Source organism: Mesoplodon densirostris, chromosome 3 (genome assembly GCF_025265405.1).
Source record: "Mesoplodon densirostris isolate mMesDen1 chromosome 3, mMesDen1 primary haplotype, whole genome shotgun sequence".
NCBI lineage: Eukaryota > Metazoa > Chordata > Mammalia > Artiodactyla > Ziphiidae > Mesoplodon > Mesoplodon densirostris.
This window is the reverse complement of record NC_082663.1, coordinates 179,084,706-179,228,884: the sequence shown is the minus strand read 5'-3', so window position 1 is coordinate 179,228,884 and position 144,179 is coordinate 179,084,706.

Sequence of the window (144,179 nt, the reverse complement as noted above, 5' to 3'; positions counted from 1 at the left end):
AAGAACCACATCTTCCACACCTACAACAAGCCAAACATTGTAATCAAACTTGCTGTAATAGAAAAAAAAAATTAAAAAAAAAACAAGAAGTAGTGAGACAAACTTGAGGGGCTTTCTCCTGGCACATTCCATTCTAAATTCCAATCTAGAACACGACTTCCATTGAGGCTCTGTTGCTCTAGTAACCAGATTTGGTAAGGGAGAACTGCTGCCACCTTGTGGCCGTTTCACGCAACAGCAGCTTTAATCCCAGCGCTAATGGTCAGTTGATATTCAAAATCATTGCAGGCCTGTAAATGACACCTGCCCTGAAAACAAATCCTGGGGTCACATATCGACCAAAAAATTCAAAGGACGTCCATATTTCAAAACGACCATTTCAAAAGGCATATTTTACGCACATTAGTGTTCTGCTTCTTTTTCTTTCTTTCCTTTTTTCTTAAAAAAACGGGAATGGAAAAAGGCATCCCTCAGAATGGGCGAAAATCGTTGCAAATGAATCAATGGACAAAGGTTTAATCTCCAATATATATATAAACAGCTCATGCAGCTTAATATTAAAAAAAACAAACAACCCAATACAAAAATGGGCAGAAGATCTAAAGAGACGTTTCTTCAAAGAAGACACAGAGATGGCCAAGACGCCCATGAAAAGCTGCTCAACAGCACTAATTATTAGAGAAATGCAAATCAAAACTACAATGAGGTATCACCTCACACCTGTTAGAATCGGCATCATCAGAAAATCTACAAACAACAAATTCTGGGGAGGGTGTGGACAAAAGGAGCCCTCTTCCACTATTGGTGGGGATGTAAATTGATACAGTCACTATGGAGAACAGTATGGAGTTTCCTTAAAAAAACTAGAAATAGAATTACCATCTGATCCAGCAATCCCACTTCTGGGCATATACCCAGAGAAAACCATAAATCAAAAAGGCACATTCACCACAATGTTCATTGCAGCACTATTTACAATAGCCAGGTAATGCAAGCAACCTAAATGCCCACAGACAGATGAATGGATAAAGATGTGGTACATATATAAAATGGAATATTACTCAGCCATAAAAGGGAATGAAACTGGGTCATTTGTAGAGACATCGATGGATCTAGAGACTGTCATACAGAATGAAGTAAGTCAGAAAGAGGAAAACAAATATTGTATATTAATGCATATATGTGGAACCTAAAAAATGGTACAGATGAACTGGTTTTCAGGGAAGAAATAGAGACACAGAGGTAGAGAACAAACGTAAGGACACCAAGTGTGGGAAGCCATGGGGTGGTGGTGGTGGGATGAGTTGGGAGATTGGGATTGACCTGTATACATGTATATGCATAAAACACATAACTAATAATAACCTGCTGTATAAAAAAATAAATAAAATTAAATTTCAAAATTTTAAAAAATAAAATTTTAAAATAAAACAGAAAAAAGTTCTTCCCTTCACACAGATGTATTTATAGGAATGAATTATTTCCATGCTTATATCTATAAATACATAAAAGAGGAATCAAATCTAACTTGAACCATAAAAGAAAAAAAAAACCTGAACCCACCAGTTATACAGAGGGAAACCCTATCAGGGCACTTGCTCCAGCGGTAAACAATTCTGAAATTGGTCAGAGGTGGGGAATCACCTCCCATACAGCCAGCAACCCACCCCCCATGCAAGGAGCGTCCTCATTGCAAAGCTGGGGGACCGTGCTGAGGCATCTGTGAGTAAACGTGAGCTGAGCCCCAGGCCAGCTGCTGCTGAACTGTTCCCACCCTTCCCAGGTAAAACACCTGAATATGTACAAGGGCTTGAAAGCCTAGAGGAAGGGCCGTGGAGCCACACCAGCGACAGCACGCAGGCCAACTTGGTGCCTGCGGGCCAGCCAGGATGGTCCTGGCCCCGGGCGCTGTTCTGGAAGCTTTCTATTGCCCTGCCTGAGATACCCCTCCTGTCCCGGCCCCCACTGCTTTTTTCCTTCCTCACCTCTGTCCGGAGAGAAATTCCATCGGAAGGTATGGGTGACACATCCTCTTCTTTACAGGTGGCAGCCTGGCAACTCCTGCAGAAAGGCCAGCAGAGCCCCACTCACACCGGGCCACCAACAAAGCCTTGGCCCCTCACTCCCTCCCACCAGCACAGCCCCGAGACTGCTGACGGGGCAGAGAATATGGAGTCAGGCACAACTTCAGGGGCTATTGCTGCCTGGAGCGCTGTTTATATTGACCTCAACCAGGCACACCTGTGGAGGGCCGGCTGGCAGGGTAAGGCTGCCCAGGTCAGCTAATCCACAACCCTCAGGGAATCACATTGTTGAAAATGGACCTCGCTAAGGCAGAAGAGAAGCCAAGGAACAAAAGGACACAATGCCATTTGCAGCCCCGTAGATGAGTCTAGAGGTAATCACGTGACTTGGAGTAAGTCAGAAAGTGAAAGACACATATCGTATCATATCACTTATAGGTGTTACCTAAAAATGGATACCAGGGCAGATATTTCCACGGAGAAGGGCAATCACAGATTCATTAAACAAACTTATGGTTCACCAACGGAAAGGTGTGAGGATTGGTTTCATTACGATATCGGGGTTAACAGACATAATCAAACACAGGTGACATATAAAATCACCAAAGACCTACGGAATACCAAGAGAAGACTACTCAACATTCTGTCCTAACGTTCATGGGAAAAGGATCCCAGGAAGAACAGACATCTGTATATGTGTAAAAGAACCACATCTTCCACACCTACAACAAGCCAAACATTGTAATCAAACTTGCTGTAATAGAAAAAAAAAATTAAAAAAAAAAACAAGAAGTAGTGAGACAAACTTGAGGGGCTTTCTCCTGGCACATTCCATTCTAAATTCCAATCTAGAACACGACTTCCATTGAGGCTCTGTTGCTCTAGTAACCAGATTTGGTAAGGGAGAACTGCTGCCACCTTGTGGCCGTTTCACGCAACAGCAGCTTTAATCCCAGCGCTAATGGTCAGTTGATATTCAAAATCATTGCAGGCCTGTAAATGACACCTGCCCTGAAAAGAAATCCTGGGGTCACATATCGACCAAAAAATTCAAAGGACGTCCATATTTCAAAACGACCATTTCAAAAGGCATATTTTACGCACATTAGTGTTCTGCTTCTTTTTCTTTCTTTCCTTTTTTGTTAAAAAAACGGGAATGGAAAAAGGCATCCCTCAGAATGGGCGAAAATCGTTGCAAATGAATCAATGGACAAAGGTTTAATCTCCAATATATATATAAACAGCTCATGCAGCTTAATATTAAAAAAAACAAACAACCCAATACAAAAATGGGCAGAAGATCTAAAGAGACGTTTCTTCAAAGAAGACACAGAGATGGCCAAGACGCCCATGAATAGCTGCTCAACAGCACTAATTATTAGAGAAATGCAAATCAAAACTACAATGAGGTATCACCTCACACCTGTTAGAATCGGCATCATCAGAAAATCTACAAACAACAAATTCTGGGGAGGGTGTGGACAAAAGGAGCCCTCTTCCACTATTGGTGGGGATGTAAATTGATACAGTCACTATGGAGAACAGTATGGAGTTTCCTTAAAAAAACTAGAAATAGAATTACCATCTGATCCAGCAATCCCACTTCTGGGCATATACCCAGAGAAAACCATAAATCAAAAAGGCACATTCACCACAATGTTCATTGCAGCACTATTTACAATAGCCAGGTAATGCAAGCAACCTAAATGCCCACAGACAGATGAATGGATAAAGATGTGGTACATATATAAAATGGAATATTACTCAGCCATAAAAGGGAATGAAACTGGGTCATTTGTAGAGACATCGATGGATCTAGAGACTGTCATACAGAATGAAGTAAGTCAGAAAGAGGAAAACAAATATTGTATATTAATGCATATATGTGGAACCTAAAAAATGGTACAGATGAACTGGTTTTCAGGGAAGAAATAGAGACACAGAGGTAGAGAACAAACGTAAGGACACCAAGTGTGGGAAGCCATGGGGTGGTGGTGGTGGGATGAGTTGGGAGATTGGGATTGACCTGTATACATGTATATGCATAAAACACATAACTAATAATAACCTGCTGTATAAAAAAATAAATAAAATTAAATTTCAAAATTTTAAAAAATAAAATTTTAAAATAAAACAGAAAAAAGTTCTTCCCTTCACACAGATGTATTTATAGGAATGAATTATTTCCATGCTTATATCTATAAATACATAAAAGAGGAATCAAATCTAACTTGAACCATAAAAGAAAAAAAAAACCTGAACCCACCAGTTATACAGAGGGAAACCCTATCAGGGCACTTGCTCCAGCGGTAAACAATTCTGAAATTGGTCAGAGGTGGGGAATCACCTCCCATACAGCCAGCAACCCACCCCCAATGCAAGGAGCGTCCTCATTGCAAAGCTGGGGGACCGTGCTGAGGCATCTGTGAGTAAACGTGAGCTGAGCCCCAGGCCAGCTGCTGCTGAACTGTTCCCACCCTTCCCAGGTAAAACACCTGAATATGTACAAGGGCTTGAAAGCCTAGAGGAAGGGCCATGGAGCCACACCAGCGACAGCACGCAGTCCAACTTGGTGCCTGCAGGCCAGCCAGGATGGTCCTGGCCCCGGGCGCTGTTCTGGAAGCTTTCTATTGCCCTGCCTGAGATACCCCTCCTGTCCCGGCCCCCACTGCTTTTTTCCTTCCTCACCTCTGTCCGGAGAGAAATTCCATCGGAAGGTATGGGTGACACATCCTCTTCTTTACAGGTGGCAGCCTGGCAACTCCTGCAGAAAGGCCAGCAGAGCCCCACTCACACCGGGCCACCAACAAAGCCTTGGCCCCTCACTCCCTCCCACCAGCACAGCCCCGAGACTGCTGACGGGGCAGAGAATATGGAGTCAGGCACAACTTCAGGGGCTATTGCTGCCTGGAGCGCTGTTTATATTGACCTCAACCAGGCACACCTGTGGAGGGCCGGCTGGCAGGGTAAGGCTGCCCAGGTCAGCTAATCCACAACCCTCAGGGAATCACATTGTTGAAAATGGACCTCGCTAAGGCAGAAGAGAAGCCAAGGAACAAAAGGACACAATGCCATTTGCAGCCCCGTAGATGAGTCTAGAGGTAATCACGTGACTTGGAGTAAGTCAGAAAGTGAAAGACACATATCGTATCATATCACTTATAGGTGTTACCTAAAAATGGATACCAGGGCAGATATTTCCACGGAGAAGGGCAATCACAGATTCATTAAACAAACTTATGGTTCACCAACGGAAAGGTGTGAGGATTGGTTTCATTACGATATCGGGGTTAACAGACATAATCAAACACAGGTGACATATAAAATCACCAAAGACCTACGGAATACCAAGAGAAGACTACTCAACATTCTGTCCTAACGTACATGGGAAAAGGATCCCAGGAAGAACAGACATCTGTATATGTGTAAAAGAACCACATCTTCCACACCTACAACAAGCCAAACATTGTAATCAAACTTGCTGTAATAGAAAAAAAAAATTAAAAAAAAAAAACAAGAAGTAGTGAGACAAACTTGAGGGGCTTTCTCCTGGCACATTCCATTCTAAATTCCAATCTAGAACACGACTTCCATTGAGGCTCTGTTGCTCTAGTAACCAGATTTGGTAAGGGAGAACTGCTGCCACCTTGTGGCCGTTTCACGCAACAGCAGCTTTAATCCCAGCGCTAATGGTCAGTTGATATTCAAAATCATTGCAGGCCTGTAAATGACACCTGCCCTGAAAACAAATCCTGGGGTCACATATCGACCAAAAAATTCAAAGGACGTCCATATTTCAAAACGACCATTTCAAAAGGCATATTTTACGCACATTAGTGTTCTGCTTCTTTTTCTTTCTTTCCTTTTTTGTTAAAAAAACGGGAATGGAAAAAGGCATCCCTCAGAATGGGCGAAAATCGTTGCAAATGAATCAATGGACAAAGGTTTAATCTCCAATATATATATAAACAGCTCATGCAGCTTAATATTAAAAAAAACAAACAACCCAATACAAAAATGGGCAGAAGATCTAAAGAGACGTTTCTTCAAAGAAGACACAGAGATGGCCAAGACGCCCATGAATAGCTGCTCAACAGCACTAATTATTAGAGAAATGCAAATCAAAACTACAATGAGGTATCACCTCACACCTGTTAGAATCGGCATCATCAGAAAATCTACAAACAACAAATTCTGGGGAGGGTGTGGACAAAAGGAGCCCTCTTCCACTATTGGTGGGGATGTAAATTGATACAGTCACTATGGAGAACAGTATGGAGTTTCCTTAAAAAAACTAGAAATAGAATTACCATCTGATCCAGCAATCCCACTTCTGGGCATATACCCAGAGAAAACCATAAATCAAAAAGGCACATTCACCACAATGTTCATTGCAGCACTATTTACAATAGCCAGGTAATGCAAGCAACCTAAATGCCCACAGACAGATGAATGGATAAAGATGTGGTACATATATAAAATGGAATATTACTCAGCCATAAAAGGGAATGAAACTGGGTCATTTGTAGAGACATCGATGGATCTAGAGACTGTCATACAGAATGAAGTAAGTCAGAAAGAGGAAAACAAATATTGTATATTAATGCATATATGTGGAACCTAAAAAATGGTACAGATGAACTGGTTTTCAGGGAAGAAATAGAGACACAGAGGTAGAGAACAAACGTAAGGACACCAAGTGTGGGAAGCCATGGGGTGGTGGTGGTGGGATGAGTTGGGAGATTGGGATTGACCTGTATACATGTATATGCATAAAACACATAACTAATAATAACCTGCTGTATAAAAAAATAAATAAAATTAAATTTCAAAATTTTAAAAAATAAAATTTTAAAATAAAACAGAAAAAAGTTCTTCCCTTCACACAGATGTATTTATAGGAATGAATTATTTCCATGCTTATATCTATAAATACATAAAAGAGGAATCAAATCTAACTTGAACCATAAAAGAAAAAAAAACCTGAACCCACCAGTTATACAGAGGGAAACCCTATCAGGGCACTTGCTCCAGCGGTAAACAATTCTGAAATTGGTCAGAGGTGGGGAATCACCTCCCATACAGCCAGCAACCCACCCCCCATGCAAGGAGCGTCCTCATTGCAAAGCTGGGGGACCGTGCTGAGGCATCTGTGAGTAAACGTGAGCTGAGCCCCAGGCCAGCTGCTGCTGAACTGTTCCCACCCTTCCCAGGTAAAACACCTGAATATGTACAAGGGCTTGAAAGCCTAGAGGAAGGGCCGTGGAGCCACACCAGCGACAGCACGCAGGCCAACTTGGTGCCTGCAGGCCAGCCAGGATGGTCCTGGCCCCGGGCGCTGTTCTGGAAGCTTTCTATTGCCCTGCCTGAGATACCCCTCCTGTCCCGGCCCCCACTGCTTTTTTCCTTCCTCACCTCTGTCCGGAGAGAAATTCCATCGGAAGGTATGGGTGACACATCCTCTTCTTTACAGGTGGCAGCCTGGCAACTCCTGCAGAAAGGCCAGCAGAGCCCCACTCACACCGGGCCACCAACAAAGCCTTGGCCCCTCACTCCCTCCCACCAGCACAGCCCCGAGACTGCTGACGGGGCAGAGAATATGGAGTCAGGCACAACTTCAGGGGCTATTGCTGCCTGGAGCGCTGTTTATATTGACCTCAACCAGGCACACCTGTGGAGGGCCGGCTGGCAGGGTAAGGCTGCCCAGGTCAGCTAATCCACAACCCTCAGGGAATCACATTGTTGAAAATGGACCTCGCTAAGGCAGAAGAGAAGCCAAGGAACAAAAGGACACAATGCCATTTGCAGCCCCGTAGATGAGTCTAGAGGTAATCACGTGACTTGGAGTAAGTCAGAAAGTGAAAGACACATATCGTATCATATCACTTATAGGTGTTACCTAAAAATGGATACCAGGGCAGATATTTCCACGGAGAAGGGCAATCACAGATTCATTAAACAAACTTATGGTTCACCAACAGAAAGGTGTGAGGATTGGTTTCATTACGATATCGGGGTTAACAGACATAATCAAACACAGGTGACATATAAAATCACCAAAGACCTACGGAATACCAAGAGAAGACTACTCAACATTCTGTCCTAACGTACATGGGAAAAGGATCCCAGGAAGAACAGACATCTGTATATGTGTAAAAGAACCACATCTTCCACACCTACAACAAGCCAAACATTGTAATCAAACTTGCTGTAATAGAAAAAAAAAATTAAAAAAAAAAAACAAGAAGTAGTGAGACAAACTTGAGGGGCTTTCTCCTGGCACATTCCATTCTAAATTCCAATCTAGAACACGACTTCCATTGAGGCTCTGTTGCTCTAGTAACCAGATTTGGTAAGGGAGAACTGCTGCCACCTTGTGGCCGTTTCACGCAACAGCAGCTTTAATCCCAGCGCTAATGGTCAGTTGATATTCAAAATCAATGCAGGCCTGTAAATGACACCTGCCCTGAAAACAAATCCTGGGGTCACATATCGACCAAAAAATTCAAAGGACGTCCATATTTCAAAACGACCATTTCAAAAGGCATATTTTACGCACATTAGTGTTCTGCTTCTTTTTCTTTCTTTCCTTTTTTGTTAAAAAAACGGGAATGGAAAAAGGCATCCCTCAGAATGGGCGAAAATCGTTGCAAATGAATCAATGGACAAAGGTTTAATCTCCAATATATATATAAACAGCTCATGCAGCTTAATATTAAAAAAAACAAACAACCCAATACAAAAATGGGCAGAAGATCTAAAGAGACGTTTCTTCAAAGAAGACACAGAGATGGCCAAGACGCCCATGAATAGCTGCTCAACAGCACTAATTATTAGAGAAATGCAAATCAAAACTACAATGAGGTATCACCTCACACCTGTTAGAATCGGCATCATCAGAAAATCTACAAACAACAAATTCTGGGGAGGGTGTGGACAAAAGGAGCCCTCTTCCACTATTGGTGGGGATGTAAATTGATACAGTCACTATGGAGAACAGTATGGAGTTTCCTTAAAAAAACTAGAAATAGAATTACCATCTGATCCAGCAATCCCACTTCTGGGCATATACCCAGAGAAAACCATAAATCAAAAAGGCACATTCACCACAATGTTCATTGCAGCACTATTTACAATAGCCAGGTAATGCAAGCAACCTAAATGCCCACAGACAGATGAATGGATAAAGATGTGGTACATATATAAAATGGAATATTACTCAGCCATAAAAGGGAATGAAACTGGGTCATTTGTAGAGACATCGATGGATCTAGAGACTGTCATACAGAATGAAGTAAGTCAGAAAGAGGAAAACAAATATTGTATATTAATGCATATATGTGGAACCTAAAAAATGGTACAGATGAACTGGTTTTCAGGGAAGAAATAGAGACACAGAGGTAGAGAACAAACGTAAGGACACCAAGTGTGGGAAGCCATGGGGTGGTGGTGGTGGGATGAGTTGGGAGATTGGGATTGACCTGTATACATGTATATGCATAAAACACATAACTAATAATAACCTGCTGTATAAAAAAATAAATAAAATTAAATTTCAAAATTTTTAAAAATAAAATTTTAAAATAAAACAGAAAAAAGTTCTTCCCTTCACACAGATGTATTTATAGGAATGAATTATTTCCATGCTTATATCTATAAATACATAAAAGAGGAATCAAATCTAACTTGAACCATAAAAGAAAAAAAAAACCTGAACCCACCAGTTATACAGAGGGAAACCCTATCAGGGCACTTGCTCCAGCGGTAAACAATTCTGAAATTGGTCAGAGGTGGGGAATCACCTCCCATACAGCCAGCAAACCACCCCCCATGCAAGGAGCGTCCTCATTGCAAAGCTGGGGGACCGTGCTGAGGCATCTGTGAGTAAACGTGAGCTGAGCCCCAGGCCAGCTGCTGCTGAACTGTTCCCACCCTTCCCAGGTAAAACACCTGAATATGTACAAGGGCTTGAAAGCCTAGAGGAAGGGCCGTGGAGCCACACCAGCGACAGCACGCAGGCCAACTTGGTGCCTGCAGGCCAGCCAGGATGGTCCTGGCCCCGGGCGCTCTTCTGGAAGCTTTCTATTGCCCTGCCTGAGATACCCCTCCTGTCCCGGCCCCCACTGCTTTTTTCCTTCCTCACCTCTGTCCGGAGAGAAATTCCATCGGAAGGTATGGGTGACACATCCTCTTCTTTACAGGTGGCAGCCTGGCAACTCCTGCAGAAAGGCCAGCAGAGCCCCACTCACACAGGGCCACCAACAAAGCCTTGGCCCCTCACTCCCTCCCACCAGCACAGCCCCGAGACTGCTGACGGGGCAGAGAATATGGAGTCAGGCACAACTTCAGGGGCTATTGCTGCCTGGAGCGCTGTTTATATTGACCTCAACCAGGCACACCTGTGGAGGGCCGGCTGGCAGGGTAAGGCTGCCCAGGTCAGCTAATCCACAACCCTCAGGGAATCACATTGTTGAAAATGGACCTCGCTAAGGCAGAAGAGAAGCCAAGGAACAAAAGGACACAATGCCATTTGCAGCCCCGTAGATGAGTCTAGAGGTAATCACGTGACTTGGAGTAAGTCAGAAAGTGAAAGACACATATCGTATCATATCACTTATAGGTGTTACCTAAAAATGGATACCAGGGCAGATATTTCCACGGAGAAGGGCAATCACAGATTCATTAAACAAACTTATGGTTCACCAACGGAAAGGTGTGAGGATTGGTTTCATTACGATATCGGGGTTAACAGACATAATCAAACACAGGTGACATATAAAATCACCAAAGACCTACGGAATACCAAGAGAAGACTACTCAACATTCTGTCCTAACGTACATGGGAAAAGGATCCCAGGAAGAACAGACATCTGTATATGTGTAAAAGAACCACATCTTCCACACCTACAACAAGCCAAACATTGTAATCAAACTTGCTGTAATAGAAAAAAAAAATTAAAAAAAAACAAGAAGTAGTGAGACAAACTTGAGGGGCTTTCTCCTGGCACATTCCATTCTAAATTCCAATCTAGAACACGACTTCCATTGAGGCTCTGTTGCTCTAGTAACCAGATTTGGTAAGGGAGAACTGCTGCCACCTTGTGGCCGTTTCACGCAACAGCAGCTTTAATCCCAGCACTAATGGTCAGTTGATATTCAAAATCATTGCAGGCCTGTAAATGACACCTGCCCTGAAAACAAATCCTGGGGTCACATATCGACCAAAAAATTCAAAGGACGTCCATATTTCAAAACGACCATTTCAAAAGGCATATTTTACGCACATTAGTGTTCTGCTTCTTTTTCTTTCTTTCCTTTTTTGTTAAAAAAACGGGAATGGAAAAAGGCATCCCTCAGAATGGGCGAAAATCGTTGCAAATGAATCAATGGACAAAGGTTTAATCTCCAATATATATATAAACAGCTCATGCAGCTTAATGTTAAAAAAAACAAACAACCCAATACAAAAATGGGCAGAAGATCTAAAGAGACGTTTCTTCAAAGAAGACACAGAGATGGCCAAGACGCCCATGAAAAGCTGCTCAACAGCACTAATTATTAGAGAAATGCAAATCAAAACTACAATGAGGTATCACCTCACACCTGTTAGAATCGGCATCATCAGAAAATCTACAAACAACAAATTCTGGGGAGGGTGTGGACAAAAGGAGCCCTCTTCCACTATTGGTGGGGATGTAAATTGATACAGTCACTATGGAGAACAGTATGGAGTTTCCTTAAAAAAACTAGAAATAGAATTACCATCTGATCCAGCAATCCCACTTCTGGGCATATACCCAGAGAAAACCATAAATCAAAAAGGCACATTCACCACAATGTTCATTGCAGCACTATTTACAATAGCCAGGTAATGCAAGCAACCTAAATGCCCACAGACAGATGAATGGATAAAGATGTGGTACATATATAAAATGGAATATTACTCAGCCATAAAAGGGAATGAAACTGGGTCATTTGTAGAGACATCGATGGATCTAGAGACTGTCATACAGAATGAAGTAAGTCAGAAAGAGGAAAACAAATATTGTATATTAATGCATATATGTGGAACCTAAAAAATGGTACAGATGAACTGGTTTTCAGGGAAGAAATAGAGACACAGAGGTAGAGAACAAACGTAAGGACACCAAGTGTGGGAAGCCATGGGGTGGTGGTGGTGGGATGAGTTGGGAGATTGGGATTGACCTGTATACATGTATATGCATAAAACACATAACTAATAATAACCTGCTGTATAAAAAAATAAATAAAATTAAATTTCAAAATTTTAAAAAATAAAATTTTAAAATAAAACAGAAAAAAGTTCTTCCCTTCACACAGATGTATTTATAGGAATGAATTATTTCCATGCTTATATCTATAAATACATAAAAGAGGAATCAAATCTAACTTGAACCATAAAAGAAAAAAAAACCTGAACCCACCAGTTATACAGAGGGAAACCCTATCAGGGCACTTGCTCCAGCGGTAAACAATTCTGAAATTGGTCAGAGGTGGGGAATCACCTCCCATACAGCCAGCAACCCACCCCCCATGCAAGGAGCGTCCTCATTGCAAAGCTGGGGGACCGTGCTGAGGCATCTGTGAGTAAACGTGAGCTGAGCCCCAGGCCAGCTGCTGCTGAACTGTTCCCACCCTTCCCAGGTAAAACACCTGAATATGTACAAGGGCTTGAAAGCCTAGAGGAAGGGCCGTGGAGCCACACCAGCGACAGCACGCAGGCCAACTTGGTGCCTGCAGGCCAGCCAGGATGGTCCTGGCCCCGGGCGCTGTTCTGGAAGCTTTCTATTGCCCTGCCTGAGATACCCCTCCTGTCCCGGCCCCCACTGCTTTTTTCCTTCCTCACCTCTGTCCGGAGAGAAATTCCATCGGAAGGTATGGGTGACACATCCTCTTCTTTACAGGTGACAGCCTGGCAACTCCTGCAGAAAGGCCAGCAGAGCCCCACTCACACCGGGCCACCAACAAAGCCTTGGCCCCTCACTCCCTCCCACCAGCACAGCCCCGAGACTGCTGACGGGGCAGAGAATATGGAGTCAGGCACAACTTCAGGGGCTATTGCTGCCTGGAGCGCTGTTTATATTGACCTCAACCAGGCACACCTGTGGAGGGCCGGCTGGCAGGGTAAGGCTGCCCAGGTCAGCTAATCCACAACCCTCAGGGAATCACATTGTTGAAAATGGACCTCGCTAAGGCAGAAGAGAAGCCAAGGAACAAAAGGACACAATGCCATTTGCAGCCCCGTAGATGAGTCTAGAGGTAATCACGTGACTTGGAGTAAGTCAGAAAGTGAAAGACACATATCGTATCATATCACTTATAGGTGTTACCTAAAAATGGATACCAGGGCAGATATTTCCACGGAGAAGGGCAATCACAGATTCATTAAACAAACTTATGGTTCACCAACGGAAAGGTGTGAGGATTGGTTTCATTACGATATCGGGGTTAACAGACATAATCAAACACAGGTGACATATAAAATCACCAAAGACCTACGGAATACCAAGAGAAGACTACTCAACATTCTGTCCTAACGTACATGGGAAAAGGATCCCAGGAAGAACAGACATCTGTATATGTGTAAAAGAACCACATCTTCCACACCTACAACAAGCCAAACATTGTAATCAAACTTGCTGTAATAGAAAAAAAAAATTAAAAAAAAACAAGAAGTAGTGAGACAAACTTGAGGGGCTTTCTCCTGGCACATTCCATTCTAAATTCCAATCTAGAACACGACTTCCATTGAGGCTCTGTTGCTCTAGTAACCAGATTTGGTAAGGGAGAACTGCTGCCACCTTGTGGCCGTTTCACGCAACAGCAGCTTTAATCCCAGCACTAATGGTCAGTTGATATTCAAAATCATTGCAGGCCTGTAAATGACACCTGCCCTGAAAACAAATCCTGGGGTCACATATCAACCAAAAAATTCAAAGGACGTCCATATTTCAAAACGACCATTTCAAAAGGCATATTTTACGCACATTAGTGTTCTGCTTCTTTTTCTTTCTTTCCTTTTTTGTTAAAAAAACGGGAATGGAAAAAGGCATCCCTCAGAATGGGCGAAAATCGTTGCAAATGAATCAATGGACAAAGGTTTAATCTCCAATATATATATAAACAGCTCATGCAGCTTAATGTTAAAAAAAACAAACAACCCAATACAAAAATGGGCAGAAGATCTAAAGAGACGTTTCTTCAAAGAAGACACAGAGATGGCCAAGACGCCCATGAAAAGCTGCTCAACAGCACTAATTATTAGAGAAATGCAAATCAAAACTACAATGAGGTATCACCTCACACCTGTTAGAATCGGCATCATCAGAAAATCTACAAACAACAAATTCTGGGGAGGGTGTGGACAAAAGGAGCCCTCTTCCACTATTGGTGGGGATGTAAATTGATACAGTCACTATGGAGAACAGTATGGAGTTTCCTTAAAAAAACTAGAAATAGAATTACCATCTGATCCAGCAATCCCACTTCTGGGCATATACCCAGAGAAAACCATAAATCAAAAAGGCACATTCACCACAATGTTCATTGCAGCACTATTTACAATAGCCAGGTAATGCAAGCAACCTAAATGCCCACAGACAGATGAATGGATAAAGATGTGGTACATATATAAAATGGAATATTACTCAGCCATAAAAGGGAATGAAACTGGGTCATTTGTAGAGACATCGATGGATCTATAGACTGTCATACAGAATGAAGTAAGTCAGAAAGAGGAAAACAAATATTGTATATTAATGCATATATGTGGAACCTAAAAAATGGTACAGATGAACTGGTTTTCAGGGAAGAAATAGAGACACAGAGGTAGAGAACAAACGTAAGGACACCAAGTGTGGGAAGCCATGGGGTGGTGGTGGTGGGATGAGTTGGGAGATTGGGATTGACCTGTATACATGTATATGCATAAAACACATAACTAATAATAACCTGCTGTATAAAAAAATAAATAAAATTAAATTTCAAAATTTTAAAAAATAAAATTTTAAAATAAAACAGAAAAAAGTTCTTCCCTTCACACAGATGTATTTATAGGAATGAATTATTTCCATGCTTATATCTATAAATACATAAAAGAGGAATCAAATCTAACTTGAACCATAAAAGAAAAAAAAAACCTGAACCCACCAGTTATACAGAGGGAAACCCTATCAGGGCACTTGCTCCAGCGGTAAACAATTCTGAAATTGGTCAGAGGTGGGGAATCACCTCCCATACAGCCAGCAACCCACCCCCCATGCAAGGAGCGTCCTCATTGCAAAGCTGGGGGACCGTGCTGAGGCATCTGTGAGTAAACGTGAGCTGAGCCCCAGGCCAGCTGCTGCTGAACTGTTCCCACCCTTCCCAGGTAAAACACCTGAATATGTACAAGGGCTTGAAAGCCTAGAGGAAGGGCCGTGGAGCCACACCAGCGACAGCACGCAAGCCAACTTGGTGCCTGCAGGCCAGCCAGGATGGTCCTGGCCCCGGGCGCTGTTCTGGAAGCTTTCTATTGCCCTGCCTGAGATACCCCTCCTGTCCCGGCCCCCACTGCTTTTTTCCTTCCTCACCTCTGTCCGGAGAGAAATTCCATCGGAAGGTATGGGTGACACATCCTCTTCTTTACAGGTGGCAGCCTGGCAACTCCTGCAGAAAGGCCAGCAGAGCCCCACTCACACCGGGCCACCAACAAAGCCTTGGCCCCTCACTCCCTCCCACCAGCACAGCCCCGAGACTGCTGACGGGGCAGAGAATATGGAGTCAGGCACAACTTCAGGGGCTATTGCTGCCTGGAGCGCTGTTTATATTGACCTCAACCAGGCACACCTGTGGAGGGCCGGCTGGCAGGGTAAGGCTGCCCAGGTCAGCTAATCCACAACCCTCAGGGAATCACATTGTTGAAAATGGACCTCGCTAAGGCAGAAGAGAAGCCAAGGAACAAAAGGACACAATGCCATTTGCAGCCCCGTAGATGAGTCTAGAGGTAATCACGTGACTTGGAGTAAGTCAGAAAGTGAAAGACACATATCGTATCATATCACTTATAGGTGTTACCTAAAAATGGATACCAGGGCAGATATTTCCACGGAGAAGGGCAATCACAGATTCATTAAACAAACTTATGGTTCACCAACGGAAAGGTGTGAGGATTGGTTTCATTACGATATCGGGGTTAACAGACATAATCAAACACAGGTGACATATAAAATCACCAAAGACCTACGGAATACCAAGAGAAGACTACTCAACATTCTGTCCTAACGTACATGGGAAAAGGATCCCAGGAAGAACAGACATCTGTATATGTGTAAAAGAACCACATCTTCCACACCTACAACAAGCCAAACATTGTAATCAAACTTGCTGTAATAGAAAAAAAAAATTAAAAAAAAACAAGAAGTAGTGAGACAAACTTGAGGGGCTTTCTCCTGGCACATTCCATTCTAAATTCCAATCTAGAACACGACTTCCATTGAGGCTCTGTTGCTCTAGTAACCAGATTTGGTAAGGGAGAACTGCTGCCACCTTGTGGCCGTTTCACGCAACAGCAGCTTTAATCCCAGCACTAATGGTCAGTTGATATTCAAAATCATTGCAGGCCTGTAAATGACACCTGCCCTGAAAACAAATCCTGGGGTCACATATCGACCAAAAAATTCAAAGGACGTCCATATTTCAAAACGACCATTTCAAAAGGCATATTTTACGCACATTAGTGTTCTGCTTCTTTTTCTTTCTTTCCTTTTTTGTTAAAAAAACGGGAATGGAAAAAGGCATCCCTCAGAATGGGCAAAAATCGTTGCAAATGAATCAATGGACAAAGGTTTAATCTCCAATATATATATAAACAGCTCATGCAGCTTAATATTAAAAAAAACAAACAACCCAATACAAAAATGGGCAGAAGATCTAAAGAGACGTTTCTTCAAAGAAGACACAGAGATGGCCAAGACGCCCATGAAAAGCTGCTCAACAGCACTAATTATTAGAGAAATGCAAATCAAAACTACAATGAGGTATCACCTCACACCTGTTAGAATCGGCATCATCAGAAAATCTACAAACAACAAATTCTGGGGAGGGTGTGGACAAAAGGAGCCCTCTTCCACTATTGGTGGGGATGTAAATTGATACAGTCACTATGGAGAACAGTATGGAGTTTCCTTAAAAAAACTAGAAATAGAATTACCATCTGATCCAGCAATCCCACTTCTGGGCATATACCCAGAGAAAACCATAAATCAAAAAGGCACATTCACCACAATGTTCATTGCAGCACTATTTACAATAGCCAGGTAATGCAAGCAACCTAAATGCCCACAGACAGATGAATGGATAAAGATGTGGTACATATATAAAATGGAATATTACTCAGCCATAAAAGGGAATGAAACTGGGTCATTTGTAGAGACATCGATGGATCTAGAGACTGTCATACAGAATGAAGTAAGTCAGAAAGAGGAAAACAAATATTGTATATTAATGCATATATGTGGAACCTAAAAAATGGTACAGATGAACTGGTTTTCAGGGAAGAAATAGAGACACAGAGGTAGAGAACAAACGTAAGGACACCAAGTGTGGGAAGCCATGGGGTGGTGGTGGTGGGATGAGTTGGGAGATTGGGATTGACCTGTATACATGTATATGCATAAAACACATAACTAATAATAACCTGCTGTATAAAAAAATAAATAAAATTAAATTTCAAAATTTTAAAAAATAAAATTTTAAAATAAAACAGAAAAAAGTTCTTCCCTTCACACAGATGTATTTATAGGAATGAATTATTTCCATGCTTATATCTATAAATACATAAAAGAGGAATCAAATCTAACTTGAACCATAAAAGAAAAAAAAACCTGAACCCACCAGTTATACAGAGGGAAACCCTATCAGGGCACTTGCTCCAGCGGTAAACAATTCTGAAATTGGTCAGAGGTGGGGAATCACCTCCCATACAGCCAGCAACCCACCCCCCATGCAAGGAGCGTCCTCATTGCAAAGCTGGGGGACCGTGCTGAGGCATCTGTGAGTAAACGTGAGCTGAGCCCCAGGCCAGCTGCTGCTGAACTGTTCCCACCCTTCCCAGGTAAAACACCTGAATATGTACAAGGGCTTGAAAGCCTAGAGGAAGGGCCGTGGAGCCACACCAGCGACAGCACGCAGGCCAACTTGGTGCCTGCAGGCCAGCCAGGATGGTCCTGGCCCCGGGCGCTGTTCTGGAAGCTTTCTATTGCCCTGCCTGAGATACCCCTCCTGTCCCGGCCCCCACTGCTTTTTTCCTTCCTCACCTCTGTCCGGAGAGAAATTCCATCGGAAGGTATGGGTGACACATCCTCTTCTTTACAGGTGACAGCCTGGCAACTCCTGCAGAAAGGCCAGCAGAGCCCCACTCACACCGGGCCACCAACAAAGCCTTGGCCCCTCACTCCCTCCCACCAGCACAGCCCCGAGACTGCTGACGGGGCAGAGAATATGGAGTCAGGCACAACTTCAGGGGCTATTGCTGCCTGGAGCGCTGTTTATATTGACCTCAACCAGGCACACCTGTGGAGGGCCGGCTGGCAGGGTAAGGCTGCCCAGGTCAGCTAATCCACAACCCTCAGGGAATCACATTGTTGAAAATGGACCTCGCTAAGGCAGAAGAGAAGCCAAGGAACAAAAGGACACAATGCCATTTGCAGCCCCGTAGATGAGTCTAGAGGTAATCACGTGACTTGGAGTAAGTCAGAAAGTGAAAGACACATATCGTATCATATCACTTATAGGTGTTACCTAAAAATGGATACCAGGGCAGATATTTCCACGGAGAAGGGCAATCACAGATTCATTAAACAAACTTATGGTTCACCAACGGAAAGGTGTGAGGATTGGTTTCATTACGATATCGGGGTTAACAGACATAATCAAACACAGGTGACATATAAAATCACCAAAGACCTACGGAATACCAAGAGAAGACTACTCAACATTCTGTCCTAACGTATATGGGAAAAGGATCCCAGGAAGAACAGACATCTGTATATGTGTAAAAGAACCACATCTTCCACACCTACAACAAGCCAAACATTGTAATCAAACTTGCTGTAATAGAAAAAAAAATTAAAAAAAAAAACAAGAAGTAGTGAGACAAACTTGAGGGGCTTTCTCCTGGCACATTCCATTCTAAATTCCAATCTAGAACACGACTTCCATTGAGGCTCTGTTGCTCTAGTAACCAGATTTGGTAAGGGAGAACTGCTGCCACCTTGTGGCCGTTTCACGCAACAGCAGCTTTAATCCCAGCGCTAATGGTCAGTTGATATTCAAAATCATTGCAGGCCTGTAAATGACACCTGCCCTGAAAACAAATCCTGGGGTCACATATCGACCAAAAAATTCAAAGGACGTCCATATTTCAAAACGACCATTTCAAAAGGCATATTTTACGCACATTAGTGTTCTGCTTCTTTTTCTTTCTTTCCTTTTTTGTTAAAAAAACGGGAATGGAAAAAGGCATCCCTCAGAATGGGCGAAAATCGTTGCAAATGAATCAATGGACAAAGGTTTAATCTCCAATATATATATAAACAGCTCATGCAGCTTAATGTTAAAAAAAACAAACAACCCAATACAAAAATGGGCAGAAGATCTAAAGAGACGTTTCTTCAAAGAAGACACAGAGATGGCCAAGACGCCCATGAAAAGCTGCTCAACAGCACTAATTATTAGAGAAATGCAAATCAAAACTACAATGAGGTATCACCTCACACCTGTTAGAATCGGCATCATCAGAAAATCTACAAACAACAAATTCTGGGGAGGGTGTGGACAAAAGGAGCCCTCTTCCACTATTGGTGGGGATGTAAATTGATACAGTCACTATGGAGAACAGTATGGAGTTTCCTTAAAAAAACTAGAAATAGAATTACCATCTGATCCAGCAATCCCACTTCTGGGCATATACCCAGAGAAAACCATAAATCAAAAAGGCACATTCACCACAATGTTCATTGCAGCACTATTTACAATAGCCAGGTAATGCAAGCAACCTAAATGCCCACAGACAGATGAATGGATAAAGATGTGGTACATATATAAAATGGAATATTACTCAGCCATAAAAGGGAATGAAACTGGGTCATTTGTAGAGACATCGATGGATCTAGAGACTGTCATACAGAATGAAGTAAGTCAGAAAGAGGAAAACAAATATTGTATATTAAGGCATATATGTGGAACCTAAAAAATGGTACAGATGAACTGGTTTTCAGGGAAGAAATAGAGACACAGAGGTAGAGAACAAACGTAAGGACACCAAGTGTGGGAAGCCATGGGGTGGTGGTGGTGGGATGAGTTGGGAGATTGGGATTGACCTGTATACATGTATATGCATAAAACACATAACTAATAATAACCTGCTGTATAAAAAAATAAATAAAATTAAATTTCAAAATTTTAAAAAATAAAATTTTAAAATAAAACAGAAAAAAGTTCTTCCCTTCACACAGATGTATTTATAGGAATGAATTATTTCCATGCTTATATCTATAAATACATAAAAGAGGAATCAAATCTAACTTGAACCATAAAAGAAAAAAAAACCTGAACCCACCAGTTATACAGAGGGAAACCCTATCAGGGCACTTGCTCCAGCGGTAAACAATTCTGAAATTGGTCAGAGGTGGGGAATCACCTCCCATACAGCCAGCAACCCACCCCCCATGCAAGGAGCGTCCTCATTGCAAAGCTGGGGGACCGTGCTGAGGCATCTGTGAGTAAACGTGAGCTGAGCCCCAGGCCAGCTGCTGCTGAACTGTTCCCACCCTTCCCAGGTAAAACACCTGAATATGTACAAGGGCTTGAAAGCCTAGAGGAAGGGCCGTGGAGCCACACCAGCGACAGCACGCAGGCCAACTTGGTGCCTGCAGGCCAGCCAGGATGGTCCTGGCCCCGGGCGCTGTTCTGGAAGCTTTCTATTGCCCTGCCTGAGATACCCCTCCTGTCCCGGCCCCCACTGCTTTTTTCCTTCCTCACCTCTGTCCGGAGAGAAATTCCATCGGAAGGTATGGGTGACACATCCTCTTCTTTACAGGTGACAGCCTGGCAACTCCTGCAGAAAGGCCAGCAGAGCCCCACTCACACCGGGCCACCAACAAAGCCTTGGCCCCTCACTCCCTCCCACCAGCACAGCCCCGAGACTGCTGACGGGGCAGAGAATATGGAGTCAGGCACAACTTCAGGGGCTATTGCTGCCTGGAGCGCTGTTTATATTGACCTCAACCAGGCACACCTGTGGAGGGCCGGCTGGCAGGGTAAGGCTGCCCAGGTCAGCTAATCCACAACCCTCAGGGAATCACATTGTTGAAAATGGACCTCGCTAAGGCAGAAGAGAAGCCAAGGAACAAAAGGACACAATGCCATTTGCAGCCCCGTAGATGAGTCTAGAGGTAATCACGTGACTTGGAGTAAGTCAGAAAGTGAAAGACACATATCGTATCATATCACTTATAGGTGTTACCTAAAAATGGATACCAGGGCAGATATTTCCACGGAGAAGGGCAATCACAGATTCATTAAACAAACTTATGGTTCACCAACGGAAAGGTGTGAGGATTGGTTTCATTACGATATCGGGGTTAACAGACATAATCAAACACAGGTGACATATAAAATCACCAAAGACCTACGGAATACCAAGAGAAGACTACTCAACATTCTGTCCTAACGTACATGGGAAAAGGATCCCAGGAAGAACAGACATCTGTATATGTGTAAAAGAACCACATCTTCCACACCTACAACAAGCCAAACATTGTAATCAAACTTGCTGTAATAGAAAAAAAAAATTAAAAAAAAACAAGAAGTAGTGAGACAAACTTGAGGGGCTTTCTCCTGGCACATTCCATTCTAAATTCCAATCTAGAACACGACTTCCATTGAGGCTCTGTTGCTCTAGTAACCAGATTTGGTAAGGGAGAACTGCTGCCACCTTGTGGCCGTTTCACGCAACAGCAGCTTTAATCCCAGCACTAATGGTCAGTTGATATTCAAAATCATTGCAGGCCTGTAAATGACACCTGCCCTGAAAACAAATCCTGGGGTCACATATCGACCAAAAAATTCAAAGGACGTCCATATTTCAAAACGACCATTTCAAAAGGCATATTTTACGCACATTAGTGTTCTGCTTCTTTTTCTTTCTTTCCTTTTTTGTTAAAAAAACGGGAATGGAAAAAGGCATCCCTCAGAATGGGCAAAAATCGTTGCAAATGAATCAATGGACAAAGGTTTAATCTCCAATATATATATAAACAGCTCATGCAGCTTAATATTAAAAAAAACAAACAACCCAATACAAAAATGGGCAGAAGATCTAAAGAGACGTTTCTTCAAAGAAGACACAGAGATGGCCAAGACGCCCATGAAAAGCTGCTCAACAGCACTAATTATTAGAGAAATGCAAATCAAAACTACAATGAGGTATCACCTCACACCTGTTAGAATCGGCATCATCAGAAAATCTACAAACAACAAATTCTGGGGAGGGTGTGGACAAAAGGAGCCCTCTTCCACTATTGGTGGGGATGTAAATTGATACAGTCACTATGGAGAACAGTATGGAGTTTCCTTAAAAAAACTAGAAATAGAATTACCATCTGATCCAGCAATCCCACTTCTGGGCATATACCCAGAGAAAACCATAAATCAAAAAGGCACATTCACCACAATGTTCATTGCAGCACTATTTACAATAGCCAGGTAATGCAAGCAACCTAAATGCCCACAGACAGATGAATGGATAAAGATGTGGTACATATATAAAATGGAATATTACTCAGCCATAAAAGGGAATGAAACTGGGTCATTTGTAGAGACATCGATGGATCTAGAGACTGTCATACAGAATGAAGTAAGTCAGAAAGAGGAAAACAAATATTGTATATTAATGCATATATGTGGAACCTAAAAAATGGTACAGATGAACTGGTTTTCAGGGAAGAAATAGAGACACAGAGGTAGAGAACAAACGTAAGGACACCAAGTGTGGGAAGCCATGGGGTGGTGGTGGTGGGATGAGTTGGGAGATTGGGATTGACCTGTATACATGTATATGCATAAAACACATAACTAATAATAACCTGCTGTATAAAAAAATAAATAAAATTAAATTTCAAAATTTTAAAAAATAAAATTTTAAAATAAAACAGAAAAAAGTTCTTCCCTTCACACAGATGTATTTATAGGAATGAATTATTTCCATGCTTATATCTATAAATACATAAAAGAGGAATCAAATCTAACTTGAACCATAAAAGAAAAAAAAACCTGAACCCACCAGTTATACAGAGGGAAACCCTATCAGGGCACTTGCTCCAGCGGTAAACAATTCTGAAATTGGTCAGAGGTGGGGAATCACCTCCCATACAGCCAGCAACCCACCCCCCATGCAAGGAGCGTCCTCATTGCAAAGCTGGGGGACCGTGCTGAGGCATCTGTGAGTAAACGTGAGCTGAGCCCCAGGCCAGCTGCTGCTGAACTGTTCCCACCCTTCCCAGGTAAAACACCTGAATATGTACAAGGGCTTGAAAGCCTAGAGGAAGGGCCGTGGAGCCACACCAGCGACAGCACGCAGGCCAACTTGGTGCCTGCAGGCCAGCCAGGATGGTCCTGGCCCCGGGCGCTGTTCTGGAAGCTTTCTATTGCCCTGCCTGAGATACCCCTCCTGTCCCGGCCCCCACTGCTTTTTTCCTTCCTCACCTCTGTCCGGAGAGAAATTCCATCGGAAGGTATGGGTGACACATCCTCTTCTTTACAGGTGACAGCCTGGCAACTCCTGCAGAAAGGCCAGCAGAGCCCCACTCACACCGGGCCACCAACAAAGCCTTGGCCCCTCACTCCCTCCCACCAGCACAGCCCCGAGACTGCTGACGGGGCAGAGAATATGGAGTCAGGCACAACTTCAGGGGCTATTGCTGCCTGGAGCGCTGTTTATATTGACCTCAACCAGGCACACCTGTGGAGGGCCGGCTGGCAGGGTAAGGCTGCCCAGGTCAGCTAATCCACAACCCTCAGGGAATCACATTGTTGAAAATGGACCTCGCTAAGGCAGAAGAGAAGCCAAGGAACAAAAGGACACAATGCCATTTGCAGCCCCGTAGATGAGTCTAGAGGTAATCACGTGACTTGGAGTAAGTCAGAAAGTGAAAGACACATATCGTATCATATCACTTATAGGTGTTACCTAAAAATGGATACCAGGGCAGATATTTCCACGGAGAAGGGCAATCACAGATTCATTAAACAAACTTATGGTTCACCAACGGAAAGGTGTGAGGATTGGTTTCATTACGATATCGGGGTTAACAGACATAATCAAACACAGGTGACATATAAAATCACCAAAGACCTACGGAATACCAAGAGAAGACTACTCAACATTCTGTCCTAACGTATATGGGAAAAGGATCCCAGGAAGAACAGACATCTGTATATGTGTAAAAGAACCACATCTTCCACACCTACAACAAGCCAAACATTGTAATCAAACTTGCTGTAATAGAAAAAAAAATTAAAAAAAAAAACAAGAAGTAGTGAGACAAACTTGAGGGGCTTTCTCCTGGCACATTCCATTCTAAATTCCAATCTAGAACACGACTTCCATTGAGGCTCTGTTGCTCTAGTAACCAGATTTGGTAAGGGAGAACTGCTGCCACCTTGTGGCCGTTTCACGCAACAGCAGCTTTAATCCCAGCGCTAATGGTCAGTTGATATTCAAAATCATTGCAGGCCTGTAAATGACACCTGCCCTGAAAACAAATCCTGGGGTCACATATCGACCAAAAAATTCAAAGGACGTCCATATTTCAAAACGACCATTTCAAAAGGCATATTTTACGCACATTAGTGTTCTGCTTCTTTTTCTTTCTTTCCTTTTTTGTTAAAAAAACGGGAATGGAAAAAGGCATCCCTCAGAATGGGCGAAAATCGTTGCAAATGAATCAATGGACAAAGGTTTAATCTCCAATATATATATAAACAGCTCATGCAGCTTAATGTTAAAAAAAACAAACAACCCAATACAAAAATGGGCAGAAGATCTAAAGAGACGTTTCTTCAAAGAAGACACAGAGATGGCCAAGACGCCCATGAAAAGCTGCTCAACAGCACTAATTATTAGAGAAATGCAAATCAAAACTACAATGAGGTATCACCTCACACCTGTTAGAATCGGCATCATCAGAAAATCTACAAACAACAAATTCTGGGGAGGGTGTGGACAAAAGGAGCCCTCTTCCACTATTGGTGGGGATGTAAATTGATACAGTCACTATGGAGAACAGTATGGAGTTTCCTTAAAAAAACTAGAAATAGAATTACCATCTGATCCAGCAATCCCACTTCTGGGCATATACCCAGAGAAAACCATAAATCAAAAAGGCACATTCACCACAATGTTCATTGCAGCACTATTTACAATAGCCAGGTAATGCAAGCAACCTAAATGCCCACAGACAGATGAATGGATAAAGATGTGGTACATATATAAAATGGAATATTACTCAGCCATAAAAGGGAATGAAACTGGGTCATTTGTAGAGACATCGATGGATCTAGAGACTGTCATACAGAATGAAGTAAGTCAGAAAGAGGAAAACAAATATTGTATATTAAGGCATATATGTGGAACCTAAAAAATGGTACAGATGAACTGGTTTTCAGGGAAGAAATAGAGACACAGAGGTAGAGAACAAACGTAAGGACACCAAGTGTGGGAAGCCATGGGGTGGTGGTGGTGGGATGAGTTGGGAGATTGGGATTGACCTGTATACATGTATATGCATAAAACACATAACTAATAATAACCTGCTGTATAAAAAAATAAATAAAATTAAATTTCAAAATTTTAAAAAATAAAATTTTAAAATAAAACAGAAAAAAGTTCTTCCCTTCACACAGATGTATTTATAGGAATGAATTATTTCCATGCTTATATCTATAAATACATAAAAGAGGAATCAAATCTAACTTGAACCATAAAAGAAAAAAAAACCTGAACCCACCAGTTATACAGAGGGAAACCCTATCAGGGCACTTGCTCCAGCGGTAAACAATTCTGAAATTGGTCAGAGGTGGGGAATCACCTCCCATACAGCCAGCAACCCACCCCCCATGCAAGGAGCGTCCTCATTGCAAAGCTGGGGGACCGTGCTGAGGCATCTGTGAGTAAACGTGAGCTGAGCCCCAGGCCAGCTGCTGCTGAACTGTTCCCACCCTTCCCAGGTAAAACACCTGAATATGTACAAGGGCTTGAAAGCCTAGAGGAAGGGCCGTGGAGCCACACCAGCGACAGCACGCAGGCCAACTTGGTGCCTGCAGGCCAGCCAGGATGGTCCTGGCCCCGGGCGCTGTTCTGGAAGCTTTCTATTGCCCTGCCTGAGATACCCCTCCTGTCCCGGCCCCCACTGCTTTTTTCCTTCCTCACCTCTGTCCGGAGAGAAATTCCATCGGAAGGTATGGGTGACACATCCTCTTCTTTACAGGTGACAGCCTGGCAACTCCTGCAGAAAGGCCAGCAGAGCCCCACTCACACCGGGCCACCAACAAAGCCTTGGCCCCTCACTCCCTCCCACCAGCACAGCCCCGAGACTGCTGACGGGGCAGAGAATATGGAGTCAGGCACAACTTCAGGGGCTATTGCTGCCTGGAGCGCTGTTTATATTGACCTCAACCAGGCACACCTGTGGAGGGCCGGCTGGCAGGGTAAGGCTGCCCAGGTCAGCTAATCCACAACCCTCAGGGAATCACATTGTTGAAAATGGACCTCGCTAAGGCAGAAGAGAAGCCAAGGAACAAAAGGACACAATGCCATTTGCAGCCCCGTAGATGAGTCTAGAGGTAATCACGTGACTTGGAGTAAGTCAGAAAGTGAAAGACACATATCGTATCATATCACTTATAGGTGTTACCTAAAAATGGATACCAGGGCAGATATTTCCACGGAGAAGGGCAATCACAGATTCATTAAACAAACTTATGGTTCACCAACGGAAAGGTGTGAGGATTGGTTTCATTACGATATCGGGGTTAACAGACATAATCAAACACAGGTGACATATAAAATCACCAAAGACCTACGGAATACCAAGAGAAGACTACTCAACATTCTGTCCTAACGTACATGGGAAAAGGATCCCAGGAAGAACAGACATCTGTATATGTGTAAAAGAACCACATCTTCCACACCTACAACAAGCCAAACATTGTAATCAAACTTGCTGTAATAGAAAAAAAAAATTAAAAAAAAAAACAAGAAGTAGTGAGACAAACTTGAGGGGCTTTCTCCTGGCACATTCCATTCTAAATTCCAATCTAGAACACGACTTCCATTGAGGCTCTGTTGCTCTAGTAACCAGATTTGGTAAGGGAGAACTGCTGCCACCTTGTGGCCGTTTCACGCAACAGCAGCTTTAATCCCAGCGCTAATGGTCAGTTGATATTCAAAATCATTGCAGGCCTGTAAATGACACCTGCCCTGAAAACAAATCCTGGGGTCACATATCGACCAAAAAATTCAAAGGACGTCCATATTTCAAAACGACCATTTCAAAAGGCATATTTTACGCACATTAGTGTTCTGCTTCTTTTTCTTTCTTTCCTTTTTTGTTAAAAAAACGGGAATGGAAAAAGGCATCCCTCAGAATGGGCGAAAATCGTTGCAAATGAATCAATGGACAAAGGTTTAATCTCCAATATATATATAAACAGCTCATGCAGCTTAATATTAAAAAAAACAAACAACCCAATACAAAAATGGGCAGAAGATCTAAAGAGACGTTTCTTCAAAGAAGACACAGAGATGGCCAAGACGCCCATGAAAAGCTGCTCAACAGCACTAATTATTAGAGAAATGCAAATCAAAACTACAATGAGGTATCACCTCACACCTGTTAGAATCGGCATCATCAGAAAATCTACAAACAACAAATTCTGGGGAGGGTGTGGACAAAAGGAGCCCTCTTCCACTATTGGTGGGGATGTAAATTGATACAGTCACTATGGAGAACAGTATGGAGTTTCCTTAAAAAAACTAGAAATAGAATTACCATCTGATCCAGCAATCCCACTTCTGGGCATATACCCAGAGAAAACCATAAATCAAAAAGGCACATTCACCACAATGTTCATTGCAGCACTATTTACAATAGCCAGGTAATGCAAGCAACCTAAATGCCCACAGACAGATGAATGGATAAAGATGTGGTACATATATAAAATGGAATATTACTCAGCCATAAAAGGGAATGAAACTGGGTCATTTGTAGAGACATCGATGGATCTAGAGACTGTCATACAGAATGAAGTAAGTCAGAAAGAGGAAAACAAATATTGTATATTAATGCATATATGTGGAACCTAAAAAATGGTACAGATGAACTGGTTTTCAGGGAAGAAATAGAGACACAGAGGTAGAGAACAAACGTAAGGACACCAAGTGTGGGAAGCCATGGGGTGGTGGTGGTGGGATGAGTTGGGAGATTGGGATTGACCTGTATACATGTATATGCATAAAACACATAACTAATAATAACCTGCTGTATAAAAAAATAAATAAAATTAAATTTCAAAATTTTAAAAAATAAAATTTTAAAATAAAACAGAAAAAAGTTCTTCCCTTCACACAGATGTATTTATAGGAATGAATTATTTCCATGCTTATATCTATAAATACATAAAAGAGGAATCAAATCTAACTTGAACCATAAAAGAAAAAAAAAACCTGAACCCACCAGTTATACAGAGGGAAACCCTATCAGGGCACTTGCTCCAGCGGTAAACAATTCTGAAATTGGTCAGAGGTGGGGAATCACCTCCCATACAGCCAGCAACCCACCCCCCATGCAAGGAGCGTCCTCATTGCAAAGCTGGGGGACCGTGCTGAGGCATCTGTGAGTAAACGTGAGCTGAGCCCCAGGCCAGCTGCTGCTGAACTGTTCCCACCCTTCCCAGGTAAAACACCTGAATATGTACAAGGGCTTGAAAGCCTAGAGGAAGGGCCGTGGAGCCACACCAGCGACAGCACGCAAGCCAACTTGGTGCCTGCAGGCCAGCCAGGATGGTCCTGGCCCCGGGCGCTGTTCTGGAAGCTTTCTATTGCCCTGCCTGAGATACCCCTCCTGTCCCGGCCCCCACTGCTTTTTTCCTTCCTCACCTCTGTCCGGAGAGAAATTCCATCGGAAGGTATGGGTGACACATCCTCTTCTTTACAGGTGGCAGCCTGGCAACTCCTGCAGAAAGGCCAGCAGAGCCCCACTCACACCGGGCCACCAACAAAGCCTTGGCCCCTCACTCCCTCCCACCAGCACAGCCCCGAGACTGCTGACGGGGCAGAGAATATGGAGTCAGGCACAACTTCAGGGGCTATTGCTGCCTGGAGCGCTGTTTATATTGACCTCAACCAGGCACACCTGTGGAGGGCCGGCTGGCAGGGTAAGGCTGCCCAGGTCAGCTAATCCACAACCCTCAGGGAATCACATTGTTGAAAATGGACCTCGCTAAGGCAGAAGAGAAGCCAAGGAACAAAAGGACACAATGCCATTTGCAGCCCCGTAGATGAGTCTAGAGGTAATCACGTGACTTGGAGTAAGTCAGAAAGTGAAAGACACATATCGTATCATATCACTTATAGGTGTTACCTAAAAATGGATACCAGGGCAGATATTTCCACGGAGAAGGGCAATCACAGATTCATTAAACAAACTTATGGTTCACCAACGGAAAGGTGTGAGGATTGGTTTCATTACGATATCGGGGTTAACAGACATAATCAAACACAGGTGACATATAAAATCACCAAAGACCTACGGAATACCAAGAGAAGACTACTCAACATTCTGTCCTAACGTACATGGGAAAAGGATCCCAGGAAGAACAGACATCTGTATATGTGTAAAAGAACCACATCTTCCACACCTACAACAAGCCAAACATTGTAATCAAACTTGCTGTAATAGAAAAAAAAAATTAAAAAAAAACAAGAAGTAGTGAGACAAACTTGAGGGGCTTTCTCCTGGCACATTCCATTCTAAATTCCAATCTAGAACACGACTTCCATTGAGGCTCTGTTGCTCTAGTAACCAGATTTGGTAAGGGAGAACTGCTGCCACCTTGTGGCCGTTTCACGCAACAGCAGCTTTAATCCCAGCACTAATGGTCAGTTGATATTCAAAATCATTGCAGGCCTGTAAATGACACCTGCCCTGAAAACAAATCCTGGGGTCACATATCGACCAAAAAATTCAAAGGACGTCCATATTTCAAAACGACCATTTCAAAAGGCATATTTTACGCACATTAGTGTTCTGCTTCTTTTTCTTTCTTTCCTTTTTTGTTAAAAAAACGGGAATGGAAAAAGGCATCCCTCAGAATGGGCAAAAATCGTTGCAAATGAATCAATGGACAAAGGTTTAATCTCCAATATATATATAAACAGCTCATGCAGCTTAATATTAAAAAAAACAAACAACCCAATACAAAAATGGGCAGAAGATCTAAAGAGACGTTTCTTCAAAGAAGACACAGAGATGGCCAAGACGCCCATGAAAAGCTGCTCAACAGCACTAATTATTAGAGAAATGCAAATCAAAACTACAATGAGGTATCACCTCACACCTGTTAGAATCGGCATCATCAGAAAATCTACAAACAACAAATTCTGGGGAGGGTGTGGACAAAAGGAGCCCTCTTCCACTATTGGTGGGGATGTAAATTGATACAGTCACTATGGAGAACAGTATGGAGTTTCCTTAAAAAAACTAGAAATAGAATTACCATCTGATCCAGCAATCCCACTTCTGGGCATATACCCAGAGAAAACCATAAATCAAAAAGGCACATTCACCACAATGTTCATTGCAGCACTATTTACAATAGCCAGGTAATGCAAGCAACCTAAATGCCCACAGACAGATGAATGGATAAAGATGTGGTACATATATAAAATGGAATATTACTCAGCCATAAAAGGGAATGAAACTGGGTCATTTGTAGAGACATCGATGGATCTAGAGACTGTCATACAGAATGAAGTAAGTCAGAAAGAGGAAAACAAATATTGTATATTAATGCATATATGTGGAACCTAAAAAATGGTACAGATGAACTGGTTTTCAGGGAAGAAATAGAGACACAGAGGTAGAGAACAAACGTAAGGACACCAAGTGTGGGAAGCCATGGGGTGGTGGTGGTGGGATGAGTTGGGAGATTGGGATTGACCTGTATACATGTATATGCATAAAACACATAACTAATAATAACCTGCTGTATAAAAAAATAAATAAAATTAAATTTCAAAATTTTAAAAAATAAAATTTTAAAATAAAACAGAAAAAAGTTCTTCCCTTCACACAGATGTATTTATAGGAATGAATTATTTCCATGCTTATATCTATAAATACATAAAAGAGGAATCAAATCTAACTTGAACCATAAAAGAAAAAAAAACCTGAACCCACCAGTTATACAGAGGGAAACCCTATCAGGGCACTTGCTCCAGCGGTAAACAATTCTGAAATTGGTCAGAGGTGGGGAATCACCTCCCATACAGCCAGCAACCCACCCCCCATGCAAGGAGCGTCCTCATTGCAAAGCTGGGGGACCGTGCTGAGGCATCTGTGAGTAAACGTGAGCTGAGCCCCAGGCCAGCTGCTGCTGAACTGTTCCCACCCTTCCCAGGTAAAACACCTGAATATGTACAAGGGCTTGAAAGCCTAGAGGAAGGGCCGTGGAGCCACACCAGCGACAGCACGCAGGCCAACTTGGTGCCTGCAGGCCAGCCAGGATGGTCCTGGCCCCGGGCGCTGTTCTGGAAGCTTTCTATTGCCCTGCCTGAGATACCCCTCCTGTCCCGGCCCCCACTGCTTTTTTCCTTCCTCACCTCTGTCCGGAGAGAAATTCCATCGGAAGGTATGGGTGACACATCCTCTTCTTTACAGGTGACAGCCTGGCAACTCCTGCAGAAAGGCCAGCAGAGCCCCACTCACACCGGGCCACCAACAAAGCCTTGGCCCCTCACTCCCTCCCACCAGCACAGCCCCGAGACTGCTGACGGGGCAGAGAATATGGAGTCAGGCACAACTTCAGGGGCTATTGCTGCCTGGAGCGCTGTTTATATTGACCTCAACCAGGCACACCTGTGGAGGGCCGGCTGGCAGGGTAAGGCTGCCCAGGTCAGCTAATCCACAACCCTCAGGGAATCACATTGTTGAAAATGGACCTCGCTAAGGCAGAAGAGAAGCCAAGGAACAAAAGGACACAATGCCATTTGCAGCCCCGTAGATGAGTCTAGAGGTAATCACGTGACTTGGAGTAAGTCAGAAAGTGAAAGACACATATCGTATCATATCACTTATAGGTGTTACCTAAAAATGGATACCAGGGCAGATATTTCCACGGAGAAGGGCAATCACAGATTCATTAAACAAACTTATGGTTCACCAACGGAAAGGTGTGAGGATTGGTTTCATTACGATATCGGGGTTAACAGACATAATCAAACACAGGTGACATATAAAATCACCAAAGACCTACGGAATACCAAGAGAAGACTACTCAACATTCTGTCCTAACGTATATGGGAAAAGGATCCCAGGAAGAACAGACATCTGTATATGTGTAAAAGAACCACATCTTCCACACCTACAACAAGCCAAACATTGTAATCAAACTTGCTGTAATAGAAAAAAAAATTAAAAAAAAAAACAAGAAGTAGTGAGACAAACTTGAGGGGCTTTCTCCTGGCACATTCCATTCTAAATTCCAATCTAGAACACGACTTCCATTGAGGCTCTGTTGCTCTAGTAACCAGATTTGGTAAGGGAGAACTGCTGCCACCTTGTGGCCGTTTCACGCAACAGCAGCTTTAATCCCAGCGCTAATGGTCAGTTGATATTCAAAATCATTGCAGGCCTGTAAATGACACCTGCCCTGAAAACAAATCCTGGGGTCACATATCGACCAAAAAATTCAAAGGACGTCCATATTTCAAAACGACCATTTCAAAAGGCATATTTTACGCACATTAGTGTTCTGCTTCTTTTTCTTTCTTTCCTTTTTTGTTAAAAAAACGGGAATGGAAAAAGGCATCCCTCAGAATGGGCGAAAATCGTTGCAAATGAATCAATGGACAAAGGTTTAATCTCCAATATATATATAAACAGCTCATGCAGCTTAATGTTAAAAAAAACAAACAACCCAATACAAAAATGGGCAGAAGATCTAAAGAGACGTTTCTTCAAAGAAGACACAGAGATGGCCAAGACGCCCATGAAAAGCTGCTCAACAGCACTAATTATTAGAGAAATGCAAATCAAAACTACAATGAGGTATCACCTCACACCTGTTAGAATCGGCATCATCAGAAAATCTACAAACAACAAATTCTGGGGAGGGTGTGGACAAAAGGAGCCCTCTTCCACTATTGGTGGGGATGTAAATTGATACAGTCACTATGGAGAACAGTATGGAGTTTCCTTAAAAAAACTAGAAATAGAATTACCATCTGATCCAGCAATCCCACTTCTGGGCATATACCCAGAGAAAACCATAAATCAAAAAGGCACATTCACCACAATGTTCATTGCAGCACTATTTACAATAGCCAGGTAATGCAAGCAACCTAAATGCCCACAGACAGATGAATGGATAAAGATGTGGTACATATATAAAATGGAATATTACTCAGCCATAAAAGGGAATGAAACTGGGTCATTTGTAGAGACATCGATGGATCTAGAGACTGTCATACAGAATGAAGTAAGTCAGAAAGAGGAAAACAAATATTGTATATTAAGGCATATATGTGGAACCTAAAAAATGGTACAGATGAACTGGTTTTCAGGGAAGAAATAGAGACACAGAGGTAGAGAACAAACGTAAGGACACCAAGTGTGGGAAGCCATGGGGTGGTGGTGGTGGGATGAGTTGGGAGATTGGGATTGACCTGTATACATGTATATGCATAAAACACATAACTAATAATAACCTGCTGTATAAAAAAATAAATAAAATTAAATTTCAAAATTTTAAAAAATAAAATTTTAAAATAAAACAGAAAAAAGTTCTTCCCTTCACACAGATGTATTTATAGGAATGAATTATTTCCATGCTTATATCTATAAATACATAAAAGAGGAATCAAATCTAACTTGAACCATAAAAGAAAAAAAAAACCTGAACCCACCAGTTATACAGAGGGAAACCCTATCAGGGCACTTGCTCCAGCGGTAAACAATTCTGAAATTGGTCAGAGGTGGGGAATCACCTCCCATACAGCCAGCAACCCACCCCCCATGCAAGGAGCGTCCTCATTGCAAAGCTGGGGGACCGTGCTGAGGCATCTGTGAGTAAACGTGAGCTGAGCCCCAGGCCAGCTGCTGCTGAACTGTTCCCACCCTTCCCAGGTAAAACACCTGAATATGTACAAGGGCTTGAAAGCCTAGAGGAAGGGCCGTGGAGCCACACCAGCGACAGCACGCAGGCCAACTTGGTGCCTGCAGGCCAGCCAGGATGGTCCTGGCCCCGGGCGCTGTTCTGGAAGCTTTCTATTGCCCTGCCTGAGATACCCCTCCTGTCCCGGCCCCCACTGCTTTTTTCCTTCCTCACCTCTGTCCGGAGAGAAATTCCATCGGAAGGTATGGGTGACACATCCTCTTCTTTACAGGTGACAGCCTGGCAACTCCTGCAGAAAGGCCAGCAGAGCCCCACTCACACCGGGCCACCAACAAAGCCTTGGCCCCTCACTCCCTCCCACCAGCACAGCCCCGAGACTGCTGACGGGGCAGAGAATATGGAGTCAGGCACAACTTCAGGGGCTATTGCTGCCTGGAGCGCTGTTTATATTGACCTCAACCAGGCACACCTGTGGAGGGCCGGCTGGCAGGGTAAGGCTGCCCAGGTCAGCTAATCCACAACCCTCAGGGAATCACATTGTTGAAAATGGACCTCGCTAAGGCAGAAGAGAAGCCAAGGAACAAAAGGACACAATGCCATTTGCAGCCCCGTAGATGAGTCTAGAGGTAATCACGTGACTTGGAGTAAGTCAGAAAGTGAAAGACACATATCGTATCATATCACTTATAGGTGTTACCTAAAAATGGATACCAGGGCAGATATTTCCACGGAGAAGGGCAATCACAGATTCATTAAACAAACTTATGGTTCACCAACGGAAAGGTGTGAGGATTGGTTTCATTACGATATCGGGGTTAACAGACATAATCAAACACAGGTGACATATAAAATCACCAAAGACCTACGGAATACCAAGAGAAGACTACTCAACATTCTGTCCTAACGTACATGGGAAAAGGATCCCAGGAAGAACAGACATCTGTATATGTGTAAAAGAACCACATCTTCCACACCTACAACAAGCCAAACATTGTAATCAAACTTGCTGTAATAGAAAAAAAAAATTAAAAAAAAAAACAAGAAGTAGTGAGACAAACTTGAGGGGCTTTCTCCTGGCACATTCCATTCTAAATTCCAATCTAGAACACGACTTCCATTGAGGCTCTGTTGCTCTAGTAACCAGATTTGGTAAGGGAGAACTGCTGCCACCTTGTGGCCGTTTCACGCAACAGCAGCTTTAATCCCAGCGCTAATGGTCAGTTGATATTCAAAATCATTGCAGGCCTGTAAATGACACCTGCCCTGAAAACAAATCCTGGGGTCACATATCGACCAAAAAATTCAAAGGACGTCCATATTTCAAAACGACCATTTCAAAAGGCATATTTTACGCACATTAGTGTTCTGCTTCTTTTTCTTTCTTTCCTTTTTTCTTAAAAAAACGGGAATGGAAAAAGGCATCCCTCAGAATGGGCGAAAATCGTTGCAAATGAATCAATGGACAAAGGTTTAATCTCCAATATATATATAAACAGCTCATGCAGCTTAATATTAAAAAAAACAAACAACCCAATACAAAAATGGGCAGAAGATCTAAAGAGACGTTTCTTCAAAGAAGACACAGAGATGGCCAAGACGCCCATGAAAAGCTGCTCAACAGCACTAATTATTAGAGAAATGCAAATCAAAACTACAATGAGGTATCACCTCACACCTGTTAGAATCGGCATCATCAGAAAATCTACAAACAACAAATTCTGGGGAGGGTGTGGACAAAAGGAGCCCTCTTCCACTATTGGTGGGGATGTAAATTGATACAGTCACTATGGAGAACAGTATGGAGTTTCCTTAAAAAAACTAGAAATAGAATTACCATCTGATCCAGCAATCCCACTTCTGGGCATATACCCAGAGAAAACCATAAATCAAAAAGGCACATTCACCACAATGTTCATTGCAGCACTATTTACAAAGCCAGGTAATGCAAGCAACCTAAATGCCCACAGACAGATGAATGGATAAAGATGTGGTACATATATAAAATGGAATATTACTCAGCCATAAAAGGGAATGAAACTGGGTCATTTGTAGAGACATCGATGGATCTAGAGACTGTCATACAGAATGAAGTAAGTCAGAAAGAGGAAAACAAATATTGTATATTAAGGCATATATGTGGAACCTAAAAAATGGTACAGATGAACTGGTTTTCAGGGAAGAAATAGAGACACAGAGGTAGAGAACAAACGTAAGGACACCAAGTGTGGGAAGCCATGGGGTGGTGGTGGTGGGATGAGTTGGGAGATTGGGATTGACCTGTATACATGTATATGCATAAAACACATAACTAATAATAACCTGCTGTATAAAAAAATAAATAAAATTAAATTTCAAAATTTTAAAAAATAAAATTTTAAAATAAAACAGAAAAAAGGTCTTCCCTTCACACAGATGTATTTATAGGAATGAATTATTTCCATGCTTATATCTATAAATACATAAAAGAGGAATCAAATCTAACTTGAACCATAAAAGAAAAAAAAAACCTGAACCCACCAGTTATACAGAGGGAAACCCTATCAGGGCACTTGCTCCAGCGGTAAACAATTCTGAAATTGGTCAGAGGTGGGGAATCACCTCCCATACAGCCAGCAACCCACCCCCCATGCAAGGAGCGTCCTCATTGCAAAGCTGGGGGACCGTGCTGAGGCATCTGTGAGTAAACGTGAGCTGAGCCCCAGGCCAGCTGCTGCTGAACTGTTCCCACCCTTCCCAGGTAAAACACCTGAATATGTACAAGGGCTTGAAAGCCTAGAGGAAGGGCCGTGGAGCCACACCAGCGACAGCACGCAAGCCAACTTGGTGCCTGCAGGCCAGCCAGGATGGTCCTGGCCCCGGGCGCTGTTCTGGAAGCTTTCTATTGCCCTGCCTGAGATACCCCTCCTGTCCCGGCCCCCACTGCTTTTTTCCTTCCTCACCTCTGTCCGGAGAGAAATTCCATCGGAAGGTATGGGTGACACATCCTCTTCTTTACAGGTGGCAGCCTGGCAACTCCTGCAGAAAGGCCAGCAGAGCCCCACTCACACCGGGCCACCAACAAAGCCTTGGCCCCTCACTCCCTCCCACCAGCACAGCCCCGAGACTGCTGACGGGGCAGAGAATATGGAGTCAGGCACAACTTCAGGGGCTATTGCTGCCTGGAGCGCTGTTTATATTGACCTCAACCAGGCACACCTGTGGAGGGCCGGCTGGCAGGGTAAGGCTGCCCAGGTCAGCTAATCCACAACCCTCAGGGAATCACATTGTTGAAAATGGACCTCGCTAAGGCAGAAGAGAAGCCAAGGAACAAAAGGACACAATGCCATTTGCAGCCCCGTAGATGAGTCTAGAGGTAATCACGTGACTTGGAGTAAGTCAGAAAGTGAAAGACACATATCGTATCATATCACTTATAGGTGTTACCTAAAAATGGATACCAGGGCAGATATTTCCACGGAGAAGGGCAATCACAGATTCATTAAACAAACTTATGGTTCACCAACGGAAAGGTGTGAGGATTGGTTTCATTACGATATCGGGGTTAACAGACATAATCAAACACAGGTGACATATAAAATCACCAAAGACCTACGGAATACCAAGAGAAGACTACTCAACATTCTGTCCTAACGTACATGGGAAAAGGATCCCAGGAAGAACAGACATCTGTATATGTGTAAAAGAACCACATCTTCCACACCTACAACAAGCCAAACATTGTAATCAAACTTGCTGTAATAGAAAAAAAAAATTAAAAAAAAACAAGAAGTAGTGAGACAAACTTGAGGGGCTTTCTCCTGGCACATTCCATTCTAAATTCCAATCTAGAACACGACTTCCATTGAGGCTCTGTTGCTCTAGTAACCAGATTTGGTAAGGGAGAACTGCTGCCACCTTGTGGCCGTTTCACGCAACAGCAGCTTTAATCCCAGCACTAATGGTCAGTTGATATTCAAAATCATTGCAGGCCTGTAAATGACACCTGCCCTGAAAACAAATCCTGGGGTCACATATCGACCAAAAAATTCAAAGGACGTCCATATTTCAAAACGACCATTTCAAAAGGCATATTTTACGCACATTAGTGTTCTGCTTCTTTTTCTTTCTTTCCTTTTTTGTTAAAAAAACGGGAATGGAAAAAGGCATCCCTCAGAATGGGCAAAAATCGTTGCAAATGAATCAATGGACAAAGGTTTAATCTCCAATATATATATAAACAGCTCATGCAGCTTAATATTAAAAAAAACAAACAACCCAATACAAAAATGGGCAGAAGATCTAAAGAGACGTTTCTTCAAAGAAGACACAGAGATGGCCAAGACGCCCATGAAAAGCTGCTCAACAGCACTAATTATTAGAGAAATGCAAATCAAAACTACAATGAGGTATCACCTCACACCTGTTAGAATCGGCATCATCAGAAAATCTACAAACAACAAATTCTGGGGAGGGTGTGGACAAAAGGAGCCCTCTTCCACTATTGGTGGGGATGTAAATTGATACAGTCACTATGGAGAACAGTATGGAGTTTCCTTAAAAAAACTAGAAATAGAATTACCATCTGATCCAGCAATCCCACTTCTGGGCATATACCCAGAGAAAACCATAAATCAAAAAGGCACATTCACCACAATGTTCATTGCAGCACTATTTACAATAGCCAGGTAATGCAAGCAACCTAAATGCCCACAGACAGATGAATGGATAAAGATGTGGTACATATATAAAATGGAATATTACTCAGCCATAAAAGGGAATGAAACTGGGTCATTTGTAGAGACATCGATGGATCTAGAGACTGTCATACAGAATGAAGTAAGTCAGAAAGAGGAAAACAAATATTGTATATTAATGCATATATGTGGAACCTAAAAAATGGTACAGATGAACTGGTTTTCAGGGAAGAAATAGAGACACAGAGGTAGAGAACAAACGTAAGGACACCAAGTGTGGGAAGCCATGGGGTGGTGGTGGTGGGATGAGTTGGGAGATTGGGATTGACCTGTATACATGTATATGCATAAAACACATAACTAATAATAACCTGCTGTATAAAAAAATAAATAAAATTAAATTTCAAAATTTTAAAAAATAAAATTTTAAAATAAAACAGAAAAAAGTTCTTCCCTTCACACAGATGTATTTATAGGAATGAATTATTTCCATGCTTATATCTATAAATACATAAAAGAGGAATCAAATCTAACTTGAACCATAAAAGAAAAAAAAACCTGAACCCACCAGTTATACAGAGGGAAACCCTATCAGGGCACTTGCTCCAGCGGTAAACAATTCTGAAATTGGTCAGAGGTGGGGAATCACCTCCCATACAGCCAGCAACCCACCCCCCATGCAAGGAGCGTCCTCATTGCAAAGCTGGGGGACCGTGCTGAGGCATCTGTGAGTAAACGTGAGCTGAGCCCCAGGCCAGCTGCTGCTGAACTGTTCCCACCCTTCCCAGGTAAAACACCTGAATATGTACAAGGGCTTGAAAGCCTAGAGGAAGGGCCGTGGAGCCACACCAGCGACAGCACGCAGGCCAACTTGGTGCCTGCAGGCCAGCCAGGATGGTCCTGGCCCCGGGCGCTGTTCTGGAAGCTTTCTATTGCCCTGCCTGAGATACCCCTCCTGTCCCGGCCCCCACTGCTTTTTTCCTTCCTCACCTCTGTCCGGAGAGAAATTCCATCGGAAGGTATGGGTGACACATCCTCTTCTTTACAGGTGACAGCCTGGCAACTCCTGCAGAAAGGCCAGCAGAGCCCCACTCACACCGGGCCACCAACAAAGCCTTGGCCCCTCACTCCCTCCCACCAGCACAGCCCCGAGACTGCTGACGGGGCAGAGAATATGGAGTCAGGCACAACTTCAGGGGCTATTGCTGCCTGGAGCGCTGTTTATATTGACCTCAACCAGGCACACCTGTGGAGGGCCGGCTGGCAGGGTAAGGCTGCCCAGGTCAGCTAATCCACAACCCTCAGGGAATCACATTGTTGAAAATGGACCTCGCTAAGGCAGAAGAGAAGCCAAGGAACAAAAGGACACAATGCCATTTGCAGCCCCGTAGATGAGTCTAGAGGTAATCACGTGACTTGGAGTAAGTCAGAAAGTGAAAGACACATATCGTATCATATCACTTATAGGTGTTACCTAAAAATGGATACCAGGGCAGATATTTCCACGGAGAAGGGCAATCACAGATTCATTAAACAAACTTATGGTTCACCAACGGAAAGGTGTGAGGATTGGTTTCATTACGATATCGGGGTTAACAGACATAATCAAACACAGGTGACATATAAAATCACCAAAGACCTACGGAATACCAAGAGAAGACTACTCAACATTCTGTCCTAACGTATATGGGAAAAGGATCCCAGGAAGAACAGACATCTGTATATGTGTAAAAGAACCACATCTTCCACACCTACAACAAGCCAAACATTGTAATCAAACTTGCTGTAATAGAAAAAAAAATTAAAAAAAAAAACAAGAAGTAGTGAGACAAACTTGAGGGGCTTTCTCCTGGCACATTCCATTCTAAATTCCAATCTAGAACACGACTTCCATTGAGGCTCTGTTGCTCTAGTAACCAGATTTGGTAAGGGAGAACTGCTGCCACCTTGTGGCCGTTTCACGCAACAGCAGCTTTAATCCCAGCGCTAATGGTCAGTTGATATTCAAAATCATTGCAGGCCTGTAAATGACACCTGCCCTGAAAACAAATCCTGGGGTCACATATCGACCAAAAAATTCAAAGGACGTCCATATTTCAAAACGACCATTTCAAAAGGCATATTTTACGCACATTAGTGTTCTGCTTCTTTTTCTTTCTTTCCTTTTTTGTTAAAAAAACGGGAATGGAAAAAGGCATCCCTCAGAATGGGCGAAAATCGTTGCAAATGAATCAATGGACAAAGGTTTAATCTCCAATATATATATAAACAGCTCATGCAGCTTAATGTTAAAAAAAACAAACAACCCAATACAAAAATGGGCAGAAGATCTAAAGAGACGTTTCTTCAAAGAAGACACAGAGATGGCCAAGACGCCCATGAAAAGCTGCTCAACAGCACTAATTATTAGAGAAATGCAAATCAAAACTACAATGAGGTATCACCTCACACCTGTTAGAATCGGCATCATCAGAAAATCTACAAACAACAAATTCTGGGGAGGGTGTGGACAAAAGGAGCCCTCTTCCACTATTGGTGGGGATGTAAATTGATACAGTCACTATGGAGAACAGTATGGAGTTTCCTTAAAAAAACTAGAAATAGAATTACCATCTGATCCAGCAATCCCACTTCTGGGCATATACCCAGAGAAAACCATAAATCAAAAAGGCACATTCACCACAATGTTCATTGCAGCACTATTTACAATAGCCAGGTAATGCAAGCAACCTAAATGCCCACAGACAGATGAATGGATAAAGATGTGGTACATATATAAAATGGAATATTACTCAGCCATAAAAGGGAATGAAACTGGGTCATTTGTAGAGACATCGATGGATCTAGAGACTGTCATACAGAATGAAGTAAGTCAGAAAGAGGAAAACAAATATTGTATATTAAGGCATATATGTGGAACCTAAAAAATGGTACAGATGAACTGGTTTTCAGGGAAGAAATAGAGACACAGAGGTAGAGAACAAACGTAAGGACACCAAGTGTGGGAAGCCATGGGGTGGTGGTGGTGGGATGAGTTGGGAGATTGGGATTGACCTGTATACATGTATATGCATAAAACACATAACTAATAATAACCTGCTGTATAAAAAAATAAATAAAATTAAATTTCAAAATTTTAAAAAATAAAATTTTAAAATAAAACAGAAAAAAGTTCTTCCCTTCACACAGATGTATTTATAGGAATGAATTATTTCCATGCTTATATCTATAAATACATAAAAGAGGAATCAAATCTAACTTGAACCATAAAAGAAAAAAAAACCTGAACCCACCAGTTATACAGAGGGAAACCCTATCAGGGCACTTGCTCCAGCGGTAAACAATTCTGAAATTGGTCAGAGGTGGGGAATCACCTCCCATACAGCCAGCAACCCACCCCCCATGCAAGGAGCGTCCTCATTGCAAAGCTGGGGGACCGTGCTGAGGCATCTGTGAGTAAACGTGAGCTGAGCCCCAGGCCAGCTGCTGCTGAACTGTTCCCACCCTTCCCAGGTAAAACACCTGAATATGTACAAGGGCTTGAAAGCCTAGAGGAAGGGCCGTGGAGCCACACCAGCGACAGCACGCAGGCCAACTTGGTGCCTGCAGGCCAGCCAGGATGGTCCTGGCCCCGGGCGCTGTTCTGGAAGCTTTCTATTGCCCTGCCTGAGATACCCCTCCTGTCCCGGCCCCCACTGCTTTTTTCCTTCCTCACCTCTGTCCGGAGAGAAATTCCATCGGAAGGTATGGGTGACACATCCTCTTCTTTACAGGTGACAGCCTGGCAACTCCTGCAGAAAGGCCAGCAGAGCCCCACTCACACCGGGCCACCAACAAAGCCTTGGCCCCTCACTCCCTCCCACCAGCACAGCCCCGAGACTGCTGACGGGGCAGAGAATATGGAGTCAGGCACAACTTCAGGGGCTATTGCTGCCTGGAGCGCTGTTTATATTGACCTCAACCAGGCACACCTGTGGAGGGCCGGCTGGCAGGGTAAGGCTGCCCAGGTCAGCTAATCCACAACCCTCAGGGAATCACATTGTTGAAAATGGACCTCGCTAAGGCAGAAGAGAAGCCAAGGAACAAAAGGACACAATGCCATTTGCAGCCCCGTAGATGAGTCTAGAGGTAATCACGTGACTTGGAGTAAGTCAGAAAGTGAAAGACACATATCGTATCATATCACTTATAGGTGTTACCTAAAAATGGATACCAGGGCAGATATTTCCACGGAGAAGGGCAATCACAGATTCATTAAACAAACTTATGGTTCACCAACGGAAAGGTGTGAGGATTGGTTTCATTACGATATCGGGGTTAACAGACATAATCAAACACAGGTGACATATAAAATCACCAAAGACCTACGGAATACCAAGAGAAGACTACTCAACATTCTGTCCTAACGTACATGGGAAAAGGATCCCAGGAAGAACAGACATCTGTATATGTGTAAAAGAACCACATCTTCCACACCTACAACAAGCCAAACATTGTAATCAAACTTGCTGTAATAGAAAAAAAAAATTAAAAAAAAACAAGAAGTAGTGAGACAAACTTGAGGGGCTTTCTCCTGGCACATTCCATTCTAAATTCCAATCTAGAACACGACTTCCATTGAGGCTCTGTTGCTCTAGTAACCAGATTTGGTAAGGGAGAACTGCTGCCACCTTGTGGCCGTTTCACGCAACAGCAGCTTTAATCCCAGCACTAATGGTCAGTTGATATTCAAAATCATTGCAGGCCTGTAAATGACACCTGCCCTGAAAACAAATCCTGGGGTCACATATCGACCAAAAAATTCAAAGGACGTCCATATTTCAAAACGACCATTTCAAAAGGCATATTTTACGCACATTAGTGTTCTGCTTCTTTTTCTTTCTTTCCTTTTTTGTTAAAAAAACGGGAATGGAAAAAGGCATCCCTCAGAATGGGCAAAAATCGTTGCAAATGAATCAATGGACAAAGGTTTAATCTCCAATATATATATAAACAGCTCATGCAGCTTAATATTAAAAAAAACAAACAACCCAATACAAAAATGGGCAGAAGATCTAAAGAGACGTTTCTTCAAAGAAGACACAGAGATGGCCAAGACGCCCATGAAAAGCTGCTCAACAGCACTAATTATTAGAGAAATGCAAATCAAAACTACAATGAGGTATCACCTCACACCTGTTAGAATCGGCATCATCAGAAAATCTACAAACAACAAATTCTGGGGAGGGTGTGGACAAAAGGAGCCCTCTTCCACTATTGGTGGGGATGTAAATTGATACAGTCACTATGGAGAACAGTATGGAGTTTCCTTAAAAAAACTAGAAATAGAATTACCATCTGATCCAGCAATCCCACTTCTGGGCATATACCCAGAGAAAACCATAAATCAAAAAGGCACATTCACCACAATGTTCATTGCAGCACTATTTACAATAGCCAGGTAATGCAAGCAACCTAAATGCCCACAGACAGATGAATGGATAAAGATGTGGTACATATATAAAATGGAATATTACTCAGCCATAAAAGGGAATGAAACTGGGTCATTTGTAGAGACATCGATGGATCTAGAGACTGTCATACAGAATGAAGTAAGTCAGAAAGAGGAAAACAAATATTGTATATTAATGCATATATGTGGAACCTAAAAAATGGTACAGATGAACTGGTTTTCAGGGAAGAAATAGAGACACAGAGGTAGAGAACAAACGTAAGGACACCAAGTGTGGGAAGCCATGGGGTGGTGGTGGTGGGATGAGTTGGGAGATTGGGATTGACCTGTATACATGTATATGCATAAAACACATAACTAATAATAACCTGCTGTATAAAAAAATAAATAAAATTAAATTTCAAAATTTTAAAAAATAAAATTTTAAAATAAAACAGAAAAAAGTTCTTCCCTTCACACAGATGTATTTATAGGAATGAATTATTTCCATGCTTATATCTATAAATACATAAAAGAGGAATCAAATCTAACTTGAACCATAAAAGAAAAAAAAACCTGAACCCACCAGTTATACAGAGGGAAACCCTATCAGGGCACTTGCTCCAGCGGTAAACAATTCTGAAATTGGTCAGAGGTGGGGAATCACCTCCCATACAGCCAGCAACCCACCCCCCATGCAAGGAGCGTCCTCATTGCAAAGCTGGGGGACCGTGCTGAGGCATCTGTGAGTAAACGTGAGCTGAGCCCCAGGCCAGCTGCTGCTGAACTGTTCCCACCCTTCCCAGGTAAAACACCTGAATATGTACAAGGGCTTGAAAGCCTAGAGGAAGGGCCGTGGAGCCACACCAGCGACAGCACGCAGGCCAACTTGGTGCCTGCAGGCCAGCCAGGATGGTCCTGGCCCCGGGCGCTGTTCTGGAAGCTTTCTATTGCCCTGCCTGAGATACCCCTCCTGTCCCGGCCCCCACTGCTTTTTTCCTTCCTCACCTCTGTCCGGAGAGAAATTCCATCGGAAGGTATGGGTGACACATCCTCTTCTTTACAGGTGACAGCCTGGCAACTCCTGCAGAAAGGCCAGCAGAGCCCCACTCACACCGGGCCACCAACAAAGCCTTGGCCCCTCACTCCCTCCCACCAGCACAGCCCCGAGACTGCTGACGGGGCAGAGAATATGGAGTCAGGCACAACTTCAGGGGCTATTGCTGCCTGGAGCGCTGTTTATATTGACCTCAACCAGGCACACCTGTGGAGGGCCGGCTGGCAGGGTAAGGCTGCCCAGGTCAGCTAATCCACAACCCTCAGGGAATCACATTGTTGAAAATGGACCTCGCTAAGGCAGAAGAGAAGCCAAGGAACAAAAGGACACAATGCCATTTGCAGCCCCGTAGATGAGTCTAGAGGTAATCACGTGACTTGGAGTAAGTCAGAAAGTGAAAGACACATATCGTATCATATCACTTATAGGTGTTACCTAAAAATGGATACCAGGGCAGATATTTCCACGGAGAAGGGCAATCACAGATTCATTAAACAAACTTATGGTTCACCAACGGAAAGGTGTGAGGATTGGTTTCATTACGATATCGGGGTTAACAGACATAATCAAACACAGGTGACATATAAAATCACCAAAGACCTACGGAATACCAAGAGAAGACTACTCAACATTCTGTCCTAACGTATATGGGAAAAGGATCCCAGGAAGAACAGACATCTGTATATGTGTAAAAGAACCACATCTTCCACACCTACAACAAGCCAAACATTGTAATCAAACTTGCTGTAATAGAAAAAAAAATTAAAAAAAAAAACAAGAAGTAGTGAGACAAACTTGAGGGGCTTTCTCCTGGCACATTCCATTCTAAATTCCAATCTAGAACACGACTTCCATTGAGGCTCTGTTGCTCTAGTAACCAGATTTGGTAAGGGAGAACTGCTGCCACCTTGTGGCCGTTTCACGCAACAGCAGCTTTAATCCCAGCGCTAATGGTCAGTTGATATTCAAAATCATTGCAGGCCTGTAAATGACACCTGCCCTGAAAACAAATCCTGGGGTCACATATCGACCAAAAAATTCAAAGGACGTCCATATTTCAAAACGACCATTTCAAAAGGCATATTTTACGCACATTAGTGTTCTGCTTCTTTTTCTTTCTTTCCTTTTTTGTTAAAAAAACGGGAATGGAAAAAGGCATCCCTCAGAATGGGCGAAAATCGTTGCAAATGAATCAATGGACAAAGGTTTAATCTCCAATATATATATAAACAGCTCATGCAGCTTAATGTTAAAAAAAACAAACAACCCAATACAAAAATGGGCAGAAGATCTAAAGAGACGTTTCTTCAAAGAAGACACAGAGATGGCCAAGACGCCCATGAAAAGCTGCTCAACAGCACTAATTATTAGAGAAATGCAAATCAAAACTACAATGAGGTATCACCTCACACCTGTTAGAATCGGCATCATCAGAAAATCTACAAACAACAAATTCTGGGGAGGGTGTGGACAAAAGGAGCCCTCTTCCACTATTGGTGGGGATGTAAATTGATACAGTCACTATGGAGAACAGTATGGAGTTTCCTTAAAAAACTAGAAATAGAATTACCATCTGATCCAGCAATCCCACTTCTGGGCATATACCCAGAGAAAACCATAAATCAAAAAGGCACATTCACCACAATGTTCATTGCAGCACTATTTACAATAGCCAGGTAATGCAAGCAACCTAAATGCCCACAGACAGATGAATGGATAAAGATGTGGTACATATATAAAATGGAATATTACTCAGCCATAAAAGGGAATGAAACTGGGTCATTTGTAGAGACATCGATGGATCTAGAGACTGTCATACAGAATTGAAGTAAGTCAGAAAGAGGAAAACAAATATTGTATATTAAGGCATATATGTGGAACCTAAAAAATGGTACAGATGAACTGGTTTTCAGGGAAGAAATAGAGACACAGAGGTAGAGAACAAACGTAAGGACACCAAGTGTGGGAAGCCATGGGGTGGTGGTGGTGGGATGAGTTGGGAGATTGGGATTGACCTGTATACATGTATATGCATAAAACACATAACTAATAATAACCTGCTGTATAAAAAAATAAATAAAATTAAATTTCAAAATTTTAAAAAATAAAATTTTAAAATAAAACAGAAAAAAGTTCTTCCCTTCACACAGATGTATTTATAGGAATGAATTATTTCCATGCTTATATCTATAAATACATAAAAGAGGAATCAAATCTAACTTGAACCATAAAAGAAAAAAAAACCTGAACCCACCAGTTATACAGAGGGAAACCCTATCAGGGCACTTGCTCCAGCGGTAAACAATTCTGAAATTGGTCAGAGGTGGGGAATCACCTCCCATACAGCCAGCAACCCACCCCCCATGCAAGGAGCGTCCTCATTGCAAAGCTGGGGGACCGTGCTGAGGCATCTGTGAGTAAACGTGAGCTGAGCCCCAGGCCAGCTGCTGCTGAACTGTTCCCACCCTTCCCAGGTAAAACACCTGAATATGTACAAGGGCTTGAAAGCCTAGAGGAAGGGCCGTGGAGCCACACCAGCGACAGCACGCAGGCCAACTTGGTGCCTGCAGGCCAGCCAGGATGGTCCTGGCCCCGGGCGCTGTTCTGGAAGCTTTCTATTGCCCTGCCTGAGATACCCCTCCTGTCCCGGCCCCCACTGCTTTTTTCCTTCCTCACCTCTGTCCGGAGAGAAATTCCATCGGAAGGTATGGGTGACACATCCTCTTCTTTACAGGTGACAGCCTGGCAACTCCTGCAGAAAGGCCAGCAGAGCCCCACTCACACCGGGCCACCAACAAAGCCTTGGCCCCTCACTCCCTCCCACCAGCACAGCCCCGAGACTGCTGACGGGGCAGAGAATATGGAGTCAGGCACAACTTCAGGGGCTATTGCTGCCTGGAGCGCTGTTTATATTGACCTCAACCAGGCACACCTGTGGAGGGCCGGCTGGCAGGGTAAGGCTGCCCAGGTCAGCTAATCCACAACCCTCAGGGAATCACATTGTTGAAAATGGACCTCGCTAAGGCAGAAGAGAAGCCAAGGAACAAAAGGACACAATGCCATTTGCAGCCCCGTAGATGAGTCTAGAGGTAATCACGTGACTTGGAGTAAGTCAGAAAGTGAAAGACACATATCGTATCATATCACTTATAGGTGTTACCTAAAAATGGATACCAGGGCAGATATTTCCACGGAGAAGGGCAATCACAGATTCATTAAACAAACTTATGGTTCACCAACGGAAAGGTGTGAGGATTGGTTTCATTACGATATCGGGGTTAACAGACATAATCAAACACAGGTGACATATAAAATCACCAAAGACCTACGGAATACCAAGAGAAGACTACTCAACATTCTGTCCTAACGTACATGGGAAAAGGATCCCAGGAAGAACAGACATCTGTATATGTGTAAAAGAACCACATCTTCCACACCTACAACAAGCCAAACATTGTAATCAAACTTGCTGTAATAGAAAAAAAAAATTAAAAAAAAAAACAAGAAGTAGTGAGACAAACTTGAGGGGCTTTCTCCTGGCACATTCCATTCTAAATTCCAATCTAGAACACGACTTCCATTGAGGCTCTGTTGCTCTAGTAACCAGATTTGGTAAGGGAGAACTGCTGCCACCTTGTGGCCGTTTCACGCAACAGCAGCTTTAATCCCAGCGCTAATGGTCAGTTGATATTCAAAATCATTGCAGGCCTGTAAATGACACCTGCCCTGAAAACAAATCCTGGGGTCACATATCGACCAAAAAATTCAAAGGACGTCCATATTTCAAAACGACCATTTCAAAAGGCATATTTTACGCACATTAGTGTTCTGCTTCTTTTTCTTTCTTTCCTTTTTTGTTAAAAAAACGGGAATGGAAAAAGGCATCCCTCAGAATGGGCGAAAATCGTTGCAAATGAATCAATGGACAAAGGTTTAATCTCCAATATATATATAAACAGCTCATGCAGCTTAATATTAAAAAAAACAAACAACCCAATACAAAAATGGGCAGAAGATCTAAAGAGACGTTTCTTCAAAGAAGACACAGAGATGGCCAAGACGCCCATGAAAAGCTGCTCAACAGCACTAATTATTAGAGAAATGCAAATCAAAACTACAATGAGGTATCACCTCACACCTGTTAGAATCGGCATCATCAGAAAATCTACAAACAACAAATTCTGGGGAGGGTGTGGACAAAAGGAGCCCTCTTCCACTATTGGTGGGGATGTAAATTGATACAGTCACTATGGAGAACAGTATGGAGTTTCCTTAAAAAAACTAGAAATAGAATTACCATCTGATCCAGCAATCCCACTTCTGGGCATATACCCAGAGAAAACCATAAATCAAAAAGGCACATTCACCACAATGTTCATTGCAGCACTATTTACAATAGCCAGGTAATGCAAGCAACCTAAATGCCCACAGACAGATGAATGGATAAAGATGTGGTACATATATAAAATGGAATATTACTCAGCCATAAAAGGGAATGAAACTGGGTCATTTGTAGAGACATCGATGGATCTAGAGACTGTCATACAGAATGAAGTAAGTCAGAAAGAGGAAAACAAATATTGTATATTAATGCATATATGTGGAACCTAAAAAATGGTACAGATGAACTGGTTTTCAGGGAAGAAATAGAGACACAGAGGTAGAGAACAAACGTAAGGACACCAAGTGTGGGAAGCCATGGGGTGGTGGTGGTGGGATGAGTTGGGAGATTGGGATTGACCTGTATACATGTATATGCATAAAACACATAACTAATAATAACCTGCTGTATAAAAAAATAAATAAAATTAAATTTCAAAATTTTAAAAAATAAAATTTTAAAATAAAACAGAAAAAAGTTCTTCCCTTCACACAGATGTATTTATAGGAATGAATTATTTCCATGCTTATATCTATAAATACATAAAAGAGGAATCAAATCTAACTTGAACCATAAAAGAAAAAAAAAACCTGAACCCACCAGTTATACAGAGGGAAACCCTATCAGGGCACTTGCTCCAGCGGTAAACAATTCTGAAATTGGTCAGAGGTGGGGAATCACCTCCCATACAGCCAGCAACCCACCCCCCATGCAAGGAGCGTCCTCATTGCAAAGCTGGGGGACCGTGCTGAGGCATCTGTGAGTAAACGTGAGCTGAGCCCCAGGCCAGCTGCTGCTGAACTGTTCCCACCCTTCCCAGGTAAAACACCTGAATATGTACAAGGGCTTGAAAGCCTAGAGGAAGGGCCGTGGAGCCACACCAGCGACAGCACGCAAGCCAACTTGGTGCCTGCAGGCCAGCCAGGATGGTCCTGGCCCCGGGCGCTGTTCTGGAAGCTTTCTATTGCCCTGCCTGAGATACCCCTCCTGTCCCGGCCCCCACTGCTTTTTTCCTTCCTCACCTCTGTCCGGAGAGAAATTCCATCGGAAGGTATGGGTGACACATCCTCTTCTTTACAGGTGGCAGCCTGGCAACTCCTGCAGAAAGGCCAGCAGAGCCCCACTCACACCGGGCCACCAACAAAGCCTTGGCCCCTCACTCCCTCCCACCAGCACAGCCCCGAGACTGCTGACGGGGCAGAGAATATGGAGTCAGGCACAACTTCAGGGGCTATTGCTGCCTGGAGCGCTGTTTATATTGACCTCAACCAGGCACACCTGTGGAGGGCCGGCTGGCAGGGTAAGGCTGCCCAGGTCAGCTAATCCACAACCCTCAGGGAATCACATTGTTGAAAATGGACCTCGCTAAGGCAGAAGAGAAGCCAAGGAACAAAAGGACACAATGCCATTTGCAGCCCCGTAGATGAGTCTAGAGGTAATCACGTGACTTGGAGTAAGTCAGAAAGTGAAAGACACATATCGTATCATATCACTTATAGGTGTTACCTAAAAATGGATACCAGGGCAGATATTTCCACGGAGAAGGGCAATCACAGATTCATTAAACAAACTTATGGTTCACCAACGGAAAGGTGTGAGGATTGGTTTCATTACGATATCGGGGTTAACAGACATAATCAAACACAGGTGACATATAAAATCACCAAAGACCTACGGAATACCAAGAGAAGACTACTCAACATTCTGTCCTAACGTACATGGGAAAAGGATCCCAGGAAGAACAGACATCTGTATATGTGTAAAAGAACCACATCTTCCACACCTACAACAAGCCAAACATTGTAATCAAACTTGCTGTAATAGAAAAAAAAAATTAAAAAAAAACAAGAAGTAGTGAGACAAACTTGAGGGGCTTTCTCCTGGCACATTCCATTCTAAATTCCAATCTAGAACACGACTTCCATTGAGGCTCTGTTGCTCTAGTAACCAGATTTGGTAAGGGAGAACTGCTGCCACCTTGTGGCCGTTTCACGCAACAGCAGCTTTAATCCCAGCACTAATGGTCAGTTGATATTCAAAATCATTGCAGGCCTGTAAATGACACCTGCCCTGAAAACAAATCCTGGGGTCACATATCGACCAAAAAATTCAAAGGACGTCCATATTTCAAAACGACCATTTCAAAAGGCATATTTTACGCACATTAGTGTTCTGCTTCTTTTTCTTTCTTTCCTTTTTTGTTAAAAAAACGGGAATGGAAAAAGGCATCCCTCAGAATGGGCAAAAATCGTTGCAAATGAATCAATGGACAAAGGTTTAATCTCCAATATATATATAAACAGCTCATGCAGCTTAATATTAAAAAAAACAAACAACCCAATACAAAAATGGGCAGAAGATCTAAAGAGACGTTTCTTCAAAGAAGACACAGAGATGGCCAAGACGCCCATGAAAAGCTGCTCAACAGCACTAATTATTAGAGAAATGCAAATCAAAACTACAATGAGGTATCACCTCACACCTGTTAGAATCGGCATCATCAGAAAATCTACAAACAACAAATTCTGGGGAGGGTGTGGACAAAAGGAGCCCTCTTCCACTATTGGTGGGGATGTAAATTGATACAGTCACTATGGAGAACAGTATGGAGTTTCCTTAAAAAAACTAGAAATAGAATTACCATCTGATCCAGCAATCCCACTTCTGGGCATATACCCAGAGAAAACCATAAATCAAAAAGGCACATTCACCACAATGTTCATTGCAGCACTATTTACAATAGCCAGGTAATGCAAGCAACCTAAATGCCCACAGACAGATGAATGGATAAAGATGTGGTACATATATAAAATGGAATATTACTCAGCCATAAAAGGGAATGAAACTGGGTCATTTGTAGAGACATCGATGGATCTAGAGACTGTCATACAGAATGAAGTAAGTCAGAAAGAGGAAAACAAATATTGTATATTAATGCATATATGTGGAACCTAAAAAATGGTACAGATGAACTGGTTTTCAGGGAAGAAATAGAGACACAGAGGTAGAGAACAAACGTAAGGACACCAAGTGTGGGAAGCCATGGGGTGGTGGTGGTGGGATGAGTTGGGAGATTGGGATTGACCTGTATACATGTATATGCATAAAACACATAACTAATAATAACCTGCTGTATAAAAAAATAAATAAAATTAAATTTCAAAATTTTAAAAAATAAAATTTTAAAATAAAACAGAAAAAAGTTCTTCCCTTCACACAGATGTATTTATAGGAATGAATTATTTCCATGCTTATATCTATAAATACATAAAAGAGGAATCAAATCTAACTTGAACCATAAAAGAAAAAAAAACCTGAACCCACCAGTTATACAGAGGGAAACCCTATCAGGGCACTTGCTCCAGCGGTAAACAATTCTGAAATTGGTCAGAGGTGGGGAATCACCTCCCATACAGCCAGCAACCCACCCCCCATGCAAGGAGCGTCCTCATTGCAAAGCTGGGGGACCGTGCTGAGGCATCTGTGAGTAAACGTGAGCTGAGCCCCAGGCCAGCTGCTGCTGAACTGTTCCCACCCTTCCCAGGTAAAACACCTGAATATGTACAAGGGCTTGAAAGCCTAGAGGAAGGGCCGTGGAGCCACACCAGCGACAGCACGCAGGCCAACTTGGTGCCTGCAGGCCAGCCAGGATGGTCCTGGCCCCGGGCGCTGTTCTGGAAGCTTTCTATTGCCCTGCCTGAGATACCCCTCCTGTCCCGGCCCCCACTGCTTTTTTCCTTCCTCACCTCTGTCCGGAGAGAAATTCCATCGGAAGGTATGGGTGACACATCCTCTTCTTTACAGGTGACAGCCTGGCAACTCCTGCAGAAAGGCCAGCAGAGCCCCACTCACACCGGGCCACCAACAAAGCCTTGGCCCCTCACTCCCTCCCACCAGCACAGCCCCGAGACTGCTGACGGGGCAGAGAATATGGAGTCAGGCACAACTTCAGGGGCTATTGCTGCCTGGAGCGCTGTTTATATTGACCTCAACCAGGCACACCTGTGGAGGGCCGGCTGGCAGGGTAAGGCTGCCCAGGTCAGCTAATCCACAACCCTCAGGGAATCACATTGTTGAAAATGGACCTCGCTAAGGCAGAAGAGAAGCCAAGGAACAAAAGGACACAATGCCATTTGCAGCCCCGTAGATGAGTCTAGAGGTAATCACGTGACTTGGAGTAAGTCAGAAAGTGAAAGACACATATCGTATCATATCACTTATAGGTGTTACCTAAAAATGGATACCAGGGCAGATATTTCCACGGAGAAGGGCAATCACAGATTCATTAAACAAACTTATGGTTCACCAACGGAAAGGTGTGAGGATTGGTTTCATTACGATATCGGGGTTAACAGACATAATCAAACACAGGTGACATATAAAATCACCAAAGACCTACGGAATACCAAGAGAAGACTACTCAACATTCTGTCCTAACGTATATGGGAAAAGGATCCCAGGAAGAACAGACATCTGTATATGTGTAAAAGAACCACATCTTCCACACCTACAACAAGCCAAACATTGTAATCAAACTTGCTGTAATAGAAAAAAAAATTAAAAAAAAAAACAAGAAGTAGTGAGACAAACTTGAGGGGCTTTCTCCTGGCACATTCCATTCTAAATTCCAATCTAGAACACGACTTCCATTGAGGCTCTGTTGCTCTAGTAACCAGATTTGGTAAGGGAGAACTGCTGCCACCTTGTGGCCGTTTCACGCAACAGCAGCTTTAATCCCAGCGCTAATGGTCAGTTGATATTCAAAATCATTGCAGGCCTGTAAATGACACCTGCCCTGAAAACAAATCCTGGGGTCACATATCGACCAAAAAATTCAAAGGACGTCCATATTTCAAAACGACCATTTCAAAAGGCATATTTTACGCACATTAGTGTTCTGCTTCTTTTTCTTTCTTTCCTTTTTTGTTAAAAAAACGGGAATGGAAAAAGGCATCCCTCAGAATGGGCGAAAATCGTTGCAAATGAATCAATGGACAAAGGTTTAATCTCCAATATATATATAAACAGCTCATGCAGCTTAATGTTAAAAAAAACAAACAACCCAATACAAAAATGGGCAGAAGATCTAAAGAGACGTTTCTTCAAAGAAGACACAGAGATGGCCAAGACGCCCATGAAAAGCTGCTCAACAGCACTAATTATTAGAGAAATGCAAATCAAAACTACAATGAGGTATCACCTCACACCTGTTAGAATCGGCATCATCAGAAAATCTACAAACAACAAATTCTGGGGAGGGTGTGGACAAAAGGAGCCCTCTTCCACTATTGGTGGGGATGTAAATTGATACAGTCACTATGGAGAACAGTATGGAGTTTCCTTAAAAAAACTAGAAATAGAATTACCATCTGATCCAGCAATCCCACTTCTGGGCATATACCCAGAGAAAACCATAAATCAAAAAGGCACATTCACCACAATGTTCATTGCAGCACTATTTACAATAGCCAGGTAATGCAAGCAACCTAAATGCCCACAGACAGATGAATGGATAAAGATGTGGTACATATATAAAATGGAATATTACTCAGCCATAAAAGGGAATGAAACTGGGTCATTTGTAGAGACATCGATGGATCTAGAGACTGTCATACAGAATGAAGTAAGTCAGAAAGAGGAAAACAAATATTGTATATTAAGGCATATATGTGGAACCTAAAAAATGGTACAGATGAACTGGTTTTCAGGGAAGAAATAGAGACACAGAGGTAGAGAACAAACGTAAGGACACCAAGTGTGGGAAGCCATGGGGTGGTGGTGGTGGGATGAGTTGGGAGATTGGGATTGACCTGTATACATGTATATGCATAAAACACATAACTAATAATAACCTGCTGTATAAAAAAATAAATAAAATTAAATTTCAAAATTTTAAAAAATAAAATTTTAAAATAAAACAGAAAAAAGTTCTTCCCTTCACACAGATGTATTTATAGGAATGAATTATTTCCATGCTTATATCTATAAATACATAAAAGAGGAATCAAATCTAACTTGAACCATAAAAGAAAAAAAAAACCTGAACCCACCAGTTATACAGAGGGAAACCCTATCAGGGCACTTGCTCCAGCGGTAAACAATTCTGAAATTGGTCAGAGGTGGGGAATCACCTCCCATACAGCCAGCAACCCACCCCCCATGCAAGGAGCGTCCTCATTGCAAAGCTGGGGGACCGTGCTGAGGCATCTGTGAGTAAACGTGAGCTGAGCCCCAGGCCAGCTGCTGCTGAACTGTTCCCACCCTTCCCAGGTAAAACACCTGAATATGTACAAGGGCTTGAAAGCCTAGAGGAAGGGCCGTGGAGCCACACCAGCGACAGCACGCAGGCCAACTTGGTGCCTGCAGGCCAGCCAGGATGGTCCTGGCCCCGGGCGCTGTTCTGGAAGCTTTCTATTGCCCTGCCTGAGATACCCCTCCTGTCCCGGCCCCCACTGCTTTTTTCCTTCCTCACCTCTGTCCGGAGAGAAATTCCATCGGAAGGTATGGGTGACACATCCTCTTCTTTACAGGTGACAGCCTGGCAACTCCTGCAGAAAGGCCAGCAGAGCCCCACTCACACCGGGCCACCAACAAAGCCTTGGCCCCTCACTCCCTCCCACCAGCACAGCCCCGAGACTGCTGACGGGGCAGAGAATATGGAGTCAGGCACAACTTCAGGGGCTATTGCTGCCTGGAGCGCTGTTTATATTGACCTCAACCAGGCACACCTGTGGAGGGCCGGCTGGCAGGGTAAGGCTGCCCAGGTCAGCTAATCCACAACCCTCAGGGAATCACATTGTTGAAAATGGACCTCGCTAAGGCAGAAGAGAAGCCAAGGAACAAAAGGACACAATGCCATTTGCAGCCCCGTAGATGAGTCTAGAGGTAATCACGTGACTTGGAGTAAGTCAGAAAGTGAAAGACACATATCGTATCATATCACTTATAGGTGTTACCTAAAAATGGATACCAGGGCAGATATTTCCACGGAGAAGGGCAATCACAGATTCATTAAACAAACTTATGGTTCACCAACGGAAAGGTGTGAGGATTGGTTTCATTACGATATCGGGGTTAACAGACATAATCAAACACAGGTGACATATAAAATCACCAAAGACCTACGGAATACCAAGAGAAGACTACTCAACATTCTGTCCTAACGTACATGGGAAAAGGATCCCAGGAAGAACAGACATCTGTATATGTGTAAAAGAACCACATCTTCCACACCTACAACAAGCCAAACATTGTAATCAAACTTGCTGTAATAGAAAAAAAAAATTAAAAAAAAAAACAAGAAGTAGTGAGACAAACTTGAGGGGCTTTCTCCTGGCACATTCCATTCTAAATTCCAATCTAGAACACGACTTCCATTGAGGCTCTGTTGCTCTAGTAACCAGATTTGGTAAGGGAGAACTGCTGCCACCTTGTGGCCGTTTCACGCAACAGCAGCTTTAATCCCAGCGCTAATGGTCAGTTGATATTCAAAATCATTGCAGGCCTGTAAATGACACCTGCCCTGAAAACAAATCCTGGGGTCACATATCGACCAAAAAATTCAAAGGACGTCCATATTTCAAAACGACCATTTCAAAAGGCATATTTTACGCACATTAGTGTTCTGCTTCTTTTTCTTTCTTTCCTTTTTTCTTAAAAAAACGGGAATGGAAAAAGGCATCCCTCAGAATGGGCGAAAATCGTTGCAAATGAATCAATGGACAAAGGTTTAATCTCCAATATATATATAAACAGCTCATGCAGCTTAATATTAAAAAAAACAAACAACCCAATACAAAAATGGGCAGAAGATCTAAAGAGACGTTTCTTCAAAGAAGACACAGAGATGGCCAAGACGCCCATGAAAAGCTGCTCAACAGCACTAATTATTAGAGAAATGCAAATCAAAACTACAATGAGGTATCACCTCACACCTGTTAGAATCGGCATCATCAGAAAATCTACAAACAACAAATTCTGGGGAGGGTGTGGACAAAAGGAGCCCTCTTCCACTATTGGTGGGGATGTAAATTGATACAGTCACTATGGAGAACAGTATGGAGTTTCCTTAAAAAAACTAGAAATAGAATTACCATCTGATCCAGCAATCCCACTTCTGGGCATATACCCAGAGAAAACCATAAATCAAAAAGGCACATTCACCACAATGTTCATTGCAGCACTATTTACAATAGCCAGGTAATGCAAGCAACCTAAATGCCCACAGACAGATGAATGGATAAAGATGTGGTACATATATAAAATGGAATATTACTCAGCCATAAAAGGGAATGAAACTGGGTCATTTGTAGAGACATCGATGGATCTAGAGACTGTCATACAGAATGAAGTAAGTCAGAAAGAGGAAAACAAATATTGTATATTAATGCATATATGTGGAACCTAAAAAATGGTACAGATGAACTGGTTTTCAGGGAAGAAATAGAGACACAGAGGTAGAGAACAAACGTAAGGACACCAAGTGTGGGAAGCCATGGGGTGGTGGTGGTGGGATGAGTTGGGAGATTGGGATTGACCTGTATACATGTATATGCATAAAACACATAACTAATAATAACCTGCTGTATAAAAAAATAAATAAAATTAAATTTCAAAATTTTAAAAAATAAAATTTTAAAATAAAACAGAAAAAAGTTCTTCCCTTCACACAGATGTATTTATAGGAATGAATTATTTCCATGCTTATATCTATAAATACATAAAAGAGGAATCAAATCTAACTTGAACCATAAAAGAAAAAAAAAACCTGAACCCACCAGTTATACAGAGGGAAACCCTATCAGGGCACTTGCTCCAGCGGTAAACAATTCTGAAATTGGTCAGAGGTGGGGAATCACCTCCCATACAGCCAGCAACCCACCCCCCATGCAAGGAGCGTCCTCATTGCAAAGCTGGGGGACCGTGCTGAGGCATCTGTGAGTAAACGTGAGCTGAGCCCCAGGCCAGCTGCTGCTGAACTGTTCCCACCCTTCCCAGGTAAAACACCTGACTATGTACAAGGGCTTGAAAGCCTAGAGGAAGGGCCGTGGAGCCACACCAGTGACAGCACGCAGGCCAACTTGGTGCCTGCAGGCCAGCCAGGATGGTCCTGGCCCCGGGCGCTGTTCTGGAAGCTTTCTATTGCCCTGCCTGAGATACCCCTCCTGTCCCGGCCCCCACTGCTTTTTTCCTTCCTCACCTCTGTCCGGAGAGAAATTCCATCGGAAGGTATGGGTGACACATCCTCTTCTTTACAGGTGGCAGCCTGGCAACTCCTGCAGAAAGGCCAGCAGAGCCCCACTCACACCGGGCCACCAACAAAGCCTTGGCCCCTCACTCCCTCCCACCAGCACAGCCCCGAGACTGCTGACGGGGCAGAGAATATGGAGTCAGGCACAACTTCAGGGGCTATTGCTGCCTGGAGCGCTGTTTATATTGACCTCAACCAGGCACACCTGTGGAGGGCCGGCTGGCAGGGTAAGGCTGCCCAGGTCAGCTAATCCACAACCCTCAGGGAATCACATTGTTGAAAATGGACCTCGCTAAGGCAGAAGAGAAGCCAAGGAACAAAAGGACACAATGCCATTTGCAGCCCCGTAGATGAGTCTAGAGGTAATCACGTGACTTGGAGTAAGTCAGAAAGTGAAAGACACATATCGTATCATATCACTTATAGGTGTTACCTAAAAATGGATACCAGGGCAGATATTTCCACGGAGAAGGGCAATCACAGATTCATTAAACAAACTTATGGTTCACCAACGGAAAGGTGTGAGGATTGGTTTCATTACGATATCGGGGTTAACAGACATAATCAAACACAGGTGACATATAAAATCACCAAAGACCTACGGAATACCAAGAGAAGACTACTCAACATTCTGTCCTAACGTACATGGGAAAAGGATCCCAGGAAGAACAGACATCTGTATATGTGTAAAAGAACCACATCTTCCACACCTACAACAAGCCAAACATTGTAATCAAACTTGCTGTAATAGAAAAAAAAAATTAAAAAAAAAACAAGAAGTAGTGAGACAAACTTGAGGGGCTTTCTCCTGGCACATTCCATTCTAAATTCCAATCTAGAACACGACTTCCATTGAGGCTCTGTTGCTCTAGTAACCAGATTTGGTAAGGGAGAACTGCTGCCACCTTGTGGCCGTTTCACGCAACAGCAGCTTTAATCCCAGCGCTAATGGTCAGTTGATATTCAAAATCATTGCAGGCCTGTAAATGACACCTGCCCTGAAAACAAATCCTGGGGTCACATATCGACCAAAAAATTCAAAGGACGTCCATATTTCAAAACGACCATTTCAAAAGGCATATTTTACGCACATTAGTGTTCTGCTTCTTTTTCTTTCTTTCCTTTTTTGTTAAAAAAACGGGAATGGAAAAAGGCATCCCTCAGAATGGGCGAAAATCGTTGCAAATGAATCAATGGACAAAGGTTTAATCTCCAATATATATATAAACAGCTCATGCAGCTTAATATTAAAAAAAACAAACAACCCAATACAAAAATGGGCAGAAGATCTAAAGAGACGTTTCTTCAAAGAAGACACAGAGATGGCCAAGACGCCCATGAAAAGCTGCTCAACAGCACTAATTATTAGAGAAATGCAAATCAAAACTACAATGAGGTATCACCTCACACCTGTTAGAATCGGCATCATCAGAAAATCTACAAACAACAAATTCTGGGGAGGGTGTGGACAAAAGGAGCCCTCTTCCACTATTGGTGGGGATGTAAATTGATACAGTCACTATGGAGAACAGTATGGAGTTTCCTTAAAAAAACTAGAAATAGAATTACCATCTGATCCAGCAATCCCACTTCTGGGCATATACCCAGAGAAAACCATAAATCAAAAAGGCACATTCACCACAATGTTCATTGCAGCACTATTTACAATAGCCAGGTAATGCAAGCAACCTAAATGCCCACAGACAGATGAATGGATAAAGATGTGGTACATATATAAAATGGAATATTACTCAGCCATAAAAGGGAATGAAACTGGGTCATTTGTAGAGACATCGATGGATCTAGAGACTGTCATACAGAATGAAGTAAGTCAGAAAGAGGAAAACAAATATTGTATATTAATGCATATATGTGGAACCTAAAAAATGGTACAGATGAACTGGTTTTCAGGGAAGAAATAGAGACACAGAGGTAGAGAACAAACGTAAGGACACCAAGTGTGGGAAGCCATGGGGTGGTGGTGGTGGGATGAGTTGGGAGATTGGGATTGACCTGTATACATGTATATGCATAAAACACATAACTAATAATAACCTGCTGTATAAAAAAATAAATAAAATTAAATTTCAAAATTTTAAAAAATAAAATTTTAAAATAAAACAGAAAAAAGTTCTTCCCTTCACACAGATGTATTTATAGGAATGAATTATTTCCATGCTTATATCTATAAATACATAAAAGAGGAATCAAATCTAACTTGAACCATAAAAGAAAAAAAAAACCTGAACCCACCAGTTATACAGAGGGAAACCCTATCAGGGCACTTGCTCCAGCGGTAAACAATTCTGAAATTGGTCAGAGGTGGGGAATCACCTCCCATACAGCCAGCAACCCACCCCCCATGCAAGGAGCGTCCTCATTGCAAAGCTGGGGGACCGTGCTGAGGCATCTGTGAGTAAACGTGAGCTGAGCCCCAGGCCAGCTGCTGCTGAACTGTTCCCACCCTTCCCAGGTAAAACACCTGACTATGTACAAGGGCTTGAAAGCCTAGAGGAAGGGCCGTGGAGCCACACCAGTGACAGCACGCAGGCCAACTTGGTGCCTGCAGGCCAGCCAGGATGGTCCTGGCCCCGGGCGCTGTTCTGGAAGCTTTCTATTGCCCTGCCTGAGATACCCCTCCTGTCCCGGCCCCCACTGCTTTTTTCCTTCCTCACCTCTGTCCGGAGAGAAATTCCATCGGAAGGTATGGGTGACACATCCTCTTCTTTACAGGTGGCAGCCTGGCAACTCCTGCAGAAAGGCCAGCAGAGCCCCACTCACACCGGGCCACCAACAAAGCCTTGGCCCCTCACTCCCTCCCACCAGCACAGCCCCGAGACTGCTGACGGGGCAGAGAATATGGAGTCAGGCACAACTTCAGGGGCTATTGCTGCCTGGAGCGCTGTTTATATTGACCTCAACCAGGCACACCTGTGGAGGGCCGGCTGGCAGGGTAAGGCTGCCCAGGTCAGCTAATCCACAACCCTCAGGGAATCACATTGTTGAAAATGGACCTCGCTAAGGCAGAAGAGAAGCCAAGGAACAAAAGGACACAATGCCATTTGCAGCCCCGTAGATGAGTCTAGAGGTAATCACGTGACTTGGAGTAAGTCAGAAAGTGAAAGACACATATCGTATCATATCACTTATAGGTGTTACCTAAAAATGGATACCAGGGCAGATATTTCCACGGAGAAGGGCAATCACAGATTCATTAAACAAACTTATGGTTCACCAACGGAAAGGTGTGAGGATTGGTTTCATTACGATATCGGGGTTAACAGACATAATCAAACACAGGTGACATATAAAATCACCAAAGACCTACGGAATACCAAGAGAAGACTACTCAACATTCTGTCCTAACGTACATGGGAAAAGGATCCCAGGAAGAACAGACATCTGTATATGTGTAAAAGAACCACATCTTCCACACCTACAACAAGCCAAACATTGTAATCAAACTTGCTGTAATAGAAAAAAAAAATTAAAAAAAAAACAAGAAGTAGTGAGACAAACTTGAGGGGCTTTCTCCTGGCACATTCCATTCTAAATTCCAATCTAGAACACGACTTCCATTGAGGCTCTGTTGCTCTAGTAACCAGATTTGGTAAGGGAGAACTGCTGCCACCTTGTGGCCGTTTCACGCAACAGCAGCTTTAATCCCAGCGCTAATGGTCAGTTGATATTCAAAATCATTGCAGGCCTGTAAATGACACCTGCCCTGAAAACAAATCCTGGGGTCACATATCGACCAAAAAATTCAAAGGACGTCCATATTTCAAAACGACCATTTCAAAAGGCATATTTTACGCACATTAGTGTTCTGCTTCTTTTTCTTTCTTTCCTTTTTTCTTAAAAAAACGGGAATGGAAAAAGGCATCCCTCAGAATGGGCGAAAATCGTTGCAAATGAATCAATGGACAAAGGTTTAATCTCCAATATATATATAAACAGCTCATGCAGCTTAATATTAAAAAAAACAAACAACCCAATACAAAAATGGGCAGAAGATCTAAAGAGACGTTTCTTCAAAGAAGACACAGAGATGGCCAAGACGCCCATGAAAAGCTGCTCAACAGCACTAATTATTAGAGAAATGCAAATCAAAACTACAATGAGGTATCACCTCACACCTGTTAGAATCGGCATCATCAGAAAATCTACAAACAACAAATTCTGGGGAGGGTGTGGACAAAAGGAGCCCTCTTCCACTATTGGTGGGGATGTAAATTGATACAGTCACTATGGAGAACAGTATGGAGTTTCCTTAAAAAAACTAGAAATAGAATTACCATCTGATCCAGCAATCCCACTTCTGGGCATATACCCAGAGAAAACCATAAATCAAAAAGGCACATTCACCACAATGTTCATTGCAGCACTATTTACAATAGCCAGGTAATGCAAGCAACCTAAATGCCCACAGACAGATGAATGGATAAAGATGTGGTACATATATAAAATGGAATATTACTCAGCCATAAAAGGGAATGAAACTGGGTCATTTGTAGAGACATCGATGGATCTAGAGACTGTCATACAGAATGAAGTAAGTCAGAAAGAGGAAAACAAATATTGTATATTAATGCATATATGTGGAACCTAAAAAATGGTACAGATGAACTGGTTTTCAGGGAAGAAATAGAGACACAGAGGTAGAGAACAAACGTAAGGACACCAAGTGTGGGAAGCCATGGGGTGGTGGTGGTGGGATGAGTTGGGAGATTGGGATTGACCTGTATACATGTATATGCATAAAACACATAACTAATAATAACCTGCTGTATAAAAAAATAAATAAAATTAAATTTCAAAATTTTAAAAAATAAAATTTTAAAATAAAACAGAAAAAAGTTCTTCCCTTCACACAGATGTATTTATAGGAATGAATTATTTCCATGCTTATATCTATAAATACATAAAAGAGGAATCAAATCTAACTTGAACCATAAAAGAAAAAAAAACCTGAACCCACCAGTTATACAGAGGGAAACCCTATCAGGGCACTTGCTCCAGCGGTAAACAATTCTGAAATTGGTCAGAGGTGGGGAATCACCTCCCATACAGCCAGCAACCCACCCCCCATGCAAGGAGCGTCCTCATTGCAAAGCTGGGGGACCGTGCTGAGGCATCTGTGAGTAAACGTGAGCTGAGCCCCAGGCCAGCTGCTGCTGAACTGTTCCCACCCTTCCCAGGTAAAACACCTGAATATGTACAAGGGCTTGAAAGCCTAGAGGAAGGGCCGTGGAGCCACACCAGCGACAGCACGCAGGCCAACTTGGTGCCTGCAGGCCAGCCAGGATGGTCCTGGCCCCGGGCGCTGTTCTGGAAGCTTTCTATTGCCCTGCCTGAGATACCCCTCCTGTCCCGGCCCCCACTGCTTTTTTCCTTCCTCACCTCTGTCCGGAGAGAAATTCCATCGGAAGGTATGGGTGACACATCCTCTTCTTTACAGGTGACAGCCTGGCAACTCCTGCAGAAAGGCCAGCAGAGCCCCACTCACACCGGGCCACCAACAAAGCCTTGGCCCCTCACTCCCTCCCACCAGCACAGCCCCGAGACTGCTGACGGGGCAGAGAATATGGAGTCAGGCACAACTTCAGGGGCTATTGCTGCCTGGAGCGCTGTTTATATTGACCTCAACCAGGCACACCTGTGGAGGGCCGGCTGGCAGGGTAAGGCTGCCCAGGTCAGCTAATCCACAACCCTCAGGGAATCACATTGTTGAAAATGGACCTCGCTAAGGCAGAAGAGAAGCCAAGGAACAAAAGGACACAATGCCATTTGCAGCCCCGTAGATGAGTCTAGAGGTAATCACGTGACTTGGAGTAAGTCAGAAAGTGAAAGACACATATCGTATCATATCACTTATAGGTGTTACCTAAAAATGGATACCAGGGCAGATATTTCCACGGAGAAGGGCAATCACAGATTCATTAAACAAACTTATGGTTCACCAACGGAAAGGTGTGAGGATTGGTTTCATTACGATATCGGGGTTAACAGACATAATCAAACACAGGTGACATATAAAATCACCAAAGACCTACGGAATACCAAGAGAAGACTACTCAACATTCTGTCCTAACGTATATGGGAAAAGGATCCCAGGAAGAACAGACATCTGTATATGTGTAAAAGAACCACATCTTCCACACCTACAACAAGCCAAACATTGTAATCAAACTTGCTGTAATAGAAAAAAAAATTAAAAAAAAAAACAAGAAGTAGTGAGACAAACTTGAGGGGCTTTCTCCTGGCACATTCCATTCTAAATTCCAATCTAGAACACGACTTCCATTGAGGCTCTGTTGCTCTAGTAACCAGATTTGGTAAGGGAGAACTGCTGCCACCTTGTGGCCGTTTCACGCAACAGCAGCTTTAATCCCAGCGCTAATGGTCAGTTGATATTCAAAATCATTGCAGGCCTGTAAATGACACCTGCCCTGAAAACAAATCCTGGGGTCACATATCGACCAAAAAATTCAAAGGACGTCCATATTTCAAAACGACCATTTCAAAAGGCATATTTTACGCACATTAGTGTTCTGCTTCTTTTTCTTTCTTTCCTTTTTTGTTAAAAAAACGGGAATGGAAAAAGGCATCCCTCAGAATGGGCGAAAATCGTTGCAAATGAATCAATGGACAAAGGTTTAATCTCCAATATATATATAAACAGCTCATGCAGCTTAATGTTAAAAAAAACAAACAACCCAATACAAAAATGGGCAGAAGATCTAAAGAGACGTTTCTTCAAAGAAGACACAGAGATGGCCAAGACGCCCATGAAAAGCTGCTCAACAGCACTAATTATTAGAGAAATGCAAATCAAAACTACAATGAGGTATCACCTCACACCTGTTAGAATCGGCATCATCAGAAAATCTACAAACAACAAATTCTGGGGAGGGTGTGGACAAAAGGAGCCCTCTTCCACTATTGGTGGGGATGTAAATTGATACAGTCACTATGGAGAACAGTATGGAGTTTCCTTAAAAAAACTAGAAATAGAATTACCATCTGATCCAGCAATCCCACTTCTGGGCATATACCCAGAGAAAACCATAAATCAAAAAGGCACATTCACCACAATGTTCATTGCAGCACTATTTACAATAGCCAGGTAATGCAAGCAACCTAAATGCCCACAGACAGATGAATGGATAAAGATGTGGTACATATATAAAATGGAATATTACTCAGCCATAAAAGGGAATGAAACTGGGTCATTTGTAGAGACATCGATGGATCTAGAGACTGTCATACAGAATGAAGTAAGTCAGAAAGAGGAAAACAAATATTGTATATTAAGGCATATATGTGGAACCTAAAAAATGGTACAGATGAACTGGTTTTCAGGGAAGAAATAGAGACACAGAGGTAGAGAACAAACGTAAGGACACCAAGTGTGGGAAGCCATGGGGTGGTGGTGGTGGGATGAGTTGGGAGATTGGGATTGACCTGTATACATGTATATGCATAAAACACATAACTAATAATAACCTGCTGTATAAAAAAATAAATAAAATTAAATTTCAAAATTTTAAAAAATAAAATTTTAAAATAAAACAGAAAAAAGTTCTTCCCTTCACACAGATGTATTTATAGGAATGAATTATTTCCATGCTTATATCTATAAATACATAAAAGAGGAATCAAATCTAACTTGAACCATAAAAGAAAAAAAAACCTGAACCCACCAGTTATACAGAGGGAAACCCTATCAGGGCACTTGCTCCAGCGGTAAACAATTCTGAAATTGGTCAGAGGTGGGGAATCACCTCCCATACAGCCAGCAACCCACCCCCCATGCAAGGAGCGTCCTCATTGCAAAGCTGGGGGACCGTGCTGAGGCATCTGTGAGTAAACGTGAGCTGAGCCCCAGGCCAGCTGCTGCTGAACTGTTCCCACCCTTCCCAGGTAAAACACCTGAATATGTACAAGGGCTTGAAAGCCTAGAGGAAGGGCCGTGGAGCCACACCAGCGACAGCACGCAGGCCAACTTGGTGCCTGCAGGCCAGCCAGGATGGTCCTGGCCCCGGGCGCTGTTCTGGAAGCTTTCTATTGCCCTGCCTGAGATACCCCTCCTGTCCCGGCCCCCACTGCTTTTTTCCTTCCTCACCTCTGTCCGGAGAGAAATTCCATCGGAAGGTATGGGTGACACATCCTCTTCTTTACAGGTGACAGCCTGGCAACTCCTGCAGAAAGGCCAGCAGAGCCCCACTCACACCGGGCCACCAACAAAGCCTTGGCCCCTCACTCCCTCCCACCAGCACAGCCCCGAGACTGCTGACGGGGCAGAGAATATGGAGTCAGGCACAACTTCAGGGGCTATTGCTGCCTGGAGCGCTGTTTATATTGACCTCAACCAGGCACACCTGTGGAGGGCCGGCTGGCAGGGTAAGGCTGCCCAGGTCAGCTAATCCACAACCCTCAGGGAATCACATTGTTGAAAATGGACCTCGCTAAGGCAGAAGAGAAGCCAAGGAACAAAAGGACACAATGCCATTTGCAGCCCCGTAGATGAGTCTAGAGGTAATCACGTGACTTGGAGTAAGTCAGAAAGTGAAAGACACATATCGTATCATATCACTTATAGGTGTTACCTAAAAATGGATACCAGGGCAGATATTTCCACGGAGAAGGGCAATCACAGATTCATTAAACAAACTTATGGTTCACCAACGGAAAGGTGTGAGGATTGGTTTCATTACGATATCGGGGTTAACAGACATAATCAAACACAGGTGACATATAAAATCACCAAAGACCTACGGAATACCAAGAGAAGACTACTCAACATTCTGTCCTAACGTACATGGGAAAAGGATCCCAGGAAGAACAGACATCTGTATATGTGTAAAAGAACCACATCTTCCACACCTACAACAAGCCAAACATTGTAATCAAACTTGCTGTAATAGAAAAAAAAAATTAAAAAAAAAAACAAGAAGTAGTGAGACAAACTTGAGGGGCTTTCTCCTGGCACATTCCATTCTAAATTCCAATCTAGAACACGACTTCCATTGAGGCTCTGTTGCTCTAGTAACCAGATTTGGTAAGGGAGAACCGCTGCCACCTTGTGGCCGTTTCACGCAACAGCAGCTTTAATCCCAGCGCTAATGGTCAGTTGATATTCAAAATCATTGCAGGCCTGTAAATGACACCTGCCCTGAAAACAAATCCTGGGGTCACATATCGACCAAAAAATTCAAAGGACGTCCATATTTCAAAACGACCATTTCAAAAGGCATATTTTACGCACATTAGTGTTCTGCTTCTTTTTCTTTCTTTCCTTTTTTCTTAAAAAAACGGGAATGGAAAAAGGCATCCCTCAGAATGGGCGAAAATCGTTGCAAATGAATCAATGGACAAAGGTTTAATCTCCAATATATATATAAACAGCTCATGCAGCTTAATATTAAAAAAAACAAACAACCCAATACAAAAATGGGCAGAAGATCTAAAGAGACGTTTCTTCAAAGAAGACACAGAGATGGCCAAGACGCCCATGAAAAGCTGCTCAACAGCACTAATTATTAGAGAAATGCAAATCAAAACTACAATGAGGTATCACCTCACACCTGTTAGAATCGGCATCATCAGAAAATCTACAAACAACAAATTCTGGGGAGGGTGTGGACAAAAGGAGCCCTCTTCCACTATTGGTGGGGATGTAAATTGATACAGTCACTATGGAGAACAGTATGGAGTTTCCTTAAAAAAACTAGAAATAGAATTACCATCTGATCCAGCAATCCCACTTCTGGGCATATACCCAGAGAAAACCATAAATCAAAAAGGCACATTCACCACAATGTTCATTGCAGCACTATTTACAATAGCCAGGTAATGCAAGCAACCTAAATGCCCACAGACAGATGAATGGATAAAGATGTGGTACATATATAAAATGGAATATTACTCAGCCATAAAAGGGAATGAAACTGGGTCATTTGTAGAGACATCGATGGATCTAGAGACTGTCATACAGAATGAAGTAAGTCAGAAAGAGGAAAACAAATATTGTATATTAATGCATATATGTGGAACCTAAAAAATGGTACAGATGAACTGGTTTTCAGGGAAGAAATAGAGACACAGAGGTAGAGAACAAACGTAAGGACACCAAGTGTGGGAAGCCATGGGGTGGTGGTGGTGGGATGAGTTGGGAGATTGGGATTGACCTGTATACATGTATATGCATAAAACACATAACTAATAATAACCTGCTGTATAAAAAAATAAATAAAATTAAATTTCAAAATTTTAAAAAATAAAATTTTAAAATAAAACAGAAAAAAGTTCTTCCCTTCACACAGATGTATTTATAGGAATGAATTATTTCCATGCTTATATCTATAAATACATAAAAGAGGAATCAAATCTAACTTGAACCATAAAAGAAAAAAAAAACCTGAACCCACCAGTTATACAGAGGGAAACCCTATCAGGGCACTTGCTCCAGCGGTAAACAATTCTGAAATTGGTCAGAGGTGGGGAATCACCTCCCATACAGCCAGCAACCCACCCCCCATGCAAGGAGCGTCCTCATTGCAAAGCTGGGGGACCGTGCTGAGGCATCTGTGAGTAAACGTGAGCTGAGCCCCAGGCCAGCTGCTGCTGAACTGTTCCCACCCTTCCCAGGTAAAACACCTGACTATGTACAAGGGCTTGAAAGCCTAGAGGAAGGGCCGTGGAGCCACACCAGTGACAGCACGCAGGCCAACTTGGTGCCTGCAGGCCAGCCAGGATGGTCCTGGCCCCGGGCGCTGTTCTGGAAGCTTTCTATTGCCCTGCCTGAGATACCCCTCCTGTCCCGGCCCCCACTGCTTTTTTCCTTCCTCACCTCTGTCCGGAGAGAAATTCCATCGGAAGGTATGGGTGACACATCCTCTTCTTTACAGGTGGCAGCCTGGCAACTCCTGCAGAAAGGCCAGCAGAGCCCCACTCACACCGGGCCACCAACAAAGCCTTGGCCCCTCACTCCCTCCCACCAGCACAGCCCCGAGACTGCTGACGGGGCAGAGAATATGGAGTCAGGCACAACTTCAGGGGCTATTGCTGCCTGGAGCGCTGTTTATATTGACCTCAACCAGGCACACCTGTGGAGGGCCGGCTGGCAGGGTAAGGCTGCCCAGGTCAGCTAATCCACAACCCTCAGGGAATCACATTGTTGAAAATGGACCTCGCTAAGGCAGAAGAGAAGCCAAGGAACAAAAGGACACAATGCCATTTGCAGCCACGTAGATGAGTCTAGAGGTAATCACGTGACTTGGAGTAAGTCAGAAAGTGAAAGACACATATCGTATCATATCACTTATAGGTGTTACCTAAAAATGGATACCAGGGCAGATATTTCCACGGAGAAGGGCAATCACAGATTCATTAAACAAACTTATGGTTCACCAACGGAAAGGTGTGAGGATTGGTTTCATTACGATATCGGGGTTAACAGACATAATCAAACACAGGTGACATATAAAATCACCAAAGACCTACGGAATACCAAGAGAAGACTACTCAACATTCTGTCCTAACGTACATGGGAAAAGGATCCCAGGAAGAACAGACATCTGTATATGTGTAAAAGAACCACATCTTCCACACCTACAACAAGCCAAACATTGTAATCAAACTTGCTGTAATAGAAAAAAAAAATTAAAAAAAAAACAAGAAGTAGTGAGACAAACTTGAGGGGCTTTCTCCTGGCACATTCCATTCTAAATTCCAATCTAGAACACGACTTCCATTGAGGCTCTGTTGCTCTAGTAACCAGATTTGGTAAGGGAGAACTGCTGCCACCTTGTGGCCGTTTCACGCAACAGCAGCTTTAATCCCAGCGCTAATGGTCAGTTGATATTCAAAATCATTGCAGGCCTGTAAATGACACCTGCCCTGAAAACAAATCCTGGGGTCACATATCGACCAAAAAATTCAAAGGACGTCCATATTTCAAAACGACCATTTCAAAAGGCATATTTTACGCACATTAGTGTTCTGCTTCTTTTTCTTTCTTTCCTTTTTTCTTAAAAAAACGGGAATGGAAAAAGGCATCCCTCAGAATGGGCGAAAATCGTTGCAAATGAATCAATGGACAAAGGTTTAATCTCCAATATATATATAAACAGCTCATGCAGCTTAATATTAAAAAAAACAAACAACCCAATACAAAAATGGGCAGAAGATCTAAAGAGACGTTTCTTCAAAGAAGACACAGAGATGGCCAAGACGCCCATGAAAAGCTGCTCAACAGCACTAATTATTAGAGAAATGCAAATCAAAACTACAATGAGGTATCACCTCACACCTGTTAGAATCGGCATCATCAGAAAATCTACAAACAACAAATTCTGGGGAGGGTGTGGACAAAAGGAGCCCTCTTCCACTATTGGTGGGGATGTAAATTGATACAGTCACTATGGAGAACAGTATGGAGTTTCCTTAAAAAAACTAGAAATAGAATTACCATCTGATCCAGCAATCCCACTTCTGGGCATATACCCAGAGAAAACCATAAATCAAAAAGGCACATTCACCACAATGTTCATTGCAGCACTATTTACAATAGCCAGGTAATGCAAGCAACCTAAATGCCCACAGACAGATGAATGGATAAAGATGTGGTACATATATAAAATGGAATATTACTCAGCCATAAAAGGGAATGAAACTGGGTCATTTGTAGAGACATCGATGGATCTAGAGACTGTCATACAGAATGAAGTAAGTCAGAAAGAGGAAAACAAATATTGTATATTAATGCATATATGTGGAACCTAAAAAATGGTACAGATGAACTGGTTTTCAGGGAAGAAATAGAGACACAGAGGTAGAGAACAAACGTAAGGACACCAAGTGTGGGAAGCCATGGGGTGGTGGTGGTGGGATGAGTTGGGAGATTGGGATTGACCTGTATACATGTATATGCATAAAACACATAACTAATAATAACCTGCTGTATAAAAAAATAAATAAAATTAAATTTCAAAATTTTAAAAAATAAAATTTTAAAATAAAACAGAAAAAAGTTCTTCCCTTCACACAGATGTATTTATAGGAATGAATTATTTCCATGCTTATATCTATAAATACATAAAAGAGGAATCAAATCTAACTTGAACCATAAAAGAAAAAAAAAACCTGAACCCACCAGTTATACAGAGGGAAACCCTATCAGGGCACTTGCTCCAGCGGTAAACAATTCTGAAATTGGTCAGAGGTGGGGAATCACCTCCCATACAGCCAGCAACCCACCCCCCATGCAAGGAGCATCCTCATTGCAAAGCTGGGGGACCGTGCTGAGGCATCTGTGAGTAAACGTGAGCTGAGCCCCAGGCCAGCTGCTGCTGAACTGTTCCCACCCTTCCCAGGTAAAACACCTGAATATGTACAAGGGCTTGAAAGCCTAGAGGAAGGGCCGTGGAGCCACACCAGCGACAGCACGCAGGCCAACTTGGTGCCTGCAGGCCAGCCAGGATGGTCCTGGCCCCGGGCGCTGTTCTGGAAGCTTTCTATTGCCCTGCCTGAGATACCCCTCCTGTCCCGGCCCCCACTGCTTTTTTCCTTCCTCACCTCTGTCCGGAGAGAAATTCCATCGGAAGGTATGGGTGACACATCCTCTTCTTTACAGGTGGCAGCCTGGCAACTCCTGCAGAAAGGCCAGCAGAGCCCCACTCACACCGGGCCACCAACAAAGCCTTGGCCCCTCACTCCCTCCCACCAGCACAGCCCCGAGACTGCTGACGGGGCAGAGAATATGGAGTCAGGCACAACTTCAGGGGCTATTGCTGCCTGGAGCGCTGTTTATATTGACCTCAACCAGGCACACCTGTGGAGGGCCGGCTGGCAGGGTAAGGCTGCCCAGGTCAGCTAATCCACAACACTCAGGGAATCACATTGTTGAAAATGGACCTCGCTAAGGCAGAAGAGAAGCCAAGGAACAAAAGGACACAATGCCATTTGCAGCCCCGTAGATGAGTCTAGAGGTAATCACGTGACTTGGAGTAAGTCAGAAAGTGAAAGACACATATCGTATCATATCACTTATAGGTGTTACCTAAAAATGGATACCAGGGCAGATATTTCCACGGAGAAGGGCAATCACAGATTCATTAAACAAACTTATGGTTCACCAACGGAAAGGTGTGAGGATTGGTTTCATTACGATATCGGGGTTAACAGACATAATCAAACACAGGTGACATATAAAATCACCAAAGACCTACGGAATACCAAGAGAAGACTACTCAACATTCTGTCCTAACGTACATGGGAAAAGGATCCCAGGAAGAACAGACATCTGTATATGTGTAAAAGAACCACATCTTCCACACCTACAACAAGCCAAACATTGTAATCAAACTTGCTGTAATAGAAAAAAAAAATTAAAAAAAAAAACAAGAAGTAGTGAGACAAACTTGAGGGGCTTTCTCCTGGCACATTCCATTCTAAATTCCAATCTAGAACACGACTTCCATTGAGGCTCTGTTGCTCTAGTAACCAGATTTGGTAAGGGAGAACTGCTGCCACCTTGTGGCCGTTTCACGCAACAGCAGCTTTAATCCCAGCGCTAATGGTCAGTTGATATTCAAAATCATTGCAGGCCTGTAAATGACACCTGCCCTGAAAACAAATCCTGGGGTCACATATCGACCAAAAAATTCAAAGGACGTCCATATTTCAAAACGACCATTTCAAAAGGCATATTTTACGCACATTAGTGTTCTGCTTCTTTTTCTTTCTTTCCTTTTTTCTTAAAAAACGGGAATGGAAAAAGGCATCCCTCAGAATGGGCGAAAATCGTTGCAAATGAATCAATGGACAAAGGTTTAATCTCCAATATATATATAAACAGCTCATGCAGCTTAATATTAAAAAAAACAAACAACCCAATACAAAAATGGGCAGAAGATCTAAAGAGACGTTTCTTCAAAGAAGACACAGAGATGGCCAAGACGCCCATGAAAAGCTGCTCAACAGCACTAATTATTAGAGAAATGCAAATCAAAACTACAATGAGGTATCACCTCACACCTGTTAGAATCGGCATCATCAGAAAATCTACAAACAACAAATTCTGGGGAGGGTGTGGACAAAAGGAGCCCTCTTCCACTATTGGTGGGGATGTAAATTGATACAGTCACTATGGAGAACAGTATGGAGTTTCCTTAAAAAAACTAGAAATAGAATTACCATCTGATCCAGCAATCCCACTTCTGGGCATATACCCAGAGAAAACCATAAATCAAAAAGGCACATTCACCACAATGTTCATTGCAGCACTATTTACAATAGCCAGGTAATGCAAGCAACCTAAATGCCCACAGACAGATGAATGGATAAAGATGTGGTACATATATAAAATGGAATATTACTCAGCCATAAAAGGGAATGAAACTGGGTCATTTGTAGAGACATCGATGGATCTAGAGACTGTCATACAGAATGAAGTAAGTCAGAAAGAGGAAAACAAATATTGTATATTAATGCATATATGTGGAACCTAAAAAATGGTACAGATGAACTGGTTTTCAGGGAAGAAATAGAGACACAGAGGTAGAGAACAAACGTAAGGACACCAAGTGTGGGAAGCCATGGGGTGGTGGTGGTGGGATGAGTTGGGAGATTGGGATTGACCTGTATACATGTATATGCATAAAACACATAACTAATAATAACCTGCTGTATAAAAAAATAAATTAAATTAAATTTCAAAATTTTAAAAAATAAAATTTTAAAATAAAACAGAAAAAAGTTCTTCCCTTCACACAGATGTATTTATAGGAATGAATTATTTCCATGCTTATATCTATAAATACATAAAAGAGGAATCAAATCTAACTTGAACCATAAAAGAAAAAAAAAACCTGAACCCACCAGTTATACAGAGGGAAACCCTATCAGGGCACTTGCTCCAGCGGTAAACAATTCTGAAATTGGTCAGAGGTGGGGAATCACCTCCCATACAGCCAGCAACCCACCCCCCATGCAAGGAGCGTCCTCATTGCAAAGCTGGGGGACCGTGCTGAGGCATCTGTGAGTAAACGTGAGCTGAGCCCCAGGCCAGCTGCTGCTGAACTGTTCCCACCCTTCCCAGGTAAAACACCTGAATATGTACAAGGGCTTGAAAGCCTAGAGGAAGGGCTGTGGAGCCACACCAGCGACAGCACGCAGGCCAACTTGGTGCCTGCAGGCCAGCCAGGATGGTCCTGGCCCCGGGCGCTGTTCTGGAAGCTTTCTATTGCCCTGCCTGAGATACCCCTCCTGTCCCGGCCCCCACTGCTTTTTTCCTTCCTCACCTCTGTCCGGAGAGAAATTCCATCGGAAGGTATGGGTGACACATCCTCTTCTTTACAGGTGGCAGCCTGGCAACTCCTGCAGAAAGGCCAGCAGAGCCCCACTCACACCGGGCCACCAACAAAGCCTTGGCCCCTCACTCCCTCCCACCAGCACAGCCCCGAGACTGCTGACGGGGCAGAGAATATGGAGTCAGGCACAACTTCAGGGGCTATTGCTGCCTGGAGCGCTGTTTATATTGACCTCAACCAGGCACACCTGTGGAGGGCCGGCTGGCAGGGTAAGGCTGCCCAGGTCAGCTAATCCACAACCCTCAGGGAATCACATTGTTGAAAATGGACCTCGCTAAGGCAGAAGAGAAGCCAAGGAACAAAAGGACACAATGCCATTTGCAGCCCCGTAGATGAGTCTAGAGGTAATCACGTGACTTGGAGTAAGTCAGAAAGTGAAAGACACATATCGTATCATATCACTTATAGGTGTTACCTAAAAATGGATACCAGGGCAGATATTTCCACGGAGAAGGGCAATCACAGATTCATTAAACAAACTTATGGTTCACCAACGGAAAGGTGTGAGGATTGGTTTCATTACGATATCGGGGTTAACAGACATAATCAAACACAGGTGACATATAAAATCACCAAAGACCTACGGAATACCAAGAGAAGACTACTCAACATTCTGTCCTAACGTACATGGGAAAAGGATCCCAGGAAGAACAGACATCTGTATATGTGTAAAAGAACCACATCTTCCACACCTACAACAAGCCAAACATTGTAATCAAACTTGCTGTAATAGAAAAAAAAAATTAAAAAAAAAAAACAAGAAGTAGTGAGACAAACTTGAGGGGCTTTCTCCTGGCACATTCCATTCTAAATTCCAATCTAGAACACGACTTCCATTGAGGCTCTGTTGCTCTAGTAACCAGATTTGGTAAGGGAGAACTGCTGCCACCTTGTGGCCGTTTCACGCAACAGCAGCTTTAATCCCAGTGCTAATGGTCAGTTGATATTCAAAATCATTGCAGGCCTGTAAATGACACCTGCCCTGAAAACAAATCCTGGGGTCACATATCGACCAAAAAATTCAAAGGACGTCCATATTTCAAAACGACCATTTCAAAAGGCATATTTTACGCACATTAGTGTTCTGCTTCTTTTTCTTTCTTTCCTTTTTTGTTAAAAAAACGGGAATGGAAAAAGGCATCCCTCAGAATGGGCGAAAATCGTTGCAAATGAATCAATGGACAAAGGTTTAATCTCCAATATATATATAAACAGCTCATGCAGCTTAATATTAAAAAAAACAAACAACCCAATACAAAAATGGGCAGAAGATCTAAAGAGACGTTTCTTCAAAGAAGACACAGAGATGGCCAAGGCGCCCATGAATAGCTGCTCAACAGCACTAATTATTAGAGAAATGCAAATCAAAACTACAATGAGGTATCACCTCACACCTGTTAGAATCGGCATCATCAGAAAATCTACAAACAACAAATTCTGGGGAGGGTGTGGACAAAAGGAGCCCTCTTCCACTATTGGTGGGGATGTAAATTGATACAGTCACTATGGAGAACAGTATGGAGTTTCCTTAAAAAAACTAGAAATAGAATTACCATCTGATCCAGCAATCCCACTTCTGGGCATATACCCAGAGAAAACCATAAATCAAAAAGGCACATTCACCACAATGTTCATTGCAGCACTATTTACAATAGCCAGGTAATGCAAGCAACCTAAATGCCCACAGACAGATGAATGGATAAAGATGTGGTACATATATAAAATGGAATATTACTCAGCCATAAAAGGGAATGAAACTGGGTCATTTGTAGAGACATCGATGGATCTAGAGACTGTCATACAGAATGAAGTAAGTCAGAAAGAGGAAAACAAATATTGTATATTAATGCATATATGTGGAACCTAAAAAATGGTACAGATGAACTGGTTTTCAGGGAAGAAATAGAGACACAGAGGTAGAGAACAAACGTAAGGACACCAAGTGTGGGAAGCCATGGGGTGGTGGTGGTGGGATGAGTTGGGAGATTGGGATTGACCTGTATACATGTATATGCATAAAACACATAACTAATAATAACCTGCTGTATAAAAAAATAAATAAAATTAAATTTCAAAATTTTAAAAAATAAAATTTTAAAATAAAACAGAAAAAAGTTCTTCCCTTCACACAGATGTATTTATAGGAATGAATTATTTCCATGCTTATATCTATAAATACATAAAAGAGGAATCAAATCTAACTTGAACCATAAAAGAAAAAAAAAACCTGAACCCACCAGTTATACAGAGGGAAACCCTATCAGGGCACTTGCTCCAGCGGTAAACAATTCTGAAATTGGTCAGAGGTGGGGAATCACCTCCCATACAGCCAGCAACCCACCCCCCATGCAAGGAGCGTCCTCATTGCAAAGCTGGGGGACCGTGCTGAGGCATCTGTGAGTAAACGTGAGCTGAGCCCCAGGCCAGCTGCTGCTGAACTGTTCCCACCCTTCCCAGGTAAAACACCTGAATATGTACAAGGGCTTGAAAGCCTAGAGGAAGGGCCGTGGAGCCACACCAGCGACAGCACGCAGGCCAACTTGGTGCCTGCAGGCCAGCCAGGATGGTCCTGGCCCCGGGCACTGTTCTGGAAGCTTTCTATTGCCCTGCCTGAGATACCCCTCCTGTCCCGGCCCCCACTGCTTTTTTCCTTCCTCACCTCTGTCCGGAGAGAAATTCCATCGGAAGGTATGGGTGACACATCCTCTTCTTTACAGGGGGCAGCCTGGCAACTCCTGCAGAAAGGCCAGCAGAGCCCCACTCACACCGGGCCACCAACAAAGCCTTGGCCCCTCACTCCCTCCCACCAGCACAGCCCCGAGACTGCTGACGGGGCAGAGAATATGGAGTCAGGCACAACTTCAGGGGCTATTGCTGCCTGGAGCGCTGTTTATATTGACCTCAACCAGGCACACCTGTGGAGGGCCGGCTGGCAGGGTAAGGCTGCCCAGGTCAGCTAATCCACAACCCTCAGGGAATCACATTGTTGAAAATGGACCTCGCTAAGGCAGAAGAGAAGCCAAGGAACAAAAGGACACAATGCCATTTGCAGCCACGTAGATGAGTCTAGAGGTAATCACGTGACTTGGAGTAAGTCAGAAAGTGAAAGACACATATCGTATCATATCACTTATAGGTGTTACCTAAAAATGGATACCAGGGCAGATATTTCCACGGAGAAGGGCAATCACAGATTCATTAAACAAACTTATGGTTCACCAACGGAAAGGTGTGAGGATTGGTTTCATTACGATATCGGGGTTAACAGACATAATCAAACACAGGTGACATATAAAATCACCAAAGACCTACGGAATACCAAGAGAAGACTACTCAACATTCTGTCCTAACGTACATGGGAAAAGGATCCCAGGAAGAACAGACATCTGTATATGTGTAAAAGAACCACATCTTCCACACCTACAACAAGCCAAACATTGTAATCAAACTTGCTGTAATAGAAAAAAAAAATTAAAAAAAAAACAAGAAGTAGTGAGACAAACTTGAGGGGCTTTCTCCTGGCACATTCCATTCTAAATTCCAATCTAGAACACGACTTCCATTGAGGCTCTGTTGCTCTAGTAACCAGATTTGGTAAGGGAGAACTGCTGCCACCTTGTGGCCGTTTCACGCAACAGCAGCTTTAATCCCAGCGCTAATGGTCAGTTGATATTCAAAATCATTGCAGGCCTGTAAATGACACCTGCCCTGAAAACAAATCCTGGGGTCACATATCGACCAAAAAATTCAAAGGACGTCCATATTTCAAAACGACCATTTCAAAAGGCATATTTTACGCACATTAGTGTTCTGCTTCTTTTTCTTTCTTTCCTTTTTTCTTAAAAAAACGGGAATGGAAAAAGGCATCCCTCAGAATGGGCGAAAATCGTTGCAAATGAATCAATGGACAAAGGTTTAATCTCCAATATATATATAAACAGCTCATGCAGCTTAATATTAAAAAAAACAAACAACCCAATACAAAAATGGGCAGAAGATCTAAAGAGACGTTTCTTCAAAGAAGACACAGAGATGGCCAAGACGCCCATGAAAAGCTGCTCAACAGCACTAATTATTAGAGAAATGCAAATCAAAACTACAATGAGGTATCACCTCACACCTGTTAGAATCGGCATCATCAGAAAATCTACAAACAACAAATTCTGGGGAGGGTGTGGACAAAAGGAGCCCTCTTCCACTATTGGTGGGGATGTAAATTGATACAGTCACTATGGAGAACAGTATGGAGTTTCCTTAAAAAAACTAGAAATAGAATTACCATCTGATCCAGCAATCCCACTTCTGGGCATATACCCAGAGAAAACCATAAATCAAAAAGGCACATTCACCACAATGTTCATTGCAGCACTATTTACAATAGCCAGGTAATGCAAGCAACCTAAATGCCCACAGACAGATGAATGGATAAAGATGTGGAACATATATAAAATGGAATATTACTCAGCCATAAAAGGGAATGAAACTGGGTCATTTGTAGAGACATCGATGGATCTAGAGACTGTCATACAGAATGAAGTAAGTCAGAAAGAGGAAAACAAATATTGTATATTAATGCATATATGTGGAACCTAAAAAATGGTACAGATGAACTGGTTTTCAGGGAAGAAATAGAGACACAGAGGTAGAGAACAAACGTAAGGACACCAAGTGTGGGAAGCCATGGGGTGGTGGTGGTGGGATGAGTTGGGAGATTGGGATTGACCTGTATACATGTATATGCATAAAACACATAACTAATAATAACCTGCTGTATAAAAAAATAAATAAAATTAAATTTCAAAATTTTAAAAAATAAAATTTTAAAATAAAACAGAAAAAAGTTCTTCCCTTCACACAGATGTATTTATAGGAATGAATTATTTCCATGCTTATATCTATAAATACATAAAAGAGGAATCAAATCTAACTTGAACCATAAAAGAAAAAAAAAACCTGAACCCACCAGTTATACAGAGGGAAACCCTATCAGGGCACTTGCTCCAGCGGTAAACAATTCTGAAATTGGTCAGAGGTGGGGAATCACCTCCCATACAGCCAGCAACCCACCCCCCATGCAAGGAGCGTCCTCATTGCAAAGCTGGGGGACCGTGCTGAGGCATCTGTGAGTAAACGTGAGCTGAGCCCCAGGCCAGCTGCTGCTGAACTGTTCCCACCCTTCCCAGGTAAAACACCTGAATATGTACAAGGGCTTGAAAGCCTAGAGGAAGGGCCGTGGAGCCACACCAGCGACAGCACGCAGGCCAACTTGGTGCCTGCAGGCCAGCCAGGATGGTCCTGGCCCCGGGCGCTGTTCTGGAAGCTTTCTATTGCCCTGCCTGAGATACCCCTCCTGTCCCGGCCCCCACTGCTTTTTTCCTTCCTCACCTCTGTCCGAAGAGAAATTCCATCGGAAGGTATGGGTGACACATCCTCTTCTTTACAGGGGGCAGCCTGGCAACTCCTGCAGAAAGGCCAGCAGAGCCCCACTCACACAGGGCCACCAACAAAGCCTTGGCCCCTCACTCCCTCCCACCAGCACAGCCCCGAGACTGCTGACGGGGCAGAGAATATGGAGTCAGGCACAACTTCAGGGGCTATTGCTGCCTTCAGCACTGTTTATATTGACCTCAACCAGGCACACCTGTGGAGGGCCGGCCGGCAGGGTAAGGCTGCCCAGGTCAGCTAATCCACAACCCTCAGGGAATCACATTGTTGAAAATGGACCTCGCTAAGGCAGAAGAGAAGCCAAGGAACAAAAGGACACAATGCCATTTGCAGCCCCGTAGATGAGTCTAGAGGTAATCACGTGACTTGGAGTAAGTCAGAAAGTGAAAGACACATATCGTATCATATCACTTATAGGTGTTACCTAAAAATGGATACCAGGGCAGATATTTCCACGGAGAAGGGCAATCACAGATTCATTAAACAAACTTATGGTTCACCAACGGAAAGGTGTGAGGATTGGTTTCATTACGATATCGGGGTTAACAGACATAATCAAACACAGGTGACATATAAAATCACCAAAGACCTACGGAATACCAAGAGAAGACTACTCAACATTCTGTCCTAACGTACATGGGAAAAGGATCCCAGGAAGAACAGACATCTGTATATGTGTAAAAGAACCACATCTTCCACACCTACAACAAGCCAAACATTGTAATCAAACTTGCTGTAATAGAAAAAAAAAATTAAAAAAAAACAAGAAGTAGTGAGACAAACTTGAGGGGCTTTCTCCTGGCACATTCCATTCTAAATTCCAATCTAGAACACGACTTCCATTGAGGCTCTGTTGCTCTAGTAACCAGATTTGGTAAGGGAGAACTGCTGCCACCTTGTGGCCGTTTCACGCAACAGCAGCTTTAATCCCAGCGCTAATGGTCAGTTGATATTCAAAATCATTGCAGGCCTGTAAATGACACCTGCCCTGAAAACAAATCCTGGGGTCACATATCGACCAAAAAATTCAAAGGACGTCCATATTTCAAAACGACCATTTCAAAAGGCATATTTTACGCACATTAGTGTTCTGCTTCTTTTTCTTTCTTTCCTTTTTTGTTAAAAAAACGGGAATGGAAAAAGGCATCCCTCAGAATGGGCGAAAATCGTTGCAAATGAATCAATGGACAAAGGTTTAATCTCCAATATATATATAAACAGCTCATGCAGCTTAATATTAAAAAAACAAACAACCCAATACAAAATTGGCAGAAGATCTAAAGAGACGTTTCTTCAAAGAAGACACAGAGATGGCCAAGACGCCCATGAAAAGCTGCTCAACAGCACTAATTATTAGAGAAATGCAAATCAAAACTACAATGAGGTATCACCTCACATCTGTTAGAATCGGCATCATCAGAAAATCTACAAACAACAAATTCTGGGGAGGGTGTGGACAAAAGGAGCCCTCTTCCACTATTGGTGGGGATGTAAATTGATACAGTCACTATGGAGAACAGTATGGAGTTTCCTTAAAAAAACTAGAAATAGAATTACCATCTGATCCAGCAATCCCACTTCTGGGCATATACCCAGAGAAAACCATAAATCAAAAAGGCACATTCACCACAATGTTCATTGCAGCACTATTTACAATAGCCAGGTAATGCAAGCAACCTAAATGCCCACAGACAGATGAATGGATAAAGATGTGGTACATATATAAAATGGAATATTACTCAGCCATAAAAGGGAATGAAACTGGGTCATTTGTAGAGACATCGATGGATCTAGAGACTGTCATACAGAATGAAGTAAGTCAGAAAGAGGAAAACAAATATTGTATATTAATGCATATATGTGGAACCTAAAAAATGGTACAGATGAACTGGTTTTCAGGGACGAAATAGAGACACAGAGGTAGAGAACAAACGTAAGGACACCAAGTGTGGGAAGCCATGGGGTGGTGGTGGTGGGATGAGTTGGGAGATTGGGATTGACCTGTATACATGTATATGCATAAAACACATAACTAATAATAACCTGCTGTATAAAAAAATAAATAAATTTAAATTTCAAAATTTTAAAAAATAAAATTTTAAAATAAAACAGAAAAAAGTTCTTCCCTTCACACAGATGTATTTATAGGAATGAATTATTTCCATGCTTATATCTATAAATACATAAAAGAGGAATCAAATCTAACTTGAACCATAAAAGAAAAAAAAAACCTGAACCCACCAGTTATACAGAGGGAAACCCTATCAGGGCACTTGCTCCAGCGGTAAACAATTCTGAAATTGGTCAGAGGTGGGGAATCACCTCCCATACAGCCAGCAACCCACCCACCATGCAAGGAGCGTCCTCATTGCAAAGCTGGGGGACCGTGCTGAGGCATCTGTGAGTAAACGTGAGCTGAGCCCCAGGCCAGCTGCTGCTGAACTGTTCCCACCCTTCCCAGGTAAAACACCTGAATATGTACAAGGGCTTGAAAGCCTAGAGGAAGGGCCGTGGAGCCACACCAGCGACAGCACGCAGGCCAACTTGGTGCCTGCAGGCCAGCCAGGATGGTCCTGGCCCCGGGTGCTGTTCTGGAAGCTTTCTATTGCCCTGCCTGAGATACCCCTCCTGTCCCGGCCCCCACTGCTTTTTTCCTTCCTCACCTCTGTCCGGAGAGAAATTCCATCGGAAGGTATGGGTGACACATCCTCTTCTTTACAGGTGGCAGCCTGGCAACTCCTGCAGAAAGGCCAGCAGAGCCCCACTCACACCGGGCCACCAACAAAGCCTTGGCCCCTCACTCCCTCCCACCAGCACAGCCCCGAGACTGCTGACGGGGCAGAGAATATGGAGTCAGGCACAACTTCAGGGGCTATTGCTGCCTGGAGCGCTGTTTATATTGACCTCAACCAGGCACACCTGTGGAGGGCCGGCCGGCAGGGTAAGGCTGCCCAGGTCAGCTAATCCACAACCCTCAGGGAATCACATTGTTGAAAATGGACCTCGCTAAGGCAGAAGAGAAGCCAAGGAACAAAAGGACACAATGCCATTTGCAGCCCCGTAGATGAGTCTAGAGGTAATCACGTGACTTGGAGTAAGTCAGAAAGTGAAAGACACATATCGTATCATATCACTTATAGGTGTTACCTAAAAATGGATACCAGGGCAGATATTTCCACGGAGAAGGGCAATCACAGATTCATTAAACAAACTTATGGTTCACCAACGGAAAGGTGTGAGGATTGGTTTCATTACGATATCGGGGTTAACAGACATAATCAAACACAGGTGACATATAAAATCACCAAAGACCTACGGAATACCAAGAGAAGACTACTCAACATTCTGTCCTAACGTACATGGGAAAAGGATCCCAGGAAGAACAGACATCTGTATATGTGTAAAAGAACCACATCTTCCACACCTACAACAAGCCAAACATTGTAATCAAACTTGCTGTAATAGAAAAAAAAAATAAAAAAAAAAAAACAAGAAGTAGTGAGACAAACTTGAGGGGCTTTCTCCTGGCACATTCCATTCTAAATTCCAATCTAGAACACGACTTCCATTGAGGCTCTGTTGCTCTAGTAACCAGATTTGGTAAGGGAGAACTGCTGCCACCTTGTGGCCGTTTCACGCAACAGCAGCTTTAATCCCAGCGCTAATGGTCAGTTGATATTCAAAATCATTGCAGGCCTGTAAATGACACCTGCCCTGAAAACAAATCCTGGGGTCACATATCGACCAAAAAATTCAAAGGACGTCCATATTTCAAAACGACCATTTCAAAAGGCATATTTTACGCACATTAGTGTTCTGCTTCTTTTTCTTTCTTTCCTTTTTTGTTAAAAAAACGGGAATGGAAAAAGGCATCCCTCAGAATGGGCGAAAATCGTTGCAAATGAATCAATGGACAAAGGTTTAATCTCCAATATATATATAAACAGCTCATGCAGCTTAATATTAAAAAAAACAAACAACCCAATACAAAAATGGGCAGAAGATCTAAAGAGACGTTTCTTCAAAGAAGACACAGAGATGGCCAAGACGCCCATGAAAAGCTGCTCAACAGCACTAATTATTAGAGAAATGCAAATCAAAACTACAATGAGGTATCACCTCACACCTGTTAGAATCGGCATCATCAGAAAATCTACAAACAACAAATTCTGGGGAGGGTGTGGACAAAAGGAGCCCTCTTCCACTATTGGTGGGGATGTAAATTGATACAGTCACTATGGAGAACAGTATGGAGTTTCCTTAAAAAAACTAGAAATAGAATTACCATCTGATCCAGCAATCCCACTTCTGGGCATATACCCAGAGAAAACCATAAATCAAAAAGGCACATTCACCACAATGTTCATTGCAGCACTATTTACAATAGCCAGGTAATGCAAGCAACCTAAATGCCCACAGACAGATGAATGGATAAAGATGTGGTACATATATAAAATGGAATATTACTCAGCCATAAAAGGGAATGAAACTGGGTCATTTGTAGAGACATCGATGGATCTAGAGACTGTCATACAGAATGAAGTAAGTCAGAAAGAGGAAAACAAATATTGTATATTAATGCATATATGTGGAACCTAAAAAATGGTACAGATGAACTGGTTTTCAGGGAAGAAATAGAGACACAGAGGTAGAGAACAAACGTAAGGACACCAAGTGTGGGAAGCCATGGGGTGGTGGTGGTGGGATGAGTTGGGAGATTGGGATTGACCTGTATACATGTATATGCATAAAACACATAACTAATAATAACCTGCTGTATAAAAAAATAAATTAAATTAAATTTCAAAATTTTAAAAAATAAAATTTTAAAATAAAACAGAAAAAAGTTCTTCCCTTCACACAGATGTATTTATAGGAATGAATTATTTCCATGCTTATATCTATAAATACATAAAAGAGGAATCAAATCTAACTTGAACCATAAAAGAAAAAAAAAACCTGAACCCACCAGTTATACAGAGGGAAACCCTATCAGGGCACTTGCTCCAGCGGTAAACAATTCTGAAATTGGTCAGAGGTGGGGAATCACCTCCCATACAGCCAGCAACCCACCCCCCATGCAAGGAGCGTCCTCATTGCAAAGCTGGGGGACCGTGCTGAGGCATCTGTGAGTAAACGTGAGCTGAGCCCCAGGCCAGCTGCTGCTGAACTGTTCCCACCCTTCCCAGGTAAAACACCTGAATATGTACAAGGGCTTGAAAGCCTAGAGGAAGGGCCGTGGAGCCACACCAGCGACAGCACGCAGGCCAACTTGGTGCCTGCAGGCCAGCCAGGATGGTCCTGGCCCCGGGTGCTGTTCTGGAAGCTTTCTATTGCCCTGCCTGAGATACCCCTCCTGTCCCGGCCCCCACTGCTTTTTTCCTTCCTCACCTCTGTCCGAAGAGAAATTCCATCGGAAGGTATGGGTGACACATCCTCTTCTTTACAGGGGGCAGCCTGGCAACTCCTGCAGAAAGGCCAGCAGAGCCCCACTCACACAGGGCCACCAACAAAGCCTTGGCCCCTCACTCCCTCCCACCAGCACAGCCCCGAGACTGCTGACGGGGCAGAGAATATGGAGTCAGGCACAACTTCAGGGGCTATTGCTGCCTTCAGCACTGTTTATATTGACCTCAACCAGGCACACCTGTGGAGGGCCGGCCGGCAGGGTAAGGCTGCCCAGGTCAGCTAATCCACAACCCTCAGGGAATCACATTGTTGAAAATGGACCTCGCTAAGGCAGAAGAGAAGCCAAGGAACAAAAGGACACAATGCCATTTGCAGCCCCGTAGATGAGTCTAGAGGTAATCACGTGACTTGGAGTAAGTCAGAAAGTGAAAGACACATATCGTATCATATCACTTATAGGTGTTACCTAAAAATGGATACCAGGGCAGATATTTCCACGGAGAAGGGCAATCACAGATTCATTAAACAAACTTATGGTTCACCAACGGAAAGGTGTGAGGATTGGTTTCATTACGATATCGGGGTTAACAGACATAATCAAACACAGGTGACATATAAAATCACCAAAGACCTACGGAATACCAAGAGAAGACTACTCAACATTCTGTCCTAACGTACATGGGAAAAGGATCCCAGGAAGAACAGACATCTGTATATGTGTAAAAGAACCACATCTTCCACACCTACAACAAGCCAAACATTGTAATCAAACTTGCTGTAATAGAAAAAAAAAATTAAAAAAAAAAAACAAGAAGTAGTGAGACAAACTTGAGGGGCTTTCTCCTGGCACATTCCATTCTAAATTCCAATCTAGAACACGACTTCCATTGAGGCTCTGTTGCTCTAGTAACCAGATTTGGTAAGGGAGAACTGCTGCCACCTTGTGGCCGTTTCACGCAACAGCAGCTTTAATCCCAGCGCTAATGGTTAGTTGATATTCAAAATCATTGCAGGCCTGTAAATGACACCTGCCCTGAAAACAAATCCTGGGGTCACATATCGACCAAAAAATTCAAAGGACGTCCATATTTCAAAACGACCATTTCAAAAGGCATATTTTATGCACATTAGTGTTCTGCTTCTTTTTCTTTCTTTCCTTTTTTGTTAAAAAAACGGGAATGGAAAAAGGCATCCCTCAGAATGGGCGAAAACAGTTGCAAATGAATCAATGGACAAAGGTTTAATCTCCAATATATATATAAACAGCTCATGCAGCTTAATATTAAAAAAACAAACAACCCAATACAAAAATGGGCAGAAGATCTAAAGAGACGTTTCTTCAAAGAAGACACAGAGATGGCCAAGACGCCCATGAAAAGCTGCTCAACAGCACTAATTATTAGAGAAATGCAAATCAAAACTACAATGAGGTATCACCTCACATCTGTTAGAATCGGCATCATCAGAAAATCTACAAACAACAAATTCTGGGGAGGGTGTGGACAAAAGGAGCCCTCTTCCACTATTGGTGGGGATGTAAATTGATACAGTCACTATGGAGAACAGTATGGAGTTTCCTTAAAAAAACTAGAAATAGAATTACCATCTGATCCAGCAATCCCACTTCTGGGCATATACCCAGAGAAAACCATAAATCAAAAAGGCACATTCACCACAATGTTCATTGCAGCACTATTTACAATAGCCAGGTAATGCAAGCAACCTAAATGCCCACAGACAGATGAATGGATAAAGATGTGGTACATATATAAAATGGAATATTACTCAGCCATAAAAGGGAATGAAACTGGGTCATTTGTAGAGACATCGATGGATCTAGAGACTGTCATACAGAATGAAGTAAGTCAGAAAGAGGAAAACAAATATTGTATATTAATGCATATATGTGGAACCTAAAAAATGGTACAGATGAACTGGTTTTCAGGGACGAAATAGAGACACAGAGGTAGAGAACAAACGTAAGGACACCAAGTGTGGGAAGCCATGGGGTGGTGGTGGTGGGATGAGTTGGGAGATTGGGATTGACCTGTATACATGTATATGCATAAAACACATAACTAATAATAACCTGCTGTATAAAAAAATAAATAAATTTAAATTTCAAAATTTTAAAAAATAAAATTTTAAAATAAAACAGAAAAAAGTTCTTCCCTTCACACAGATGTATTTATAGGAATGAATTATTTCCATGCTTATATCTATAAATACATAAAAGAGGAATCAAATCTAACTTGAACCATAAAAGAAAAAAAAAACCTGAACCCACCAGTTATACAGAGGGAAACCCTATCAGGGCACTTGCTCCAGCGGTAAACAATTCTGAAATTGGTCAGAGGTGGGGAATCACCTCCCATACAGCCAGCAACCCACCCACCATGCAAGGAGCGTCCTCATTGCAAAGCTGGGGGACCGTGCTGAGGCATCTGTGAGTAAACGTGAGCTGAGCCCCAGGCCAGCTGCTGCTGAACTGTTCCCACCCTTCCCAGGTAAAACACCTGAATATGTACAAGGGCTTGAAAGCCTAGAGGAAGGGCCGTGGAGCCACACCAGCGACAGCACGCAGGCCAACTTGGTGCCTGCAGGCCAGCCAGGATGGTCCTGGCCCCGGGTGCTGTTCTGGAAGCTTTCTATTGCCCTGCCTGAGATACCCCTCCTGTCCCGGCCCCCACTGCTTTTTTCCTTCCTCACCTCTGTCCGGAGAGAAATTCCATCGGAAGGTATGGGTGACACATCCTCTTCTTTACAGGTGGCAGCCTGGCAACTCCTGCAGAAAGGCCAGCAGAGCCCCACTCACACCGGGCCACCAACAAAGCCTTGGCCCCTCACTCCCTCCCACCAGCACAGCCCCGAGACTGCTGACGGGGCAGAGAATATGGAGTCAGGCACAACTTCAGGGGCTATTGCTGCCTGGAGCGCTGTTTATATTGACCTCAACCAGGCACACCTGTGGAGGGCCGGCCGGCAGGGTAAGGCTGCCCAGGTCAGCTAATCCACAACCCTCAGGGAATCACATTGTTGAAAATGGACCTCGCTAAGGCAGAAGAGAAGCCAAGGAACAAAAGGACACAATGCCATTTGCAGCCCCGTAGATGAGTCTAGAGGTAATCACATGACTTGGAGTAAGTCAGAAAGTGAAAGACACATATCGTATCATATCACTTATAGGTGTTACCTAAAAATGGATACCAGGGCAGATATTTCCACGGAGAAGGGCAATCACAGATTCATTAAACAAACTTATGGTTCACCAACGGAAAGGTGTGAGGATTGGTTTCATTACGATATCGGGGTTAACAGACATAATCAAACACAGGTGACATATAAAATCACCAAAGACCTACGGAATACCAAGAGAAGACTACTCAACATTCTGTCCTAACGTACATGGGAAAAGGATCCCAGGAAGAACAGACATCTGTATATGTGTAAAAGAACCACATCTTCCACACCTACAACAAGCCAAACATTGTAATCAAACTTGCTGTAATAGAAAAAAAAAATTAAAAAAAAAAAACAAGAAGTAGTGAGACAAACTTGAGGGGCTTTCTCCTGGCACATTCCATTCTAAATTCCAATCTAGAACACGACTTCCATTGAGGCTCTGTTGCTCTAGTAACCAGATTTGGTAAGGGAGAACTGCTGCCACCTTGTGGCCGTTTCACGCAACAGCAGCTTTAATCCCAGTGCTAATGGTCAGTTGATATTCAAAATCATTGCAGGCCTGTAAATGACACCTGCCCTGAAAACAAATCCTGGGGTCACATATCGACCAAAAAATTCAAAGGACGTCCATATTTCAAAACGACCATTTCAAAAGGCATATTTTACGCACATTAGTGTTCTGCTTCTTTTTCTTTCTTTCCTTTTTTGTTAAAAAAACGGGAATGGAAAAAGGCATCCCTCAGAATGGTGAAAATCGTTGCAAATGAATCAATGGACAAAGGTTTAATCTCCAATATATATATAAACAGCTCATGCAGCTTAATATTAAAAAAAACAAACAACCCAATACAAAAATGGGCAGAAGATCTAAAGAGACGTTTCTTCAAAGAAGACACAGAGATGGCCAAGGCGCCCATGAATAGCTGCTCAACAGCACTAATTATTAGAGAAATGCAAATCAAAACTACAATGAGGTATCACCTCACACCTGTTAGAATCGGCATCATCAGAAAATCTACAAACAACAAATTCTGGGGAGGGTGTGGACAAAAGGAGCCCTCTTCCACTATTGGTGGGGATGTAAATTGATACAGTCACTATGGAGAACAGTATGGAGTTTCCTTAAAAAAACTAGAAATAGAATTACCATCTGATCCAGCAATCCCACTTCTGGGCATATACCCAGAGAAAACCATAAATCAAAAAGGCACATTCACCACAATGTTCATTGCAGCACTATTTACAATAGCCAGGTAATGCAAGCAACCTAAATGCCCACAGACAGATGAATGGATAAAGATGTGGTACATATATAAAATGGAATATTACTCAGCCATAAAAGGGAATGAAACTGGGTCATTTGTAGAGACATCGATGGATCTAGAGACTGTCATACAGAATGAAGTAAGTCAGAAAGAGGAAAACAAATATTGTATATTAATGCATATATGTGGAACCTAAAAAATGGTACAGATGAACTGGTTTTCAGGGAAGAAATAGAGACACAGAGGTAGAGAACAAACGTAAGGACACCAAGTGTGGGAAGCCATGGGGTGGTGGTGGTGGGATGAGTTGGGAGATTGGGATTGACCTGTATACATGTATATGCATAAAACACATAACTAATAATAACCTGCTGTATAAAAAAATAAATAAAATTAAATTTCAAAATTTTAAAAAATAAAATTTTAAAATAAAACAGAAAAAAGTTCTTCCCTTCACACAGATGTATTTATAGGAATGAATTATTTCCATGCTTATATCTATAAATACATAAAAGAGGAATCAAATCTAACTTGAACCATAAAAGAAAAAAAAAACCTGAACCCACCAGTTATACAGAGGGAAACCCTATCAGGGCACTTGCTCCAGCGGTAAACAATTCTGAAATTGGTCAGAGGTGGGGAATCACCTCCCATACAGCCAGCAACCCACCCCCCATGCAAGGAGCGTCCTCATTGCAAAGCTGGGGGACCGTGCTGAGGCATCTGTGAGTAAACGTGAGCTGAGCCCCAGGCCAGCTGCTGCTGAACTGTTCCCACCCTTCCCAGGTAAAACACCTGAATATGTACAAGGGCTTGAAAGCCTAGAGGAAGGGCCGTGGAGCCACACCAGCGACAGCACGCAGGCCAACTTGGTGCCTGCAGGCCAGCCAGGATGGTCCTGGCCCCGGGCACTGTTCTGGAAGCTTTCTATTGCCCTGCCTGAGATACCCCTCCTGTCCCGGCCCCCACTGCTTTTTTCCTTCCTCACCTCTGTCCGGAGAGAAATTCCATCGGAAGGTATGGGTGACACATCCTCTTCTTTACAGGGGGCAGCCTGGCAACTCCTGCAGAAAGGCCAGCAGAGCCCCACTCACACCGGGCCACCAACAAAGCCTTGGCCCCTCACTCCCTCCCACCAGCACAGCCCCGAGACTGCTGACGGGGCAGAGAATATGGAGTCAGGCACAACTTCAGGGGCTATTGCTGCCTGGAGCGCTGTTTATATTGACCTCAACCAGGCACACCTGTGGAGGGCCGGCTGGCAGGGTAAGGCTGCCCAGGTCAGCTAATCCACAACCCTCAGGGAATCACATTGTTGAAAATGGACCTCGCTAAGGCAGAAGAGAAGCCAAGGAACAAAAGGACACAATGCCATTTGCAGCCCCGTAGATGAGTCTAGAGGTAATCACGTGACTTGGAGTAAGTCAGAAAGTGAAAGACACATATCGTATCATATCACTTATAGGTGTTACCTAAAAATGGATACCAGGGCAGATATTTCCACGGAGAAGGGCAATCACAGATTCATTAAACAAACTTATGGTTCACCAACGGAAAGGTGTGAGGATTGGTTTCATTACGATATCGGGGTTAACAGACATAATCAAACACAGGTGACATATAAAATCACCAAAGACCTACGGAATACCAAGAGAAGACTACTCAACATTCTGTCCTAACGTACATGGGAAAAGGATCCCAGGAAGAACAGACATCTGTATATGTGTAAAAGAACCACATCTTCCACACCTACAACAAGCCAAACATTGTAATCAAACTTGCTGTAATAGAAAAAAAAAATTAAAAAAAAAACAAGAAGTAGTGAGACAAACTTGAGGGGCTTTCTCCTGGCACATTCCATTCTAAATTCCAATCTAGAACACGACTTCCATTGAGGCTCTGTTGCTCTAGTAACCAGATTTGGTAAGGGAGAACTGCTGCCACCTTGTGGCCGTTTCACGCAACAGCAGCTTTAATCCCAGCGCTAATGGTCAGTTGATATTCAAAATCATTGCAGGCCTGTAAATGACACCTGCCCTGAAAACAAATCCTGGGGTCACATATCGACCAAAAAATTCAAAGGACGTCCATATTTCAAAACGACCATTTCAAAAGGCATATTTTACGCACATTAGTGTTCTGCTTCTTTTTCTTTCTTTCCTTTTTTCTTAAAAAAACGGGAATGGAAAAAGGCATCCCTCAGAATGGGCGAAAATCGTTGCAAATGAATCAATGGACAAAGGTTTAATCTCCAATATATATATAAACAGCTCATGCAGCTTAATATTAAAAAAAACAAACAACCCAATACAAAAATGGGCAGAAGATCTAAAGAGACGTTTCTTCAAAGAAGACACAGAGATGGCCAAGACGCCCATGAAAAGCTGCTCAACAGCACTAATTATTAGAGAAATGCAAATCAAAACTACAATGAGGTATCACCTCACACCTGTTAGAATCGGCATCATCAGAAAATCTACAAACAACAAATTCTGGGGAGGGTGTGGACAAAAGGAGCCCTCTTCCACTATTGGTGGGGATGTAAATTGATACAGTCACTATGGAGAACAGTATGGAGTTTCCTTAAAAAAACTAGAAATAGAATTACCATCTGATCCAGCAATCCCACTTCTGGGCATATACCCAGAGAAAACCATAAATCAAAAAGGCACATTCACCACAATGTTCATTGCAGCACTATTTACAATAGCCAGGTAATGCAAGCAACCTAAATGCCCACAGACAGATGAATGGATAAAGATGTGGTACATATATAAAATGGAATATTACTCAGCCATAAAAGGGAATGAAACTGGGTCATTTGTAGAGACATCGATGGATCTAGAGACTGTCATACAGAATGAAGTAAGTCAGAAAGAGGAAAACAAATATTGTATATTAATGCATATATGTGGAACCTAAAAAATGGTACAGATGAACTGGTTTTCAGGGAAGAAATAGAGACACAGAGGTAGAGAACAAACGTAAGGACACCAAGTGTGGGAAGCCATGGGGTGGTGGTGGTGGGATGAGTTGGGAGATTGGGATTGACCTGTATACATGTATATGCATAAAACACATAACTAATAATAACCTGCTGTATAAAAAAATAAATTAAATTAAATTTCAAAATTTTAAAAAATAAAATTTTAAAATAAAACAGAAAAAAGTTCTTCCCTTCACACAGATGTATTTATAGGAATGAATTATTTCCATGCTTATATCTATAAATACATAAAAGAGGAATCAAATCTAACTTGAACCATAAAAGAAAAAAAAAACCTGAACCCACCAGTTATACAGAGGGAAACCCTATCAGGGCACTTGCTCCAGCGGTAAACAATTCTGAAATTGGTCAGAGGTGGGGAATCACCTCCCATACAGCCAGCAACCCACCCCCCATGCAAGGAGCGTCCTCATTGCAAAGCTGGGGGACCGTGCTGAGGCATCTGTGAGTAAACGTGAGCTGAGCCCCAGGCCAGCTGCTGCTGAACTGTTCCCACCCTTCCCAGGTAAAACACCTGAATATGTACAAGGGCTTGAAAGCCTAGAGGAAGGGCCGTGGAGCCACACCAGCGACAGCACGCAGGCCAACTTGGTGCCTGCAGGCCAGCCAGGATGGTCCTGGCCCCGGGCGCTGTTCTGGAAGCTTTCTATTGCCCTGCCTGAGATACCCCTCCTGTCCCGGCCCCCACTGCTTTTTTCCTTCCTCACCTCTGTCCGAAGAGAAATTCCATCGGAAGGTATGGGTGACACATCCTCTTCTTTACAGGGGGCAGCCTGGCAACTCCTGCAGAAAGGCCAGCAGAGCCCCACTCACACAGGGCCACCAACAAAGCCTTGGCCCCTCACTCCCTCCCACCAGCACAGCCCCGAGACTGCTGACGGGGCAGAGAATATGGAGTCAGGCACAACTTCAGGGGCTATTGCTGCCTTCAGCACTGTTTATATTGACCTCAACCAGGCACACCTGTGGAGGGCCGGCCGGCAGGGTAAGGCTGCCCAGGTCAGCTAATCCACAACCCTCAGGGAATCACATTGTTGAAAATGGACCTCGCTAAGGCAGAAGAGAAGCCAAGGAACAAAAGGACACAATGCCATTTGCAGCCCCGTAGATGAGTCTAGAGGTAATCACGTGACTTGGAGTAAGTCAGAAAGTGAAAGACACATATCGTATCATATCACTTATAGGTGTTACCTAAAAATGGATACCAGGGCAGATATTTCCACGGAGAAGGGCAATCACAGATTCATTAAACAAACTTATGGTTCACCAACGGAAAGGTGTGAGGATTGGTTTCATTACGATATCGGGGTTAACAGACATAATCAAACACAGGTGACATATAAAATCACCAAAGACCTACGGAATACCAAGAGAAGACTACTCAACATTCTGTCCTAACGTACATGGGAAAAGGATCCCAGGAAGAACAGACATCTGTATATGTGTAAAAGAACCACATCTTCCACACCTACAACAAGCCAAACATTGTAATCAAACTTGCTGTAATAGAAAAAAAAATTAAAAAAAAACAAGAAGTAGTGAGACAAACTTGAGGGGCTTTCTCCTGGCACATTCCATTCTAAATTCCAATCTAGAACACGACTTCCATTGAGGCTCTGTTGCTCTAGTAACCAGATTTGGTAAGGGAGAACTGCTGCCACCTTGTGGCCGTTTCACGCAACAGCAGCTTTAATCCCAGCGCTAATGGTCAGTTGATATTCAAAATCATTGCAGGCCTGTAAATGACACCTGCCCTGAAAACAAATCCTGGGGTCACATATCGACCAAAAAATTCAAAGGACGTCCATATTTCAAAACGACCATTTCAAAAGGCATATTTTACGCACATTAGTGTTCTGCTTCTTTTTCTTTCTTTCCTTTTTTGTTAAAAAAACGGGAATGGAAAAAGGCATCCCTCAGAATGGGCGAAAATCGTTGCAAATGAATCAATGGACAAAGGTTTAATCTCCAATATATATATAAACAGCTCATGCAGCTTAATATTAAAAAAACAAACAACCCAATACAAAATTGGCAGAAGATCTAAAGAGACGTTTCTTCAAAGAAGACACAGAGATGGCCAAGACGCCCATGAAAAGCTGCTCAACAGCACTAATTATTAGAGAAATGCAAATCAAAACTACAATGAGGTATCACCTCACATCTGTTAGAATCGGCATCATCAGAAAATCTACAAACAACAAATTCTGGGGAGGGTGTGGACAAAAGGAGCCCTCTTCCACTATTGGTGGGGATGTAAATTGATACAGTCACTATGGAGAACAGTATGGAGTTTCCTTAAAAAAACTAGAAATAGAATTACCATCTGATCCAGCAATCCCACTTCTGGGCATATACCCAGAGAAAACCATAAATCAAAAAGGCACATTCACCACAATGTTCATTGCAGCACTATTTACAATAGCCAGGTAATGCAAGCAACCTAAATGCCCACAGACAGATGAATGGATAAAGATGTGGTACATATATAAAATGGAATATTACTCAGCCATAAAAGGGAATGAAACTGGGTCATTTGTAGAGACATCGATGGATCTAGAGACTGTCATACAGAATGAAGTAAGTCAGAAAGAGGAAAACAAATATTGTATATTAATGCATATATGTGGAACCTAAAAAATGGTACAGATGAACTGGTTTTCAGGGACGAAATAGAGACACAGAGGTAGAGAACAAACGTAAGGACACCAAGTGTGGGAAGCCATGGGGTGGTGGTGGTGGGATGAGTTGGGAGATTGGGATTGACCTGTATACATGTATATGCATAAAACACATAACTAATAATAACCTGCTGTATAAAAAAATAAATAAATTTAAATTTCAAAATTTTAAAAAATAAAATTTTAAAATAAAACAGAAAAAAGTTCTTCCCTTCACACAGATGTATTTATAGGAATGAATTATTTCCATGCTTATATCTATAAATACATAAAAGAGGAATCAAATCTAACTTGAACCATAAAAGAAAAAAAAAACCTGAACCCACCAGTTATACAGAGGGAAACCCTATCAGGGCACTTGCTCCAGCGGTAAACAATTCTGAAATTGGTCAGAGGTGGGGAATCACCTCCCATACAGCCAGCAACCCACCCACCATGCAAGGAGCGTCCTCATTGCAAAGCTGGGGGACCGTGCTGAGGCATCTGTGAGTAAACGTGAGCTGAGCCCCAGGCCAGCTGCTGCTGAACTGTTCCCACCCTTCCCAGGTAAAACACCTGAATATGTACAAGGGCTTGAAAGCCTAGAGGAAGGGCCGTGGAGCCACACCAGCGACAGCACGCAGGCCAACTTGGTGCCTGCAGGCCAGCCAGGATGGTCCTGGCCCCGGGTGCTGTTCTGGAAGCTTTCTATTGCCCTGCCTGAGATACCCCTCCTGTCCCGGCCCCCACTGCTTTTTTCCTTCCTCACCTCTGTCCGGAGAGAAATTCCATCGGAAGGTATGGGTGACACATCCTCTTCTTTACAGGTGGCAGCCTGGCAACTCCTGCAGAAAGGCCAGCAGAGCCCCACTCACACCGGGCCACCAACAAAGCCTTGGCCCCTCACTCCCTCCCACCAGCACAGCCCCGAGACTGCTGACGGGGCAGAGAATATGGAGTCAGGCACAACTTCAGGGGCTATTGCTGCCTGGAGCGCTGTTTATATTGACCTCAACCAGGCACACCTGTGGAGGGCCGGCCGGCAGGGTAAGGCTGCCCAGGTCAGCTAATCCACAACCCTCAGGGAATCACATTGTTGAAAATGGACCTCGCTAAGGCAGAAGAGAAGCCAAGGAACAAAAGGACACAATGCCATTTGCAGCCCCGTAGATGAGTCTAGAGGTAATCACGTGACTTGGAGTAAGTCAGAAAGTGAAAGACACATATCGTATCATATCACTTATAGGTGTTACCTAAAAATGGATACCAGGGCAGATATTTCCACGGAGAAGGGCAATCACAGATTCATTAAACAAACTTATGGTTCACCAACGGAAAGGTGTGAGGATTGGTTTCATTACGATATCGGGGTTAACAGACATAATCAAACACAGGTGACATATAAAATCACCAAAGACCTACGGAATACCAAGAGAAGACTACTCAACATTCTGTCCTAACGTACATGGGAAAAGGATCCCAGGAAGAACAGACATCTGTATATGTGTAAAAGAACCACATCTTCCACACCTACAACAAGCCAAACATTGTAATCAAACTTGCTGTAATAGAAAAAAAAAATAAAAAAAAAAAAACAAGAAGTAGTGAGACAAACTTGAGGGGCTTTCTCCTGGCACATTCCATTCTAAATTCCAATCTAGAACACGACTTCCATTGAGGCTCTGTTGCTCTAGTAACCAGATTTGGTAAGGGAGAACTGCTGCCACCTTGTGGCCGTTTCACGCAACAGCAGCTTTAATCCCAGCGCTAATGGTCAGTTGATATTCAAAATCATTGCAGGCCTGTAAATGACACCTGCCCTGAAAACAAATCCTGGGGTCACATATCGACCAAAAAATTCAAAGGACGTCCATATTTCAAAACGACCATTTCAAAAGGCATATTTTACGCACATTAGTGTTCTGCTTCTTTTTCTTTCTTTCCTTTTTTGTTAAAAACACGGGAATGGAAAAAGGCATCCCTCAGAATGGGCGAAAATCGTTGCAAATGAATCAATGGACAAAGGTTTAATCTCCAATATATATATAAACAGCTCATGCAGCTTAATATTAAAAAAAACAAACAACCCAATACAAAAATGGGCAGAAGATCTAGAGACGTTTCTTCAAAGAAGACACAGAGATGGCCAAGACGCCCATGAAAAGCTGCTCAACAGCACTAATTATTAGAGAAATGCAAATCAAACTACAATGAGGTATCACCTCACACCTGTTAGAATCGGCATCATCAGAAAATCTACAAACAACAAATTCTGGGGAGGGTGTGGACAAAAGGAGCCCTCTTCCACTATTGGTGGGGATGTAAATTGATACAGTCACTATGGAGAACAGTATGGAGTTTCCTTAAAAAAACTAGAAATAGAATTACCATCTGATCCAGCAATCCCACTTCTGGGCATATACCCAGAGAAAACCATAAATCAAAAAGGCACATTCACCACAATGTTCATTGCAGCACTATTTACAATAGCCAGGTAATGCAAGCAACCTAAATGCCCACAGACAGATGAATGGATAAAGATGTGGTACATATATAAAATGGAATATTACTCAGCCATAAAAGGGAATGAAACTGGGTCATTTGTAGAGACATCGATGGATCTAGAGACTGTCATACAGAATGAAGTAAGTCAGAAAGAGGAAAACAAATATTGTATATTAATGCATATATGTGGAACCTAAAAAATGGTACAGATGAACTGGTTTTCAGGGAAGAAATAGAGACACAGAGGTAGAGAACAAACGTAAGGACACCAAGTGTGGGAAGCCATGGGGTGGTGGTGGTGGGATGAGTTGGGAGATTGGGATTGACCTGTATACATGTATATGCATAAAACACATAACTAATAATAACCTGCTGTATAAAAAAATAAATTAAATTAAATTTCAAAATTTTAAAAAATAAAATTTTAAAATAAAACAGAAAAAAGTTCTTCCCTTCACACAGATGTATTTATAGGAATGAATTATTTCCATGCTTATATCTATAAATACATAAAAGAGGAATCAAATCTAACTTGAACCATAAAAGAAAAAAAAAACCTGAACCCACCAGTTATACAGAGGGAAACCCTATCAGGGCACTTGCTCCAGCGGTAAACAATTCTGAAATTGGTCAGAGGTGGGGAATCACCTCCCATACAGCCAGCAACCCACCCCCCATGCAAGGAGCGTCCTCATTGCAAAGCTGGGGGACCGTGCTGAGGCATCTGTGAGTAAACGTGAGCTGAGCCCCAGGCCAGCTGCTGCTGAACTGTTCCCACCCTTCCCAGGTAAAACACCTGAATATGTACAAGGGCTTGAAAGCCTAGAGGAAGGGCCGTGGAGCCACACCAGCGACAGCACGCAGGCCAACTTGGTGCCTGCAGGCCAGCCAGGATGGTCCTGGCCCCGGGCGCTGTTCTGGAAGCTTTCTATTGCCCTGCCTGAGATACCCCTCCTGTCCCGGCCCCCACTGCTTTTTTCCTTCCTCACCTCTGTCCGAAGAGAAATTCCATCGGAAGGTATGGGTGACACATCCTCTTCTTTACAGGGGGCAGCCTGGCAACTCCTGCAGAAAGGCCAGCAGAGCCCCACTCACACAGGGCCACCAACAAAGCCTTGGCCCCTCACTCCCTCCCACCAGCACAGCCCCGAGACTGCTGACGGGGCAGAGAATATGGAGTCAGGCACAACTTCAGGGGCTATTGCTGCCTTCAGCACTGTTTATATTGACCTCAACCAGGCACACCTGTGGAGGGCCGGCCGGCAGGGTAAGGCTGCCCAGGTCAGCTAATCCACAACCCTCAGGGAATCACATTGTTGAAAATGGACCTCGCTAAGGCAGAAGAGAAGCCAAGGAACAAAAGGACACAATGCCATTTGCAGCCCCGTAGATGAGTCTAGAGGTAATCACGTGACTTGGAGTAAGTCAGAAAGTGAAAGACACATATCGTATCATATCACTTATAGGTGTTACCTAAAAATGGATACCAGGGCAGATATTTCCACGGAGAAGGGCAATCACAGATTCATTAAACAAACTTATGGTTCACCAACGGAAAGGTGTGAGGATTGGTTTCATTACGATATCGGGGTTAACAGACATAATCAAACACAGGTGACATATAAAATCACCAAAGACCTACGGAATACCAAGAGAAGACTACTCAACATTCTGTCCTAACGTACATGGGAAAAGGATCCCAGGAAGAACAGACATCTGTATATGTGTAAAAGAACCACATCTTCCACACCTACAACAAGCCAAACATTGTAATCAAACTTGCTGTAATAGAAAAAAAAAATTAAAAAAAAAAAACAAGAAGTAGTGAGACAAACTTGAGGGGCTTTCTCCTGGCACATTCCATTCTAAATTCCAATCTAGAACACGACTTCCATTGAGGCTCTGTTGCTCTAGTAACCAGATTTGGTAAGGGAGAACTGCTGCCACCTTGTGGCCGTTTCACGCAACAGCAGCTTTAATCCCAGCGCTAATGGTTAGTTGATATTCAAAATCATTGCAGGCCTGTAAATGACACCTGCCCTGAAAACAAATCCTGGGGTCACATATCGACCAAAAAATTCAAAGGACGTCCATATTTCAAAACGACCATTTCAAAAGGCATATTTTATGCACATTAGTGTTCTGCTTCTTTTTCTTTCTTTCCTTTTTTGTTAAAAAAACGGGAATGGAAAAAGGCATCCCTCAGAATGGGCGAAAACAGTTGCAAATGAATCAATGGACAAAGGTTTAATCTCCAATATATATATAAACAGCTCATGCAGCTTAATATTAAAAAAACAAACAACCCAATACAAAAATGGGCAGAAGATCTAAAGAGACGTTTCTTCAAAGAAGACACAGAGATGGCCAAGACGCCCATGAAAAGCTGCTCAACAGCACTAATTATTAGAGAAATGCAAATCAAAACTACAATGAGGTATCACCTCACATCTGTTAGAATCGGCATCATCAGAAAATCTACAAACAACAAATTCTGGGGAGGGTGTGGACAAAAGGAGCCCTCTTCCACTATTGGTGGGGATGTAAATTGATACAGTCACTATGGAGAACAGTATGGAGTTTCCTTAAAAAAACTAGAAATAGAATTACCATCTGATCCAGCAATCCCACTTCTGGGCATATACCCAGAGAAAACCATAAATCAAAAAGGCACATTCACCACAATGTTCATTGCAGCACTATTTACAATAGCCAGGTAATGCAAGCAACCTAAATGCCCACAGACAGATGAATGGATAAAGATGTGGTACATATATAAAATGGAATATTACTCAGCCATAAAAGGGAATGAAACTGGGTCATTTGTAGAGACATCGATGGATCTAGAGACTGTCATACAGAATGAAGTAAGTCAGAAAGAGGAAAACAAATATTGTATATTAATGCATATATGTGGAACCTAAAAAATGGTACAGATGAACTGGTTTTCAGGGACGAAATAGAGACACAGAGGTAGAGAACAAACGTAAGGACACCAAGTGTGGGAAGCCATGGGGTGGTGGTGGTGGGATGAGTTGGGAGATTGGGATTGACCTGTATACATGTATATGCATAAAACACATAACTAATAATAACCTGCTGTATAAAAAAATAAATAAATTTAAATTTCAAAATTTTAAAAAATAAAATTTTAAAATAAAACAGAAAAAAGTTCTTCCCTTCACACAGATGTATTTATAGGAATGAATTATTTCCATGCTTATATCTATAAATACATAAAAGAGGAATCAAATCTAACTTGAACCATAAAAGAAAAAAAAAACCTGAACCCACCAGTTATACAGAGGGAAACCCTATCAGGGCACTTGCTCCAGCGGTAAACAATTCTGAAATTGGTCAGAGGTGGGGAATCACCTCCCATACAGCCAGCAACCCACCCACCATGCAAGGAGCGTCCTCATTGCAAAGCTGGGGGACCGTGCTGAGGCATCTGTGAGTAAACGTGAGCTGAGCCCCAGGCCAGCTGCTGCTGAACTGTTCCCACCCTTCCCAGGTAAAACACCTGAATATGTACAAGGGCTTGAAAGCCTAGAGGAAGGGCCGTGGAGCCACACCAGCGACAGCACGCAGGCCAACTTGGTGCCTGCAGGCCAGCCAGGATGGTCCTGGCCCCGGGCGCTCTTCTGGAAGCTTTCTATTGCCCTGCCTGAGATACCCCTCCTGTCCCGGCCCCCACTGCTTTTTTCCTTCCTCACCTCTGTCCGGAGAGAAATTCCATCGGAAGGTATGGGTGACACATCCTCTTCTTTACAGGTGGCAGCCTGGCAACTCCTGCAGAAAGGCCAGCAGAGCCCCACTCACACCGGGCCACCAACAAAGCCTTGGCCCCTCACTCCCTCCCACCAGCACAGCCCCGAGACTGCTGACGGGGCAGAGAATATGGAGTCAGGCACAACTTCAGGGGCTATTGCTGCCTGGAGCGCTGTTTATATTGACCTCAACCAGGCACACCTGTGGAGGGCCGGCCGGCAGGGTAAGGCTGCCCAGGTCAGCTAATCCACAACCCTCAGGGAATCACATTGTTGAAAATGGACCTCGCTAAGGCAGAAGAGAAGCCAAGGAACAAAAGGACACAATGCCATTTGCAGCCCCGTAGATGAGTCTAGAGGTAATCACGTGACTTGGAGTAAGTCAGAAAGTGAAAGACACATATCGTATCATATCACTTATAGGTGTTACCTAAAAATGGATACCAGGGCAGATATTTCCACGGAGAAGGGCAATCACAGATTCATTAAACAAACTTATGGTTCACCAACGGAAAGGTGTGAGGATTGGTTTCATTACGATATCGGGGTTAACAGACATAATCAAACACAGGTGACATATAAAATCACCAAAGACCTACGGAATACCAAGAGAAGACTACTCAACATTCTGTCCTAACGTACATGGGAAAAGGATCCCAGGAAGAACAGACATCTGTATATGTGTAAAAGAACCACATCTTCCACACCTACAACAAGCCAAACATTGTAATCAAACTTGCTGTAATAGAAAAAAAAAATTAAAAAAAAACAAGAAGTAGTGAGACAAACTTGAGGGGCTTTCTCCTGGCACATTCCATTCTAAATTCCAATCTAGAACACGACTTCCATTGAGGCTCTGTTGCTCTAGTAACCAGATTTGGTAAGGGAGAACTGCTGCCACCTTGTGGCCGTTTCACGCAACAGCAGCTTTAATCCCAGCGCTAATGGTCAGTTGATATTCAAAATCATTGCAGGCCTGTAAATGACACCTGCCCTGAAAACAAATCCTGGGGTCACATATCGACCAAAAAATTCAAAGGACGTCCATATTTCAAAACGACCATTTCAAAAGGCATATTTTACGCACATTAGTGTTCTGCTTCTTTTTCTTTCTTTCCTTTTTTGTTAAAAAAACGGGAATGGAAAAAGGCATCCCTCAGAATGGGCGAAAATCGTTGCAAATGAATCAATGGACAAAGGTTTAATCTCCAATATATATATAAACAGCTCATGCAGCTTAATGTTAAAAAAAACAAACAACCCAATACAAAAATGGGCAGAAGATCTAAAGAGACGTTTCTTCAAAGAAGACACAGAGATGGCCAAGACGCCCATGAAAAGCTGCTCAACAGCACTAATTATTAGAGAAATGCAAATCAAAACTACAATGAGATATCACCTCACACCTGTTAGAATCGGCATCATCAGAAAATCTACAAACAACAAATTCTGGGGAGGGTGTGGACAAAAGGAGCCCTCTTCCACTATTGGTGGGGATGTAAATTGATACAGTCACTATGGAGAACAGTATGGAGTTTCCTTAAAAAAACTAGAAATAGAATTACCATCTGATCCAGCAATCCCACTTCTGGGCATATACCCAGAGAAAACCATAAATCAAAAAGGCACATTCACCACAATGTTCATTGCAGCACTATTTACAATAGCCAGGTAATGCAAGCAACCTAAATGCCCACAGACAGATGAATGGATAAAGATGTGGTACATATATAAAATGGAATATTACTCAGCCATAAAAGGGAATGAAACTGGGTCATTTGTAGAGACATCGATGGATCTAGAGACTGTCATACAGAATGAAGTAAGTCAGAAAGAGGAAAACAAATATTGTATATTAATGCATATATGTGGAACCTAAAAAATGGTACAGATGAACTGGTTTTCAGGGAAGAAATAGAGACACAGAGGTAGAGAACAAACGTAAGGACACCAAGTGTGGGAAGCCATGGGGTGGTGGTGGTGGGATGAGTTGGGAGATTGGGATTGACCTGTATACATGTATATGCATAAAACACATAACTAATAATAACCTGCTGTATAAAAAAATAAATAAAATTAAATTTCAAAATTTTAAAAAATAAAATTTTAAAATAAAACAGAAAAAAGTTCTTCCCTTCACACAGATGTATTTATAGGAATGAATTATTTCCATGCTTATATCTATAAATACATAAAAGAGGAATCAAATCTAACTTGAACCATAAAAGAAAAAAAAAACCTGAACCCACCAGTTATACAGAGGGAAACCCTATCAGGGCACTTGCTCCAGCGGTAAACAATTCTGAAATTGGTCAGAGGTGGGGAATCACCTCCCATACAGCCAGCAACCCACCCCCCATGCAAGGAGCGTCCTCATTGCAAAGCTGGGGGACCGTTCTGAGGCATCTGTGAGTAAACGTGAGCTGAGCCCCAGGCCAGCTGCTGCTGAACTGTTCCCACCCTTCCCAGGTAAAACACCTGAATATGTACAAGGGCTTGAAAGCCTAGAGGAAGGGCCGTGGAGCCACACCAGCGACAGCACGCAGGCCAACTTGGTGCCTGCAGGCCAGCCAGGATGGTCCTGGCCCCGGGCGCTGTTCTGGAAGCTTTCTATTGCCCTGCCTGAGATACCCCTCCTGTCCCGGCCCCCACTGCTTTTTTCCTTCCTCACCTCTGTCCGGAGAGAAATTCCATCGGAAGGTATGGGTGACACATCCTCTTCTTTACAGGTGGCAGCCTGGCAACTCCTGCAGAAAGGCCAGCAGAGCCCCACTCACACCGGGCCACCAACAAAGCCTTGGCCCCTCACTCCCTCCCACCAGCACAGCCCCGAGACTGCTGACGGGGCAGAGAATATGGAGTCAGGCACAACTTCAGGGGCTATTGCTGCCTGGAGCGCTGTTTATATTGACCTCAACCAGGCACACCTGTGGAGGGCCGGCTGGCAGGGTAAGGCTGCCCAGGTCAGCTAATCCACAACCCTCAGGGAATCACATTGTTGAAAATGGACCTCGCTAAGGCAGAAGAGAAGCCAAGGAACAAAAGGACACAATGCCATTTGCAGCCCCGTAGATGAGTCTAGAGGTAATCACGTGACTTGGAGTAAGTCAGAAAGTGAAAGACACATATCGTATCATATCACTTATAGGTGTTACCTAAAAATGGATACCAGGGCAGATATTTCCACGGAGAAGGGCAATCACAGATTCATTAAACAAACTTATGGTTCACCAACGGAAAGGTGTGAGGATTGGTTTCATTACGATATCGGGGTTAACAGACATAATCAAACACAGGTGACATATAAAATCACCAAAGACCTACGGAATACCAAGAGAAGACTACTCAACATTCTGTCCTAACGTACATGGGAAAAGGATCCCAGGAAGAACAGACATCTGTATATGTGTAAAAGAACCACATCTTCCACACCTACAACAAGCCAAACATTGTAATCAAACTTGCTGTAATAGAAAAAAAAAATTAAAAAAAAAAACAAGAAGTAGTGAGACAAACTTGAGGGGCTTTCTCCTGGCACATTCCATTCTAAATTCCAATCTAGAACACGACTTCCATTGAGGCTCTGTTGCTCTAGTAACCAGATTTGGTAAGGGAGAACTGCTGCCACCTTGTGGCCGTTTCACGCAACAGCAGCTTTAATCCCAGCGCTAATGGTCAGTTGATATTCAAAATCATTGCAGGCCTGTAAATGACACCTGCCCTGAAAACAAATCCTGGGGTCACATATCGACCAAAAAATTCAAAGGACGTCCATATTTCAAAACGACCATTTCAAAAGGCATATTTTACGCACATTAGTGTTCTGCTTCTTTTTCTTTCTTTCCTTTTTTGTTAAAAAAACGGGAATGGAAAAAGGCATCCCTCAGAATGGGCGAAAATCGTTGCAAATGAATCAATGGACAAAGGTTTAATCTCCAATATATATATAAACAGCTCATGCAGCTTAATGTTAAAAAAAACAAACAACCCAATACAAAAATGGGCAGAAGATCTAAAGAGACGTTTCTTCAAAGAAGACACAGAGATGGCCAAGACGCCCATGAAAAGCTGCTCAACAGCACTAATTATTAGAGAAATGCAAATCAAAACTACAATGAGGTATCACCTCACATCTGTTAGAATCGGCATCATCAGAAAATCTACAAACAACAAATTCTGGGGAGGGTGTGGACAAAAGGAGCCCTCTTCCACTATTGGTGGGGATGTAAATTGATACAGTCACTATGGAGAACAGTATGGAGTTTCCTTAAAAAAACTAGAAATAGAATTACCATCTGATCCAGCAATCCCACTTCTGGGCATATACCCAGAGAAAACCATAAATCAAAAAGGCACATTCACCACAATGTTCATTGCAGCACTATTTACAATAGCCAGGTAATGCAAGCAACCTAAATGCCCACAGACAGATGAATGGATAAAGATGTGGTACATATATAAAATGGAATATTACTCAGCCATAAAAGGGAATGAAACTGGGTCATTTGTAGAGACATCGATGGATCTAGAGACTGTCATACAGAATGAAGTAAGTCAGAAAGAGGAAAACAAATATTGTATATTAATGCATATATGTGGAACCTAAAAAATGGTACAGATGAACTGGTTTTCAGGGACGAAATAGAGACACAGAGGTAGAGAACAAACGTAAGGACACCAAGTGTGGGAAGCCATGGGGTGGTGGTGGTGGGATGAGTTGGGAGATTGGGATTGACCTGTATACATGTATATGCATAAAACACATAACTAATAATAACCTGCTGTATAAAAAAATAAATAAATTTAAATTTCAAAATTTTAAAAAATAAAATTTTAAAATAAAACAGAAAAAAGTTCTTCCCTTCACACAGATGTATTTATAGGAATGAATTATTTCCATGCTTATATCTATAAATACATAAAAGAGGAATCAAATCTAACTTGAACCATAAAAGAAAAAAAAAACCTGAACCCACCAGTTATACAGAGGGAAACCCTATCAGGGCACTTGCTCCAGCGGTAAACAATTCTGAAATTGGTCAGAGGTGGGGAATCACCTCCCATACAGCCAGCAACCCACCCACCATGCAAGGAGCGTCCTCATTGCAAAGCTGGGGGACCGTGCTGAGGCATCTGTGAGTAAACGTGAGCTGAGCCCCAGGCCAGCTGCTGCTGAACTGTTCCCACCCTTCCCAGGTAAAACACCTGAATATGTACAAGGGCTTGAAAGCCTAGAGGAAGGGCCGTGGAGCCACACCAGCGACAGCACGCAGGCCAACTTGGTGCCTGCAGGCCAGCCAGGATGGTCCTGGCCCCGGGCGCTCTTCTGGAAGCTTTCTATTGCCCTGCCTGAGATACCCCTCCTGTCCCGGCCCCCACTGCTTTTTTCCTTCCTCACCTCTGTCCGGAGAGAAATTCCATCGGAAGGTATGGGTGACACATCCTCTTCTTTACAGGTGGCAGCCTGGCAACTCCTGCAGAAAGGCCAGCAGAGCCCCACTCACACCGGGCCACCAACAAAGCCTTGGCCCCTCACTCCCTCCCACCAGCACAGCCCCGAGACTGCTGACGGGGCAGAGAATATGGAGTCAGGCACAACTTCAGGGGCTATTGCTGCCTGGAGCGCTGTTTATATTGACCTCAACCAGGCACACCTGTGGAGGGCCGGCTGGCAGGGTAAGGCTGCCCAGGTCAGCTAATCCACAACCCTCAGGGAATCACATTGTTGAAAATGGACCTCGCTAAGGCAGAAGAGAAGCCAAGGAACAAAAGGACACAATGCCATTTGCAGCCCCGTAGATGAGTCTAGAGGTAATCACGTGACTTGGAGTAAGTCAGAAAGTGAAAGACACATATCGTATCATATCACTTATAGGTGTTACCTAAAAATGGATACCAGGGCAGATATTTCCACGGAGAAGGGCAATCACAGATTCATTAAACAAACTTATGGTTCACCAACGGAAAGGTGTGAGGATTGGTTTCATTACGATATCGGGGTTAACAGACATAATCAAACACAGGTGACATATAAAATCACCAAAGACCTACGGAATACCAAGAGAAGACTACTCAACATTCTGTCCTAACGTACATGGGAAAAGGATCCCAGGAAGAACAGACATCTGTATATGTGTAAAAGAACCACATCTTCCACACCTACAACAAGCCAAACATTGTAATCAAACTTGCTGTAATAGAAAAAAAAAATTAAAAAAAAAACAAGAAGTAGTGAGACAAACTTGAGGGGCTTTCTCCTGGCACATTCCATTCTAAATTCCAATCTAGAACACGACTTCCATTGAGGCTCTGTTGCTCTAGTAACCAGATTTGGTAAGGGAGAACTGCTGCCACCTTGTGGCCGTTTCACGCAACAGCAGCTTTAATCCCAGCGCTAATGGTCAGTTGATATTCAAAATCATTGCAGGCCTGTAAATGACACCTGCCCTGAAAACAAATCCTGGGGTCACATATCGACCAAAAAATTCAAAGGACGTCCATATTTCAAAACGACCATTTCAAAAGGCATATTTTACGCACATTAGTGTTCTGCTTCTTTTTCTTTCTTTCCTTTTTTGTTAAAAAAACGGGAATGGAAAAAGGCATCCCTCAGAATGGGCGAAAATCGTTGCAAATGAATCAATGGACAAAGGTTTAATCTCCAATATATATATAAACAGCTCATGCAGCTTAATGTTAAAAAAAACAAACAACCCAATACAAAAATGGGCAGAAGATCTAAAGAGACGTTTCTTCAAAGAAGACACAGAGATGGCCAAGACGCCCATGAAAAGCTGCTCAACAGCACTAATTATTAGAGAAATGCAAATCAAAACTACAATGAGGTATCACCTCACATCTGTTAGAATCGGCATCATCAGAAAATCTACAAACAACAAATTCTGGGGAGGGTGTGGACAAAAGGAGCCCTCTTCCACTATTGGTGGGGATGTAAATTGATACAGTCACTATGGAGAACAGTATGGAGTTTCCTTAAAAAAACTAGAAATAGAATTACCATCTGATCCAGCAATCCCACTTCTGGGCATATACCCAGAGAAAACCATAAATCAAAAAGGCACATTCACCACAATGTTCATTGCAGCACTATTTACAATAGCCAGGTAATGCAAGCAACCTAAATGCCCACAGACAGATGAATGGATAAAGATGTGGTACATATATAAAATGGAATATTACTCAGCCATAAAAGGGAATGAAACTGGGTCATTTGTAGAGACATCGATGGATCTAGAGACTGTCATACAGAATGAAGTAAGTCAGAAAGAGGAAAACAAATATTGTATATTAATGCATATATGTGGAACCTAAAAAATGGTACAGATGAACTGGTTTTCAGGGACGAAATAGAGACACAGAGGTAGAGAACAAACGTAAGGACACCAAGTGTGGGAAGCCATGGGGTGGTGGTGGTGGGATGAGTTGGGAGATTGGGATTGACCTGTATACATGTATATGCATAAAACACATAACTAATAATAACCTGCTGTATAAAAAAATAAATAAATTTAAATTTCAAAATTTTAAAAAATAAAATTTTAAAATAAAACAGAAAAAAGTTCTTCCCTTCACACAGATGTATTTATAGGAATGAATTATTTCCATGCTTATATCTATAAATACATAAAAGAGGAATCAAATCTAACTTGAACCATAAAAGAAAAAAAAAACCTGAACCCACCAGTTATACAGAGGGAAACCCTATCAGGGCACTTGCTCCAGCGGTAAACAATTCTGAAATTGGTCAGAGGTGGGGAATCACCTCCCATACAGCCAGCAACCCACCCACCATGCAAGGAGCGTCCTCATTGCAAAGCTGGGGGACCGTGCTGAGGCATCTGTGAGTAAACGTGAGCTGAGCCCCAGGCCAGCTGCTGCTGAACTGTTCCCACCCTTCCCAGGTAAAACACCTGAATATGTACAAGGGCTTGAAAGCCTAGAGGAAGGGCCGTGGAGCCACACCAGCGACAGCACGCAGGCCAACTTGGTGCCTGCAGGCCAGCCAGGATGGTCCTGGCCCCGGGCGCTCTTCTGGAAGCTTTCTATTGCCCTGCCTGAGATACCCCTCCTGTCCCGGCCCCCACTGCTTTTTTCCTTCCTCACCTCTGTCCGGAGAGAAATTCCATCGGAAGGTATGGGTGACACATCCTCTTCTTTACAGGTGGCAGCCTGGCAACTCCTGCAGAAAGGCCAGCAGAGCCCCACTCACACCGGGCCACCAACAAAGCCTTGGCCCCTCACTCCCTCCCACCAGCACAGCCCCGAGACTGCTGACGGGGCAGAGAATATGGAGTCAGGCACAACTTCAGGGGCTATTGCTGCCTGGAGCGCTGTTTATATTGACCTCAACCAGGCACACCTGTGGAGGGCCGGCCGGCAGGGTAAGGCTGCCCAGGTCAGCTAATCCACAACCCTCAGGGAATCACATTGTTGAAAATGGACCTCGCTAAGGCAGAAGAGAAGCCAAGGAACAAAAGGACACAATGCCATTTGCAGCCCCGTAGATGAGTCTAGAGGTAATCACGTGACTTGGAGTAAGTCAGAAAGTGAAAGACACATATCGTATCATATCACTTATAGGTGTTACCTAAAAATGGATACCAGGGCAGATATTTCCACGGAGAAGGGCAATCACAGATTCATTAAACAAACTTATGGTTCACCAACGGAAAGGTGTGAGGATTGGTTTCATTACGATATCGGGGTTAACAGACATAATCAAACACAGGTGACATATAAAATCACCAAAGACCTACGGAATACCAAGAGAAGACTACTCAACATTCTGTCCTAACGTACATGGGAAAAGGATCCCAGGAAGAACAGACATCTGTATATGTGTAAAAGAACCACATCTTCCACACCTACAACAAGCCAAACATTGTAATCAAACTTGCTGTAATAGAAAAAAAAAATTAAAAAAAAACAAGAAGTAGTGAGACAAACTTGAGGGGCTTTCTCCTGGCACATTCCATTCTAAATTCCAATCTAGAACACGACTTCCATTGAGGCTCTGTTGCTCTAGTAACCAGATTTGGTAAGGGAGAACTGCTGCCACCTTGTGGCCGTTTCACGCAACAGCAGCTTTAATCCCAGCGCTAATGGTCAGTTGATATTCAAAATCATTGCAGGCCTGTAAATGACACCTGCCCTGAAAACAAATCCTGGGGTCACATATCGACCAAAAAATTCAAAGGACGTCCATATTTCAAAACGACCATTTCAAAAGGCATATTTTACGCACATTAGTGTTCTGCTTCTTTTTCTTTCTTTCCTTTTTTGTTAAAAAAACGGGAATGGAAAAAGGCATCCCTCAGAATGGGCGAAAATCGTTGCAAATGAATCAATGGACAAAGGTTTAATCTCCAATATATATATAAACAGCTCATGCAGCTTAATGTTAAAAAAAACAAACAACCCAATACAAAAATGGGCAGAAGATCTAAAGAGACGTTTCTTCAAAGAAGACACAGAGATGGCCAAGACGCCCATGAAAAGCTGCTCAACAGCACTAATTATTAGAGAAATGCAAATCAAAACTACAATGAGATATCACCTCACACCTGTTAGAATCGGCATCATCAGAAAATCTACAAACAACAAATTCTGGGGAGGGTGTGGACAAAAGGAGCCCTCTTCCACTATTGGTGGGGATGTAAATTGATACAGTCACTATGGAGAACAGTATGGAGTTTCCTTAAAAAAACTAGAAATAGAATTACCATCTGATCCAGCAATCCCACTTCTGGGCATATACCCAGAGAAAACCATAAATCAAAAAGGCACATTCACCACAATGTTCATTGCAGCACTATTTACAATAGCCAGGTAATGCAAGCAACCTAAATGCCCACAGACAGATGAATGGATAAAGATGTGGTACATATATAAAATGGAATATTACTCAGCCATAAAAGGGAATGAAACTGGGTCATTTGTAGAGACATCGATGGATCTAGAGACTGTCATACAGAATGAAGTAAGTCAGAAAGAGGAAAACAAATATTGTATATTAATGCATATATGTGGAACCTAAAAAATGGTACAGATGAACTGGTTTTCAGGGAAGAAATAGAGACACAGAGGTAGAGAACAAACGTAAGGACACCAAGTGTGGGAAGCCATGGGGTGGTGGTGGTGGGATGAGTTGGGAGATTGGGATTGACCTGTATACATGTATATGCATAAAACACATAACTAATAATAACCTGCTGTATAAAAAAATAAATAAAATTAAATTTCAAAATTTTAAAAAATAAAATTTTAAAATAAAACAGAAAAAAGTTCTTCCCTTCACACAGATGTATTTATAGGAATGAATTATTTCCATGCTTATATCTATAAATACATAAAAGAGGAATCAAATCTAACTTGAACCATAAAAGAAAAAAAAAACCTGAACCCACCAGTTATACAGAGGGAAACCCTATCAGGGCACTTGCTCCAGCGGTAAACAATTCTGAAATTGGTCAGAGGTGGGGAATCACCTCCCATACAGCCAGCAACCCACCCCCCATGCAAGGAGCGTCCTCATTGCAAAGCTGGGGGACCGTGCTGAGGCATCTGTGAGTAAACGTGAGCTGAGCCCCAGGCCAGCTGCTGCTGAACTGTTCCCACCCTTCCCAGGTAAAACACCTGAATATGTACAAGGGCTTGAAAGCCTAGAGGAAGGGCCGTGGAGCCACACCAGCGACAGCACGCAGGCCAACTTGGTGCCTGCAGGCCAGCCAGGATGGTCCTGGCCCCGGGCGCTGTTCTGGAAGCTTTCTATTGCCCTGCCTGAGATACCCCTCCTGTCCCGGCCCCCACTGCTTTTTTCCTTCCTCACCTCTGTCCGGAGAGAAATTCCATCGGAAGGTATGGGTGACACATCCTCTTCTTTACAGGTGGCAGCCTGGCAACTCCTGCAGAAAGGCCAGCAGAGCCCCACTCACACCGGGCCACCAACAAAGCCTTGGCCCCTCACTCCCTCCCACCAGCACAGCCCCGAGACTGCTGACGGGGCAGAGAATATGGAGTCAGGCACAACTTCAGGGGCTATTGCTGCCTGGAGCGCTGTTTATATTGACCTCAACCAGGCACACCTGTGGAGGGCCGGCTGGCAGGGTAAGGCTGCCCAGGTCAGCTAATCCACAACCCTCAGGGAATCACATTGTTGAAAATGGACCTCGCTAAGGCAGAAGAGAAGCCAAGGAACAAAAGGACACAATGCCATTTGCAGCCCCGTAGATGAGTCTAGAGGTAATCACGTGACTTGGAGTAAGTCAGAAAGTGAAAGACACATATCGTATCATATCACTTATAGGTGTTACCTAAAAATGGATACCAGGGCAGATATTTCCACGGAGAAGGGCAATCACAGATTCATTAAACAAACTTATGGTTCACCAACGGAAAGGTGTGAGGATTGGTTTCATTACGATATCGGGGTTAACAGACATAATCAAACACAGGTGACATATAAAATCACCAAAGACCTACGGAATACCAAGAGAAGACTACTCAACATTCTGTCCTAACGTACATGGGAAAAGGATCCCAGGAAGAACAGACATCTGTATATGTGTAAAAGAACCACATCTTCCACACCTACAACAAGCCAAACATTGTAATCAAACTTGCTGTAATAGAAAAAAAAAATTAAAAAAAAAAACAAGAAGTAGTGAGACAAACTTGAGGGGCTTTCTCCTGGCACATTCCATTCTAAATTCCAATCTAGAACACGACTTCCATTGAGGCTCTGTTGCTCTAGTAACCAGATTTGGTAAGGGAGAACTGCTGCCACCTTGTGGCCGTTTCACGCAACAGCAGCTTTAATCCCAGCGCTAATGGTCAGTTGATATTCAAAATCATTGCAGGCCTGTAAATGACACCTGCCCTGAAAACAAATCCTGGGGTCACATATCGACCAAAAAATTCAAAGGACGTCCATATTTCAAAACGACCATTTCAAAAGGCATATTTTACGCACATTAGTGTTCTGCTTCTTTTTCTTTCTTTCCTTTTTTGTTAAAAAAACGGGAATGGAAAAAGGCATCCCTCAGAATGGGCGAAAATCGTTGCAAATGAATCAATGGACAAAGGTTTAATCTCCAATATATATATAAACAGCTCATGCAGCTTAATGTTAAAAAAAACAAACAACCCAATACAAAAATGGGCAGAAGATCTAAAGAGACGTTTCTTCAAAGAAGACACAGAGATGGCCAAGACGCCCATGAAAAGCTGCTCAACAGCACTAATTATTAGAGAAATGCAAATCAAAACTACAATGAGGTATCACCTCACACCTGTTAGAATCGGCATCATCAGAAAATCTACAAACAACAAATTCTGGGGAGGGTGTGGACAAAAGGAGCCCTCTTCCACTATTGGTGGGGATGTAAATTGATACAGTCACTATGGAGAACAGTATGGAGTTTCCTTAAAAAAACTAGAAATAGAATTACCATCTGATCCAGCAATCCCACTTCTGGGCATATACCCAGAGAAAACCATAAATCAAAAAGGCACATTCACCACAATGTTCATTGCAGCACTATTTACAATAGCCAGGTAATGCAAGCAACCTAAATGCCCACAGACAGATGAATGGATAAAGATGTGGTACATATATAAAATGGAATATTACTCAGCCATAAAAGGGAATGAAACTGGGTCATTTGTAGAGACATCGATGGATCTAGAGACTGTCATACAGAATGAAGTAAGTCAGAAAGAGGAAAACAAATATTGTATATTAATGCATATATGTGGAACCTAAAAAATGGTACAGATGAACTGGTTTTCAGGGAAGAAATAGAGACACAGAGGTAGAGAACAAACGTAAGGACACCAAGTGTGGGAAGCCATGGGGTGGTGGTGGTGGGATGAGTTGGGAGATTGGGATTGACCTGTATACATGTATATGCATAAAACACATAACTAATAATAACCTGCTGTATAAAAAAATAAATTAAATTAAATTTCAAAATTTTAAAAAATAAAATTTTAAAATAAAACAGAAAAAAGTTCTTCCCTTCACACAGATGTATTTATAGGAATGAATTATTTCCATGCTTATATCTATAAATACATAAAAGAGGAATCAAATCTAACTTGAACCATAAAAGAAAAAAAAAAACCTGAACCCACCAGTTATACAGAGGGAAACCCTATCAGGGCACTTGCTCCAGCGGTAAACAATTCTGAAATTGGTCAGAGGTGGGGAATCACCTCCCATACAGCCAGCAACCCACCCCCCATGCAAGGAGCGTCCTCATTGCAAAGCTGGGGGACCGTGCTGAGGCATCTGTGAGTAAACGTGAGCTGAGCCCCAGGCCAGCTGCTGCTGAACTGTTCCCACCCTTCCCAGGTAAAACACCTGAATATGTACAAGGGCTTGAAAGCCTAGAGGAAGGGCCGTGGAGCCACACCAGCGACAGCACGCAGGCCAACTTGGTGCCTGCAGGCCAGCCAGGATGGTCCTGGCCCCGGGCGCTGTTCTGGAAGCTTTCTATTGCCCTGCCTGAGATACCCCTCCTGTCCCGGCCCCCACTGCTTTTTTCCTTCCTCACCTCTGTCCGGAGAGAAATTCCATCGGAAGGTATGGGTGACACATCCTCTTCTTTACAGGTGGCAGCCTGGCAACTCCTGCAGAAAGGCCAGCAGAGCCCCACTCACACCGGGCCACCAACAAAGCCTTGGCCCCTCACTCCCTCCCACCAGCACAGCCCCGAGACTGCTGACGGGGCAGAGAATATGGAGTCAGGCACAACTTCAGGGGCTATTGCTGCCTGGAGCGCTGTTTATATTGACCTCAACCAGGCACACCTGTGGAGGGCCGGCTGGCAGGGTAAGGCTGCCCAGGTCAGCTAATCCACAACCCTCAGGGAATCACATTGTTGAAAATGGACCTCGCTAAGGCAGAAGAGAAGCCAAGGAACAAAAGGACACAATGCCATTTGCAGCCCCGTAGATGAGTCTAGAGGTAATCACGTGACTTGGAGTAAGTCAGAAAGTGAAAGACACATATCGTATCATATCACTTATAGGTGTTACCTAAAAATGGATACCAGGGCAGATATTTCCACGGAGAAGGGCAATCACAGATTCATTAAACAAACTTATGGTTCACCAACGGAAAGGTGTGAGGATTGGTTTCATTACGATATCGGGGTTAACAGACATAATCAAACACAGGTGACATATAAAATCACCAAAGACCTACGGAATACCAAGAGAAGACTACTCAACATTCTGTCCTAACGTACATGGGAAAAGGATCCCAGGAAGAACAGACATCTGTATATGTGTAAAAGAACCACATCTTCCACACCTACAACAGGCAAACATTGTAATCAAACTTGCTGTAATAGAAAAAAAAAATTAAAAAAAAAAACAAGAAGTAGTGAGACAAACTTGAGGGGCTTTCTCCTGGCACATTCCATTCTAAATTCCAATCTAGAACACGACTTCCATTGAGGCTCTGTTGCTCTAGTAACCAGATTTGGTAAGGGAGAACTGCTGCCACCTTGTGGCCGTTTCACGCAACAGCAGCTTTAATCCCAGCGCTAATGGTCAGTTGATATTCAAAATCATTGCAGGCCTGTAAATGACACCTGCCCTGAAAACAAATCCTGGGGTCACATATCGACCAAAAAATTCAAAGGACGTCCATATTTCAAAACGACCATTTCAAAAGGCATATTTTACGCACATTAGTGTTCTGCTTCTTTTTCTTTCTTTCCTTTTTTGTTAAAAAAACGGGAATGGAAAAAGGCATCCCTCAGAATGGGCGAAAATCGTTGCAAATGAATCAATGGACAAAGGTTTAATCTCCAATATATATATAAACAGCTCATGCAGCTTAATGTTAAAAAAAACAAACAACCCAATACAAAAATGGGCAGAAGATCTAAAGAGACGTTTCTTCAAAGAAGACACAGAGATGGCCAAGACGCCCATGAAAAGCTGCTCAACAGCACTAATTATTAGAGAAATGCAAATCAAAACTACAATGAGGTATCACCTCACACCTGTTAGAATCGGCATCATCAGAAAATCTACAAACAACAAATTCTGGGGAGGGTGTGGACAAAAGGAGCCCTCTTCCACTATTGGTGGGGATGTAAATTGATACAGTCACTATGGAGAACAGTATGGAGTTTCCTTAAAAAAACTAGAAATAGAATTACCATCTGATCCAGCAATCCCACTTCTGGGCATATACCCAGAGAAAACCATAAATCAAAAAGGCACATTCACCACAATGTTCATTGCAGCACTATTTACAATAGCCAGGTAATGCAAGCAACCTAAATGCCCACAGACAGATGAATGGATAAAGATGTGGTACATATATAAAATGGAATATTACTCAGCCATAAAAGGGAATGAAACTGGGTCATTTGTAGAGACATCGATGGATCTAGAGACTGTCATACAGAATGAAGTAAGTCAGAAAGAGGAAAACAAATATTGTATATTAATGCATATATGTGGAACCTAAAAAATGGTACAGATGAACTGGTTTTCAGGGAAGAAATAGAGACACAGAGGTAGAGAACAAACGTAAGGACACCAAGTGTGGGAAGCCATGGGGTGGTGGTGGTGGGATGAGTTGGGAGATTGGGATTGACCTGTATACATGTATATGCATAAAACACATAACTAATAATAACCTGCTGTATAAAAAAATAAATTAAATTAAATTTCAAAATTTTAAAAAATAAAATTTTAAAATAAAACAGAAAAAAGTTCTTCCCTTCACACAGATGTATTTATAGGAATGAATTATTTCCATGCTTATATCTATAAATACATAAAAGAGGAATCAAATCTAACTTGAACCATAAAAGAAAAAAAAAACCTGAACCCACCAGTTATACAGAGGGAAACCCTATCAGGGCACTTGCTCCAGCGGTAAACAATTCTGAAATTGGTCAGAGGTGGGGAATCACCTCCCATACAGCCAGCAACCCACCCCCCATGCAAGGAGCATCCTCATTGCAAAGCTGGGGGACCGTGCTGAGGCATCTGTGAGTAAACGTGAGCTGAGCCCCAGGCCAGCTGCTGCTGAACTGTTCCCACCCTTCCCAGGTAAAACACCTGAATATGTACAAGGGCTTGAAAGCCTAGAGGAAGGGCCGTGGAGCCACACCAGCGACAGCACGCAGGCCAACTTGGTGCCTGCAGGCCAGCCAGGATGGTCCTGGCCCCGGGCGCTGTTCTGGAAGCTTTCTATTGCCCTGCCTGAGATACCCCTCCTGTCCCGGCCCCCACTGCTTTTTTCCTTCCTCACCTCTGTCCGGAGAGAAATTCCATCGGAAGGTATGGGTGACACATCCTCTTCTTTACAGGTGGCAGCCTGGCAACTCCTGCAGAAAGGCCAGCAGAGCCCCACTCACACCGGGCCACCAACAAAGCCTTGGCCCCTCACTCCCTCCCACCAGCACAGCCCCGAGACTGCTGACGGGGCAGAGAATATGGAGTCAGGCACAACTTCAGGGGCTATTGCTGCCTGGAGCGCTGTTTATATTGACCTCAACCAGGCACACCTGTGGAGGGCCGGCTGGCAGGGTAAGGCTGCCCAGGTCAGCTAATCCACAACCCTCAGGGAATCACATTGTTGAAAATGGACCTCGCTAAGGCAGAAGAGAAGCCAAGGAACAAAAGGACACAATGCCATTTGCAGCCACGTAGATGAGTCTAGAGGTAATCACGTGACTTGGAGTAAGTCAGAAAGTGAAAGACACATATCGTATCATATCACTTATAGGTGTTACCTAAAAATGGATACCAGGGCAGATATTTCCACGGAGAAGGGCAATCACAGATTCATTAAACAAACTTATGGTTCACCAACGGAAAGGTGTGAGGATTGGTTTCATTACGATATCGGGGTTAACAGACATAATCAAACACAGGTGACATATAAAATCACCAAAGACCTACGGAATACCAAGAGAAGACTACTCAACATTCTGTCCTAACGTACATGGGAAAAGGATCCCAGGAAGAACAGACATCTGTATATGTGTAAAAGAACCACATCTTCCACACCTACAACAAGCCAAACATTGTAATCAAACTTGCTGTAATAGAAAAAAAAATTAAAAAAAAAACAAGAAGTAGTGAGACAAACTTGAGGGGCTTTCTCCTGGCACATTCCATTCTAAATTCCAATCTAGAACACGACTTCCATTGAGGCTCTGTTGCTCTAGTAACCAGATTTGGTAAGGGAGAACTGCTGCCACCTTGTGGCCGTTTCACGCAACAGCAGCTTTAATCCCAGCGCTAATGGTCAGTTGATATTCAAAATCATTGCAGGCCTGTAAATGACACCTGCCCTGAAAACAAATCCTGGGGTCACATATCGACCAAAAAATTCAAAGGACGTCCATATTTCAAAACGACCATTTCAAAAGGCATATTTTACGCACATTAGTGTTCTGCTTCTTTTTCTTTCTTTCCTTTTTTCTTAAAAAAACGGGAATGGAAAAAGGCATCCCTCAGAATGGGCGAAAATCGTTGCAAATGAATCAATGGACAAAGGTTTAATCTCCAATATATATATAAACAGCTCATGCAGCTTAATATTAAAAAAAACAAACAACCCAATACAAAAATGGGCAGAAGATCTAAAGAGACGTTTCTTCAAAGAAGACACAGAGATGGCCAAGACGCCCATGAAAAGCTGCTCAACAGCACTAATTATTAGAGAAATGCAAATCAAAACTACAATGAGGTATCACCTCACACCTGTTAGAATCGGCATCATCAGAAAATCTACAAACAACAAATTCTGGGGAGGGTGTGGACAAAAGGAGCCCTCTTCCACTATTGGTGGGGATGTAAATTGATACAGTCACTATGGAGAACAGTATGGAGTTTCCTTAAAAAAACTAGAAATAGAATTACCATCTGATCCAGCAATCCCACTTCTGGGCATATACCCAGAGAAAACCATAAATCAAAAAGGCACATTCACCACAATGTTCATTGCAGCACTATTTACAATAGCCAGGTAATGCAAGCAACCTAAATGCCCACAGACAGATGAATGGATAAAGATGTGGTACATATATAAAATGGAATATTACTCAGCCATAAAAGGGAATGAAACTGGGTCATTTGTAGAGACATCGATGGATCTAGAGACTGTCATACAGAATGAAGTAAGTCAGAAAGAGGAAAACAAATATTGTATATTAATGCATATATGTGGAACCTAAAAAATGGTACAGATGAACTGGTTTTCAGGGAAGAAATAGAGACACAGAGGTAGAGAACAAACGTAAGGACACCAAGTGTGGGAAGCCATGGGGTGGTGGTGGTGGGATGAGTTGGGAGATTGGGATTGACCTGTATACATGTATATGCATAAAACACATAACTAATAATAACCTGCTGTATAAAAAAATAAATTAAATTAAATTTCAAAATTTTAAAAAATAAAATTTTAAAATAAAACAGAAAAAAGTTCTTCCCTTCACACAGATGTATTTATAGGAATGAATTATTTCCATGCTTATATCTATAAATACATAAAAGAGGAATCAAATCTAACTTGAACCATAAAAGAAAAAAAAACCTGAACCCACCAGTTATACAGAGGGAAACCCTATCAGGGCACTTGCTCCAGCGGTAAACAATTCTGAAATTGGTCAGAGGTGGGGAATCACCTCCCATACAGCCAGCAACCCACCCCCCATGCAAGGAGCGTCCTCATTGCAAAGCTGGGGGACCGTGCTGAGGCATCTGTGAGTAAACGTGAGCTGAGCCCCAGGCCAGCTGCTGCTGAACTGTTCCCACCCTTCCCAGGTAAAACACCTGAATATGTACAAGGGCTTGAAAGCCTAGAGGAAGGGCCGTGGAGCCACACCAGCGACAGCACGCAGGCCAACTTGGTGCCTGCAGGCCAGCCAGGATGGTCCTGGCCCCGGGCGCTGTTCTGGAAGCTTTCTATTGCCCTGCCTGAGATACCCCTCCTGTCCCGGCCCCCACTGCTTTTTTCCTTCCTCACCTCTGTCCGGAGAGAAATTCCATCGGAAGGTATGGGTGACACATCCTCTTCTTTACAGGTGGCAGCCTGGCAACTCCTGCAGAAAGGCCAGCAGAGCCCCACTCACACCGGGCCACCAACAAAGCCTTGGCCCCTCACTCCCTCCCACCAGCACAGCCCCGAGACTGCTGACGGGGCAGAGAATATGGAGTCAGGCACAACTTCAGGGGCTATTGCTGCCTGGAGCGCTGTTTATATTGACCTCAACCAGGCACACCTGTGGAGGGCCGGCTGGCAGGGTAAGGCTGCCCAGGTCAGCTAATCCACAACCCTCAGGGAATCACATTGTTGAAAATGGACCTCGCTAAGGCAGAAGAGAAGCCAAGGAACAAAAGGACACAATGCCATTTGCAGCCCCGTAGATGAGTCTAGAGGTAATCACGTGACTTGGAGTAAGTCAGAAAGTGAAAGACACATATCGTATCATATCACTTATAGGTGTTACCTAAAAATGGATACCAGGGCAGATATTTCCACGGAGAAGGGCAATCACAGATTCATTAAACAAACTTATGGTTCACCAACGGAAAGGTGTGAGGATTGGTTTCATTACGATATCGGGGTTAACAGACATAATCAAACACAGGTGACATATAAAATCACCAAAGACCTACGGAATACCAAGAGAAGACTACTCAACATTCTGTCCTAACGTACATGGGAAAAGGATCCCAGGAAGAACAGACATCTGTATATGTGTAAAAGAACCACATCTTCCACACCTACAACAAGCCAAACATTGTAATCAAACTTGCTGTAATAGAAAAAAAAATTAAAAAAAAAAAACAAGAAGTAGTGAGACAAACTTGAGGGGCTTTCTCCTGGCACATTCCATTCTAAATTCCAATCTAGAACACGACTTCCATTGAGGCTCTGTTGCTCTAGTAACCAGATTTGGTAAGGGAGAACTGCTGCCACCTTGTGGCCGTTTCACGCAACAGCAGCTTTAATCCCAGCGCTAATGGTCAGTTGATATTCAAAATCATTGCAGGCCTGTAAATGACACCTGCCCTGAAAACAAATCCTGGGGTCACATATCGACCAAAAAATTCAAAGGACGTCCATATTTCAAAACGACCATTTCAAAAGGCATATTTTACGCACATTAGTGTTCTGCTTCTTTTTCTTTCTTTCCTTTTTTGTTAAAAAAACGGGAATGGAAAAAGGCATCCCTCAGAATGGGCGAAAATCGTTGCAAATGAATCAATGGACAAAGGTTTAATCTCCAATATATATATAAACAGCTCATGCAGCTTAATATTAAAAAAAACAAACAACCCAATACAAAAATGGGCAGAAGATCTAAAGAGACGTTTCTTCAAAGAAGACACAGAGATGGCCAAGACGCCCATGAAAAGCTGCTCAACAGCACTAATTATTAGAGAAATGCAAATCAAAACTACAATGAGGTATCACCTCACACCTGTTAGAATCGGCATCATCAGAAAATCTACAAACAACAAATTCTGGGGAGGGTGTGGACAAAAGGAGCCCTCTTCCACTATTGGTGGGGATGTAAATTGATACAGTCACTATGGAGAACAGTATGGAGTTTCCTTAAAAAAACTAGAAATAGAATTACCATCTGATCCAGCAATCCCACTTCTGGGCATATACCCAGAGAAAACCATAAATCAAAAAGGCACATTCACCACAATGTTCATTGCAGCACTATTTACAATAGCCAGGTAATGCAAGCAACCTAAATGCCCACAGACAGATGAATGGATAAAGATGTGGTACATATATAAAATGGAATATTACTCAGCCATAAAAGGGAATGAAACTGGGTCATTTGTAGAGACATCGATGGATCTAGAGACTGTCATACAGAATGAAGTAAGTCAGAAAGAGGAAAACAAATATTGTATATTAATGCATATATGTGGAACCTAAAAAATGGTACAGATGAACTGGTTTTCAGGGAAGAAATAGAGACACAGAGGTAGAGAACAAACGTAAGGACACCAAGTGTGGGAAGCCATGGGGTGGTGGTGGTGGGATGAGTTGGGAGATTGGGATTGACCTGTATACATGTATATGCATAAAACACATAACTAATAATAACCTGCTGTATAAAAAAATAAATTAAATTAAATTTCAAAATTTTAAAAAATAAAATTTTAAAATAAAACAGAAAAAAGTTCTTCCCTTCACACAGATGTATTTATAGGAATGAATTATTTCCATGCTTATATCTATAAATACATAAAAGAGGAATCAAATCTAACTTGAACCATAAAAGAAAAAAAAACCTGAACCCACCAGTTATACAGAGGGAAACCCTATCAGGGCACTTGCTCCAGCGGTAAACAATTCTGAAATTGGTCAGAGGTGGGGAATCACCTCCCATACAGCCAGCAACCCACCCCCCATGCAAGGAGCGTCCTCATTGCAAAGCTGGGGGACCGTGCTGAGGCATCTGTGAGTAAACGTGAGCTGAGCCCCAGGCCAGCTGCTGCTGAACTGTTCCCACCCTTCCCAGGTAAAACACCTGAATATGTACAAGGGCTTGAAAGCCTAGAGGAAGGGCTGTGGAGCCACACCAGCAACAGCACGCAGGCCAACTTGGTGCCTGCAGGCCAGCCAGGATGGTCCTGGCCCCGGGCGCTGTTCTGGAAGCTTTCTATTGCCCTGCCTGAGATACCCCTCCTGTCCCGGCCCCCACTGCTTTTTTCCTTCCTCACCTCTGTCCGGAGAGAAATTCCATCGGAAGGTATGGGTGACACATCCTCTTCTTTACAGGTGGCAGCCTGGCAACTCCTGCAGAAAGGCCAGCAGAGCCCCACTCACACCGGGCCACCAACAAAGCCTTGGCCCCTCACTCCCTCCCACCAGCACAGCCCCGAGACTGCTGACGGGGCAGAGAATATGGAGTCAGGCACAACTTCAGGGGCTATTGCTGCCTGGAGCGCTGTTTATATTGACCTCAACCAGGCACACCTGTGGAGGGCCGGCTGGCAGGGTAAGGCTGCCCAGGTCAGCTAATCCACAACCCTCAGGGAATCACATTGTTGAAAATGGACCTCGCTAAGGCAGAAGAGAAGCCAAGGAACAAAAGGACACAATGCCATTTGCAGCCCCGTAGATGAGTCTAGAGGTAATCACGTGACTTGGAGTAAGTCAGAAAGTGAAAGACACATATCGTATCATATCACTTATAGGTGTTACCTAAAAATGGATACCAGGGCAGATATTTCCACGGAGAAGGGCAATCACAGATTCATTAAACAAACTTATGGTTCACCAACGGAAAGGTGTGAGGATTGGTTTCATTACGATATCGGGGTTAACAGACATAATCAAACACAGGTGACATATAAAATCACCAAAGACCTACGGAATACCAAGAGAAGACTACTCAACATTCTGTCCTAACGTACATGGGAAAAGGATCCCAGGAAGAACAGACATCTGTATATGTGTAAAAGAACCACATCTTCCACACCTACAACAAGCCAAACATTGTAATCAAACTTGCTGTAATAGAAAAAAAAAATTAAAAAAAAAAAACAAGAAGTAGTGAGACAAACTTGAGGGGCTTTCTCCTGGCACATTCCATTCTAAATTCCAATCTAGAACACGACTTCCATTGAGGCTCTGTTGCTCTAGTAACCAGATTTGGTAAGGGAGAACTGCTGCCACCTTGTGGCCGTTTCACGCAACAGCAGCTTTAATCCCAGCGCTAATGGTCAGTTGATATTCAAAATCATTGCAGGCCTGTAAATGACACCTGCCCTGAAAACAAATCCTGGGGTCACATATCGACCAAAAAATTCAAAGGACGTCCATATTTCAAAACGACCATTTCAAAAGGCATATTTTACGCACATTAGTGTTCTGCTTCTTTTTCTTTCTTTCCTTTTTTGTTAAAAAAACGGGAATGGAAAAAGGCATCCCTCAGAATGGGCGAAAATCGTTGCAAATGAATCAATGGACAAAGGTTTAATCTCCAATATATATATAAACAGCTCATGCAGCTTAATATTAAAAAAAACAAACAACCCAATACAAAAATGGGCAGAAGATCTAAAGAGACGTTTCTTCAAAGAAGACACAGAGATGGCCAAGACGCCCATGAATAGCTGCTCAACAGCACTAATTATTAGAGAAATGCAAATCAAAACTACAATGAGGTATCACCTCACACCTGTTAGAATCGGCATCATCAGAAAATCTACAAACAACAAATTCTGGGGAGGGTGTGGACAAAAGGAGCCCTCTTCCACTATTGGTGGGGATGTAAATTGATACAGTCACTATGGAGAACAGTATGGAGTTTCCTTAAAAAAACTAGAAATAGAATTACCATCTGATCCAGCAATCCCACTTCTGGGCATATACCCAGAGAAAACCATAAATCAAAAAGGCACATTCACCACAATGTTCATTGCAGCACTATTTACAATAGCCAGGTAATGCAAGCAACCTAAATGCCCACAGACAGATGAATGGATAAAGATGTGGTACATATATAAAATGGAATATTACTCAGCCATAAAAGGGAATGAAACTGGGTCATTTGTAGAGACATCGATGGATCTAGAGACTGTCATACAGAATGAAGTAAGTCAGAAAGAGGAAAACAAATATTGTATATTAATGCATATATGTGGAACCTAAAAAATGGTACAGATGAACTGGTTTTCAGGGAAGAAATAGAGACACAGAGGTAGAGAACAAACGTAAGGACACCAAGTGTGGGAAGCCATGGGGTGGTGGTGGTGGGATGAGTTGGGAGATTGGGATTGACCTGTATACATGTATATGCATAAAACACATAACTAATAATAACCTGCTGTATAAAAAAATAAATAAAATTAAATTTCAAAATTTTAAAAAATAAAATTTTAAAATAAAACAGAAAAAAGTTCTTCCCTTCACACAGATGTATTTATAGGAATGAATTATTTCCATGCTTATATCTATAAATACATAAAAGAGGAATCAAATCTAACTTGAACCATAAAAGAAAAAAAAAACCTGAACCCACCAGTTATACAGAGGGAAACCCTATCAGGGCACTTGCTCCAGCGGTAAACAATTCTGAAATTGGTCAGAGGTGGGGAATCACCTCCCATACAGCCAGCAACCCACCCCCCATGCAAGGAGCGTCCTCATTGCAAAGCTGGGGGACCGTGCTGAGGCATCTGTGAGTAAACGTGAGCTGAGCCCCAGGCCAGCTGCTGCTGAACTGTTCCCACCCTTCCCAGGTAAAACACCTGAATATGTACAAGGGCTTGAAAGCCTAGAGGAAGGGCCGTGGAGCCACACCAGCGACAGCACGCAGGCCAACTTGGTGCCTGCAGGCCAGCCAGGATGGTCCTGGCCCCGGGCACTGTTCTGGAAGCTTTCTATTGCCCTGCCTGAGATACCCCTCCTGTCCCGGCCCCCACTGCTTTTTTCCTTCCTCACCTCTGTCCGGAGAGAAATTCCATCGGAAGGTATGGGTGACACATCCTCTTCTTTACAGGTGGCAGCCTGGCAACTCCTGCAGAAAGGCCAGCAGAGCCCCACTCACACAGGGCCACCAACAAAGCCTTGGCCCCTCACTCCCTCCCACCAGCACAGCCCCGAGACTGCTGACGGGGCAGAGAATATGGAGTCAGGCACAACTTCAGGGGCTATTGCTGCCTTCAGCACTGTTTATATTGACCTCAACCAGGCACACCTGTGGAGGGCCGGCCGGCAGGGTAAGGCTGCCCAGGTCAGCTAATCCACAACCCTCAGGGAATCACATTGTTGAAAATGGACCTCGCTAAGGCAGAAGAGAAGCCAAGGAACAAAAGGACACAATGCCATTTGCAGCCCCGTAGATGAGTCTAGAGGTAATCACGTGACTTGGAGTAAGTCAGAAAGTGAAAGACACATATCGTATCATATCACTTATAGGTGTTACCTAAAAATGGATACCAGGGCAGATATTTCCACGGAGAAGGGCAATCACAGATTCATTAAACAAACTTATGGTTCACCAACGGAAAGGTGTGAGGATTGGTTTCATTACGATATCGGGGTTAACAGACATAATCAAACACAGGTGACATATAAAATCACCAAAGACCTACGGAATACCAAGAGAAGACTACTCAACATTCTGTCCTAACGTACATGGGAAAAGGATCCCAGGAAGAACAGACATCTGTATATGTGTAAAAGAACCACATCTTCCACACCTACAACAAGCCAAACATTGTAATCAAACTTGCTGTAATAGAAAAAAAAATTAAAAAAAAACAAGAAGTAGTGAGACAAACTTGAGGGGCTTTCTCCTGGCACATTCCATTCTAAATTCCAATCTAGAACACGACTTCCATTGAGGCTCTGTTGCTCTAGTAACCAGATTTGGTAAGGGAGAACTGCTGCCACCTTGTGGCCGTTTCACGCAACAGCAGCTTTAATCCCAGCGCTAATGGTCAGTTGATATTCAAAATCATTGCAGGCCTGTAAATGACACCTGCCCTGAAAACAAATCCTGGGGTCACATATCGACCAAAAAATTCAAAGGACGTCCATATTTCAAAACGACCATTTCAAAAGGCATATTTTACGCACATTAGTGTTCTGCTTCTTTTTCTTTCTTTCCTTTTTTGTTAAAAAAACGGGAATGGAAAAAGGCATCCCTCAGAATGGGCGAAAATCGTTGCAAATGAATCAATGGACAAAGGTTTAATCTCCAATATATATATAAACAGCTCATGCAGCTTAATATTAAAAAAAACAAACAACCCAATACAAAAATGGGCAGAAGATCTAAAGAGACGTTTCTTCAAAGAAGACACAGAGATGGCCAAGACGCCCATGAATAGCTGCTCAACAGCACTAATTATTAGAGAAATGCAAATCAAAACTACAATGAGGTATCACCTCACACCTGTTAGAATCGGCATCATCAGAAAATCTACAAACAACAAATTCTGGGGAGGGTGTGGACAAAAGGAGCCCTCTTCCACTATTGGTGGGGATGTAAATTGATACAGTCACTATGGAGAACAGTATGGAGTTTCCTTAAAAAAACTAGAAATAGAATTACCATCTGATCCAGCAATCCCACTTCTGGGCATATACCCAGAGAAAACCATAAATCAAAAAGGCACATTCACCACAATGTTCATTGCAGCACTATTTACAATAGCCAGGTAATGCAAGCAACCTAAATGCCCACAGACAGATGAATGGATAAAGATGTGGTACATATATAAAATGGAATATTACTCAGCCATAAAAGGGAATGAAACTGGGTCATTTGTAGAGACATCGATGGATCTAGAGACTGTCATACAGAATGAAGTAAGTCAGAAAGAGGAAAACAAATATTGTATATTAATGCATATATGTGGAACCTAAAAAATGGTACAGATGAACTGGTTTTCAGGGAAGAAATAGAGACACAGAGGTAGAGAACAAACGTAAGGACACCAAGTGTGGGAAGCCATGGGGTGGTGGTGGTGGGATGAGTTGGGAGATTGGGATTGACCTGTATACATGTATATGCATAAAACACATAACTAATAATAACCTGCTGTATAAAAAAATAAATAAAATTAAATTTCAAAATTTTAAAAAATAAAATTTTAAAATAAAACAGAAAAAAGTTCTTCCCTTCACACAGATGTATTTATAGGAATGAATTATTTCCATGCTTATATCTATAAATACATAAAAGAGGAATCAAATCTAACTTGAACCATAAAAGAAAAAAAAAACCTGAACCCACCAGTTATACAGAGGGAAACCCTATCAGGGCACTTGCTCCAGCGGTAAACAATTCTGAAATTGGTCAGAGGTGGGGAATCACCTCCCATACAGCCAGCAACCCACCCCCCATGCAAGGAGCGTCCTCATTGCAAAGCTGGGGGACCGTGCTGAGGCATCTGTGAGTAAACGTGAGCTGAGCCCCAGGCCAGCTGCTGCTGAACTGTTCCCACCCTTCCCAGGTAAAACACCTGAATATGTACAAGGGCTTGAAAGCCTAGAGGAAGGGCCGTGGAGCCACACCAGCGACAGCACGCAGGCCAACTTGGTGCCTGCAGGCCAGCCAGGATGGTCCTGGCCCCGGGCACTGTTCTGGAAGCTTTCTATTGCCCTGCCTGAGATACCCCTCCTGTCCCGGCCCCCACTGCTTTTTTCCTTCCTCACCTCTGTCCGGAGAGAAATTCCATCGGAAGGTATGGGTGACACATCCTCTTCTTTACAGGTGGCAGCCTGGCAACTCCTGCAGAAAGGCCAGCAGAGCCCCACTCACACAGGGCCACCAACAAAGCCTTGGCCCCTCACTCCCTCCCACCAGCACAGCCCCGAGACTGCTGACGGGGCAGAGAATATGGAGTCAGGCACAACTTCAGGGGCTATTGCTGCCTTCAGCACTGTTTATATTGACCTCAACCAGGCACACCTGTGGAGGGCCGGCCGGCAGGGTAAGGCTGCCCAGGTCAGCTAATCCACAACCCTCAGGGAATCACATTGTTGAAAATGGACCTCACTAAGGCAGAAGAGAAGCCAAGGAACAAAAGGACACAATGCCATTTGCAGCCCCGTAGATGAGTCTAGAGGTAATCACGTGACTTGGAGTAAGTCAGAAAGTGAAAGACACATATCGTATCATATCACTTATAGGTGTTACCTAAAAATGGATACCAGGGCAGATATTTCCACGGAGAAGGGCAATCACAGATTCATTAAACAAACTTATGGTTCACCAACGGAAAGGTGTGAGGATTGGTTTCATTACGATATCGGGGTTAACAGACATAATCAAACACAGGTGACATATAAAATCACCAAAGACCTACGGAATACCAAGAGAAGACTACTCAACATTCTGTCCTAACGTACATGGGAAAAGGATCCCAGGAAGAACAGACATCTGTATATGTGTAAAAGAACCACATCTTCCACACCTACAACAAGCCAAACATTGTAATCAAACTTGCTGTAATAGAAAAAAAAATTAAAAAAAAACAAGAAGTAGTGAGACAAACTTGAGGGGCTTTCTCCTGGCACATTCCATTCTAAATTCCAATCTAGAACACGACTTCCATTGAGGCTCTGTTGCTCTAGTAACCAGATTTGGTAAGGGAGAACTGCTGCCACCTTGTGGCCGTTTCACGCAACAGCAGCTTTAATCCCAGCGCTAATGGTCAGTTGATATTCAAAATCATTGCAGGCCTGTAAATGACACCTGCCCTGAAAACAAATCCTGGGGTCACATATCGACCAAAAAATTCAAAGGACGTCCATATTTCAAAACGACCATTTCAAAAGGCATATTTTACGCACATTAGTGTTCTGCTTCTTTTTCTTTCTTTCCTTTTTTGTTAAAAAAACGGGAATGGAAAAAGGCATCCCTCAGAATGGGCGAAAATCGTTGCAAATGAATCAATGGACAAAGGTTTAATCTCCAATATATATATAAACAGCTCATGCAGCTTAATATTAAAAAAACAAACAACCCAATACAAAAATGGGCAGAAGATCTAAAGAGACGTTTCTTCAAAGAAGACACAGAGATGGCCAAGACGCCCATGAAAAGCTGCTCAACAGCACTAATTATTAGAGAAATGCAAATCAAAACTACAATGAGGTATCACCTCACATCTGTTAGAATCGGCATCATCAGAAAATCTACAAACAACAAATTCTGGGGAGGGTGTGGACAAAAGGAGCCCTCTTCCACTATTGGTGGGGATGTAAATTGATACAGTCACTATGGAGAACAGTATGGAGTTTCCTTAAAAAAACTAGAAATAGAATTACCATCTGATCCAGCAATCCCACTTCTGGGCATATACCCAGAGAAAACCATAAATCAAAAAGGCACATTCACCACAATGTTCATTGCAGCACTATTTACAATAGCCAGGTAATGCAAGCAACCTAAATGCCCACAGACAGATGAATGGATAAAGATGTGGTACATATATAAAATGGAATATTACTCAGCCATAAAAGGGAATGAAACTGGGTCATTTGTAGAGACATCGATGGATCTAGAGACTGTCATACAGAATGAAGTAAGTCAGAAAGAGGAAAACAAATATTGTATATTAATGCATATATGTGGAACCTAAAAAATGGTACAGATGAACTGGTTTTCAGGGAAGAAATAGAGACACAGAGGTAGAGAACAAACGTAAGGACACCAAGTGTGGGAAGCCATGGGGTGGTGGTGGTGGGATGAGTTGGGAGATTGGGATTGACCTGTATACATGTATATGCATAAAACACATAACTAATAATAACCTGCTGTATAAAAAAATAAATAAATTTAAATTTCAAAATTTTAAAAAATAAAATTTTAAAATAAAACAGAAAAAAGTTCTTCCCTTCACACAGATGTATTTATAGGAATGAATTATTTCCATGCTGATATCTATAAATACATAAAAGAGGAATCAAATCTACCTTGAACCATAAAAGAAAAAACAAACCTGAACCCACCAGTTATACAGAGGGAAACCCTATCAGGGCACTTGCTCCAGCGGTAAACAATTCTGAAATTGGTCAGAGGTGGGGAATCACCTCCCATACAGCCAGCAACCCACCCCCCATGCAAGGAGCGTCCTCATTGCAAAGCTGGGGGACCGTGCTGAGGCATCTGTGAGTAAACGTGAGCTGAGCCCCAGGCCAGCTGCTGCTGAACTGTTCCCACCCTTCCCAGGTAAAACACCTGAATATGTACAAGGGCTTGAAAGCCTAGAGGAAGGGCCGTGGAGCCACACCAGCGACAGCACGCAGGCCAACTTGGTGCCTGCAGGCCAGCCAGGATGGTCCTGGCCCCGGGTGCTGTTCTGGAAGCTTTCTATTGCCCTGCCTGAGATACACCTCCTGTCCCGGCCCCCACTGCTTTTTTCCTTCCTCACCTCTGTCCGGAGAGAAATTCCATCGGAAGGTATGGGTGACACATCCTCTTCTTTACAGGTGGCAGCCTGGCAACTCCTGCAGAAAGGCCAGCAGAGCCCCACTCACACCGGGCCACCAACAAAGCCTTGGCCCCTCACTCCCTCCCACCAGCACAGCCCCGAGACTGCTGACGGGGCAGAGAATATGGAGTCAGGCACAACTTCAGGGGCTATTGCTGCCTGGAGCGCTGTTTATATTGACCTCAACCAGGCACACCTGTGGAGGGCCGGCCGGCAGGGTAAGGCTGCCCAGGTCAGCTAATCCACAACCCTCAGGGAATCACATTGTTGAAAATGGACCTCGCTAAGGCAGAAGAGAAGCCAAGGAACAAAAGGACACAATGCCATTTGCAGCCCCGTAGATGAGTCTAGAGGTAATCACGTGACTTGGAGTAAGTCAGAAAGTGAAAGACACATATCGTATCATATCACTTATAGGTGTTACCTAAAAATGGATACCAGGGCAGATATTTCCACGGAGAAGGGCAATCACAGATTCATTAAACAAACTTATGGTTCACCAACGGAAAGGTGTGAGGATTGGTTTCATTACGATATCGGGGTTAACAGACATAATCAAACACAGGTGACATATAAAATCACCAAAGACCTACGGAATACCAAGAGAAGACTACTCAACATTCTGTCCTAACGTACATGGGAAAAGGATCCCAGGAAGAACAGACATCTGTATATGTGTAAAAGAACCACATCTTCCACACCTACAACAAGCCAAACATTGTAATCAAACTTGCTGTAATAGAAAAAAAAAATTAAAAAAAAACAAGAAGTAGTGAGACAAACTTGAGGGGCTTTCTCCTGGCACATTCCATTCTAAATTCCAATCTAGAACACGACTTCCATTGAGGCTCTGTTGCTCTAGTAACCAGATTTGGTAAGGGAGAACTGCTGCCACCTTGTGGCCGTTTCACGCAACAGCAGCTTTAATCCCAGCGCTAATGGTCAGTTGATATTCAAAATCATTGCAGGCCTGTAAATGACACCTGCCCTGAAAACAAATCCTGGGGTCACATATCGACCAAAAAATTCAAAGGACGTCCATATTTCAAAACGACCATTTCAAAAGGCATATTTTACGCACATTAGTGTTCTGCTTCTTTTTCTTTCTTTCCTTTTTTGTTAAAAAAACGGGAATGGAAAAAGGCATCCCTCAGAATGGGAGAAAATCGTTGCAAATGAATCAATGGACAAAGGTTTAATCTCCAATATATATATAAACAGCTCATGCAGCTTAATGTTAAAAAAAACAAACAACCCAATACAAAAATGGGCAGAAGATCTAAAGAGACGTTTCTTCAAAGAAGACACAGAGATGGCCAAGACGCCCATGAAAAGCTGCTCAACAGCACTAATTATTAGAGAAATGCAAATCAAAACTACAATGAGGTATCACCTCACACCTGTTAGAATCGGCATCATCAGAAAATCTACAAACAACAAATTCTGGGGAGGGTGTGGACAAAAGGAGCCCTCTTCCACTATTGGTGGGGATGTAAATTGATACAGTCACTATGGAGAACAGTATGGAGTTTCCTTAAAAAAACTAGAAATAGAATTACCATCTGATCCAGCAATCCCACTTCTGGGCATATACCCAGAGAAAACCATAAATCAAAAAGGCACATTCACCACAATGTTCATTGCAGCACTATTTACAATAGCCAGGTAATGCAAGCAACCTAAATGCCCACAGACAGATGAATGGATAAAGATGTGGTACATATATAAAATGGAATATTACTCAGCCATAAAAGGGAATGAAACTGGGTCATTTGTAGAGACATCGATGGATCTAGAGACTGTCATACAGAATGAAGTAAGTCAGAAAGAGGAAAACAAATATTGTATATTAATGCATATATGTGGAACCTAAAAAATGGTACAGATGAACTGGTTTTCAGGGAAGAAATAGAGACACAGAGGTAGAGAACAAACGTAAGGACACCAAGTGTGGGAAGCCATGGGGTGGTGGTGGTGGGATGAGTTGGGAGATTGGGATTGACCTGTATACATGTATATGCATAAAACACATAACTAATAATAACCTGCTGTATAAAAAAATAAATAAAATTAAATTTCAAAATTTTAAAAAATAAAATTTTAAAATAAAACAGAAAAAAGTTCTTCCCTTCACACAGATGTATTTATAGGAATGAATTATTTCCATGCTTATATCTATAAATACATAAAAGAGGAATCAAATCTAACTTGAACCATAAAAGAAAAAAAAAACCTGAACCCACCAGTTATACAGAGGGAAACCCTATCAGGGCACTTGCTCCAGCGGTAAACAATTCTGAAATTGGTCAGAGGTGGGGAATCACCTCCCATACAGCCAGCAACCCACCCCCCATGCAAGGAGCGTCCTCATTGCAAAGCTGGGGGACCGTGCTGAGGCATCTGTGAGTAAACGTGAGCTGAGCCCCAGGCCAGCTGCTGCTGAACTGTTCCCACCCTTCCCAGGTAAAACACCTGAATATGTACAAGGGCTTGAAAGCCTAGAGGAAGGGCCGTGGAGCCACACCAGCGACAGCACGCAAGCCAACTTGGTGCCTGCAGGCCAGCCAGGATGGTCCTGGCCCCGGGCGCTGTTCTGGAAGCTTTCTATTGCCCTGCCTGAGATACCCCTCCTGTCCCGGCCCCCACTGCTTTTTTCCTTCCTCACCTCTGTCCGGAGAGAAATTCCATCGGAAGGTATGGGTGACACATCCTCTTCTTTACAGGTGGCAGCCTGGCAACTCCTGCAGAAAGGCCAGCAGAGCCCCACTCACACTGGGCCACCAACAAAGCCTTGGCCCCTCACTCCCTCCCACCAGCACAGCCCCGAGACTGCTTACGGGGCAGAGAATATGGAGTCAGGCACAACTTCAGGGGCTATTGCTGCCTGGAGCGCTGTTTATATTGACCTCAACCAGGCACACCTGTGGAGGGCCGGCTGGCAGGGTAAGGCTGCCCAGGTCAGCTAATCCACAACCCTCAGGGAATCACATTGTTGAAAATGGACCTCGCTAAGGCAGAAGAGAAGCCAAGGAACAAAAGGACACAATGCCATTTGCAGCCCCGTAGATGAGTCTAGAGGTAATCACGTGACTTGGAGTAAGTCAGAAAGTGAAAGACACATATCGTATCATATCACTTATAGGTGTTACCTAAAAATGGATACCAGGGCAGATATTTCCACGGAGAAGGGCAATCACAGATTCATTAAACAAACTTATGGTTCACCAACGGAAAGGTGTGAGGATTGGTTTCATTACGATATCGGGGTTAACAGACATAATCAAACACAGGTGACATATAAAATCACCAAAGACCTACGGAATACCAAGAGAAGACTACTCAACATTCTGTCCTAACGTACATGGGAAAAGGATCCCAGGAAGAACAGACATCTGTATATGTGTAAAAGAACCACATCTTCCACACCTACAACAAGCCAAACATTGTAATCAAACTTGCTGTAATAGAAAAAAAAAATTAAAAAAAAAAAACAAGAAGTAGTGAGACAAACTTGAGGGGCTTTCTCCTGGCACATTCCATTCTAAATTCCAATCTAGAACACGACTTCCATTGAGGCTCTGTTGCTCTAGTAACCAGATTTGGTAAGGGAGAACTGCTGCCACCTTGTGGCCGTTTCACGCAACAGCAGCTTTAATCCCAGCGCTAATGGTCAGTTGATATTCAAAATCATTGCAGGCCTGTAAATGACACCTGCCCTGAAAACAAATCCTGGGGTCACATATCGACCAAAAAATTCAAAGGACGTCCATATTTCAAAACGACCATTTCAAAAGGCATATTTTACGCACATTAGTGTTCTGCTTCTTTTTCTTTCTTTCCTTTTTTGTTAAAAAAACGGGAATGGAAAAAGGCATCCCTCAGAATGGGCGAAAATCGTTGCAAATGAATCAATGGACAAAGGTTTAATCTCCAATATATATATAAACAGCTCATGCAGCTTAATGTTAAAAAAAACAAACAACCCAATACAAAAATGGGCAGAAGATCTAAAGAGACGTTTCTTCAAAGAAGACACAGAGATGGCCAAGACGCCCATGAAAAGCTGCTCAACAGCACTAATTATTAGAGAAATGCAAATCAAAACTACAATGAGGTATCACCTCACACCTGTTAGAATCGGCATCATCAGAAAATCTACAAACAACAAATTCTGGGGAGGGTGTGGACAAAAGGAGCCCTCTTCCACTATTGGTGGGGATGTAAATTGATACAGTCACTATGGAGAACAGTATGGAGTTTCCTTAAAAAAACTAGAAATAGAATTACCATCTGATCCAGCAATCCCACTTCTGGGCATATACCCAGAGAAAACCATAAATCAAAAAGGCACATTCACCACAATGTTCATTGCAGCACTATTTACAATAGCCAGGTAATGCAAGCAACCTAAATGCCCACAGACAGATGAATGGATAAAGATGTGGTACATATATAAAATGGAATATTACTCAGCCATAAAAGGGAATGAAACTGGGTCATTTGTAGAGACATCGATGGATCTAGAGACTGTCATACAGAATGAAGTAAGTCAGAAAGAGGAAAACAAATATTGTATATTAATGCATATATGTGGAACCTAAAAAATGGTACAGATGAACTGGTTTTCAGGGAAGAAATAGAGACACAGAGGTAGAGAACAAACGTAAGGACACCAAGTGTGGGAAGCCATGGGGTGGTGGTGGTGGGATGAGTTGGGAGATTGGGATTGACCTGTATACATGTATATGCATAAAACACATAACTAATAATAACCTGCTGTATAAAAAAATAAATAAAATTAAATTTCAAAATTTTAAAAAATAAAATTTTAAAATAAAACAGAAAAAAGTTCTTCCCTTCACACAGATGTATTTATAGGAATGAATTATTTCCATGCTTATATCTATAAATACATAAAAGAGGAATCAAATCTAACTTGAACCATAAAAGAAAAAAAAAACCTGAACCCACCAGTTATACAGAGGGAAACCCTATCAGGGCACTTGCTCCAGCGGTAAACAATTCTGAAATTGGTCAGAGGTGGGGAATCACCTCCCATACAGCCAGCAACCCACCCCCCATGCAAGGAGCGTCCTCATTGCAAAGCTGGGGGACCGTGCTGAGGCATCTGTGAGTAAACGTGAGCTGAGCCCCAGGCCAGCTGCTGCTGAACTGTTCCCACCCTTCCCAGGTAAAACACCTGAATATGTACAAGGGCTTGAAAGCCTAGAGGAAGGGCCGTGGAGCCACACCAGCGACAGCACGCAGGCCAACTTGCTGCCTGCAGGCCAGCCAGGATGGTCCTGGCCCCGGGCACTGTTCTGGAAGCTTTCTATTGCCCTGCCTGAGATACCCCTCCTGTCCCGGCCCCCACTGCTTTTTTCCTTCCTCACCTCTGTCCGGAGAGAAATTCCATCGGAAGGTATGGGTGACACATCCTCTTCTTTACAGGTGGCAGCCTGGCAACTCCTGCAGAAAGGCCAGCAGAGCCCCACTCACACAGGGCCACCAACAAAGCCTTGGCCCCTCACTCCCTCCCACCAGCACAGCCCCGAGACTGCTGACGGGGCAGAGAATATGGAGTCAGGCACAACTTCAGGGGCTATTGCTGCCTTCAGCACTGTTTATATTGACCTCAACCAGGCACACCTGTGGAGGGCCGGCCGGCAGGGTAAGGCTGCCCAGGTCAGCTAATCCACAACCCTCAGGGAATCACATTGTTGAAAATGGACCTCGCTAAGGCAGAAGAGAAGCCAAGGAACAAAAGGACACAATGCCATTTGCAGCCCCGTAGATGAGTCTAGAGGTAATCACGTGACTTGGAGTAAGTCAGAAAGTGAAAGACACATATCGTATCATATCACTTATAGGTGTTACCTAAAAATGGATACCAGGGCAGATATTTCCACGGAGAAGGGCAATCACAGATTCATTAAACAAACTTATGGTTCACCAACGGAAAGGTGTGAGGATTGGTTTCATTACGATATCGGGGTTAACAGACATAATCAAACACAGGTGACATATAAAATCACCAAAGACCTACGGAATACCAAGAGAAGACTACTCAACATTCTGTCCTAACGTACATGGGAAAAGGATCCCAGGAAGAACAGACATCTGTATATGTGTAAAAGAACCACATCTTCCACACCTACAACAAGCCAAACATTGTAATCAAACTTGCTGTAATAGAAAAAAAAATTAAAAAAAAACAAGAAGTAGTGAGACAAACTTGAGGGGCTTTCTCCTGGCACATTCCATTCTAAATTCCAATCTAGAACACGACTTCCATTGAGGCTCTGTTGCTCTAGTAACCAGATTTGGTAAGGGAGAACTGCTGCCACCTTGTGGCCGTTTCACGCAACAGCAGCTTTAATCCCAGCGCTAATGGTCAGTTGATATTCAAAATCATTGCAGGCCTGTAAATGACACCTGCCCTGAAAACAAATCCTGGGGTCACATATCGACCAAAAAATTCAAAGGACGTCCATATTTCAAAACGACCATTTCAAAAGGCATATTTTACGCACATTAGTGTTCTGCTTCTTTTTCTTTCTTTCCTTTTTTGTTAAAAAAACGGGAATGGAAAAAGGCATCCCTCAGAATGGGCGAAAATCGTTGCAAATGAATCAATGGACAAAGGTTTAATCTCCAATATATATATAAACAGCTCATGCAGCTTAATATTAAAAAAACAAACAACCCAATACAAAAATGGGCAGAAGATCTAAAGAGACGTTTCTTCAAAGAAGACACAGAGATGGCCAAGACGCCCATGAAAAGCTGCTCAACAGCACTAATTATTAGAGAAATGCAAATCAAAACTACAATGAGGTATCACCTCACATCTGTTAGAATCGGCATCATCAGAAAATCTACAAACAACAAATTCTGGGGAGGGTGTGGACAAAAGGAGCCCTCTTCCACTATTGGTGGGGATGTAAATTGATACAGTCACTATGGAGAACAGTATGGAGTTTCCTTAAAAAAACTAGAAATAGAATTACCATCTGATCCAGCAATCCCACTTCTGGGCATATACCCAGAGAAAACCATAAATCAAAAAGGCACATTCACCACAATGTTCATTGCAGCACTATTTACAATAGCCAGGTAATGCAAGCAACCTAAATGCCCACAGACAGATGAATGGATAAAGATGTGGTACATATATAAAATGGAATATTACTCAGCCATAAAAGGGAATGAAACTGGGTCATTTGTAGAGACATCGATGGATCTAGAGACTGTCATACAGAATGAAGTAAGTCAGAAAGAGGAAAACAAATATTGTATATTAATGCATATATGTGGAACCTAAAAAATGGTACAGATGAACTGGTTTTCAGGGAAGAAATAGAGACACAGAGGTAGAGAACAAACGTAAGGACACCAAGTGTGGGAAGCCATGGGGTGGTGGTGGTGGGATGAGTTGGGAGATTGGGATTGACCTGTATACATGTATATGCATAAAACACATAACTAATAATAACCTGCTGTATAAAAAAATAAATAAATTTAAATTTCAAAATTTTAAAAAATAAAATTTTAAAATAAAACAGAAAAAAGTTCTTCCCTTCACACAGATGTATTTATAGGAATGAATTATTTCCATGCTTATATCTATAAATACATAAAAGAGGAATCAAATCTAACTTGAACCATAAAAGAAAAAAAAAACCTGAACCCACCAGTTATACAGAGGGAAACCCTATCAGGGCACTTGCTCCAGCGGTAAACAATTCTGAAATTGGTCAGAGGTGGGGAATCACCTCCCATACAGCCAGCAACCCACCCCCCATGCAAGGAGCGTCCTCATTGCAAAGCTGGGGGACCGTGCTGAGGCATCTGTGAGTAAACGTGAGCTGAGCCCCAGGCCAGCTGCTGCTGAACTGTTCCCACCCTTCCCAGGTAAAACACCTGAATATGTACAAGGGCTTGAAAGCCTAGAGGAAGGGCCGTGGAGCCACACCAGCGACAGCACGCAGGCCAACTTGTTGCCTGCAGGCCAGCCAGGATGGTCCTGGCCCCGGGTGCTGTTCTGGAAGCTTTCTATTGCCCTGCCTGAGATACACCTCCTGTCCCGGCCCCCACTGCTTTTTTCCTTCCTCACCTCTGTCCGGAGAGAAATTCCATCGGAAGGTATGGGTGACACATCCTCTTCTTTACAGGTGGCAGCCTGGCAACTCCTGCAGAAAGGCCAGCAGAGCCCCACTCACACCGGGCCACCAACAAAGCCTTGGCCCCTCACTCCCTCCCACCAGCACAGCCCCGAGACTGCTGACGGGGCAGAGAATATGGAGTCAGGCACAACTTCAGGGGCTATTGCTGCCTGGAGCGCTGTTTATATTGACCTCAACCAGGCACACCTGTGGAGGGCCGGCCGGCAGGGTAAGGCTGCCCAGGTCAGCTAATCCACAACCCTCAGGGAATCACATTGTTGAAAATGGACCTCGCTAAGGCAGAAGAGAAGCCAAGGAACAAAAGGACACAATGCCATTTGCAGCCCCGTAGATGAGTCTAGAGGTAATCACGTGACTTGGAGTAAGTCAGAAAGTGAAAGACACATATCGTATCATATCACTTATAGGTGTTACCTAAAAATGGATACCAGGGCAGATATTTCCACGGAGAAGGGCAATCACAGATTCATTAAACAAACTTATGGTTCACCAACGGAAAGGTGTGAGGATTGGTTTCATTACGATATCGGGGTTAACAGACATAATCAAACACAGGTGACATATAAAATCACCAAAGACCTACGGAATACCAAGAGAAGACTACTCAACATTCTGTCCTAACGTACATGGGAAAAGGATCCCAGGAAGAACAGACATCTGTATATGTGTAAAAGAACCACATCTTCCACACCTACAACAAGCCAAACATTGTAATCAAACTTGCTGTAATAGAAAAAAAAAATTAAAAAAAAACAAGAAGTAGTGAGACAAACTTGAGGGGCTTTCTCCTGGCACATTCCATTCTAAATTCCAATCTAGAACACGACTTCCATTGAGGCTCTGTTGCTCTAGTAACCAGATTTGGTAAGGGAGAACTGCTGCCACCTTGTGGCCGTTTCACGCAACAGCAGCTTTAATCCCAGCGCTAATGGTCAGTTGATATTCAAAATCATTGCAGGCCTGTAAATGACACCTGCCCTGAAAACAAATCCTGGGGTCACATATCGACCAAAAAATTCAAAGGACGTCCATATTTCAAAACGACCATTTCAAAAGGCATATTTTACGCACATTAGTGTTCTGCTTCTTTTTCTTTCTTTCCTTTTTTCTTAAAAAAACGGGAATGGAAAAAGGCATCCCTCAGAATGGGCGAAAATCGTTGCAAATGAATCAATGGACAAAGGTTTAATCTCCAATATATATATAAACAGCTCATGCAGCTTAATGTTAAAAAAAACAAACAACCCAATACAAAAATGGGCAGAAGATCTAAAGAGACTTTTCTTCAAAGAAGACACAGAGATGGCCAAGACGCCCATGAAAAGCTGCTCAACAGCACTAATTATTAGAGAAATGCAAATCAAAACTACAATGAGGTATCACCTCACACCTGTTAGAATCGGCATCATCAGAAAATCTACAAACAACAAATTCTGGGGAGGGTGTGGACAAAAGGAGCCCTCTTCCACTATTGGTGGGGATGTAAATTGATACAGTCACTATGGAGAACAGTATGGAGTTTCCTTAAAAAAACTAGAAATAGAATTACCATCTGATCCAGCAATCCCACTTCTGGGCATATACCCAGAGAAAACCATAAATCAAAAAGGCACATTCACCACAATGTTCATTGCAGCACTATTTACAATAGCCAGGTAATGCAAGCAACCTAAATGCCCACAGACAGATGAATGGATAAAGATGTGGTACATATATAAAATGGAATATTACTCAGCCATAAAAGGGAATGAAACTGGGTCATTTGTAGAGACATCGATGGATCTAGAGACTGTCATACAGAATGAAGTAAGTCAGAAAGAGGAAAACAAATATTGTATATTAATGCATATATGTGGAACCTAAAAAATGGTACAGATGAACTGGTTTTCAGGGAAGAAATAGAGACACAGAGGTAGAGAACAAACGTAAGGACACCAAGTGTGGGAAGCCATGGGGTGGTGGTGGTGGGATGAGTTGGGAGATTGGGATTGACCTGTATACATGTATATGCATAAAACACATAACTAATAATAACCTGCTGTATAAAAAAATAAATAAAATTAAATTTCAAAATTTTAAAAAATAAAATTTTAAAATAAAACAGAAAAAAGTTCTTCCCTTCACACAGATGTATTTATAGGAATGAATTATTTCCATGCTTATATCTATAAATACATAAAAGAGGAATCAAATCTAACTTGAACCATAAAAGAAAAAAAAAACCTGAACCCACCAGTTATACAGAGGGAAACCCTATCAGGGCACTTGCTCCAGCGGTAAACAATTCTGAAATTGGTCAGAGGTGGGGAATCACCTCCCATACAGCCAGCAACCCACCCCCCATGCAAGGAGCGTCCTCATTGCAAAGCTGGGGGACCGTGCTGAGGCATCTGTGAGTAAACGTGAGCTGAGCCCCAGGCCAGCTGCTGCTGAACTGTTCCCACCCTTCCCAGGTAAAACACCTGAATATGTACAAGGGCTTGAAAGCCTAGAGGAAGGGCCGTGGAGCCACACCAGTGACAGCACGCAAGCCAACTTGGTGCCTGCAGGCCAGCCAGGATGGTCCTGGCCCCGGGCGCTGTTCTGGAAGCTTTCTATTGCCCTGCCTGAGATACCCCTCCTGTCCCGGCCCCCACTGCTTTTTTCCTTCCTCACCTCTGTCCGGAGAGAAATTCCATCGGAAGGTATGGGTGACACATCCTCTTCTTTACAGGTGGCAGCCTGGCAACTCCTGCAGAAAGGCCAGCAGAGCCCCACTCACACCGGGCCACCAACAAAGCCTTGGCCCCTCACTCCCTCCCACCAGCACAGCCCCGAGACTGCTGACGGGGCAGAGAATATGGAGTCAGGCACAACTTCAGGGGCTATTGCTGCCTGGAGCGCTGTTTATATTGACCTCAACCAGGCACACCTGTGGAGGGCCGGCTGGCAGGGTAAGGCTGCCCAGGTCAGCTAATCCACAACCCTCAGGGAATCACATTGTTGAAAATGGACCTCGCTAAGGCAGAAGAGAAGCCAAGGAACAAAAGGACACAATGCCATTTGCAGCCCCGTAGATGAGTCTAGAGGTAATCACGTGACTTGGAGTAAGTCAGAAAGTGAAAGACACATATCGTAT